Source organism: Aethalodelphis obliquidens, unplaced genomic scaffold (assembly GCF_003676395.1).
Source record: "Aethalodelphis obliquidens isolate GAN/ISIS:26980383/991018 unplaced genomic scaffold, ASM367639v1 scaffold38, whole genome shotgun sequence".
NCBI lineage: Eukaryota > Metazoa > Chordata > Mammalia > Artiodactyla > Delphinidae > Aethalodelphis > Aethalodelphis obliquidens.
The window spans coordinates 14,509,571-14,653,749 of record NW_020837982.1 but is presented as its reverse complement, the minus strand read 5'-3'; the positions used below and the strand labels follow the sequence as shown (position 1 = coordinate 14,653,749).

The 144,179-nt window shown below is 44.5% G+C and overlaps 2 protein-coding genes across 3 annotated transcripts in view; both read right to left on the bottom strand.

Moving 5' to 3' along the window:
* ARHGAP44 (Rho GTPase activating protein 44) overlaps positions 1-18,640 on the bottom strand; it is a 142,800-nt gene extending 124,160 nt beyond the window's left edge. Inside the window, exon 1 of the mRNA XM_027131091.1 lies at positions 18,220-18,640. Coding sequence (XP_026986892.1) covers positions 18,220-18,272 — 53 coding nt within the window. The 5' untranslated portion in view covers positions 18,273-18,640. The remainder of the gene's footprint in view (positions 1-18,219) is intronic.
* Positions 18,641-36,505: 17,865 nt separating this feature from the next.
* MYOCD (myocardin) lies at positions 36,506-127,392 on the bottom strand. 2 transcript variants are annotated; one of them, XM_027130278.1, is made up of 14 exons: positions 127,041-127,392; positions 92,446-92,511; positions 82,528-82,583; positions 80,816-80,891; positions 78,230-78,391; positions 65,037-65,209; positions 61,877-62,002; positions 56,558-56,802; positions 54,742-54,895; positions 46,683-47,621; positions 44,446-44,589; positions 43,014-43,142; positions 40,042-40,099; positions 36,506-37,704 (listed from the first exon to the last, which is right to left on the bottom strand). In XM_027130278.1, the coding sequence occupies exons 1-14, from the start codon at positions 127,093-127,095 to the stop codon at positions 37,130-37,132; spliced, it is 2,958 nt and encodes a 985-aa protein (XP_026986079.1). In that variant the 5' UTR covers positions 127,096-127,392; the 3' UTR covers positions 36,506-37,129. The 2 variants fall into 2 exon arrangements, with proteins under 2 accessions (XP_026986079.1, XP_026986080.1); XM_027130279.1 differs by lacking the exon at positions 44,446-44,589 and having other exon boundaries at positions 127,041-127,095.
* Between the last annotated feature and the right edge of the window lie 16,787 nt (positions 127,393-144,179).

The following is a 144,179-nucleotide window of genomic DNA, read 5'->3' as shown; positions in this document are numbered from 1 at the left end:
GAATATTTTCTATGGGGTAGGCAATGATTTCTTCAACAAGGTACAAAAACTACTAACCATAAAAGAAAACTTGGATTTTATCAAAATTAAAAACTTCTGCTCCTCAAAAGACATCAAGAAAGTGAAAAGGCCAACAACTGGCAGAAAGTACTGGTAATAATATAACAAAGGACTTCTCTCCAAAATATATAAAGAACCCCTACAAACCAATAATGAAGATACACAAAATCTAATTTAAGTATGAGCAAAAGATTGTATATACATTTCACAAAAGAAGAGATCTGAATACCCAATAAACTCATGAAAAGGTGTACAACATCTTTAGTTGTTAGGGAAAATGCAAATTAAAGCCACACACCCACTGGAGTGACAAAGATCAAAAGGACAGACAATGCCAAGTATTGTCACAAGTATGGAGGAAATAGACTCTTACACATAACTGGTGGGAGTGAAAATGACACAAGCATTTTGGAAAACCATTTGACAGTTTATTATAAAATTGACCAGCAATTACACTCCTGGGTATGTATCCAAAGAAACAAGCCTATGTTCACAAAAAGACTTGCATAAGAATGTTCAGAACACATTTAAAAAGAAAAAAACCTAAAAACTGGAAAAAGCCCAAATGTCCACTAGTAGGTGAATGGATAAACAAATTGCGGGTATATCTGAATATACTAAATACTAAAGAGGAGGAAAAACGAATAAGCTACTGATACTTATTACAACGTGAATGAATCTCACAAATGATGTGTCGAGAGAAGTGGCCAGACCCAAAAGAACACATCCGATCGTTCCAACGCCATTTGTTGAAAAGTCAATCCTTTCTTCATTGAATTGTCTCTGCATCTTTGTCCAAAATCAATTGACCATATTTGTGACTCCTTTTCTGAACTCTCTATTCTGTTCAGCTGATCTAAGTGATGTCTCTGTCATTACCACTCTGTGTTGATCACAGTAGCTTTACAGTAATTATTAAAATTGGGTAGTATGATCCCTCCAACAATATTCCTCTTTTTCAAAAGTGTTTGATACTCTAGTTCCTTTGCCTTGCCCTGCAAATTTTAGTGTCAGCTTCTCTGTATCTATAAAAATATCTTGCTGAAATTTCGACTGGAATTGCATTAAACCTATAGATTAATGTAAGGAGAACTGACATCATAACTAGGTTGATTCTTGCAATCTTGAACATGATCTGTCTCCCCATTTAGGTCTTCTTTATTTCATCATTGTTTTCAAGTTTTCAGCATACTGACCCTGCACATATTTTCTTAGATTTCTTCCTGTTTTCTAAATTTTATTTCCAAATGTTCACCGCAAGTTATTAAAAATACAATTGACTTTTTAAAATTAAACACATATATTTTTAAAATTTATTTATTTTATTATTTCTTTTTGGCTGTGTTGGGTCTTTGTTGCTGTGCGCGGGCTTTCTCTAGTTGTGGTGAGCGGGGGCTACTCTTCATTGAGGTGCGCAGTGGCTCACTGCGGTGGCTTCTCTTGTTGCAGAGCATGGGCTCTAGGCGCGAGGGCTCAGTAGTTGTGGCTCGTGGGCTCTAGAGCACAGGCTCAGTAGTTGTGGCACACAGTCTTAGCTGCTCCGCGGCATGTGGGATCTTCCCAGACCAGGGCTCAAACCTGTCCCCTAATTGGCAGGTGGATTCTTAACCACCATGCCACCAGGGAAGCCCCTACAATTGATTTTTGTATGTTCATTTTGCATCCTGAGCCTTTGATAAGTTCACGTATTAGTTCTAAGAGCGTTTTCATAGATTCTTTAGTATTTTATCCATATGTAATCAGGTCATCTATAAATAGGGCAGTTTTATTTATTCCCTTCCAATCTGTATATCTTTTATTTTTCTTGCCTGTTTGCACTGGTGTGGCTCTCCAGTACCAGGATGAATAGAAGTAACAGAACATCCTTGCCTTGGTTCCAGGGTTAAGGGAAAAGCATTCAGTCATTCACCATTAAACATGATGTCAGCTTCAGAGTTTTCTTAGATACCCTTTATCAGACTCAAGTTCCTATTATTTCTAGTTAGATATTTTATCATGAGTGGATTTTAAATGTTGTCATGTGCTTTTGCTATACCAGTTAATATGAGCATTTGGTTTTTCTTCTTCATTTAATATAGGAGGTTACATTGATTGATTTGTGAATGTTAGACCAATCATACATTCCTGGGATAAACCCCACTTGGTCATAGTGCATGATTCTTTTTATTTATTGCTATATTTGATCTGCTGTTGGTCTACAGTTTCTTTTGCTGGTAATGTGTATGTCTGGCTTTGTTATCAGGGTAAGGCTGGCCTCACAAACTGGGTGGGAAGCGTTCTCCTCTCTTTCCTCTTCTGAAAGAAATTGTGTAGAACGGATGTTATTTCTTTCAGTGTTTTGTAGAAACCACCAATGAAACCATCTGGCCCTGGCATTCTGTTTTTGGAAAGAATGCAATTTCTTTATAGATATAAGACAATTCCAGTTATATTGACTCTTCTTTGGTGAGTTTTGGTAATTTGTGGTTTTCGAGGAATTGGTACATTTTATCTACGTTGTCCAATTTAGGTGCAGAGTTATTTGTAGTATTTTTTAATCCTTTTAATAACTTGTCAGAGCTGCAGTGATATCTTCTCTTTTATTCCTGATATTAGTCATCCGTGTCTTCTCATCTTTTTCCTTAGTTTCGCGAGATCAACTTTATTAATCTTTTCAGAACATCAGCTTTTGGTTTCATGTATCCTCTCTACTCTTTCGCTGTTTTCTATTTCATTGATTCTCATTCACCTCTTTATCACTTCTTTCTGTTTGGTTTGGGTTTATTTTTTATTTTTCTATTTTCTTAAGGTGAGAGCTTAGATTACTGATTTGAGACTGTTCTTCTTTTCTAATGTAAGCATTTAATGCTATTAATGTCCCTCTAAGCTTTAGCTGTATCTTACAAATTTTGATGTTCTAGTTTCAGTTTCATTCAAAATATTTTTTAATTTCCCATGAACTATCCTCTTTGGTCCATGGATAACTTATAAGCATATTGTGTAACACTGGGATCTTCTAGTTATCTTTCTGTCATTGATTTCTAGTTGTATTCCATTATGGCCAGAGAACATACTTTGCATGATTTCAAATTTTTAAATTTAAGATTTATCTTATGACCCACGATATGGTCAACCTTGGTAAATGTTTCAGGGGCACTTGAAAAGAATATGCATCATCTTGCTATTGGGAAAAGTGTTCTATAAATGCCAAATAGATTCAGTTAGTTTCTACTGTTATTAATTCTTCTATATCCTTGTTGATTTTCCGTCTACTAATTCTATCAATACCAGAGAAGAGCTTTTGAGTCCCCACCTGTAACTGTGGATTTGACTACTTCTCTTTTCAATCTATCACTTCTTGCTGCACGTATTTTGAACTTCTGTTCTCATTTAGGATTATTATGTCTTTTTGATTAGTTGAACCTCTTACTGTCATGTAATATTGATATCTTTCCTCATCGCTGTAATCTTCCTGGATCTGAAGTTTACTGTATTTGATATGAATATGTTCACCCTTTTCTTTTGAATGGAGCAAACTTGACAAACTCTTAATTCTAATTATTTCTTTGCAGGGTTTTGGGGTTTCTTACATAAACAATCATATCTGAAAGTAATGACAGTTTAGAGTTTCTTTCCATTTTTCATACCTTTTTATCACACTCAAGAACTTTTTATGACTTATTCTCCTTAGAATGGCAGGGATGGGCATGTGCCGCTGCTGCTCTAATATATAATATAATCTAATGTAATAATATAATCTCTAATATTCTACTCAGATTTAAAGCTTCCTTCTATTTTATTCTAAAGCGTATGCAGCAGTTTTCGCAAAGCATCTCTCTCCCTTGTCCTTTGTGGGTTTATAGGCATGAAAACAAAGTACCTCAGTTGCTGCTAGCAGCTATATTGTGACCATGAAAAAAGCCAGTCTGAGGAAAAGGCCAAGACACAGGTGAAGGCAAAGCAAAGAGAAATGGGGAGAAGGACAGCAGGGGCCCAGATCACAGGGCCCTGGACTCTCCCTACCTTTGGACGCCCTGTCACCTGAAAGTCGCCTTATTGTTTAAGTCTCTCTGGACTGACATCTGTTACTATAATTAAAAGCATTCTAGGTGATACAAATGATGAACAGTTTTCTTTCCTACAGAACTTGAGAGCCTTAAATAGAAATATAGACTGTAAGTTCCTAAGAAGAATCTACACTGTGCCACATTCTTCACAGTCCAAGGATTTTTTTCCCACAGAACAAAACTTGATAAAGAAGGAAAAGGACATGCTTCTGTCCATGTATTCAAAAACATCATATGCCCTGTGTTGCAGGCAGCCAGAGAGAAGAGATTCCAGGCAAGAATACAAATAAGGAGGACACCACAATAGTCAAGGGTAGGGACACAGATGACAATGAAGAATCAGAGATGAAACAGCAGCTATATTGATAGATAAATTACAATTCAGAGAGAGATTTGTAGGAACTGACTGGATACGGAGGGGTGAGGAATGACCTCGGAATACCAAGAAACATGCCCTCTATGTCACTGCTAAGGTCACAGATCCCTGGCAAAGTGACCAAGGTAGAGTCTTGATGTCATTGATTAGGGTCTGGTCAACCATCTGGGTGGACGGCCACCATCCCTTCTTGGTCCTTTGGGCAGAAGCCTCTAATTTTCCCTTTGGGAACTGCTTCTCCCCACTTGCAGTCTGTGCGGACATGCAATCTAGTCAACTCTCTACCCTCCCACTGTCCCCAAGGGTTGGCCAGGTCACATGACCCAAACCAAGCCAATGAGACTCTCTTCTGCAATGGAATCCTGAGTGGCCCAATGACAGAAAACAACTGGGAAGTAACCCTTTTTTTTTAACTTTTTAAATTTATTTTTTTATTGAAATATAGTCGATTTACAATGTTGCGTTAGTTTCTGGTGTACAGCAAAGTGATTCAGTTATACACGTATATATAATTTTATATATATGTGTATGCGTGTATATATACATATATATATATATATATATATATTCTTTTTCAGATTCTTTTCCCATATACATTATTATAAAATATTGAGTATAGGGCTTCCCTGGTGTCGCAGTGGTTGAGAGTCCGCCTGCCGATGCAGGGGACATGGGTTCGTGCCCCAGTATAGGAAGATCCCACATGCCGCGGAGCAGCTGGGCCCGTGAGCCATGGCCGCTGGGCCTGCGCGCCCGGAGCCTGTGCTCCGCAATGGGAGAGGCCACAACAGTGAGAGGCCCGCGTACCACAAAAATATATATATATATAGATATATATTGGGTATAGTTCCCTGTGCTATACAGTAGGTCCTTGTTGGTTATCTACTTTATATATAGTAATGTGTATATGTTACGCCCAAATTCCTAATATATCCCTCCCCGCCACTTCCCTTTGGTAACCGTACGTTTGTTTTCTATGTCTGGGGGTCTGTTTCTGTTTGATAAATAAGTTCATTTGCAGGGAAGTAACCCTTTCGAAGGTAGCCTCTGAAGAGCTGCCCTGTCGCCCTGCACCTGGTCACTCCTTTGATTTTCTGAGCCACCCCCATCCTTCCCAAATCTCCATTTTGGCTTAAATTAGCTCCTTCTACTGCTGCAGCCAGAGAACCCTGGTCCTCCTCTCCAAGTCACGCAGACAATTTCAAAATGTGATGTGTCTTGGAAATTAGCCACCCTCAAAGGCTACTAGCCCATCACTTCCTAAGAGCAGACTATTTTATTCTGTAAAATGAGATCTGACATCATGACCTTTCCAGATCATGACCGTAAGAAGTTCCCCATGTTTGAAACTAAGGTTCAGGAGAACTTCAAACATATTTCTAATCAGACCTTTCAGGGCCCCCAACTTAAAACATCAGTATGAGAATTTCCAGCTACATTTTACATTTTCCCTCTTTGTTTTGAGTCCTGCAAGAGTTTTGTTTTGTTTTGTTTTGTTTTTAACGTTCATTTTAAAGAATTTGGAAATTTTTAGAAAGTACCAGCAGCAAGAAACGAAATCACTCCTAATCCTACCCAAAGGTAAGCACTACATGCTGAACTGTCCAGTCCTTCCAGATTTCCTTCCAGTGTGTTCTATGTACTTTTTTTTAAAAAAAATAGTGTACAGTCTCAACTATGTATGCACTTCTGTACCCTGTTTCCTCATCTTAAACATTTCTCAAAAGCCCTTAAATTTTTCTGAATGTTAGGAAAACACTAAGATTGTTACAACTGCAGAGATGTGTCAGAATTTACTTAATCATCCCACTAACGTTAGACACTGAAAGTTTTCCACTTGTTCCCTTCCTGCAGAATCATTAAAGTACAACGATAAAGAACGCTGGTGTCAGAGCCAGCAGATCTGGGAGCAAATCTTAAGAACTGTCCTTCTCTTATCAACTATGCACCCAGCAGCAACACATACTCACCTGCTCAGAGATGTGTGCAGACAACTGAGGACAGATCAGAACCTACTCTGAAGTGGCACTGTGAGGCTGAAACAGGAATATCTGTAAAGTACATGAAAATGTCTGTTGGAGGACACACGCAACCAAGAGCAGCTATGAAAACTCAACCAAGAGCAGCAACAGTGCCCATAAGCAAACAGCTAAAAGCTCTGTCCGCTTTTCATATTCCTTATTTTGCAAAGGTCCCTGTTTGGTTTATTCGTTATGTAGGAGTCTGTAGGGGCTTTTGCAGATACAGAAACTGCTCTTCTTTCAATATAGAGCTTAAAAAAAAAAAAAAAGTACTTTCAAAGGGTCCTCTTCTTACCCCTTCTGGTGAAACTGCAGTGAGGAAACAAAGTGAAGAATTTTCTATCGGCAGATTTTCATTGTATGCTCTTTGTGGTTGGCTACCTACAAGACACTCCATTACCTTAAATGAATGTGACAGTTTTATTTTTATTCATGTCAAGGGCGGTCCATTAGCATTTCCAGAACCACCTAAACTGAAGTAACTGGAAGGACCCTGAGGCTGCTAAGATCCACCCTCTGGAGACAGCGGACCAGGGGGAGCATTTGCCTGTACTTGACCTACTTAGGACGCAGCCCAGATATGGTCTGCCCCTTTCTTAGTCTACTTCTGCAAAACGGAGCTACAAAGAGCACCCCATGCCTATCCACGCTGCCATGAGCCAATAAAAATAATGCCTATAAAGAACACAGCCCAGTCCTTGGCGACAGGGGACAGAGCTGTGGCTTCTGTGGTTCTGCTCTTCCGAATCCATGAGGGACTGGATTTCCCTGCCCCAGCTCAAGTGGCACGGGGTGTGTGATCTTCTCTGGCCAATGAATGTGAGAAGTGACCTGGGTCACTTCCAGGAGGAACCTTAGGAGCCAATGTATGATTCACCACATCTTCATTCACTCACCCACCACCATCCCAGAGGTGCACGTGGAGCAAAGCCTGGGTCCTTGAGGGGCCACCCCCAGCCCCGCCTGGCCAGAGCCTAAGCTACCGAGATCCCGAGGGGTTTTGTTACAGCAGCGTAACACGGACCATCCTGAGGAATGCAATAACTAGTAGTCACAGTGAGTTTTAAATGACGGAGGCCACCGGTATTATTAACATCTCAAGATGTTTCATGTTTGCCACTAAACATAGAAAAACTGGGTTTGATCTGGGAAAACAAGACAAATGGGTATCAATTGCAACTTGTAATTTTCAGGTACTTAAGAATATAAATAAGGCCCGAACAAGTGTCTCATGTCAAAGAGGCTTTCAGCACAGCAGGGGATCGTGGTCATAACTATAATGTATTGAGTGCTTACAGGCTGAGGATATCCTATTTATTATCTTATTTAATCCTGGCAATCAGCCCATACATTAGGTGTCATTCCAGTGTGACAGGATGAGAAATTCTGTTCTCATGGTTCCTCTCCCCACTGTAAAATGGTTTTAAAATTTATACACACACACACACACACACACACACACACAAATTCTGACATGAGAGATGGTAGGTATCAGCAAGAGGAAACTTTGTTATCCTAAAGACGCTCCTCTCTGAAGGACCTGACAGATTCCTGGACACCGTGAGAATCTACAGCCACCCTCCTATGATGGAGACAAAGAATGACCTTTCTCATAGCTGCACACGGAAGGAGAGAGCAGCCAGAGGGGACTGGAGTGAGCAGGGGTACAAGAAGGATTTCAAAGACAGGCAGTGGGGCAGGAGAGAGATATACTCCTGGTTATTCACCTGTGGCAGAGGCTCCCTTCCTCCAGTCTTATCTAGGGGAGCTTTGTGACTAGTTCAAGCCAATGAGATGTAAACAAAGGTGACATCTGTCAATTCCTGGTCAAGGTATGTAAGAGCCAGGATGCCATCTCTACATCCTCTCTTCACCTTTACTAGAGACTGAAAGCCACGTATTGAGATTGGGGGTGGATCACTGAATCATGCTGTCTGTCATGGAGAACTGTCCTGGAAAGCCCCCTGACTCCCATGACATATCACATGAGCTTGAAACAAACTATTGCTATGTTAAGCCACTGAGGTTCCAAAGCTCAGGTGTTACCATGGCAGAACCTAACATCCTAATATTGAGACAACATGGAAGACTCGAGGCTAGGAAAAGAACAAATAAACCCAAGGAAATCAGGAGGAAGGAATTTAAAAATTAAAGAAGCAGAATTTACTACAAATAGGGGAAAAAATGCACCAATCAAGAGCTAACGAGAAAGAAATTTTTATAAAACTAGATTAAACCTAAAAGCTGATTAGGTGTGGGGGGGAAGGAAACCCTCTAGCAAAGCTAGTCCAGGTGAGAAAAGAGAGAAATGCAAATTAGGCTGACAAAGGAGATACACGTATATACTCAAAAAAGATTCTATTAAATTTTAAAATCATCACAAAATTAATGCTTTTCTATAAAACAGGTTACTAAAAATGACTCAGGAAAAGATAGAAAACATAAATAGTCCAATGATCACTGAAGAAACTGGGAAAGCTGTCAAAGAACTACCTCCAAAGAATGTCCTGGAAAAGTCATTTCGAACCTTCAAAGAACAAGTAATTCCTTACCTCACCATTGCACAGAAAAAGAATAAAACTGACAGTTCATTTTACAGTGTTATCAAAATGTGACAAGTTTAGCATAAGAAAAGAATTCACATGCTCTCGTATATGAATACTGAATGCCAAAATCCTAAATAAAACAACTAAATCTAGCATTGTATGAGAATAATTAGCAAACCATAGTCAAATAAGATCAACTGCAGGAAGGCAAGGAGAGCTCAATATTAGAAAATCTACTGAGGTTCAAGAATGTAAAACACAAGGTCCTCATGTGCAGGAACTGTAGGAACAATCATTGGTGTATCCCCAGCACAGAAAACAATGCCTGGAACATAGTAAGTGCTCAATAAATATCTGTGGCATAAATTATTGAGTGAATATATTAATAACTTAAGGGAGAAAAACATATGATTATCTCTAAAGACCATGATAATATAGTTAATCAAATTTAACTTTAATGCCAAAGAAAAACTCAAAGTAAAATACATTTATGCAGCATGTAACATGATTAAAAAATAAAATCTCTCAAACCAATTATCACGCATTTCCACAGAGGATAAGAAGAAGACAGGGAAGTCCACATTTTGCCATTTATTCATCAATATTTTAACACTGTTCTACAAGTCCTAGACAATGCAATTAGACAAGAAAATAAAATAAATATAATATTGAAGAGGAAGAAGCAAAATTACTATTTGTAGAAAATATTTATGATTGCTACCTGGAAAATTCAATAGACTCAATTTTTTTAAAGTACTTAAAAATAATGAGAAAGTTTATGAAGGTGACTGTTTAAGATATACAAAAATCAGTAACTTTCCTACATTCCAGCAATAAAGAGTAAGGAAAACATAACAAAAGATTCCAAACATTAAGTCTACAGTAATGACAAATTACCTAAAGCACAGAAGCAAAATTATGCAGGACGCAAGTAGACAAAAACTAGTTTATAGGATCATAAACAGACTTGAATAAACATACCCTATTCCCAGATGGGAAGAATTATCATACTAAATACTGCAAAATTGTCAGTTTTCCCCAACTTAATGCACACGTTTTAAAAGATACTAAGGAAGAATAAACCAATGAGCGAAGCCAAAAGGATATAATCAACTTTTTTTTTAAATAAAAAAGCAATTTGTAAATTAGCTGTGATGAAGGCACAACAAGATTTTTAGGCAAAGCTGTTGAGTCCTAACTGCCAAGCCAAGGAGCTTCCCCAGATGAAGCTGAGATGAGGGGCCCAGACCGACTCCACTGCACCCCCCCAACCAAAGCCTGGGATGCACCAACCCATCCCTGCTCACCTGGGCAGTAGAGCCCACCTTAAATCCCTGCCAACTGGCAGGTCAAGAGAACAAACTAGAATCCTACAGACAGACACAAGTAGATGAAATCTTTTAGTACATAATAATGATGACGTTTCAGTACAGTGCGTATGAGTTACATCATTCAATTTCATATCACGGTAACTGTTTAAAAAAAAAAAAACTAAATGTGACACCTACGTGATGTCCCACACCAAAATTAAAGAATTTGATGCATTGAAGATTTGATGGCAAAATAAAATTATATAAATGGTAATGAAAATGTATAAATATTTATGTCATCTTAGGCTGAGAAAAGTGTTCCAAAGCGTAACTTTAAAGCACAAACCATAAATTGATAGACTTGAGATCACGAAATATTACAAATGACATAAAACAAAATATAAAAGGCAGAAAAAGCTACAGGGAGATGTGCATGGCATAAGACAAAGCTTGTATATGCTTATTAACAATTACCTAAAAGTCAGTAAGAAAACAGTTATGAACATGACTTTAAACAAGTGGGGCTTGCAGCAACTCAGGAAAGGCCATGAATGTCCAGCAGACATAACAAATGCTCAACCTCACTAGAAATTTGAGAGGAGAAAAGAGGTTTTGGTTTTATTCAGGTAATTAACAAAGTTATAATATTAGTTGCTGATAGAGTTGGGGAGAAGAAATTAGCAATTCTTCTGAGGATGAAAATAGAATATGTGTGTGTGTTCATATATATAAAACGTACATTCACAGTCTTAAAAACTTACATATTCTTTGGCCCAGCAATTCTATTTCTAAGACTTCATCCTAGGAAAGTAAACCCATAGGATATATTTGCTACATGATTACCAAAGGAAACCGGCGGACTCTAACGGAATATTATATCGTTGAAAAATTATGCTGGAGACACACTATTATTGACATGGGATGATATTCAAGATGAAGGGGGAGGGACTTCCGTGGTGGCACAGTGGTTAAGAATCCACCTGCCAGGGCTTCCCTGGTGGAGCAGTGGTTAAGAATCTGCCTGCCGATGCAGGGGACACAGGCTCGAGCCCTGGTCCGGGAAGATCTCACATGCCGCAGAGCAACTCAGCCCGTGCGCCGCAACTACTGAACCTGCGCTCTAGAGCCCACGAGCCACAACTACTGAGCGCATGTGCCACAACTACTGAAGTCCGCACACCTAGAGCCCATGCTCCGCAACAAGAGAAGCCACCGCCATGAGAAGCCCGCGCACCCCAACGAAGAGGAGCCCCCGCTAGCTGCAACTAGAGAAAGCCCACGCGCAGCAATGAAGACCCAACACTGCTAAAAATAAATAAATGAATTTTTAAAAAAAAAAACAAAGGAGGAAAAATCAGGTTGCAAAACAGTACACACCAAACCATCTCTAGCTCTTTAAGAACAGATATACACCTATGAAAAAACTTGGAAGACCATATCCAAAATATTCACTGTGGTCTCCAGGTAGTGAGATTACTGGTGATTTTTTTTTTTTTTGCCTTTTTGCCCACCCATGAGTTTAAAACTCTTCTACGATAAAGTATCACTTATGCAACCAAAAAGAAAGTTTAAAAAAAGTAGATTGAATTCTGTGGGAAAATAAACATTTATCCTAAAAATAAACCCTGAAGTTGGAAAATGAAAGCAAAAACATCTGCTTCCTGGACAGAAAGGATAGTTTAAAATTGCTCGACAGCCACACACTTCCCACAGGCAGTGGGGTGCCAGGTGCCAGCTTGCTGGGAAGCCCTGCACCGAATAGGAGAGCCCTAACTCTCCCCGGCTCCCCCCAACCCGCCCCCCAGCTTCTCTCCAACCCACAACTAACTTCACTGGGAGCTGAAGCCTCAGGGTATTATCTGCTGTCGTTATCAAAATAGCATTTGAAATATATGTTGTCATAGCATTTGAATCTCTTGATTATCAATAAAAGAGCTCCTTACTTATCCCCTCTAAAAGGAACAACCATAAATTAAATGACTGTTTTGCTCATATGGCTGCGGATTCACTCTTTCTAGAGAAAAAGAATTGCTCCTTGTCACCCATCATGAAAAAACGCTAATGACTACTGATACATTTCTTTGCTGGATGGCCACTGGGAGGGGAAGTCATTAATTGCTGTTGAAAGGAATGGCTCCCTCGCAATGACTTGCAGGTCTGGGAGAACAGAATTCTGCAGGAAATCCTGACGACTGAGGGCTGTACAGCAAGGAGCTTAGGAGACAGGAGCAGAGAATATTCCCTCCAGATTCGCTAGCCCGTTCATCAGTTTGTGAGTACATTCTGTTCTCTGTCACACAGACACACCACAGCAGGTGGCCAGACATGGGCTTCCATAAAACTGATGAAAAACTGCGCTTTGAGACCTCATAAACGTGCACCTTGGGGGACAGGATTGAGTCTGCCCAGCCCTGCTGGCCTAACAGGAGGACGTGGTCCCACTCACAGGGAATTAGAGGTGGGAGCCAAGCAGTCCAATGACTAATTTGCAGTGACCTTTCCATGATGCCCTATGGATTGGATCATGGCTCTCAGGAGGCCTGCTGATGGGCAAGGCAGTGTCTCAGAGACACCTTCAAGGAAAAGATCCTCGCTGGCTTCGGCTGCTGTGGCCCAAGCAAAAAATGCCTGCAGCACCAGTGCTCCTAGAGGCTGCTGCATCCTCGGCATCCATCTGGGTACCACTGGCGACTGCAGTGACATCCTGAGAGCTGCACAGCAGCAGTGAGGCTCAGCCCGGCTCTGCACCAGAAACCGAGCCCAATCACGGTGGCAGGCTGAGCGGTCTAGGAATGGAAGACGGGGGCTGTGCAGACCAAACTTGGCCTTCCACTCACCAACTCACAGACTTGAAAACCAAAGAATCCAACCCCACCGGCCCTGCTCCCGCCCTCCCACGCCTCTCTCTCTCACACTTCCAGAGCTCCTTGCCTACTCCTGGGCTTCTTGAATGTCCCCCGTTTTGCACGAGAGCACAGAGTCCACTGACGGCCACCGTTGGGCAGCGGCCCTGGGAATCTAAGAAGCCCCTTACACTTGGGAGGCCAGCGTTTTTGGAGAGCTGAATGGGCAAGAAGCAGAAAATGACAAGGAACCTCACCGACCATTTCTTGGGCACCTGGTGTAAGCCAGGCTCCCTTTAACTCTTAACAGTCTTCTGAGGCAAGGGCTACCGTGACCCCCACTGTGCAGATTGAAAAAAAAAACCCTCCTCCTCCCCAGGTCAAAGTGTCAGTTTTACTTCCATTTTCTCGGTCACTTAGCAGGTCTCTAAATCTCAGCTCAGGGAGACCAACCCACCAATTCCACCCAACACAAACCAAACACCACTTGCAAGAAAAATACTCTATGCCTTTCAGGATGCCTCTCACCCCAGCAGCCGATAGACTCTCCTGAAGGCAAAAAAAAAAAAAAAAAAGTAACGTAAGTCAGGCATGAACTAGTTCCTCCCTTAAATCTTGCTCTGTCCTTCCAAAGCCCAGCTGTGCAGCTGTGTTCACGCCTCTATACGCCCCTGCCCACCACAAAATGAAAGAGTCCCGGTGTCAGGAGCCTCTTGCATCTCTGTCTACGATGCAGGGATCCCTTGCTCACTCATGCCTTCGGCTGCCAAAGAATTTCAGAGAACAGACTATACACCAGGCATTAGGACAGTTATCCCTGCCTTCGAGGAACTTGAAGTCTAGTGGGAAAGGTAAACAAGACGAGACAAAAACAATGCATGCCTTGCAGACACAGATTCCAAGAGAGAAACAGGGATTTTGTTTACCCTGCACTGCGAGAGGCCCTGAACCAGCCCAGAGCCTAGCACACAGCAGGCGTCCAATAAGCATTTACTGAATAAAGGAAAGAATGAATGAATGCCACGTGCATACAATCCAGTAGCAGTTATAGCATATGCCCAAAGATACTTTGAGCTACTATTTATGGAGCATGCCCTAGTGCTGAGCACAGTGTTGGGTGCTTTTCAGGGGTAATCTCAGGTCCTCATTGCCACAATTACCACATTACTGTTACCGAGTCCAAGCCCGTGCTACTCGCCGCATGACAGGCCCATAAATCGAGAGACGAGGTGATGGGGCAGGGAATAATGACTTTATTCCGAAAGCCAGCAGACCCAGAAGACGGTGGACTCGTGCCCCAAAGAACTGTCTTGCCTGAGTTAGAATTCAGGCTTCTTTTACACAAAAAGGGGAGGGGGTAAAGCCAAACACTTCCTGGCTCCTGTCAGCCTCCAGAAGGGAGGTGTTAATTTCTTCCTCCCTGCATTCACAGGTGGGCATGGTCAGGATGTTTCCTGTGAGCTAAACAAAGGTATTTTAGCTTAATGATCATGACCTGGGAGGCAGGGTTCCCAGAGATGGGCCATTATGTGTAATTTAAGCTTATAGGCAACATCCCTTTAGTGACTGACTTGTAATAGAACACAAAGGGTCTTCCCTATTACATTACCACAGGGCAACTCTTGTTATGCCCATTTTGCAGATGAGGAGACTAAGGTGCAGATTTCAGCTCAAGATCCCGTAGTCAGTAACCAACCAACCAGATCCATCACACCCGAAAGCCGGTGCTAGCTGGAACCATTAGGCACATGGTGGTCCAGTCTTGAAGGGCCAAGGATGCTTCCCAGAGGATGAGCTGAAGTGAAAGGACAGAGAGAGTCCAAAGCAGAAGGAATGTGTGCAAAGACGGGAGAGGCAGACCAAGGAGGAGACGAAACTTTTCCCAGTTAAGTGCAGTGGGTTTGAAACTCTTCCCAGATGCTGGTACCCTCTCCACGGAGAGGTGAGCACTTCAAGAGGAAATACCGTTAGCTCCACTGAGTACGTGTAAGCACGGCAATTCCTACGTTGTTAAAGGGACTGGATCTGACCTCCGGAGGTTTTATATTCAGAAGACCTCCCAAACCCGCAACTTATGGAAGGCGAGCTGGGTGAAGAGCCGTGAGGAAGGGCACCGCTCCAGCCCACCTCTCAGCCTTCCCTCAAAGACAGGAACGTCGGCATTTCAAAGACATGCAAGGACAAGAATCCAGCGGCTTGTTAAAGCCACGCCACTAGGTGGTCCACCAACCCCACACCTGAATTCCAAGCATCCAATCCTATTGCTTCCACGGATTCAAGAAATTAAGAAGCAGTGTTAGCATCATGCCTCACTACATTCTCAGTAAGACAAAGGCTGCCCCTTTTATTTACCTGCATGGACCCTACGGCAAACTCTTTTAACCTTGTCAGTAAACATGAACTGAGCACCAACTGCCTACAAGGCACTGTGCTATATACAATGAGCATTAGTGGCGATCTATACATTCTGTGGTACTGTATTTGTAAGAAGTCAAAAAAAGAAAACTAAGCATTTCAAAGAGTGATGAGTGCTGTGACAAAAACTAACAGGATAATGGGCGGGGCCGTGAAGGAGCGGGGGGCTCTCAAAGGCCTTTGAGCTAAAGACCTGGATGATGAAGAAAAGGCAATATGGGAAGAGCGGACCCTCAGCTGGGCAGGGAAAGTGGGAAACAGCTCGAACAAAGCCCCTAGATGGAAATGAGCTTGGTGCGTTGGGGGCAAGGAAGCCTATCGTGGCTGGAGCACAGTGGAGGAGGGGCGGGCAGGCGGGTGGGCGGAACAGGAGTATGGAAAGACAAGGAGGGGGTCAAGTCGGACAGGGTCTTGTAGACCCCTGGAAAGACTTGGCGCGCTTGGTGCACTGAGATGCCCCTGGAGGCTTTCAAGCAGCAAAGCGGCACAAACTGGTTTTTGCTCTAAAAGGTTCACTCAGAATGTCACCAAAATGGATACAAGTTAGTGATACTCAAGAGTGGGCTGGCCCCCACTTTACCCGGTGCAGGACACCACGGATGCCATCTGACGAAGAGCCAGAAATTCATCCACACGCCAGCATCCACCAGAGACTCCATAAACAAGTGGAAAGTACCTCTTAGTGACCAGCTGCTTGGACTTCCAAGAACGTGCTTTCAAATTAGTAAGACCACCTGGTTCCTATTCTGAAACCCAACTTCTTCCCTTTTTCCCTTGGTCATTACATCCATGGATGAGGGTGGAAATCAGGTTTTATGCCCAAGGTTCGTAAATCCTACCACTTCAAAACAAGTCCTGAAGAGAGAAAGAGCTGTGTTTCAGGGGCGCCAGGGAGGAAGCGTGAACACCTTGTTACCATTTCGCTTCCAGCACCAAAGAGACACCCCAGGACCAAGTGAGAAGGGCAATCCAAGTTTACGGTCAGGGGGCCTCTTGGTCACGTGGTTGGTCTGGTGCGATGACCTGATGACAGAGGCCAGCCAGCAGAGTGATGCAGAAATCAAGTCACCAAAGACATGTCAACTCAACTGTCATCTGCTAAACAACCCAGACAGGAAAACACTGCTTCCGCATCCAACATATCCAAAGGCAGCCTGTGTGAAGCTATATCTGTGGCAATGCCATGCCAGAAATCTGGGCTAATCTGACTCTGCTATTCATAAATTCTCCCCCATGTGAAAGCACATGTGTTTGGGAAAGGAAAATGCATCCAAGTCAATTTTAGACATGGTTACTTGGAAACCATCTGGCGTCCCTGGAAGGATACGAAGCCACCACATCCCCTGCCCTCAAATGCCCACCATAATCAGGGCAGTATGCTTACATGGGCATTCAGTGTCCCCAGTTAGGTCCCCACTCCCGCCCTACCAAATGCCAGTTCGGGCTCCGTTTCCCACCCAAGAAAGGTATTGGGTTTCTTGGTAAACCTAGCGGAGGGCCCTCGATGTGTTGAGCTCGCACTTGAACTGCACCCAAGGCTGGGTTCTCTGCTTTCTGCCGCCGGCCTTAGTAGGGAACACCTGCATTCCTTGACCACAGCAACAAAAGAAATCCCTCCCCAGGGACATAAGTTCCACGAAAAATCCCCTCTACCTAACCACCCTGCGTGCAGAGCCTGTCGAGCTTTGGAAGAGAACCACCAGAACCCTTCTGTAACATCAATAGAGCCTGGCACCCCGCGGAGCATCTTCTGAAGACACTAGCCCAGATGTAGCCCATTTTCACCGCGATGACAGCCACAGCCGGCTGGGTCTCGCAGCGTCCTAGGGCCTGGCTCTTCCTGACTGTGAGGCCTCGGTCCCCCTCCCCTACCTGGCTGTGATCTTCTGCTTAACTCATCTTCCAGAGGAGCTGGGCCTCCCTTTCCGCAGCCTCCCTCCCTCCCTGCGCTGAAACCTGTCTCAGAACCAAGCCGACAGCAGCGCCATTCCACCAGCACCTGCCCTGCCCCCGCTTCCCCCACCCCTACAGATGCTCTCTCCAGCACCTAACGCCTCGACAAACCCGGCCAGAAGAGAGATCCAGAATCTCATACGGTCAGAGCCCCAGGAAACAAACACGGCAGGAGGCGCAGGCTCAGCTCTGCCAAGACGACCAGGCCCAACACTCCCCCGGACCCCCGAGGAGCCCCGAACTCGGCCCAGGGGAAAGCATCTTCGCAGGGCGACCGCGGTTCGGCGGCCTCCAGCGCCATCAGAGCGAACACCTGTTTCCAGGAAGCTCTGGGGCCAGAGGGAGAAGGGAGTCCCGGGGAAAGGCAGGGAGGACGAGGTGAAGGGGCAGCTGGGGACGCAGGTAAAGGATGCGTCACAGTTTGCGCTTGGCAACCGGAGCCCCGGAGCAGCGGGCAGAGCATGAGAAGGGGTCCGGGAAGTTCAGGGAGGAGGGCTTGCGCCCGCGAGCGGCGCCCCGAGGGGGCGAGGGCCGGCAGGGAGCGAAGGGCGGAGGGCCGGAGGCCGGCGCGCCCGCTCCATCACCTGCGCGCCCGGCGGATGCAGGCTCGCAGCGCACCCCGGCCCGCGGCGGCCAGCGGGTGACCTACCTGCCCACCGTCTGGTTGGCCAGCTGGCGCATACGGTTAAACTGCTTCTTCATCGTGGTCCCGCTGGCGCGCTATCCCGGGAGCTGGGGAGGACGGAGCAGCCCGGAGCCCGCCGCAGGGTTACATGGCTCCCGCGCGGAGCCTCCCGGGCGACGGCGGCGGCACTGCGGAGCCTCCGGAGCCGTCTGGCCCCGAGCGCACCTCCCTCCCGGGGGCTCCACCGCCTACTCCCCCTGCCGCCGCGGCGCCGGCTGCCGCATCCTCCTCCTCACGCGCGCCGCGGCGCCTTCATCCCAACGCCCGGGCCGCCCTGGGCGCCGCCGGGTCCGCCCCGGCTGCTTGCCCCCAGCCCAGCTCCGGCGCGGGACCCGGGTCTCCGCAGGCTGGCTGGCCGGCGGCCGGGGGTCCCCGCTGCGCCTGTGCGGAGGGCGCCGTGCATTCTGGGACTTGTAGTTCCGCGCCCGGTGCCCACCTTCCCTCTGCCCGAAGTTTCCACGTGCGGCGGGGCGCGGAGGTGGGCATAGGCGGCGTAGCCGGCGGCTTTGCCCTTAGCATTCTAGGAAGGGAAAGGTTTTCCTGCTTTAGAAATAAAGTGGAACCGAGAATACAACGGCACATTAAGAGCATCTGTCTTCCATTGTCTCTTTTTTAAAATGAAATACAGGTGACTTACAGTATCATATTAGTTTCAGGTGTACTACATAATGATGTGACATTTGCATACATTATGAAATGATCACCACCATAAGTCTAGTAACCATATGTCCCCACACAAGTTGTTACAATATTACTGACCATATCCCTTATGCTGTATATTACATCCCCGTGACTTATTATATAACTGGAGGTTTGAACCTCTTAATCCCCTTCACCTCTTTCGCCCGCAGCCCCTCCACCCTCGTCTCTTCTGGCAACCACCTGTGTGTATTTTAAGTGAACGGGAGGCATCGCTGCTTTGAATTCACAGGAGGAGTTTTGCCAGCAGGAACGTGTCTCATAAAGTTGCACCTGATGAACATTGGGGGCGGGGTTAAGCTTGGGGCACAGGGGTTGATGGTCAGATTTTGAACCAGGCATAGTTTGCATCCCAGGAATTTGATCCTCGCTTTTCACCAAACCTAGTAGGTAACCAGAAGCCAATATAATGACAGTGGCATTGTAATCACGGGCCGAATTTGACCAGGACAACTTTCTTGTGTGTCTTACATTCCAGCCTCATTTCCCTTCCACCGCTGGGTCATCAGCTGTGACCCGCCTGCAGCGTCCTACACAGCGTCCTACACAGGGGCAGCCCATTGACCTCAGTTGGCTCTTGAAAAGGGCTCGTTGACTTTCTGCAGCCTCAATCCTTAAGAAAACAAAGGTGATTGCAGTTAGGTTTCATCATGATCTACCGAGTAAGAGCCGTGTTGTCGCGTGGTAGGGTCTTTGGATCAAACCGATATGAGTTTATATTAGAATTCCAAATACCAATTATATAACCTTAGGGAAAAATGCACACCCTCCCTAAGCCTCAGTTTTCTCATCTCTAATAGAGAAATAATACTGCATGAGAAATAGCAAAGTTAGAGAACTATTTGCTAAATTACCAACAATCAAATAACATCTAAATTTCTATGTAGTACATTGTCATCTTCATTTACTACAAATATGATTATTGTGAGTGCACTAGAGAAAAATGCTATTCCTACAACAGAAGTACTAATGTGATAAATGAAAGAACTTTTTTGAAACGGGATATGTTGCATACGTTGATTATAGTTGCAAGATGTCCCAAATATGGTTCCAAGTATCTTGCTGGCCAGCTGAAGAAAAAAAAAGATGGTTTGAGGCATGTCTTGGCTGAATGAACAAGAAATCTTTAATTAGTTGTGAATTTAGCCTCAGTTTATTAGGTCAGCAGCTCTAGCCAATTAGTAAGTGAAAGCATTATTTGCTTTCAACCAACTGTGTTATGTCTATAATATCAACTTAATTTTTATACAAACTGAAGTTATTTTCGTTTTGACATTTTTTAAAAAAACCAAGGCACAGCACGTTTTCATAAATAATAGTGAGGCATTAAGGGCACTGGCTGACTTTTAGTAGCACTGTCTCTGGTAACGTCTAGAACCTCACTGTCCAATACAGTAGCCACCAACTACACATGGCTATTGAAATTAAAATTCAATAAAATTTAAAATGTAGTTCCTCAATCACCCTAGCCACATTTTAAGGGCTTCATAGCCCCATGTGGCTAGGGGATGCTGTACTGGACAGCACAGAACTCTGGTAGACCACCCCAATATCATGCCAGACCCTGCCTTCAATTCTGAGATATTTCAGTTCAGTTCTGCTTCTCCACAAAAGACAGCCTACCCTGCTAGGGTGTGGTCCAATAATAGTTTATTAACTGGTGGTTTCTTCACAAATTTCTGTTCTCCTATGAGCTTTTCCTCCATTCAGCCGGGGCTTTTTCTGCTTCCTACCCCAGGGAGGGGATGACAGTGCAGAAAAAAAGAGCAAGGAGCGTCAAGACTACTCTTTTGATCTTTCAAAGCAGGCTTCAGAAACACATGTGAGAGAGCAGGGCTTTAAAAGAAAGGGGTTTGCAGTTTCAAGACTATGGGCTTTGGAATGTTAATAGTCTACGCCATTAATAGCAGAGTTTGAAGAATATCCTATCCTTCCTATTCTAGATAAAGAACCCACAAGCTGTGAGGTGTTGAACAAGATGATAGGGGAGTGGGAGGGGAGAGAGGGAGATGAAACGTAGACGATGAGCGTGCAGATTTTATTACTGTTCAAAAATGTCACTGCCTTCCCTATACAAAGGGATTATACTTCCTCTTCTCTTTGAGGTCAAAATCGATCATGTGATTTTCCTTGGACAGAGAATATGCACAGAAGTGATTTTTGTCACTTCAGAGCAGAAGTTTTAAGAGTCATTTAGAGATCCTACCCCCTTCTTTTTTCACTCTGCCATGAGACCAGCAATGAGCCAGATAGGGGCTGCTACGGATCACAGTCGTGGTGATCCAACTGGAGTGAAAAGTAACACCTTTGTTGTTGTCAGAGGTTTGGGGACTGTTTGTTCCTGCAGCATCACTGAGTCTAAGCTGACTACTACAGAGGGAATCTCTGAGAAAGCGACTTTCCCCTTGCCCTTCCCAGGGTCAAAACTTAAGTTGGGTACAGGCAGGTTGGACGCAGATATATCACGTAGCTTTAGGTCATAGAGCAAAGGTCACAGAGAGCCTCCATGTGAGGGCCTGGGGCACCCAAAACACAGTGCTGTGGTGGTTCCAGAGTTCCCTGCACCAAGCCACACGCAATGAACGTGTGTGTGCCAGGAGGGCTGACAAAGGTACCAGAAAGAGCTGGACGCGATGCTGCTGGCATCAAAGATGATGAGAAGGCAGCAATGGCTGGGGTGTGCAGTCAGCAAGCCCCAAAGTACTCTGACATTTAATTTCTATCACCAGAAGAATGGACCGAATGTTTCAGCTAAGCGCATTTGAAGAAGACAATGAAAGGGAGGAGAAGGAGGAAGAGGAAGAGAGAGGAGGGGGAAGAGAAAGAAGAAAGGAAATTCTATTTTATACCTGACTTTGATCTATGGAAGGATAATACTGCCCGCTCCTATGGACCTTACATGTGGCCACGTGACTTGCTTTGACCAACAAAACAGGGGTCTCTTACTTGCTTCCACAATGTGGTAGTACTATTTATCTGAGATCCATTTCCTTTGAAATCTGATATTCCATTTGGGAGCCCCTGAATTAGAGTGGTTTTAGCATCTTAATCCTCAGTCCCAGCATTGGCTGGAGCTGCCCTGTCCAACTCAGGAGTCACTAAAGAAAAATGGTGATTTAAATTTAAGTTTAAATTAAGTTCAAGAGAATTAGAAATTGAGTTCCTCAGTGACACTAGCCACATTTCAAATACCCCCAAACCACACATAGCTTGTGTCTGCCATATTACATAGTGTAAAATAGAGCACCAACGTCATCACTGAAGGTTCTGTTGGACAGTACTGGCCTTTAGAACAGAATTCAAAACACAGGGTCCAAATACCATACGGTATCACTTATATGTGAAATCTAAAATATGAGACAAATGAACTTACTAACAAAACCGAAACAGACTCACATAGAAAACAAATTTATGGTTACCAAACGGTAAAGGGGGTGGGGGAGGGATAAATTAGGAGTTTGGGATTAGCAGATACACACTATTATATATAAAACAGATAACCAACAAGGTCCTACTGTATAGCACAGGGAACTATATTCAATATCCTATGATAAACCATAATGGAAAAGAATATGAAAAAGAATATATATGTGTATGTATGTGTATATATATATATATATATATATATAATCACGTTGCTGTACACCAGAAACTAACACAACATTGTAAATCCACTCTAGTTCAACTTAAAAAATTAAAAAAAAAACAAAACACGGTCCACCAGAAGAGAGAAAACAGAACAGGAAGTGACAAGCTCAGTGTAATTACGGCCGGTCATTTTTTTTTTTTGCGGTACGCGGGCCTCTCCCGTTGCGGAGCACAGGCTCCGGACGCGCAGGCTCAGCGGCCATGGCTCATGGGCCCAGCCGCTCCGCGGCATGTGGGATCTTCTTGGACCGGGGCACGAACCCGCATCCCCTGCATCAGCAGGCAGACTCCCAACAACTGGGCCACCAGGGAAGCCCTATGGCCGCTCATTTTATCTGACCTATCCAGGGTATTCTTTCCTCATCTATTATATGGGGGTTTATAGCCCAAGATCTCTAAGCCTTAAGTTTGGGGAAATCCACCAACTGACCAATCTACTTGCTCAATAAATCGCTGTTGGCCTGGATATGCCTAAGCCTTCCAGGATTTAACAAGTCCAAAGTTATATTCAGTGTTACGCTATAAGTGAAGGATATTATTATCCTTTTCAGATTCCAATCACCTTTATACCAGCAAGTATAAAACTTACACCATTAAAACATACCTGTTAGTCCAAAGTATCTTTTTTTTTTTTTTTTTGCGGTACGCGGGCCTCTCACTGCTGTGGCCTCTCCTGTTGCAGAGCACAGGCTCCGGAAGCACAGGCTCAGCGGCCATGGCTCACGGGCCCAGCCGCTCCGCGGCATGTCGGATCTTCCCGGACCAGGGTACGAACCCGTGTCCCCTGCATCGGCAGGCAAACTCTCAACCACTGCGCCACCAGGGAAGCCCAGTCCAAAGTATCTTTAAACAGGATGATAGATGTTCCCATCTTGGGGCATATCAACTCCAATTTTTCAGCTCTCCTTGGATCTATATCTTTGCCAGAACCTTATCATGGACAGAGTGTATTTCCCTACCTGGTAACTTTGGACTTGGCTATGTGACGGCTTTGGCCAATGGCATGTGGGTGGAAGGGACACGTGCCACCTCCACCCAATGTATTAAGAGGCTTTCTTCACCTCTGTCAGTGCCATAAGATGAACTTCCCTGAGGGGACTATCTGTCTGTCACCTTGGGCTCCAAAACGAACAGTTGTTGAGGCAGCCCTGATACGGACTACAGCTGAAATTAAGGGAGTAATTGAACTCATTCTAGGGTGGGCTACTTTAAAAGATAGATAAAATGAATAGAGCTCAAGAAAGGGAAAAAGAAGAAAAACTGAAAGGTACAACTTTAGGAATGAGAAAAAGGATTTAATCACAGATGCCAAAAGAAATTTTGAGAATACTTTTGCAATTTTATGTCTAGTTGTTTCAAAGTAAGCTCTTTTTTCACTAGGAAAATATATATTACTACAGATGTTTTTAAAATAGGTAGCAATGGGGACTTCCCTGGCAGTCCAGTGGTTAAGAGTCTGTGTTCCCAATGCAGGGGGCACAGGTTCGATCACTGGTCTGGAAACTAACATCTGGCATGCTTCACAGCACAGCCAAAAAAAAAAAAAATAGGTAGCAAGACCCCTATGTCCACAGCAGCACTATTTACAATAGCCAAGGCATGGAAACAACCAAAATGTCTATCGACAGATGAATGGATAAAGAAGATGTGGTACATATATATAGAATGGAATACTACTCAGCCATAAAAAAGAATGAAATAATGCCATTTACAGCAACATGGATGGATCTAGAGATTATCATACTAAGTGAAGTAAGTCAGACAAAGACACATACCATATGATATCACTGACATATGGAATCTAAAATATGACACAAATGAACTTACCTACAAAACAGAAACAGACTCACAGACGTAGAGAACAGACTTGTGGTTGCCGAGGGGGAGAGGGTAGGAGAGGGATGGATTGGGAGTTTGGCGTCAGCAGATGCAAACTATTATATATAGGATGGATAAACAACAAGGTCTTACTGTAGAGCACAGGGAACTGTATTCAATATCCTGGGATAAACACATAATGGAAAAGAATACAAAAAAGAATGTGTATATATATATATATATATATATATAATCGAATCACTTTGCTGTACACCCAAAACTAACACAACAGTGTAAATCAACTATATTTCAATAAAATAAATTTTAAAAAATAAAAATAACTAAAATAGGTAGCACGTATGAGTAGACCAAGAACACTGAAAAAATTGGAAAAGTCGTTACAAAACAACACTCTCCAAAGTAGTCAGGCTCAGATAATTTCACTTATTTAAAAAACTATAAATTTATTTCAGAGATTCAAGAAACAGGTCATTCTTCGGCTATTTAAAGTGTTCCAGAGCACAGAAATAAAGGGAAAGTTCATTTTATGAAATTGGCCTAACCCTGTAACCAAACCTGATGAATGTAGCACAAACATGAAACAAACACAAAAACAACAAACCAGTATCTTAAGAATAGACATAAAAATTATGAATAAAATTAATCCACTAATAGAATGTTAATGAATAAAATCTAACACTATATGTGTTTACATATAAATGCAGGTACATTTTCATGGTATTTATTGAGGAATGAATAGTGCAGATAAATTAAAAAATAAAAACCGTGCCTACTCTTACTAACCAAGATAACATTATGAATTTATAAATATATTTCAAAAAAGGGATTACACTTGTTAGGTCAGTATGTTCATTCCCATCTTCTGTTATTTTAAATATCTCTGTGATTAACATGGTGACTAAAACTTTGCACATATACTTTCTTAAGATCAAAATTAAAGAATTATAATTTCTGCATCAAGATACACACCACTGGGGCTTCCCTGGTGGCGCAGTGGTTGAGAGTCCGCCTACCGATGCAGGGGACACAACTTCATGCCCCAGTCCGGGAAGATCCCACATGCCGCGGAGCGGCTGGGCCCGCGAGCCATGGCCGCTGAGCCTGCGCGTCCAGAGCCTGTGCTCCGCGACGGGAGAGGCCAAAACACTGAGAGGCCCACGTACAAAAAAAAAAAAAAAAAAAAAAAAAATACACACCACTGTATATAAAATAGATAAACAACAAAGACCTACTATACAGCACAGGGAACTATATTCAATATCTTGTAATAACCTATAATGGAGAAGAAACTGAAATACATATATATTTCTGTGTGTATATATGTATGTATGTGTATATATACATATATATATAACTGAATCACTTTGCTGTACACCTGAAAATAACACACTGTAAATCAACTAGAGTTCAATTTAAAAAGAGAATTTCTGCACCAGAGTGTGTCACGTTTTCAAGTTTATTCTTGTATTGCCAAATTATCTTCTAGATTAAAAAATGGAAACATTTTGCAGGCCCACCTACCATGCATAAATGTTCTATTTTCCCCACACCCTGACCTATATGGGGTATTACCACTTTAATAATCCTGCCAGATGAAGAGCTAAGAAATAGCATTATAGTGCTATTTTAATTGGCAGGGTTTTTCTTTTTTATCGCATTAAACATTTTTCTCACATGTTTCATGGCTATGAGTGTTTCTTCTTCAGTTAGTTGCTCACTTCTTCATGTCCTCAGCCTGGTTTTCTCTTACGGCGTTCCATATTTTCTTAGTGATATTAAAAAGCTCTTTTGTTATATTAACTATACTAATGCTGTTGTATCTTATGGCAAATGTTTCCCCTAGTTTGGCCTTCCCCCTTTTAAAACCTCTAACGTTGATTTTTGTCTTCCAGGAATTTTACATTTTTCATGTGGTCAAATCCATCAATCTTTTCCTTTATGTTTTACGCCCTTAGTTTAATGCTTAGAAAGTCTACCCTATCCTCAAAGGGTAGAAATATTCAACTGTATTTTCACCTAAGCCTTTTCATGTGTTAATTCTCTTTATTTGGAATCAATTTTAAATTCAACTTTGAGGACCAAAAAGTTAACTAGAGCCAGTAGTTTTGATTCATTTCTTCCTCTAAAGTCATTCTGAAATAATTCAAGTATATATGTGTGTGTGTGTATGTGTGTGTGTGTGTGTGTGTGTGTGTGTGTGTGTATATATATATATATATATATATATATATATGAAAAAATTCTATTTCACTTGTGGAAATTAGGGAAACGTCCTACTTCCTACCTTGGCAGAAAATAGTACCAGTGATTCTGAGTCAGGGAAGCTGTCCAGGAAAACGTTAGTATGTGTGGTAACCTTTTGGGGGAAATTAAACAGAGACCAACACCATCTCCAATAGACCGCTGCCCCCACCATCTCAGCCACCAAATGCTGACTAACCAGACCTCTCTGAGAATGAACAAATGCACACACACACAAAAAGACTGAGTAGTTCAATAGAATGGTAAAGATGATGATGATGCCGGCAGTGATGATAGCAAGTGACGCTGAAGATAGTAATAAACCATGTAGCTGAGCAATACTGTAAGGATCTCAACACTCATTATCCTGTTCAATCCTGAAAAGAACTCTGGGATGAGGGTTTTATTACACCCATCAAATAAATCAAAGCTCAGAGGCTTTCTGTGAACAGTCATTCAAGTGTCACCACTGGGCTGCAAACCCAGGTTTCTCTAGTTCACATGCCTGTGCTTTTATTACAGGTTATTACCTCCATAACACAGGGAGGCGAATCTGAGGACTCAGAGAAATGTCCTCCAGTGAAAAAGTTAAGCAGGAAGTAAGGGAAATAGAGTTTTTAAAGTCTAATTTGTATTCTTGGTGAGAACAGAGAGAACATGGCTTTAATATGACAGGAGCTGGTTGCCAAGAAAAAGAGCCATATTAAACAAGAAAGAGTCCTTGGATAAGAAACATACGACTTCCAAACTAATGAAACTCAACAGAGGCAGGAAATAGCAGATTTGGCACTGCCCGAAGCAAAACTGGGGCATTCCAACATGGGCTGGAAGAAAGTTCCCCAAAATTCGGAGGAAAAAAGTAGGTAATTCAATGAAAGGAAAGGAAAAGGAAGAGAGACATGGAATCTTTTTCAGAACATTAAAAAATATATATACATGTAATAGAATTTCCAGAGCAAATGATGAGGAAGAAAATAGCATAAAAGTTCTTGAAAAGATACTCTGCACAGCTGAAGAAAGGCCCAAATCAAAATTGAAATCATTCATCAAGTACCAGAATATATTACTGCAGCGGGTAGAGGTGGAAGCCCTAGATGTAGCTTGGTAAAACTTCTGAATTTCAAAGATAGACACATACTGTACCGTATATTTGAAATTTGCTAAGCGTAAATCTTAGACGTTCTCATCATAAGAAAAAGAATTGTAATTTGTGTGGCATAGATGTTAACTAATTGTGGTGATCATTTCGCAATATATACAAATATCGAATCATTATGTTGTATACCTGAAACTAATATAATGTTATATATCAATTATACCTCAATCTAAAAGGACAACCACTGCCAAGGGGGAGGGGGGTGGGGGAGGGATGGAGCGGGGAGTTGGGGTTAGCAGATGTGAGCTGTTATATATGGAACGGATAAACCTCAAGGTCCTACTGTATAGCACAAAGAACTATATTCAGTATCCTGTGATAAACCATAATGGAAAAGAATATAAAAATAGAATGTATATATACATATATATATGTATAACTGAATCACTTTGCTGTACAGCAGAAATTAACACAACATTGTAAATCAACTATACTCCAGTAAATAAATTAAAACAATTACCACCACCACCACAAAAAAAGGAAGATAGACAGATACAAATGTATATAAGTACTGTTCCGAGAAAAGTTTGTCTCTGAAGAAAAGCCGATTCTCTCAATGTTTCCTATTGGCAACACTCAATGCAATAAAATTTGGAGCCATGTTTACAGAGTTCCAATGGAAACAGGTTGTAACTCAAGTGCGACTCAAAAACTCTACATCTGGTCTGACATTCACAAACAAGGGCAAAAGAAAGTCATTTTTAAACATGCAATGCCTGGAAAGGTTTATCAACCACCCATTCTCTAAAAAAATTATTCTTCCCAAAAGAAATAAAAAATCAAAATAAAGAACAAGAGAGAACATTTTCTATAGGAACTTGGGGTAGGGAATGATTCCTTAAACATGAAACCAGAAACTCTGACCTTAAAGGAAATATTGATACATGGGATTACTTAACAACGAAAGAGTTTGGTTTATCAGATAATACCATTAAGAGACTAAAAAAAGCAATCCTCAGAGTGGGAGAAGTTACTTGCAAACCACATAATAGTCAAAGGACTCAACTCCAGGATATATAAAGAATTCTACAATACAATAGGAAAAAGGCAGAAAACCTAAAAGAAAAATGGACGGGGGATGTGAAGGGTCACCTTACCACAGAGACAAATCCAAATGGCCAAAGGACATATGAAAAGTTGCTGAACCTCGTTAGTCACCCAATATACGCCAATCGATTTTACAAGGGAATACCAAAACGCACCCATAGCCTGGCTAAAATTGAAAAAGACTGGCAAAAACCAAGCGTTGGCGAGGACGTAGCTCACCTGAAGCTCATATATTTTGATGGGAGGACAAGTCCCTCAGAAAGCTGTTTTCCATTATCAGCCGAGGCTTAGCAGTAGGCAAAGCCCATGACCCCACCATTTCACACGTTCAACAAAAATGTGTACATATCTGTACCAAAAGGCACGCGCTAGGATGTTTGTATCAGCAACGTTTTCAATAGTCAGAAATTGGAAACAACTGAAACACCCATCCACAGTAGAGTGGACAAATAAAGGTGATACAGCCGTGTATCCCTACCACCTTCTCTCTTGTGTGTACTTCCAAACTCTCATTCGCTTTTAGGTTACCTCAAATCTCTCTCCTCTTGACAATCAATCCTTTGAATTTCTGACTCTCTGCTTCGGTCCTGTGTGTCTCCTTCCTCACATGGGCATGCTTCTTGAAAGGCAATGTCTGGATTTACTGTCTCCATTTCCTCACCGCCTTTCAATTCCTCGGTCTACATCCACCCGGCTTCACCACTGCACCCAAGATGCTCTCACCACCTCCTTATTATTAAATCAAACAGCACTCTCCATTCCTTACCTTACTGAAACAGTAGCACTGGACACGATTGAAGGCTCCCTCTTTCTTGACATTTTCTCCCGCCTCCGTGCCTGGGATACCACCTTCTTCCGGTCTTCTTCCTGGTTTTCTAGCCACGCCCTTTCCTCGCCTTCACCAATATCTTACGTGGTGGTGGTCCTCAGCATCCTGTTTTCTTCTCACTCCACACACTGTGTAGCTCATAGTCATCCCCATGATTTCAGTTAATTTCCGTATGCTGACTTCTCCCATCCCTAAATCTCTACACAAAGGACTCTGAGTTCCAGACCTCTCTCGTGACTGCTTTTGACTTGAGTGTCCTACAGGCAGTAGTCGCTCAAAACTCAAATTCACAATTTTTCCAATTAAGTCACTCATTCTGGCCTTTTGCCTCTGTGAATGGGATGAACATACACTGGACAACCACCTACCCCTCCCAGATCCGAATCCTCTCCTTTGCTCACCACATCCAGTGATCAAGCCCCATACTTTCCATTCTATTTCAAATCTACCTTAATCTCTCTATTGCTACGACCGTTTTCTTAGTCGAGTCACCATCAGCTTGTTGGCTGTTTTTTTACGGGTTCTTAGGTTACTACCACCACTCTAACCCCTAGCCTTACTCCATCATTCCTCATGTACTAAATTCAACATGTTGAATTTCCCTTGAAGTTCTCATGCCTATAGAATAAGAAGGGCACCAATGATTTATCAAACGAATTCACAATTTACTCGGCTGCCCTTCCCTCCAATCCATTTCCACACTATAGCCAGAGTTCTCTTTCTAAATAATTTGGAATTTGGGATTAACAGATACAGACGACTATATATAAAAATAGATAAACTACAAGGACCTACTGTATAGCACAGGGAACTATATTCAATATATTGTAATAATCTATAATGGAAAAGAAATGTGAAAAAGAATAGAGATATATATGTATAACTGAATCACTTTGCTGTACACCTGAAACACTGTAAATCAAGTATATTTCAATAAAAAAAAATATAGTAAAAATAATAAAAATTAAATAAAAATAATAAAATTAAAACAAAGTGTAAAGATTATTATAGCACTTCCTTGCTTAAAATGCTTCAATGATACCCTCATGTTTTAAAGATAAGTTCACACTTATGGCAAATTCTCATTTATCTCCAGGCCTTTACACAGGCTGTTGCCTCTGCTTGGAATGCTTTCTTCCTCTGCTTTGGCCTGGCTAACTCCATTGTTGTAACTATCTTTGCTTGGTGGTCCTCTGGAGAGCCCTTCTTGACCATCCTCCCCACCCAAGACTTCCTTAAATGCCCTTTCTCTACCACATACCACATGGGAGCAGTATGCACTTACCCGCATGTAAGCAACGTAGGCTACGTCGTCATTCCTTGTTTGTTTCCTCCACTAGGTGACAAACTTCTCATCAACAGGGGTTGTATAGAGTAATCTGTAGTCTGTGCATCCTTTCCACCTTTTGGTAAAAGCACCTCAACCTTGCTATAGAAAAGCTCACCTTCTCCGCTGTCAGTGCACGAGATTCAAATGGTCCCACACCGCAGCTCAGGGCTAAACAGGAGATCCAGACCCTATGGATGAATTTGTATCTCATGCTCATGGCCACAGAGATTGGTTCATGGATGAGACCGCTGAGAGACAGCTGTCAGATTTCTGCTGCAACTCTTAGGAATGAGAAACTCTTTTTGCTGGAGCTGCTAATCTGGCAGGATGAACACCTGGGGCTTCTGGCCATCTGTGACCTTCTTGCTTCTAAGCAGGGAGAACCCACGAGAAAGTAAGGCCAGAACAGGGAAGGAAGAGCCATGGCATGGGGCAAGATCAATGCTAGTCTGAACTAGAGCTGAGGACCCCCATTCCAGGGCTCTTTCACAAAATCTCAGCTCCTCCATTTGGTGTATATATGCACTGATGAGAAAATGATGGTCAGGAATAAATTTAGGGGAGAAAAGAAGATAAAAACTCAGTCTTCCTTGGGGAGTCTCTACAGATTTTATAGATCACCTTGATGCCCAATTTGTTCTACGTTACCATTCGGTTTGCTCAGCTGCGAAACTGATGAGAACGTTGGGTTGGCTAACTTATCTGTCCGTGTGTTTTAACAGCATGTATGTAACTGCAGACTCTGTTCCTTTTCACTGAAGTCCTCATTTTATTAGTATCATCAGTGGTAAGTGCGGGTGAGACGTACAGTGTTTGAGATCAGGGACATCGGAGATAAATAAAGTGCGATTACTGGTTCTGCCAATTTTGAGACGTGTAACCTTAAGCGATTAACTTAGCCTTTCCAAACTCTGTTTCTTCAACGTAAACTGGGGATGATCACGGTACCGCTTCATGGGACCATTGTGAGAATTCAGTGAAATAACAGCACAATGCCTGGTACATCACATAGTTAAGAAAAAAGCTTCCATCTTTTTCTAAAATAAACATTTTATTTAAAAATATACATATATTTTTTTAAAAAGAACACATGCCAACTTTGGTATTTAGCCATTGCTTCTTTTCTCTTCCTGGTCACCCACATTTCTTTCTAGTTACGTATCGTTGAGCAAAGGAGGCCGACGTGAAAACTCCACCACGCAGGGTCCCTGCAGAGAACGTATGCTGGCTCTTCTGACTTCTTCACAATGTGTCTCTTGGTGTTCCGCCAAGGGAGGATTTCAAGTACCCAGCCACACACTGCCCTCCTTCCCCACTGCGGGCGCACTGGAGAGAACTCTGGGCAGCAGTGTGGATTCCCTTCCTTTGGAAAACATTAGAACAGCCTCCAGGATCCTCATCCTTATCCCCCCTTTTCCCATAAACCCCCGGGAGCTGTTAAAACATGTACAGGAAACTCACATGACCAGTGTCCATGAGGCTGGAGGTGATTCAAATAAGCACAAGAGACAATCAGGCATTGGCCTTAATCCACAGAATTCTAGAAGCCTAGAATCCACCGACTCCTACAGTCAGGAGGGAACTTATTCATATGTTATCAAACTCAATGAATCCTATTACAATTTCCCTGCAAGATGATAGAGACATTTTTCTCAGACCTCTTGCTGTCTTAAAATCATCTCCTAATATGCAGTCCCAGCCTAGACAGGGTTGCTCTGAAAATGTGGATTCCAGAATCGAACCCAGCTTCTCACCACACTGAGCGGCTCTCAGACTTACAGGACCGTCTTGTTCTAGGACCCGGACTCTGTGTGTCTAGTGATATCATCTAATAAAGCATTAGCAGTTTCAGCATCTGAACCGCCCTGTTGGTTTCTACTGGATTTATAGGAAAATGAACACTCCAGACTCTTTTAATCCGAGTTCTCTCATAGCTGATAGCAAACTGTGTGCATCTGTGGACTTCCCCTGTGAGCACCACAGCCAAGCCCTGAAGGGGGACCACGCTGCCCTCGCAACCCTGCAGCTTTTCTCCTAAAAGATGGAGACTCCCCGTGGACACCCCCCACCCTTAAGTGTCCCTTTGGTCCGGAGAGCTCGTTCTGAAGATCAAGATTAGGGGGTGAGGCCAAAAAAAAGTTTCCTTTACCCTTCCCTGATTTTCAAGAGGCTTCTGTATCTGGCAATGAAAACAAACCCTACAGCTCTCATAGATGATTTAAGTGGTGCAAGTAAGGAAAGATGTCTAAGTGACACATTGAGGCTGTTTGAGAAGAAAAAAAAAATGTTAGCATGGGCGCAGCTTTTCCCTAAAAAGGGGCCCTCCCCTCCACCTTCCGGGAAAACGCAGATCCCTTTGTCACCATAGGTAAAGGGTTTCTGCTTGGAGGACTGAGAGATTCCCAGTGTTCTTGCAACTCCCCAATCACTCAAAATCTGAACCATCTGTGCAGAGTCTATGTGGTGCTGTCCATTTGGGGGTTTGCGTGCTTTGCACAGGTGAGACATCGAGTACTTAGCCACTGGATGAGTAAATTGGATGTGGGAGTTTTCGGCTAGGCCAGCATTGGTTTCTAGAAGAGCTGATGGTGTCTGAACATTTTTGGAAAAGGACTGTCTTGAATGCTTGGGGTAGGTTTTTGATTATTTTTTTCAGATTGGAAATAAATGTTTCTGAATGGCAAAGGCCACCAGTTCACAGACCCTTGACTATTTAGGTGAAGACCCTCCTGCTTTCCTCATTTATCAGTGCAATCATTTCATGGGAGAGAATCATTTCTCATCCAAAATTTTGCAATTTGCTTTTCATAACGCAGAGTCTTAGTTGAACTGAGAGATTAGGACCTTCCCTTCCTTTCCGTTCCTTTCCTTTCCTTTCCTTCCTTCTTTCTCCCTCCCTCCCTTCCTTCTTTCCTTCCTTCCTTCCTTCAACTTCCTTCCTTCTTTCTTTCCTCCCCCCCCCCCGCTTTATAGTAGAGTGTGTGTCATCTCAATAACGCTGTTAGAAGCAGAGCTTCTAATGAGCACTGGCTTAATGAAATCATTTGCACAAAGCAATTTCCTGACTCCACTGGATAAGCGTGAACCTACTGCACGAGCGTTGGGAAAAGCTGCAAATGTCTGCAGGTCTGCTTTACCACGGGGGGTCCCAGGGGTCTTAAGAGAACTACATGTGGCTAGTTTCAAGCTAACCTTGACCCTGGCCATCTTCCTAAGTCTCTGTACATCTTTTAGTCATGCTCAATTTGTCACCAGAAAAGGAGACACAACTAAGAGTTTAAAAGAACTTAAAAAAAAAAATCCTCAACCTCCTCCCAATTATCCTCAGTTTTATCTTGCAAATATCATATCTGATCTACGAAGAGACAGTGAATATGGCGGGTGAAGACTGTGGGAGGAGGTTAAAAACAATCCAGGAGTCTGCTCTGGGTTGTGTGTTGGTCTGTAGTAGCGAATGTCTTCACTGTGAGGCGTCTATGTCAGTGCCTGATCATATCCTAAAAACATCCCAATGAAAATGCAGTCTTACAAAGACAGGGGCCTCCTAACCAAGTCTAGCACTTCAGACAGAAATACCCAAAGGAAAAAATAATTGACACTCAGACCAGAGTCTCAGAGATTGCTGTGCGATTGTTTTCCAAAGGAAGGGGGACAAAAATAACATTAAAAAAAATCACACAACGTGGCATAGGAGAAATGGACGGACCAGTGAGCTTTATCAAGATCTGAATACAACTTCGACGTCTGAGGAACACACAAACGTGAGGAATGTGTCACGAAGGTTTTCTTCTCCATAGCTTCATTGTCAAAGAAGAGACTGGCAATCTTCCCCTCTGGATGTTTGGTTCTGATAAAAGCAAAGTGTACCGTGTGGCTCTTTTAAAGCACAACGCAGATGGAGGAATGTAAAACAACTGTCATCTTCCACTGGTGCTCTCCCGTGAGAGACGGCAGTACGCTTTCCAGCGACCAACGGTGATGCTCTTCCGTCTTTTCACATCACAGTCAAGACGCGCTTGTTCATGGTAAGCAGGTGGCTGTGAGTCACTGGGTTGGAGCCATGAGTCATAAACAGAGAGGCAACGTGTAATCTGGGTGATTAATCAGGAACTCGCAGTGAGAAACGGCAAGATCATTTCACAGCAGATGGAGGCTTAAAGGCTTTTGGTATAGAACTCTAACACTGCCTTGAAGATACACACACATACACATATGTGTATGTATATGTACATATGTATGTGTATATATGGATACATATAGACACACATACATATACATATGTATATATCTATACACACATGCATGTGTGTGTGTGTGTGTGTGTGTGTGTATAACCCTCTCCTTCCCTCCTCACCCCCCAATAAGAGCTGGCAGCTTTCAGAGTAGCAGTCACCAAAAACACTCTGTGTTCACACACGTTTACAAGTTAACAATGGAATGACTTCTAAATCTTTGGGTTTTTTTCAAAAAGAGAACTTCTAAAATCACAACATGTTTGGTTATTTTCTCCATAAGTGCACAGTGAACAATTTTTTTTTTTTTTTTACAAACGAAGAAAACAGTGCCTTAGTGATTTCAATAAAAAATAAAAACAGCGATAGCTACTTTCTACAGCATGCAACACTACGAAACGGTGAGCTGGAACCACAGTGAGCCTTAGGGAGACGATCCTGCAAGTTAAGTTTTTCAGTTCCCAGCGAAAGCACAAGAGGTAATGAGGAATGCACACGAGACCGTCGTCTTTTCTCCTTCCATCCTTTTCAACGTGCAATTGTGTTTTCTTTCAGAAACCCAGACCTGAAATACTCTCTCCTTGTAACTATGATTCGTATTTATCTTTACTATATAATGATTTCCGATTTCCCCAGAGCAACCCAAATCAGGGATTGCTATTAATCAAATGAGGGTAGAGACAGCTTTGTGACTAATGGGCCAAGTCATTGGTTTCTTCCTGAGGGCATTCTTTTGACTTCCTTTTGTAGCAGATTATGCATACGGAGAATGAGTTCTCCAGGAGAACCTCGATTTTTTAGCTTTTTAACATATGGCTTTATTAGGGGTATGACAGCTGGTTAGAAGGCAGAAGTTCTCTTCTCCCGATGGTGGGGCAGAAAAGGAAAGATCTCCAACAGAGGAGCAAGAAAGGACTGATATCTTGAAAGAAAAGCAGAGCGGGAGAAAGGTAAACAGAGGTGGACCACCTCCCACCAATAAGAAAACAAGAAAAGCAGCCTGACTTCTATAATCGTCCTGTTATAGTAACCCACGGTATTTATTTCCAGGACACGTGAAACGATGTTCTCTAGTCCTGTCTGAATGATCTCTGATACGGCTTCCTGAGGCTAGGGAGGTCCTTCTGCTCTGCCTACATGGTCCTCTCTAGTCTTCGACACTAAAGGGGGTTGTGCTGGAGAAGTGGGATAGAATTGGGGCCACCGCAACGGGGCAGCTTTGCGGCTGAGGGACGCTGAGTTCACTTCACTCCCCTGGGAATGGATTGGTCCTGTCCCTCTGTTCTGCCTTAAGAACCTGACACTGGGCCTGACTTCTATTTTGAAAGCCAGGTGACGGAGAGACAGGAAGCAGCTTCCATCATGGGTGCGTCCTCCATCACCTCTGATGGACTGGCTTCCCTGTGCTCCCTAGAGAGCTTACATCTTCTTTCCACGGTATGTGTAATAAATTCATGAGAAAAGCTTACAAAGTGAGATTATGCCCCAACGATGCCTGAGAAAAAGTACGGGCTAGAAAAAAGACTGGTGTTTGAAAAGGCAGTGGAAGAATTTTTTTTTTTTTTTTTTGGCATTCTTGGTCTGAAAAAGCATATTTTTGAGTGCACTGCTGAAATCATGAACCGTCACTGAAGGCTGGTAAATATTACATTATCTATCTATATAGAAAAGACTCCGATTTGCTCTTGTTCGTTGTCACAGAAGTCTCCATTGCTTCTTTTTAACTCTCTCCGGCTTCTCCTTCCCCTCCTCCACCCCCCTCCTCCTTCTTTTGGATAATGTAAGTATTTACGGTTGTGTGCTCTCCCCCACCGGGTTCCTACTGGTCTTCCGTAGCACGCTGCGTCAGGCATCTACCACTGCTGTAAGTGGAGGTCCATGGGGGAATTCAAATTGAGATCCGTGACATCCAGGAAATCGATGTTGAAGATGCTGGGGCCGCCGGTGGAGAGGGAGCTGAAGCTCGGGGTGGAGCTGGGTGGCGTGATGTCCAGCCACTCCATACTTTCCCAAGGAGATTCCGTGAAGCTTAAGGGCAGCCCACTGCTGTCCACGGAAGAGGGTGAATACTGAGTCTGCATGGGGGAGAGGGGGCCCGGCAGGATCTCGTGCGCGTTGAAGAGGTCTTCCGCAGCCTTCCCGGAGAATCCATCCATCATCCCATCGAAAGGGGGTTCCTCGCTCCCGATTTTCAGAAGGGCGACGTCGCCCACCTTCCCCAAGGGGCTCTGGGAATTTAATAAGACTTCAAGGTGCTCGTTGCTGTCGGCGCCGTAGTGATCGAAGGAGAGCTGGCCTCCTGCAGAGGCTGGTTGAAAGGAAGCCGGGGGCTTGGCGGGGAGGGCAGCAGTGGGGCTTCGAGAAGACCCAGGTATCTTTGGGACTTTTTGAAGACATGAATGGTCCTCTCTGGCGTCAGCTGGCATTTCTGTTGGTAAAACACAATGGGAATTGTTCAAGCACTTCCGCTCGAGCATGACACGTGCATGAATCTCTGGAATGAATGACTTACGTGTAGACACAGGAGATGGCCATGCTTCTCGGGTCACTGCTCATCACCCAGTCTGATCCCCAAACTGCTCTGTATATCCTCAGTTCTTCCCTTGGGTCTCTACCCAAACCCTCTCCTGCTGGAAATTCCACTCTGTGATTATTGATTGCTCAAAGCAGGTTCTTTTACCTGCTTCTTCACTGACACCTGGCTGTCCCCTGAGGACACTACATCCTCCGTTACACCCTCACTGGGGGTTCCTTTGCTGCAGAGCCAGAAGATGGGTCATCAGGTCCTTTCCCATTGCCACGTTCTGATTGTCACTCCCCCTCATTCTTATTAGCTCCTCAGTGGTTTTTTTCTTTTCTTTTCTTTTTTTTTTTTTTGCGGTACGCGGACCTCTCACTGTTGTGGCCTCTCCCGTTGCGCAGCGCAGGCTCCGGACGCGCAGGCTCAGCGGCCATGGCTCACGGGCCCAGCCGCTCCGCGGCATGTGGGATCTTCCGGGACCGGGGCACGAACCCGCATCCCCTGCATCGGCAGGCGCACTCCCAACCACTGCGCCACCAGGGAAGCCCTCCTCAGTGGATTCGAGGGTCATGCTGCTCTCCTTGGCCCCGCCCCCGCCCCCCAGTCTCCTGGCCCCTCCTCTTCATCCACTGAAAACTCTACTTCCGGTTCATTGTTTTCCTCCCACTTCAACTCTTGCCATCCTCTGTGCCTTCAGCATCCCCAGAAGTGACCCGTTGTCCAGCTGGCCTCTCCGTTCCTTGACACTCCATCCCTCCAACCCAGCTGATTCCGCCATTCCCATTCTGCCGGACACAGCCTGGACTTTGTTGTCCCCAAACACTGCATCCCCCTGAAAGCTCGATTTCGATCAATATTGCCAACTCTCTGTCCATCTCCTCCTATTCCTCTAGCTCCCCTCATAAGGACCCCACGACAACAACTTCTCAGCCAGCTGGGGTCACCCCAACCTACCAACTCTGCTGTTTTATCACCATCCATCAGCCCCTTCTGGTTTTTACTTCTTGTCCCGTCTATACTCCTGAGCCACCATTGTAATTACTCTCTCACAAATATCCTCGATCCCCTTGTCCTTTTCTCCCGTCACCATACTCCCTTGGCAAAAGCCCGCATCTGGATGAATCTTATCATCTGTTTTCTCTGAGCCTGCCCTGGATCGGCTGGACGTTCAAGAGCAAAATTACACAATGAAGCTGCCCGGTTTCTCTTTAACTTCATGATGTCAAGCCTACGAGGGGCACTTAATACTGCCTAGGGATCCTACTGTGTTTCTCCAGAAAACTCAATTCACTCGTGATCAATTCATCACTGTTCTTCTTTCCTGGAACCTCCCGTGCTCCCCTCTTGCACCCCGACTCTTTGCAGACCTTGCCAACATACGTCATTAAAAATATAAGGGTGTCTGATAGGAACCCACTCATCTTTCCATCACAAAACTTACAACGATACATACCCCTGTGTCCACCTTTTCCTTTTTCCCTCTTGTTACAATGGAAGAATTGCCTGTTTACTTGCTTTTTCCCCATCTCCCCTACCAGACCGCACACCCCCTAAAGGTGGAGACTTTGCCTGGTACAGTATTGAACCTAGTATGATGCCTGGCCACTTTTCTCCCTGAAACTTTAAATGTCGTTACTTAAGGGCTCAGATCTGGAGTCTTTTCTTTCTATGCACACGTTCTCCTTACATGATCCTACTCATTTGTGTGGTTTCAAATTGTAGGCACATACTATGTAATTTTTAAAAAAGAAATAAATGAATGACTTAAAAGGAGGCAAAAAGAACACACTGACCATTTTTTACTTGAATGCCATGTGAACATGAACGGGCCATCAGTGGGAGATTACCAATTAAATTTCATTTTGAGTAGGTAGTACAAAACTTGCCTTATCTGCTTTCTTCTTCTTATAATTAAGAAGAGGGGGACGTTGGGATTAGAACAGTAGGGACAAGTGGTGTAGCAGGAGAAAACATTTAGGGAAACACGGACTGAGCTGAAAGATGAAAACTGTTAAAACGACTGATGAAAATCTTTCTGAGGACAACGGGACAGAGGCAGTGAGGAATCATCATCTATGCCTTCTATTCACATTATCTCTGCTTCAAATGTGGACAGGAGGCTGAGAGGAAGTGACACTCAACCCTGAGACGACTTTTTGGTCCAGCTTACAATGAGCATCTGACCTTGATCCTAAGGTTTGCTCCCCAGAGTACATGCAGGTGCAGGGCATCCTGATGCCTTACCTCCACTTTCAATGAGGACATCCAGGAGTTCGTCCATCTGCTGACTCTGGGTCATTTGCTATTGCAAAGTAACCAAAGGAGAACAGAGAAGTTAAAAAATGGCAACCGCTTCTGTAGGAAATCATTAGAAGCAGCACAACAGGCTTTTGAAGTAGGTTTGGCTAGCGTTTGTTCTTTTTTAATTGTGGTAAAATACACACAACATAAAATTTACCATCTCAACCATTTCAGAGTGTGCAGTTCAAGTGCATTAAGCTCATTCACATTGTTGTGCCACCGTCACCACTGTCCAGCTCCAGAACTTTCTTCATCTTGCAAAACTGAAACTCTGTCCCCATTAAACACTAACTCTCCATTGCATCCTCCCCCAGCCCCTGGCACCCACCGTTCTATTTTCTGTCCCTCTGAATTTTTTTTTTTTTTGGTACACGGGCCTCTCACTGTTGTGGCCTCTCCCGCTGTGGAGCACAGGCTCCAGAAGCGCAGGCTCAGCGGCCATGGCTCATGGGCCCAGCCGCTCCGCGGCATGTGGGATCTTCCCGGACCGGGGCACGAACCCGTGTCCTCTGCATCGGCAGGCGGACTCTCAACCACTGTGCCACCAGGGAAGCCCTGTCCCTCTGAATTTGACAACTCTGAGTACCTCGGATAAGTGGATTGATACAGCATTTTTCCCTTTACAGCTAGATTATTTCACTTAGCATAATGTCTTCGAGGTGCATCCACACTGTATGTATCGTATGTCAGAGTCTCCTTCCTTGTGGATGCTGAGTAATATTCACTGCATGTACAGAATATGTATTTGGTTTATCCATACATCCATCAATGGTTTATGCATTCATCCATTCAACCAACTTAGGTTGCTTCCACCTTTTGGCCTTTGTGAATAATGCAGCTATGAATATGGGTGTCACTGACTAAAGGTTTTTGAACCATGTGTGATTAAAGCTCAGTATGAATTCTGGACAGGAAAACTACTGAATAAAACAATCTATTACAACAAAAGAAGGGGAAAAGGAGGCAGAATGCTCCCCAGCCCAGAGTTCTTCAGAGTGAATTCAGTTGTTTGAGAAGCTTCCATCCCAGGAGATGGGCACCTTAACACATATATAGTATGGCCATTTTTTTTATCACTTTGAAGTGACTTGGGTAGGACACAAAACAAGCCTCAACAAATTTAAGAGGACAGAAGTTAGTTCAAGCATCGCTTCTGATCACAATGGCATGAAACTAGAAATCAACCACAGAAAAAGAAAGAAGAAAAAAATGCTTACATGGAGACTAAACTACATGCTACTAAAAAAACCAGTGGGTCAGCAATGAAATCGAAGAGGACATTTAAAAATATCCAGAGACAATTGACAGTGAAAACACAACCGTACAAAACCTATGGGATGCCGCAAAAGCAGTTCTTAGAGGGAAATTCATAGTGATACGTGCCTTCCTCAAAAAAACAAGAAAATTCTCAACTTACCACCTAAAAGAACTGGAAAAAGAACAAACAAAACCTAAAGTCAGCAGAAGGAAGGAAGAATTAAAGAACAATAGGAAAAAAATCAATAAAACCAAAGGCTGGTTCTTTGGAAGGGTAAACAAAATTGACAAACCTCTGGCCAGACTCACCAAGAAGAAAAGAGAGAGAACCCAAATAAACAAAATAAGAAATGAGGTGACTCAGCTCTGCCTCCCATTTGGTTGCTGAGGATGTGACCCAAGAACGTGGTTCACATTTCTCTGGTTCCTCATTGTGATAGCTTGTGGAATCTATCAATGTTTGTAGGGACTACACCTTCCCCTCTGGCTCATCTGAGTTGTGAAGCAGAGTCCGTTTATGGAAGTCCACTTTGCCTGGCCTTTTTTTTTTCTTTTGAAACCAAGAAGGATGTGTTGATGTTTACAGATACCAGGGGACAGGAATGGGGAGAACAGAGGCATAATTTGATCTCACTCTTCTGAGAGCTGGGTCCCAATAAACACAGGCATCAATGATCAACATGGGTGAGAGCACTGCTTAGAGAACGAATCATTTGCATTAAATGCCTACAAGGTCTGGCAGGTCATGTAAATAAGCCAAACACAGAGCAAGAGAGAGAGAGGGGTAGAGGCTAGAACACATGTTCTGATCCAAGGAGGCGACGATACTTTGTTTCAGGCAATGGTTGTCTGGCAGAGATGTGCCTCCGGGTTGCCAGTTCTCTGATTTTTTTTTCAGAAATGGGAAAGCCTACGTTTTGCATAAAATTTCCCGATATTTAAAACACTCTCTCTTCTAAATGAAATCTAACTGCAGGCTGACTTTGCTCTGCAGGATACCAGGGGGCAGCCACCGATGGAGATGGTATTTTCTGGGTTGAGCACACACGGAGGGCCACGTGATACTTTATCCACATTCAGGCCATTTGAAATATAAGATCACACATTGCTGGTTTTTTCTTTTTTTTTTTTACTTATTAGTTGAAAATTTTCCAAACATAAATGCAAGTGGAGGCTACAACAAACCTCCACGATTACCCAGCTTCTACAACCATTCATATTTTACTAGGATCACTGAATTTTGAAGCTAGGAAGAAACTTAGAAACGACTGGCCCAGCAATTCCTCTCGTATATTTGAGTACCTATCCCATGTCTGGACAATGTGATAAATGCTGCATCATCTGAAATCCTTATGCAGTAGATATCGTCCCCATTTTATGTAAGAGAAGTTGAATACTTGCCCAACGGTAGTGGGAGAGGCAGCTGGCACGAAGCCCAGGCATCTGGGCGTCCAGCCAACCTCTTGTCTCTCTGCCTCAGGCAGCATCTGTACACACACAACACATCCCCACAGTGAGCATCTAGACATTTTGCTCATTCCAGCAGGGAGGTGACAGACACGCTCAACAACAGAATCTCCACGCGTGAGGCCGCATCATGTAAAAACACGTCCACTGAGTCAGCCTACTCTTCCGTAAAGACCAGATCATGTGCTTACCTGCTTTACTGCATCTTCATAGGATGGAGGCTGGCTTATCTCTGAAACTGCTGAAGTTGACTTAGAAAAAGTTGGGGATGGAAGTGAAAACTTTGGCCCTGACTTATCAGAAGAGTGTAAACCAGCCATCTGGGTGAGTAAAACGCAGAGAAAGACAATCAATCCATGCGTCGGAAACGGTACAGCTTCTGTTTTAGAAACTACAGGCTAAATTCTGCAAACATTGACTTAAGGCAAAACAAAAGCTGGGGCTTAAATTTATGTTACATATATACCACAGATACATATTAACAATGGTACACATCACTATGGACTCAAAGCTGGAGGCGTCTCAGGATGGGAACCTCGAAAATTCATTTCCCCCCTCTAAGGTACACCCTGTCTGTTGGGAGAAAGTGAGATGAGAAAAGAAAATAAAGCAAAGGGTCCATCCAATCAGACATGAAGAGCTCCACCAACCCAGGAATTTCCAGAGTGATTTATCTCCCACCCCGTTTCATTCCTAAGTGGATGTATGTGCAGACAGTTGCAGGCAGGTGTTGCCAGGGTATCTCTTCATGAGCCAGCCTTGGGGATTGTGAGAGCATTCTGTGCAGTGTCCGGGACCTTTCAGGGTCTCTGTCCCCTCAGGATGCCCTGCCCTGGGGCCTGCAGCACTTTTGTGTCATGGCCGTCTCACGTTTGTCTCCTTTTTTTTTTTTTTTTTTTTTTTTTGCGGTACGTGGGCCTCTCACTGTTGTGGCCTCTCCCACCATGGAGCACAGGCTCCAGACGCGCAGGCCCAGCGGCCATGGCTCACGGGCCCAGCCGCTCCGCGGCATGTGAGATCTTCCCGTACCGGGGCACGAACCCGCGTCCCCTGCATCGGTAGGTGGACTCTCAACCACTGCGCCACCAGGGAAGCCCGTTTGTCTCCTTTTTACCATCTTCTCACTGCTCCTTGAATTCCCTGTGTCCCGCATCTTTTATATCCCCGATTGTCCCAACTGCTGACATGTATCCGCATCTTTTATATCCCCGATTGTCCCACCTGCTGACACGTAACATCTCTTCCCTTTTGCACCGTGATTCCAACTTTCTGCATCTCTCCAGTCCTTTCCGAGGACCCACTACTTCTTTCTCCACTTTTTTTTCCCATGAGCCCTGACTCCAATCTTGAACTTCACTGAACCAGGTCTGTTTGCCATGATGTTTCGCAAACATACCAAGGCCGTGTTAGTCGGCATGATTTCTGGGATGAACCCTGGAAACAGTGCCTTGGAATACCCTCACTTTTATCTGTACATCCATTTCTGTCCTTTTCACGTGGACTTGTTTCTATCCAAAATGTAATTTCTTTCTGCCTTTGAACCTCAACATTTAGAGAACAGGGGCCACAGAGAGAGAAGAGGCAAAGCCAACCCCCAGTTTAAACCTCTTCCCAGGTGCCTACCTTTTGCTGTACACCTGGGCTTTTGGGACAAGAGTTGCCCCCGGCACCATGACTGCTCTCTGCCTGGGCTCCAGAGAAAGAGGGGTGAAGGCTGGAAGGCTGGGGAGAGAAGCTTGAAGGATGGCCCTCACGTGCCCCTGAGTTCTGTAGAAAGGAAGAAGGACAAATTAAATGGCCACCAGCAGCATATTTGAGGGTAACCTTTGCTGAGACAACTAGTTCCTGCCCTGGTATCTCATCTTTCCAAACCTCCCTGAATTCCATAACCAAAGTCTCAGATCTGGCTTTGGATGTATCATTTCCTGTTCACAAACTTTCCATGGTTTCCACACATCTACATCGTAGGGTCTCCACATCTAACCAGGATAAGTCTTCAAGACACTCCACAGTCGAGTATGATTTCCCTCTGCGAGCTTAAATTCTACTAATCCCTCCGGGCCCTGGACATATTCCCTCCCTGTGTTTCTTCACATGGAATGATCTTTTCCCGACCCTCCTTCTCCAACTCCACTTCTCAAGTTCAACCCCTTTGCAAAGCCTTCCAGACTTTTCTAGCACTTCATGGTCAACACCCACTGCCATGCTCTGTGCGGCATTTAATGTCAAAAGTGCCCATCAGTGATGTTATCCTATATTGCTCTTTACCTTTTAATTTTTTTTTATTATGGAATCATTCATGTCTTTACAAAGAGTGCTTTGTAAACCATCAATGACTGTACAAATGGTAGTTCTTCTTGAGAGTATCCATATCCTTCAACTGAGCCCCTTCTGGTCCACAGCTGTATATTTCAAGAGCTATTTTTACCTTTGTTGCCTAGGCCATGAGGCGCTCAATACCTGTTGTCAATGAGGATGGTAATCCGTGTGAGTTTCAGCTCCTCCCAGAGTGCTGACTGAGGTCTGAGCACCATTCACGTGAATGTGTTGTTCTGGTGGGTTCATAAAAATGCATTCGCCTTACCTATGGCCACGCCTCATACTCCCAGGGTAGAGATTATTCAGTGGGAAAAGGGCATGCATTTTAGAGTCTGATAAACCTAGGTTCCTGCGACGCTGGGCAACTGGCTTCACCTCCCTGGGCCTTATTTTCCTCAATAGCAAAGAGTGATAAATTGGAACTCGTAAGGTTGTTGTGACAATGAATGAGATGACTCATGTACATGCCTCTTATTACCCGGTACACGGCAGGCATCCAATTAATGTAAGTGTTTTTCCTATTCCCTTTCTAATAACATGGATTCCAGAACCTTTTGATAACGTAACTGTCTTTCTCGAAGAGACTTTCCTAATAATTCTTTGTTTTCATGGATAAAAGGAAAGTCCTGGATGGTCACCTTGGTCTAGTCTTTGAACGGGTCACTGTTCTAAGCCATCCCTACTCTCCCTCTGCACCAAACACACTGGTTTCTTTCTGGTCCTTGAACATTCCACACGTGCTCCTACCACAGGGCCCTTGCACTTGCTGCTCCTTCTTCACCTGCAATGCCTTTGCCTCAAGTATTTACAAGGTTTTCTCCTTTACCTCCTTCAAATGTCCCGGGCTCTTCCCTTTAAAGTTGTAAACTTCCAAACTCCTAATCTCCCTTCTCTGCCTTTTTTCTGTAAAATGTATCATCTTCTAATGTGTTAAACACTTACTTATATCTTTTGTTTACTATCTGTCTCCCCATGAGAATAGGGATTTTGTTTGGCCAGCTCAGCACTAATCCCCAGAGACTAGAACAGAGCCTGGCACACCGTAGGTAAAGATCTGCACCGTGCAGACCATGACATGGCCATGGTAACTCCCTCTTTGGCCCTCTTGATGAGTTGGTTTGGCCTATGGTAAGGCTAGATACCAAGGGGTCCTGGGAACAGCCCCACGAGCCAAATCCAGCCCCTGGCTTGTTTTTGTAAATAAAGTTTCACTGGAACACAGCCACGTGCATTCGTTTACCAGTTGTCTATGGCTGCTTTCATGATCCAGGCGTAGGGCTGAGGAGCTGTGACAGAGACTGCACATCCCACAAAGCCAAAACCACTTATGACCTAGCCCTTTCCAGAACAAGCCACGCTAGTCTCGGAAGCGAGTTCGCTCTACTGTAAAGGCTTGTGCATCGTGGCGTCGGGCAGCTGCTACTGGGTTTGTGGCGAACCCTCCCCGTGAAAAGTTCCAACGTCAGCTCTGTAGCAGCTGCACGTCCACGTCCCGCTTCCAGGAAGACGGGTTCACCAGGCATGGGGCCAGGAGTTCTTACCTGTGCAGTACACACCTGGCTGCCGACAGGTGAGGAGACCCTGTGCTCTTCTCCTTGGGCGCCCGAAGATGCGGGTAGGAAGTAATGGTTGTTTGGCGAGGGGGGCAAACTGATGTGCTGCGGGCTTTTCACAGCCCCGAGGGGCGAATGCTGCGGGGAGCACTGCGGGCTGAGGAATGTGGAAGAAAGTACGCTGGTTTGACCCGAGGGCTCCGCACAGTGAGCGTTCCCGAGGGGCAGGAGCTGAGCATCTTCACGAGCCGGCGGCTGGCCCTCGGAGCAGGTGCTCTGTCTTTTCACAGCTATTTGCGGGGACGCGAACGGACAGCTGGAGGTGGCGTCTTCCTGCTTGATGGGGGCGGCCGGGAAAGGCAGCAGTTTCTTCTCGGGACAGTGGCTCCTCTTGTGCTTCTGCAGCTGCAGCCTCAGCTCCTCCACCTGCCTCTGTTCTTGCTGGAGTTTCCAGGTGAGCTCGTTGATCACCTTCTGCTTCTCCACCAGCATCTTGTCCTTCTCGGAGTCCAGTCCGTCCAGCTCGGGAGGGATGGAACCCCCATTGAGACTGCCCATGAGGCTTTCCTCGGGGCACGCGTGGACTGGGGACGGATGCAGGCCAAAGGACGGGGAGGCATCGTTGAAGGTGTCCGGCAGGGACCCCGCCACCGACAGGTCCGAAGAGGCAGGCGAGATTGGGGGGCTGGAGCTCGTGCTGCCAAAGTGGTAGAAGCCGTTGGACAAGGCGCCGGTGGACGGGGAGGACTGGTAATTGGGCAGCGCGTTGCTGGGTGTCACAGGAAAAGTGACAGTCGTCATGTCACCGAAGTTGGGCACAGGGTTCCCAGAACAGTCCTGGAAGGGCCGAAGCCGGTCCATGAGGGCCGTCTTGGTGCCGGACACCGGCAAACCTCGTATTCGAAGCTGCTGTCTTAACTCAGAGACCTAAAGAAACCAGGCCGTCGTTAGTGCTGCTTAATGACAATCTTTTAAAAATGTATTTTTTGTTACAGAAACTTTAAGACATCACGAACGGGATTTTATAATGTCCCCTTCCTTGTTTCCGATTTCCTCCCCTACACCAGATGTTCAACGGTTTTGCACAATTTTACTGATTTGAAAATATTGGCATACACCATGCTTTCACGGGTCCAGATTATAGAAATGTCCAGCTCAAATGAACCACGGCGGTTATCTGGTCTACTGCTCTCCAACCCCCATCTGGGTCCTTGTCCCCGCTTTACAGGTGAGAAAACTGATACCTGCCTGGGTTTGGACATCAACCCTCAACCCACAACATCAAAGCAGGCTGACGCCCCAGGACCTCTGCATCCTAGTTGAGTGCCCTGTCCACCACCTCTTTGCCACCACTGGCAAGAGCATTACAGCACAGCTGGGCCCCAGCCCGGGGTTCCTGATTCAGCAGGTCTGAGTGGGGGGCTGAGAATCTGGGTTTCTAGCAAGTTCCCAGAGGATGCAGATGCTACTGGTCTCAGGACCAGGTTCTCAGCCTTGCAGTTCTGCATCACCATCGATGTCCTAATTTTACTGACTGGCTTGGTAACAGTCATATACTGAGAGAAGTGTGTGCGGAGATGAGACCATCATTCAAATCCTGGCCCTGCCTCTTCCCAGCTCAGTGATCTTTCTGTAAAATGGGTCTGACAGTACCTCCCTTATACATTTTTGTGAGGATTAAAATGGCCTAAAATTTGTAAAGGGCTTGGAGTAGTGCCTCGCAAATTGTTAGTGCAGTGTGTTTGCTATTATTATTACGTTGATTCACATGGAATTATTTCAACCCTGCAATTTTATATAATATATATATATATATAAAATATAAAATTGCAGCGTTGAAATAATTCCATGTGTTCATAAATCACAGATATGTAAAAATATGATAGACATGATAGAACACTTTAGATCCATTAAAACTGATGCTATTTGTTGATATAGAATAATGAGTAATTATTTATGGTATATGATTAAGTGAGAAATGTTTGAATTGCTTGATTCTATTTCTGTAAGAATTATATAAACGTGTATGTGTGTATATGTGTGTGTGTGTGTATATATATATATATACTTAAACCTATGCTTGCAAGATGAAAATGTCTAGATAAAAATATGCTAAAATGTTAACAATCGTTCTCCTTATCTGTATTTCCAAAGTAGCCCACATCAGCATATTACTTTTGTCATTAAAATGGGAAATATATTAAATACCTAAATGTCAATAATTCCATAAAACAGCCAGAAATCTATAGGGAAATATTCTTCTGATACTTTGCAGGGAAAGATCTTTCAAGCCTCAAAGCAAAGAAAGTAATAATAAAAATATTGACCACGAAAATTGAAAACTATAAGTCAAAACTACTGGAAGAAAATGCAAATGCAAACAGTCATCTCATTAAAACAATAATTGCAGGGCAAGTAATAAAGTGTTCATAAGCTCAGTGTATCAAAAGAAAAAGACTGACACCCAGTATAAAGCTGGGTAATGGACATGATCCAATCCTTCACAAACAAAAGATAAAATTAAAAGAAAAATGGCCAATAACATATGTGCACCATCATTAGTGTTCCAAGAAATGCAAATAAAATAAGTATGTACCTGGCTTTGTATTCATCAAATCGACAAAGAAATGAATCATAACACTGTGTCAGTGAAGTAGCAGAAAAATAATTGAATAAAAATGTTAAGGAAAAAAAGCTTTTTAATACCTTGCTATTCCAAGTGTGGTCTTTGGACCAGCAGCATCAGACAGCATCTGGAGCTTACGGGAGAAATGCAGAATCTCAGGCCCCTCCCCACACCTATCAAATCAGAATCTGCATTTCACCACGAGCCCCAGGTGGTTCACTGGGCACATTCAGGCTTGAGAAGTGCTGCCCTAACACACTACCTCTGGGAATAGATTGGCACAAATGTTCAGGACAGGAATGGGGCCATATGGATCAAGAGTTCTTAAAAATAGTTATATATTTTGGTTTAGAAGTTCCACTCCCATGTATTTAGCCTGGGGAGATAATTAGAGAAATTAATAAATGTGTGTACAAATTTTATATATATATATATATTTTTTTTTTTGCGGTACGCGGGCCTCTCACTGTTGTGGCCTCTCCCGTTGCAGAGCACAGGCTCCAGACGCGCAGCCCCAGTGGCCATGGCTCATGGGCCCAGCCGCTCCGCGGCATGTGGGATCTTCCCGGACCAGGGCACGAACCCGTGTCCCCTGCATCGGCAGGAGGACTCTCAACCACTGCGCCACCAGGGAAGCCCACAAATTATATTTTTAATAGCAAAAATTTGGAAGCAAGTTAAAAGTCCAATAGAGGGATGTCAACGAGGTGGAGAAATGATATGCCAGTATTAAAAAGAAAAATCTTATTGAATATTAAACGTTATGAAAAAGTCCATGATAAATAAAATAAAAGAGCATGCCCGAAGTATATGCTCACATAATTATTTTAAAATAATTATTTTAAAACCAAACACGTTCATGCATATTTTAAGTCTAGAAGGATACAGAATCTGTGAGTTAATTGTCTTTTAAAATACTTGGGACTTCCCTGCTGGTCCAGTGGTTAAAACTGCGCCTTCCACTGCAGGGGGCGCAGGTTCGATCCCTGGCCGGGGAAATAAGATTCCACATGATGTGCAACCAAAAAAAAAATACTCTTCACTTTTTTATACGCTATCATATTTCAATAGTGAATATATATTACATTAAGAGTTATTTTAAAAGTTATCTCAAAAAGGATTTGAATAACTTACCGTACCACAAGCAATAAAATACGCTCTTGGCCCCCCAGCCTGGCTAGCATTGTTTTACCATTTTCTTTTAGATTTGCTGGTTTGAAAAAGTGCAAGATGGCAGCTCATTACTGTTTTAATTTAGAGTTACTTAAAATTAATGAGCTCTATGTTTATTTTTAGAATCTGCTCTGGCACTGAATAATTTAAACAACATTATTAAATACTGCGGCTCATATTCTAAAATAAAATGAATACTTGTTCAGTCCAGTTTGCTATAAATTTCAGAATATTATGCTGTGTAGGCTTGCCTGGGACAAAGATTTGTATAAACCTCTTTCTTACATTCCCTGGTGTTTTATTTTTTTAATTAATTAATTTTTTGGCTGTGTCATGCAGCATGTGGGATTCTAATTCCCCGACCAGGGATCGAACCCGCACTCCCTGCATTTGAAGCACAGAGTCTTAACCACTGGACCACCAGGGAAGTCCCTCCCTGGGGTTTTAATCGTTGATAAAACTTTAAACCATTTATTACGAAAAATTTCAAACATACACAAAAGTAAATAGAAAAGTGTAGCGAACCCACAAACCCATTAACCAGCTCTGACGATTATCAGCCCGCATTTGTTTCATTTATACGCCAATCTTGTTTGATTTACACCCCAAACTACTTCTTCCCCTACATTTCCTGAATTATGTGGAAGCAAGTTACACATTTTAATCTGTAAATATTTTGGTATCTTTGTCTAAAAAGTAAGTACTTAAAAAATATAGATATAAGATCATTATCACACCTAAAAAGATGAATAATTATTTCTTAATATCCATCAAATATTTTCCCAATTTTTTAAACTTCCCATTTACTTTCTCTCTCCTCCCCCGACCCCCCATGCTCTCTGGTTCTCTGACTCTCCAGTTTGTTAGAAGCAGGATACAAAAAAATCCATATACTGTCAAATTTCCACTTAGAACTTTTTAATGAGAAATCAAATTTTTTTCTCAGTGCCTTTCCCCTTTCACTTCTTTTTTTTTCTTTCTTTCTTTTTTTTTTTTGTGGTACGCGGACCTCTCACTGTTGTGGCCTCTCCTGTTGCGGAGCACAGGCTCCAGACGCGCAGGCTCAGCGGCCATGGCTCACGGGCCCAGCCGCTCCGCGGCATGTGGGATCTTCCCGGGCCGGGGCACGAACCCGTGTCCCCAGCATCGGCAGGCGGACTCTCAACCACTGCGCCACCAGGGAAGCCCTTCCCCTTTTACTTCTATGAAGCAAAACATAAGCATTTTTCTGGAAAACATCACCTTCATTGCCTTACCTTTCTGATTACTTTTTTTGAGGGTTACCTTCATTAAGTCCTCTGATTTCTTCCTTTCCCTAAATGTTTCCATCATTCACCTCCTTTATTCCTCTTCTCTCCTTCCTTTCCGCCTTCTCCATCCTTCCCTCCCACTCTTTCCATTTTGTTCTCCTTCTATCTCACTTGCTGCTCTACTTCCAACCCTCCCCACTATACAAACGATTCCAAGATTTCTGTTCCTATCCCTGACAGCACAGGTGAGCTGAGCGAGGCTAATATACGTCTAACTGATGGAAACTGCCTAGACTTTTTCTCTTGGTTGTCCTCCTGGTACTTGTGCTCAACTTTTCTAAACTGAATGAACTTGCCAACATACCTTGAAACCATCTCCTCAGTCTACCCTCCCAATTTCTGCTCCTGCTGTAACTCTCCCAGGTGACACCTCTCCCCATACACCCAGTAGTCAAGCCCAGTTCAGGTTTCTCCCGTCTACCCCCCGCCCCCTTTCCACTCTCAAGAATGACAATAGCAAAGCCTTTGATATCAGTCACTTGAGTTCAAGCCCCAGTTTTGTCACGTAGAAGCTGGTTAACTTGCATTTCACTTAACCTCTTTAAGATCCTGATTTATTATGTTTACATTTAAAACTTATCTTGTGGGGCAAAAATTAAACCAAATCTCAAAGTAAACAAAACTGATAAACTTTTAGCCAGACTCATCAAGAAAAAAAAGGGAGAGGGCTCAAATGAATAAAATTAGAAACGAAAAAGAAGTAAACAGTGGACACCACAGAAATACAAAGGATCCTAAGAGACTACTATGCCAATAAAATGGACAACCTGGAAGAAGTGGACACATTCTCAGAAAGGTACAATCTCCCAAGACTGAACCAGGAAGAAATAGACAATATGAACAGACCAATCACAAGTACTGAAATTGAAACTGTGATTTAAAAACTCCCAACAAACAAAAGACCAGGACCAGGTGGCTTCACAGGTGAATTCCATCAAACATTTAGAGACGAGTTAACCCCTCTCCTTCTGAAACTATGCCGAAAAATTGCAGAGGAAGGAACACTCCCAAACTCAATTCTAAAGCAAACCTCTGAAAGCTGGCCGACCGATGGTTTATACTCAAAAAATGGTAGTTCCCACTGTCACCACCACCATCTCCTTATACCTCTGTTAATTACTGTAACTATAACCAGCCAATGATTCTGCGCATGTGCACGCCAAGGAAACCACCTCTAGGGGCTCTGATAGGCACATCATAGCTGGACTATGTTTTCTTTGGGGCCAAGACATCTCCAGTCCTACGTGATATGAGCTCCCATCCAGAGATAGACTACTTAAAAAAAAAAAATCTTTGAAGAAGACATATGACATAAAAGTTACCATTTAATAATGTGTAAGGGTACAGTTCAGTGGCATTAAGTACATTCACGATGTTGTGCAAATATCACCACCACCCATCTCCAGAACTTTTTCATCATCTCAAATTGAACCTCTGTACTCATGAAACACTCACACTTTATTCCCCTCTCCCCTGGGAACCAACATTCTACTTTCTGCCTCTATGAATTTGAGGACTCCAGGGACCTCACAGAAGTGGATGCACACAATATTTGTCCCTTTGTGTCTGGTTTACTTCACTTAGCATAAAGTCTTCCAGGTGAGAGGAGCTACTTCTGTCTCTATGGATTGATGATCTGCGGGGGTGTGGAGGGTGAGGGGCCACCGCTCTGCAGAGCAACATCATACACCTGACGTCCTCCTCTAGGTTTACAGCTGCCAAACTGAAACAAACTCGACGAAACCTAAGCATTTTTATTCCAAGTGTAAGGAACAGAGAAACCTTTGATATCAAAGCCCAAGATACATTTTATCTACCAGTGTTGACATTTGGTGGCCACTGAACTTCCTCTAATTTGAAAGAGTCCCAAGCCTACTTTTCCCCCAAAGGAGAGAATGACTGAGGGCTGAGCATGGGAAGAAGGATGACCAAGGAGGACTGAGGGCTGGGGAAGGGCCATAGGACTGGCCCAGTGAGGACCACGGGGGCCTTTAGGAATTTAGTGTTTTGGGGGAAAAATGATAAGATCCTCTTGGGGAGAAGAGTAATCGGTGGGGTGGAAACTAGGTAAAGAGGTGCAATCATGGAGCTGCAGTAGGCATTAGAGGGAGGTGTGCCCACGCATTGGAGACCCGGAAGGGCCCTGCCTCCATCCTTTTCTGTCCTTTTGTAAACACCGGACAGACGAATCTGGCGATCCTGAGGACTGCTCTGAAACACACCAGGTTCAACTCAAAAGGCCAGCGTCCTTTCAGTGAACAGAGATCCATGAGTGTGATCCAGAGTCAACTGCTAGCGCACGTGTATCCCTTAACAAGCTGCTGCTACACTTCAGGGCAGAAGTTCTCAGAACTGGGGATTTCATAATAGAACAGCACCTGGTCTTAAATTGTATTATCGACATAGGGTTCCCAACGTTTTACCTCGTTGAGTAAGGACTATTCTCCGTATTTAATAGCATCCTGATGGAAGAAAAAGAAATAAAACACCAGAAACACTCAACTTCTATCCACTGCTGCCATCATTTCCCGATGGAAAGGACGTTTTGACATTCAAAACATTGTGGGGAAATAAATACTTCAGATAAAGACTGGTCAGATATATTGAACGCAGTTAGATTCATGAAAAGCTCTTGACGTGGCTCTTGTTTTTCTTACTTCAAGAGACTGGTAAAAGTTCATCGTGAAGTTGGCCATCGGAAACTTGTATCAATCTCAAAGCCGCCCTCTGCGCTAAGGGCTAGCACGTATACGATTCTATTTGACTCTTACAATGACTCATTGCAAAGGAGGAATGTGAGAGGCAGAAACATTAAGAGAAGAGCTGAGCTGGGAGCCCCCAGTCTTCTGTTCTATTGGGTATCCAACCACAGTGGTTAAAAATATATATATTTGTTAAAAGAAGAAAGAAAGAAAGAAAATCATGTCAAACCGTATACCTTCAGATCATCTAGGTTGGATGGGAGTGGGCCTGGCTTGAGAGAAGAGACACCAGTTTGTCCAGAAAAACTGTTTTTGGCAGGAGACAAAGGGGTATTGCTCAGCGGTGCTAAAGGAGGGTTTGGATTTCTGACCACCTGCTCATTTGGTTCCCTGAAAAACAAACAGAAAAGAGGCACTTAAAATATCATCAAATACAGTCAGCTATACATCTGGGGGTGCGATACTGTGATTTAGAATAGGAAATATATATTTGGTCTTCATCCTGGTTTCTGGCCTAGCTCCTAAAACCCTTGGGATTTCCTAAGTCATGAGAGCGCAGAGCTGTCTTTTGTTATCCTAATGAGGTGACTCTTGGAAGCCACCTAAGGATGGAGGGTGGTGGCCTGGAGAACCAATCATGTGATTAGAGGGTTGGAACTTTTAGTCTCGCTCCCGACCTCTGGGGAGGACAGAGGGCTGGAGGTTGAACTGATCGGCAATGGCCAATGATCTAATCAACCGTGCCTATGTAATGACGTCTCTATAAAAACCCAAAAGGATGGGGTTTGGAGAGCTTCCGGGTTGGGTAGCATGTGGAGATTTGGGGAGACTGGTGCACCTGGAGGAGCCATAGATGCTCTGCCTGCCTCCCATGTACCCTGCTCCAAGCGTCTCGTCCATCTGGCTGTTCCCATGGGGAGTTACATGCTTTTCCAATAAACCGGTTACCTAGTAAGTAAAATGTTTCTCTGAGTTCCCTGAGCCACTCTAGCAAATTAATCGAACCCAAGGAGGGGACTGTTGGAACCTCCCATCTGTAGCTGGTCTGTCAGAAGCACAGGTGACAACTTGGACTTGTGATTGGTGTCCGAAGGGGGAGGGGACAGTCTTGTGGGACTGAGCCCTCAACCTGCGGGATCTGACACGATCTCCGGGGAGAGAGCATCGGAATTGAGTTGAATTGTAGAACACCCAGCTGGTGTCAGAGAGTTGCTTGGCAGTGTGGGGAAAACTGGGTGACCAGAACCCTTAGGGGGTGGCTTGCAATTAGACTGGATCACAAGCTAATTGCCCAGAAGGATCAGGCGTGTAATAATAAATACATCAGCAATAATAATCAGTGCAACGTAATAATAAATCAGTAGAAGTGGCAGAGTGAGGAAGAACCAGAGTGGGCCAGATGGCAAGTGGCAAGCACCCCTCAAGCTAGTTTTGGGGAGACAAGAGGGAGTGGTGGAGACTGTGGCCACGGGAGAGGCCCGTCCATCTGTGATTTAGCAGATGCCCTGTCCTGGGGAGGAAGGAGCGTGCGCACGAAGCTTGATCGCGTACAGCACGTGGCACGATCACCAGCATGACCTGAGGCTGAACAGAGGCAGGTGGGGGAACCTACATCCCAACTTCATGGTTGAGGGGAAAGACCCTTTACAAGGTGACCTAACTGTGAGATCACACACTGGGCTCAGGAGTCAATCTTTGAGGCTGTCACCCAGTCACTCAGCCCTGAGCCAATTCCTAAAACGTAATCAGTATTGGATTAGCTCCCAATTCCAGCGTTACATTCTTAGATGGCTCCTCCCCTCCGTTCTCTAGTGCTAATACTTTCCCCAAAGAGGCCTCTTATCAGGGGCACTGATGTACCTGCTTCCTCCCGGCCTTCCGTCCCTGAAAAAGTGGGCGTGGTTTCTGAACGTCATACTCTAAACACACCCGACCAGGATGCGGTGCAGCGCAGGACTCGCTGGGTCCCCAGGGGCTGGCCCGGGGGCCTCGGCCGGAGAAGCCACCAGCAGCGTCTGCCCCCAGGCGCCAGCCTGGGCTTGCCTGACTTACTTGAGCTGAGCTTGGTGGAGCCCGGGGTAGCTGAAGCAGTGCTGTTGCTGCTGACTGAGGATCTGCAGCTGCAAGAACAGCTGCTGCTGCTGGAGCAGCCGGGCGTAGGCGGAATCCATGGGCGGAGGGGACTTCTCGGCCTTCTGGTCCGGGGGGATGTACTGGTGATATTTGAGCTTCTTCACCTTTGGCTTGGGTTCCTTGGGCTTTTTGTGGCGGTTCTTACTGTCGCTCAAGGACTTGGACTGCAAAGCGGATGGAGAAACGGCATGTGCTTTAGGTGATGGATGGGAATGGCTTGGCATCATGAATTATCTCTAGGAGGTTTCATGGGATGGATGTTCCTGAACCCCCGACACACAATACAGCAAAGGCAGGATGCACAAAGAGACCCTGGACGTTAAGGTACCTAACGGGCAAATCCACTGCAAGTGCATCGCAAAGGAAGGACACCCCTGAGGCAGGGTGAGCCTTAGAAGTGGCTCCAGGAGAATTTCCTTCCCGGAGGAGAGGGAGAGGTACACTTGTGTTTCATGAGGACACCTTCTCTTTTTTTTTTTTTTTTTTTTTTTTGTGGTACGCGGGCCTCTCACTGTCGTGGCCTCCCCCGCTGTGGAGCACAGGCTCCGGACACGCAGGCTCAGCGGCCATGGCTCACAGGCCCAGCCGCTCCGCGGCATGTGGGATCTTCCCGGACCGGGGCATGAACCCGTGTCCCCTGCATCGGCAGGCGGACTCTCAACCACTGCGCCACCAGGGAAGCCCGAGGACAACTTCTTAACCTAAAACCACCTGACGGCCTAACGAAGGAGATATTCTGCTCTTGGGGTGGATTCAGAAGAAAGCTCTTTCATCTGTATGCATGTAATCACCTTTAGTGAAGCCCTTAGCACGCTGACTTATTTATGACGTAAACTCAGATGAAGTTCAGCTTGCCTCTGAAAATCCAGAACGTGGACCTTTGTTACCTCACACGTAAGATCAATTCCCCTTCCCATCAAACACTGATATAAGATCAGGAAGTGACATCCTCTGAACTAAAGATTCTTTATTGACTACAGGAAGGGTTAGTCACCCACTGGGACCTCTCCAGAAGTTACCCATCATGGAGCACGATTTGGACCCTTGAAAAAAGTTAAGGACACAGGCTCGGAAGTGAAGACACATTTTTGAACATGGTACAATCATCCAACTACATGACATCTCAATTACCTCACTTGCAAGTTGGGAAAAACATTCTCTACTTTCGATCTCAGTACAATGGAAGGATGGTGAAACATACTGTTGAAATAATAACAGATTTCAAAGGACAGTGTGATTATATTTATAACCCACTCCTAAAATCCAAAAGCCTCCATAGATTGGAAAGCAATAGATCCATACTGGAATCGGTTAAAAAACATACATTTCCAAACCCTGACTTTATTACAGAAGATTGAAAGGAACATAGACATGGTGATGGTAGAGTCTTTTGAGGATCTGGGGACAAGTGGGAGGGAAGGTGTGGTACCAGCAGTGTCCAGAAGAGGGGGCTCCTGAATAGCTGGCGGGCATGTTGTGACTGGGCAGCTTCCCCGTTTTAACCACAAAAGTTTTCTCTGACTCAGCGCATCCCTCCACCGAAGCCTTTTTTTTGTGTTTTCTCAGGGAGGCTTCTTCTTGGAGACCAATGAACAATGAACTCAAGTATTCCCGTGGGCTAGGGGCTCTCCTCCCTGCTCATTCATCGGTTAGCGCTCCAGGTAATGAATCAGTCTTCTGCACTTGGGAGAGTTTCTGCAGGGCTCCTACAGTCAGCTCTGCCCTGCTTTGCTCCGGTGCAGCCTCCGCTCCCACTCCTAGAACTTGCTTGTCTGGAGGAGCTGCAGCCCTGGGTCTAGCAATTAAGTCAGGGGCTAAGGCATTTTCTCTATCTGTCGCCTTAACATAGGGACTCTGAACGTTTTAGAAGGTACGAAAATCGGACCATTTTCTCTGGATAGTGAGGGGCAAAGGCTGCTGAACCCATGGAACTCCGAATCCCTGGAACTGTACAGTTTCATATTTTTGACACCAGAGGATACTAAGGCTGTGGGTTTGCTTTTGTTTTCTTTCTAGAACTGCATGGCCGATAGAAGGGGAGCACAGTCATCTTTCTAAAGCAGACCTGGATCCCAAATCCAGTGGTTTAAGACTTGGGCATGAATGTATAAAGCAAGTTAGTGTAAGGCAAGAGGGAGTGGTGGGGCCTGCAGCTAGAGAGGGCACGACTTCCTAAAGGCCTTCTGCCTCGAATTCGCACACATACTGCGCAGGGCACGCAGCACGCCCCCCAAGCCACCTGCACTCAGTTTGTCCATCCCGCACGGCACACTGAAGTCCAAACTCCAGCCTGCAAAGGAGACCATCACCAAGCTGCCTAAACATACTCCTCTCCAATGGCTTACCCCTCCTGACTCTTCTCCTTGTCATTTTCTGCCATCTGGGACTCCCTCCTCTGCTTACTGTCTGACGTCGGCTCATCCTTCGAGGCTGGCTCAAACCCTGGCTCACCTGGGAAGCCTTTCCTAACCCACAGTGAGGTCTCTCCTCTGCATGTCTCACATGACACTCGAGGCTGCCCCGTAACGGTCACACTGCTGCAGACCCTGCTGAGGGGGGAGGGAGACGGACATCCAGCCCCAGGTCTGCTCCCGAGGCTACTGGCCCTGATGGGGGGCTGTGGCCACCTGGGGAAGGGGACTCTCCTTCTGTATTGCAGTAAAATACAAGGAACACAGAAATCCCCAGTCACCATTCAGTGGCATTTAGCGCATTTACAATGGGGTGCGACCATCACTGCTACCCAGCTACAGGACATGTTCATCACCTCGAAAAGTCACTCCATCCCCATTAAGCGGTCACTCCCCATCCCCCGCTTCCCTTGGAAACCACGAACGTGCTTACTGTCTCCACGGATGTGCCCATTCCGAAAACTGCATAAAAATGGAATCAGACACTGTGGTGCTTTGTGTCTGGCTTCTTTCACGCAGCATGTTTTCAAGGTTCATTCACGCCATAGCAAGAATCAGGGCTTCATTCCCTTTTCTGGCTGAATAATCTTCCATTGAATGGATATGCCCTATTTATCCATTCTTCACTTGATGGACATTTAGGTTAGTTCCAACTTTTGACTATTGGGAATAGAGCTGCAATGAATATTGCCGCATACATTTTTGTTGGAACACCTGTTTTCAGTTCTTTTGGGTGTGTATCTAGGAGTGGAATTTGCTGGGTTACGTGGTCATTCCGTGTTTAATTTACTGAGGAACCACCAAACTGCATTCCACGCAGACGCGCCATTTCACATCTCCATCAGCAGTGCACGAGGGTGCCGATTTCTCCACACCCTCAGCAACACTTATTATTTTCCATTTTTAAAATTTTAGCCATTCTAGTTAGTGTGAAGTGGTATTCTGTCGTGGTTTGGAGCTGCATTTCCCTGACAACGAATGACATGGAACCCCCTTCTCGTGTGCTTGTTGGGCAATTTGTTTATCTTTGGAGAAATGTCTATTCAAGTCCTTTGGGGCACATTTTTTTTACTTGCTCAAAGCCCCATATGGACTAGTGGTGGCTGTGATATTAGACTAGATTGTAGGCTCCTTGAGGGCAGGAATCATGGGGTTTTTTTTTTTTTTTGCGGTACGTGGGCCTCTCACTGTTGTGGCCTCTCCCGTTGCGGAGCACAGGCTTCGGACGCGCAGGCTCAGCGGCCATGGCTCACGGGCCCAGCCGCTCCGCAGCATGTGGGATCCTCCCGGACCGGGGCACGAACCCATATCCCCTGCATCGGCAGGCGGACTCTCAACCACTGCGCCACCAGGGAAGCCCAGGAATCATGTTTTATTCAACCTGATATGCACTACTTGGAGCCTGCAATGTGAGCACCGTTCTCTTATAGAGGATTTTACAGTTTTCAAAGAGCATTCTTGTGCATGCTCTCCATGGCCTTGTTTTCAGAGTATTCTTGTGCATGCTCTCAATGGCCTTATGTGAAGCTTACGCAGTTGATAGGGCAGAGATGTTTTCCCCTAGCTGGGTTGCTTCCTTCTTTGAGAAGCCCTCTAGTAGCCTCCTAGCTTAGAGATGATGAATATTCATCAGCTGAGAACCCACAGGCACTGACCAGTCAGAAGAGCTGTTGGCTTTCACGTGAGTCCTGCTGGACCAGCTGGTTATCAACCCTGCTCCTCGTTGAAACTGACTGTCCTTCCTCAGGGCAACTATTATACTCCCTTAGTACCAAGAGGCTGAAGGCTTTGCTCATTTGCATTAGGCAGAATTTAAATACTTTGGTAGAAATACCGATGCAATTTCTCCTGGCACACAACGTTAGAAATCCCTGAATCATCCCCTCCACCCTCCACTTGCAGGGAACAAAATTCATCCATGCCACTTATTTTCAACGCTGTTGAGCTGAGTGGACTGTAGGCTGGGTTTAAGCCACTGCAGTCTGGGGAGCTTTACTGGAAATCAGAAATACCCGCCCTCCATTTATAAGATGAAAACCACTCCTGTGTACATGCAGTGGAGGGGGCGGCGGGTGGGCACCGTTACTTTAGCATTGATTCTAACTCAATTTACAACCTTTTCAAAAAATGTTTCTTAAGAATCATCTCAGCATCAAGCGGTGGCTTTAGAGCTGAGAGAACATGCCCCCCAGTCAATCAGAAGTTATTTGGGATAAAACGAAGAAAGTCAAATGACTACCAGGCAGTTAATTGAGGAGAAAGTACCCTGTGAACTATTAGATATAATCCTGAGAAACTTAAACCAAAAGTATGTGATCGTGCTTGTAGTTATGTGTCTCTTGTGAGTGTAACCCTCTGCTTTGTCTTTATTTCCACAGGGAGACTGGCTTGAATGATATAGGGTTTGCTGTAGGCAAGCCCTTCAGGTTTGCTTCCCTTGCATAAAATGCAGCTGCCCTACACCTGTTTTACGCCACATACAAAGCCTGTGTGCACTGCAGTCAGTTGTGTCTATCTCTAGGCTGAGCCGATGAAGCCTTTTACGTCAGGAATAGGCTGGCTGAGCTGTGATCCCAAAGAAGGGCAAACATTGCCCAGCAGGGGTCTTCGTCTGCAGGGGAGACCCCTGCTGGGCAAGAGCATCTTGGTCCATATACACTGATGGCCCAGGTCTCAACTCCTGTCTTGCGATGCTCCCGGTGGATCGAACACGTCCGTGGGTCCGTGTGACGCTCCCCCTGTTGACAGACCTAACTCGGCACTCCCTGCCCCGAGCTGGCCCTGTGAGCTGAGTGCTCAGACGGGCGTGGAGGCCGGCCCACCTTACCTTGACAGCAGCGTGTACAGGGACGGGGTTGCCCAGGGGGCCGAGCCCCTGCTTCCCCGGGTCTGACTGGTTGCCGGGCTGGGGGGCCGAGTCATTCTTTTCATTTTCTGAGCCAGAAATAAGATCCTAAAAATCCAAAGTTTAGCATTATTAGGATGCGGGAGTAAAGACTGCGTGACGTGGAAATGTTGCGGGAGAGCCTCCCGCTCCCACCCCGAGGTCTGCTGTGTTAATCCTGGCTTCTTATCTCAGGAACATCAGATTCTGTCCTCCAGCGGGAGGAGTCGTGTGTATAATTTGTCATCCAGTTGAGGACACTTTTAAGAGAGAAAGCAGGCATGATTAATAATTATTCCAGCAGACAGGTATAGGACTGGCCTGTTCCAGGCAAACTGGGACATCTGGTCACCCTGGGTGAGGGTACCACCTACCTGCGGCTAGGTCTACCTGTTGGAATTGACAGTGGGATTGAAAAAGAGAGGAAGTGGGAGAAGTGGGTGTAGGAGCTTTGGGGGAAAGTAGGACAACAAAAAAGTTAGATGAAACGGGGGTTAGCAGATGGAGGGAGAGTGTGTAGGTATGTGTATGTGTGTGTACGCATCTGGGTCTCTGTATTTGTGTGCATGTGTGCCTCTCTGTGTGTCTGTGTGTATGCCTGTGTAATGTATGTGTGCATATATATATGTATCCCTTTGCACGTGTGTCTGTGTGTATACTTGTGTCTGTGTGTGTATGTCTATGTATATGAACATGTGTGTTTATGTAAGTGTGTGTGTGTATGTGTGTAGTATCAGGAAAACCTTTATGAAAGGCACGTTCCCGTATGCAGAGGACTCTGAAATGGACCAAGTGCCCTCTCTCTTTCCCCTACAATCCTAGGCCATGACTTTGAAAAAGGGGCAGGGGCTGCTCCACGATCTCCCCGAGCGGCTCAGCCCTTCCCTGGGCCCCAGCACCTATCAAAGGTCTGCAGCATCCCTTTCTCTCAGAGCCTGTGCCCTCATCTGTCACATGAGGCTGCCGGATGAACTGACATAAGATGATTTTTGCATTTTGCCTGGCATTGTTCAGCGTTTGTTCCCTTTTTGCCCCGCTCCGAAGGTTAAAAAGAAAAGAATGCGTCTTCTCCCCAAAGCATCTTTAAATCAGAAGCTGAGGAATTTACTGTCAGAGTAATAAGATACAAATGGTCTGATGCACTGTTTGATGTTATCAAAGAAGTTGGGCTGCAGAGACCAGCTGCGGGATGCAGGGGAAGGAAAAATGCTTTGATTATAAACTCTTGCACAATAAACGTACGGCTCTTTTGGCTCTGCTTTTTCTGTCTCCCGTCTCCCTCCTGTTCCACATTTCCTCCTGGGCAGCCTTGGCTTTGTTCTGATGCAGTGAAGAAGGGCCTGACAACGACCGGTAACAGCACAGTTTCAGGAAACAGGGTCGTGGTAAATAATTCCTGAAACTGTCCCTGATCCCTGCATGCTTTACAGTGTAAAAATGTTTTCAAATACACTATCTAATACGGTTTACAAAGTACAAACATCCAGCTATACAGTAAGTCCTGGGGGTGTAATGTACAGCATGGTGACCATAGTTAGCAATACTGTATTGTCTCTCTGAAAGTTGCTGAGAGTACATCTTACAAGACTCTCTCACAAGAAAGAAAATTTGTAACCATGTGTGGAGATGCATGTGAACTAGACTTACCCTGGTGATCATTTCACAATACATACAATGATATATTGTATCTATCGTACATATTGTGAAATACACAATACACCTATGGTATGTGTACACAATACACCTATCTATGGTATATGTACCATAGATACAATATCAAGCAATTATTTTGTACACCTGATATTGTATACATTGTATACATTGTGTATTTCGCGATATATACAATATCAATTATGTTGTACATCTGAAACTAATATAATGGTATCTGTCCTTTATACCTCAATTTAAAAAATTAGAAGTACACACAGATATAAAATATCCATATGTAATAAAAATGAGATATCTCTATATAATTAAAATATATAAAATAATATCTGTTACTAAAATATACATCATATATATAAAATATCTGATTTCAAGTCATCGAATACTTCCTGTGAGGCCAAGAGGAGTAAACGCTTCCTGAAGGGTAGGGGCTGAGGTCGGAGGGGTCTCTCCAGAGCCAGGATGTGGTGGAAGATTCACATCTCGTTGTCCCATGAGTGCAACCCCTCCCCCTCCTGTGTGGGCCTCACACTCATCTCCTCTGGGGGCTCTGGGAATACCACCCTGCCAGGCCAAGGAAAGGTCCCGGCAAGCCTGGGTGTGGCTCATAGAGGGGGAGCTCCAGGTGTTGGTGGGGGGCCCTGCATGCTCTTGGGGCCACACAGCTACTCAGCCTCACTTCCTTCTCCGCAACATCTAACAGAAAACGCTTGCAAGGTGCCTAGCACTGGCCCTGGTATACAGTGGGCACTTAATAATGGCAGTAGATGATGTCAGCCATCATTATACTGCTCCTTATAAACGTGCTTTTAACAGTATGTGCACTATCCATTTCTCACATCTCGACAGTCTGCAGATTTGTCCAGAAAAAGGGGAATGCTGTGTTTGGGCTGGGGCTGGAAGCGGTCCTTGCTCCAGGGGTTCGGCAGGTAGACGCCTGCTAAGGGTAGAACTGGCTCGGGGCTCCAGCTTTGTAGCCAATCAGCGCCTTCTGCTTCCCGCTCCCCAGGGTCCTACGGTGGTAACTCAGTGCCTGGAAAGACCGTGGGCTTTGAAACCAGTCCTGCTGAGGCCCTTTCTCTCCAGGAGACTGTTGGTTGGTCATCTCATCTTGGAGAGCCTCATTTCTACCCTGTCTCTAAAAGTGGAGATAAAAGAGATCTACTTGACAGAGTAGATACTGAAAACATAAGTCAAAAGGGCCTATTTCTGGGGATTCTCTTTCGGTGTTATCTGGAAGCTTTTGCCCTCACACACAGACCCCTGGACCGAACAGGGTGAGAAGAAGGATCAAGATGACGTGCCACAAAGAGACATCTCTGGGGTCTCTAAGCAAAACCACCTCAGCACCGCTGATTTCAAGACTGAAGAGGTTAAAAAAAAAAAAAAAAAAAAAAAAAGACTGAAGAGGTGACAGGCTGAGATGTGGCTTGTTTACCTGGGTTTTCCCCCGAGGACCCGCCGAAGGGGTCTCTGTAGCTTTCATGTCTGGGGGGGATCCTGCTGAGCCCTGGAGGTCTTCACCTCGGGTCTGATCCGGAGAAAGCCCATCGCTGCTGTCCTCCTCAAAGGCAAATGCATCCGCTGATTTGGAGAAACTCACCTGGTTACCTGCGGGAGTGAAAGCCAAGAAGAACTGGGTCAGTGGCAGTGCTTCCCTTTTAGGAGCAGTTACCTACCTCCTTAGATGTTTCCAGTTCAAGGTAGGAGTGGAGATGTATTTAAAATGACTTGCTTTCCCCTCTATTTACTCCATACAGGGGAACTTGTGTTTATAAAAGTGGCACGTTTGACAGGGACGAATGAGTGACATATCAAAGGTCTATCATCTTTATTAAACTTCATTTTCAGATTGATCCATTCCTGCACATTCTGTATGTGAGCCCCTATCTTTCTGAAGCTAAATCAGGCAAGATGAAGGAAAGAACAGGGGCCACCGGGTGCAGGAGAAGGTCCCGGTCTCCCTGGGGCTTTACGACGAGAGGTGAAACTGAAATGACAGGGGGCCATCTGCATCGTGTTCAAACATAAAGCGGGGCAACCGGCACAAAATGTTTCGCAAACTTTGCTATTAAGGAGAAGCCAGGGAGCTCCTAAGTTTAAATTCCTAAGTTTCAGAAGAGCTGTCACCAGAATGTCCCAAAGCCCCACTCAACGAACGCATATCTGTTTATAAAAGCCATAACCGTGTCTCAGAAACTGGAGTGCGATCTTTACTTATTTATTTTTATTATTTGGATTTTGTTGTTATTCCTCTCATCTTTGTCTCTATTTTGGAAATTCCCAGCGAACCACACGTGCTCAGATTCTTCCCCAGCAGCCTGCGTGGTCTTGGGAGGGAAACCCAGACATTGGCTTGGGGAGTGGGGTTACCAGACCAGGTGGGACTATCGTGACATCCTTTTATGTCCCTTATGTGTTTTCTGCTTTTATCATTTTGATCATTTATAGTACTGTGATTTTATTTATTTATTTATTTTTGGCTGCGTTGGGTCTTCGCTGCTGCACGCGGGCTTTCTCTAGTTGCAGCGAGCAGAAGCTACTCTTTGTCGCAGTGCGCAGGCTTCTCACTGCAGTGGCTTCTTTTGTTGCAGAGCACAGGCTCTAGGCACACGGGCTTCAGTAGTTGCGGCACGTGGGCTCAGTAGTTGTGGTTCGTGGGCTCCAGAGCGCAGGCTCAGTAGTTGTGGCGCACGGGTTTAGCTTCTCCGCGGCACGTGGGATCTTCCCGGACCAGGGCTCGAACCTGTGTCCCCTGCATTGGCAGGTGGATTCTTAACCACTGCGCCTCCAGAGAAGTCCCTCCCTTACGTTTTTTAATTGCCAAATCTCCTCCGGCTTATTATCCAAATGCACAGTACAAAATGTGCTGAGGCTACACAGCTCTTGTGACCCTCCCGCAGGCACAGGTCTTCGAAAGGAATTTATGTATTATCAGCAAGGTCTCCAGCCCGGTATTCTGCAGTTACACTGACAAGAACTTTTGACTCAGGCTTGGGGCAGATAAGAGAGAGGAGCTCTCACTGTGGAGATTGGAGAGGCAGCAAGGAGCTGGAAGTAATGGAATGAATGTGGTTTGGGGCTTGTCATCACCACCACTGCTGGCATCTGTCATGGACCCTCACTCAGACACGCAAGTGTCAAATCAGGAGAGAGGCCGGACAAGGACAGGGCAGGTGGGAACTCCAGTTACTGGCCCGCTGGGCAGCCTGCTAACCTGGAAAGGCCTGGGGACCAGCGTTGCTGCTCCTTGGTTTCAAGATTTCTTTATAAAAGTCATTATTACCTTTCTGTGATTATAGAAGTAATGTTTAGTTATAAAAATTCATACCATATGAAACGTACATAACAAGGTACATAACAATCCCACTTCCGTTAATGATTTAGTCCCTCTTCTAGACTTAATTCTGTCCATACAGCAAGACACGCACATATTGGAAAAAGCATTTCAAACAGACAGGACTGAGTGAAAGATACTGTACTGAAACTTGCTTTTTTCACCCTACAGTGTATCTTGGAGACCTTTACATGTGAACTCAGAGGTCTTCCTCAATATTTTGGTAACAGCTACACAATATTTCATTGTATGAGTGGGAACTTTTGTTTTCCAACTTTTATTTCCCAAGGGGCCCTTATCTTTAACTATAAAAATTTTGACATAATAGAAAAGTACAGAGAATAATATAAAACATGTGAATCACCTGAAATAAATATATGCCAGTACTTTCCTATATTTCCATCAGAAACCTATTCATTTTCTAACAGAAAGGGTTTTCGTCGGGTATTTGACAAATGTCAACTTTTTCTTTGCAATCAGGAGTCACTCGTCTCTCCCATCTGGTCTCTCCCTCCTCCCTCCCTCTCTATTTTAAGGTCCAGAGCTAGCTCACAGCCTTCCCTTCTTTTCTTACAGCAACCCGCCCCCCCCCCCCCCGCCCCCGCCCCCGCCCCGGGGCTCTGCAAAGAAGCCTCCCTCTGTCATTTTCACACAGTGTGAAGGAATTTGTATACATTTCCCCTTTCTCCAGGGGATCACGTGCCTGCGATCTTCGCAGGAAGGTCCTTCCAGGAGCCTCCATGAATACCTTCCATTGTAAACTCAACCTGTTAATTTCTCTACTTTGGAAACCACGTTTTCATTGAAATTTCAAGTCCCACTTCTAGCTGTGGAATTAAAGGCTTTGTCCCTGTTGAAAAGATGACATGTATTATTCAGGGCCAGGTGGGCATGGGATTTGGTGGGGGGGGGAGTGGGTGTTAAGCCCTCCCCACCTCAGAAGCCACAGCATTTCATTGGGATTTACGTGGCGTAGACCGTGAGGCAAGACCAACTCAGAGAGCCCTGCGTGTGTGACCGTACCAGCCCCTGGGGGCAGCCAGCCTGCCCTGCCCAACAGGACCCGCCGTGGGGAGAGCTGTAGCATCTTACACTCCCTCCCCACTTCCTTCAGTCTGAATGGTACGGATCTTCTCTGTGTGATCTGACACTTCATGTGACAAAGAAGACGCCCCCGCCCCCTGCCACCTCCACCCGCATCAAGGATCATGTCCCAAACGCGTGCACATGAGAGGGAATTAACCAAACTGCAAAGTTGTCCAAGCATTCTAACACGCATGGAAATGTTACAAGAAGGGTGGGGATGGGAGAAAGAGAGAAAATTTCTCTCTTAATCCCCCAACTATCCCCCTTCAATAGTTTCAAGAGGAAAGATAACAAATGAGAAAAACAGTGGTTTGCATCAGCAGTTCACTTAGCAGTGGCAGGAGTAACAGAAACAATCAACTTGTGTTAGGCCTTAGAACGGTCCAGGAAGTCAGAGGAAGGACCACATTCTCTCATCTCTGTTTTGCAGACGAGGACATCGCAAGATCCAGGTCTCCCAGTTCTTTAGCGACCGAGCTAAGACACAGGCCCAGCCTTTGTATGCTCAGAGCCTCCAGCAGAGGGGGAGGCAAAATCAATATCCCTCCCGGGAGGTCAACAGATATATGTTGTTTAGGGAACATCGCAAGACCCACTGGGTTGGTGGCAGTGGGGAGGGGTAGCGTAGAAATCGGCCAACGTCCATTTCGTTTTCGGCACACGCGTACTAAGGACAGCTCCATCCTCCACAACATCTTTTACTCGAGTTTTTGAGATCTGAAGGACTGAACGTGACATCTTGACTGTGAGAAGAAAGAAGGCAGGCGATCACTTCGATCTCATTGCCACTGCCTCAGAAAAGGGATTGGGAGGATTGTGAAGCCCTGTTGTTGTGGCCATTAAGTCAGCGTGTCCTTTTCACTTCGGCACCTGCCTGGAATGATGTGGAAACGTCCTAGAAGTGGAGTGTTTGGAATAAAGGAGTTGGTAACCAGTCCCATTTTCCCCAGAATTGGATGGAACATTCCTCAACTATTTTGTTCACTTCCAGCCTTCCCACTCAGAGAGGAGTAGAGAGAAGCAGAAGTATAATCAGATACAGTAGGGTGAAGATACGGAAACCACGAGAAGGATGCTATCCGTCTATCTGCACGGGACATAACCGGAGAACCTGTCAAGGACTAGACTGCCTGGTGAGTGCTGTTGGTGGCTAGCAGACAAAGGGGATGGAGATGTGGGTCGTCCAGGCAGACTCACTCCCAGGCGAGGTGGGATGGAGCTGAGCCTGAAATGACGGTGGACAGGATGACTGAAAAGGGGAGGGCACCTGGCAAGAGTTGCGGGGCGCAGAAGGGAAGTCACAGGGTGGTGATGAGCAGAGTTGGTGTGGGAAGGATGAAGAAGTAACTCTCCCAGCCACCGGACTGGATTACTTTAAGATCCAGTTCCTGGAGACACACAGCTTTGAGGAGTCTACTTTACAAGTGACATCCATCATTTAAAGAGGTTCCTCTGCTTAAGTCAAGGAAGAAGCCATGAGTACGTGCAACTGTATACACAGAGAAGCCGTGAGTACATGCAACTGTATACACGAAGCCGTGAGTACATGCAACTGTATACACGAAGAAGCCGTGAGTACATGCAACTGTATACACGAAGAAGCCGTGAGTACATGCAACCCCGTACATGAAGAAGCCATGAGTACATGCAACCCCATACATGAAGAAGCCATGAATACATGCAACCCCGTACAGGGAAGTTGTTCACACCTAATGAACAAACACAGGGTGAAGACCAAGGCCCCCGAAATGACTCCCATCTAGTTTCTAAAAAGCATGTTGTACCAGGTCAGAATAAGCCGACAGACACACTGAGGACCCCTCAGAGGCTGTCCACACTCAGAGAGCTGACCACGGGGGGCCCTGCCAGTCCCCCAGCACCACAAAGGGCTTGGATCTCTGACTGCGAGGCCAGAAGGTGAGCGACAGGGCAGATAGATGAGCCCACACTAGGCTCAGCCCCTGCTGATGAGAACGGTGACAGCAAGAGGCCCCCGAGAGCGTGGCAGTGGCTGCCTTTGGAGCTGAGGTACGTGGTGTTCAGTGTGGTCACTGTGGGCCAGACAGGTCGGTTTGTTTCTTGTTCTACCACTTCGGTGGTGGAGTGACTGTTGATGAATTACTCAACTTCTTAGAGCCTCAATTTCCCCATCTATCAAATGGGCAACATCATCATAGTCACCTCTCGGGGTTTTGAGGATTAAAATAACGCATGTAAAAGCACTGCGCTTTACATGTTTTATATGTTATTCACATGGTCCCTGACGTACACGTGTCCAGTCATTTCTAGCTGCCGTTGTTGTTATTATTGTTTTTGGTAGCAGTGTCTGCTTGTCTCAAGTTCACCACGATCAAAAATAAAACAAAGGGGGGCTTCCCTGGTGGCGCAGTAGTTGAGAGTCCGCCTAACGATGCAGGGGACACGGGTTCGTGCCCTGGTCCGGGAGGATCCCACATGTCACGGAGCGTCTGGGCCCGTGAGCCATGGCCGCTGAGCCTGTGCCTCTGGAGCCTGTGCTCCACAATGGGAGAGGCCACAGCAGTGAGAGGCCCGCGTACCACAAAAAAAATTTAAAAAAATAAAACAAAGACCACCCAAGAGGCAGTTTATCCTGTGGTCAGCTTTGCAAAGGTCAGCCCAACTCCGGAGCCAGAAACACTGAGAGGTTCCTCCCGGGAAAGCAAAGACAGACCTTTCCCAGAGCAGGAGGAGTGTCACAGAAAGGCTGCGCGCTCCCCGCTCTCCTGCCTGGTTCAAGGCGGGCTCGGTGGAGAGGGACGAAGGTCACCTTATCTGGCTGCTTCAGGAACAAGCAAAGTCTGTCGGCTCCGTGCTGTGACCCTGGGCCCCTGCTCCAATCCCCCACGGCGGGCGCGGGGCTCACTGGCCGCTGTGGGAGAGTAGGGCGCTGGCTGTTGTCCCTGGAGACACGTCAGGCGCTGTGATGACAAGGACCTGCTTCTGGAAGCCCTGACTCACCCCCAGGCTATGCCCACGGGGCTGTCTCTGGGCACCGGCCCCTTGGGGATCTCGGCCTGGTGACTCGGCGCTTTCCCCCTCTTTCTCGGAAGTGATTGGATGAATGAATCAGTTGGACTCTCCTCTGCATAAACATTTAAAATTCCAAGAGGAAAATGCGATCGCTAGAGTCCTGGTTACCTTTCCGCCGGGACCCACACCAGGGGCTGGAAAGCATGGGGTGGGAATGTGAGAACAAACTTCGCTCGCTTATCTGTTTGCAAGCCTGAGCGGTGTTCACATGACAGCTATTTTAATTCATGATCAGACTTCCCCATGTCCTCCTGGAAGAGACTGAAGCCAAATCCACTTCCTAAGGGAGGAGGTGGGCCGGTGACAGTAGCTATAGTATAAGAGTGGCTCTTGCCTAAAGAGACTTCAGTACACTGAAGATACCACAGTCCGGAGGAGATGGATTATGCCGTCCAACAAAGACCGAACCTACTGCCCTTGCAGGGGGTCAGATGCCTTTAGGATGGAAATCGATGAAAGTGGAATTCTGGAGGAACAAGCATTCTTTTTCCTCAGATCCCAGGCACTTCAGAAATTGGCTTTAAGTCTCTAGATAGACCCTGATGCTAGGAACACACGAGTTGTGAAAAACAATTCAGCTGCATAAACACTTGTCCCGTAACAGCTTTCGAGGCTAATTCTCCAGGAACAAATTCTTAGGTGGGCAAAGATACGTTACCACTGTCTCAGAGCACCCTAACTTTCCTCCCTGTCACCGCCCCCCTCAAAGCTACTGGCTTCCTACTTCTCTTTTCCCACCCCCTTTCCAGAACCTTCCTCAGAAAAGTATTTATCACGTATGCCTCCGTGTGTTTCTTTGCCCCAAGGATTATTCGCGCTTTGGAAATAACTTCTCATTATGGAATGACAGATTTTGTCCACGAGAAAGTTATGCCAAAGCAAACGACGCTACCATCTGCCTTAGGGCCGTGGTTATTGTCTATTTGTCTTAAAGATGCATGATCGGAGCGGTCAGACTTCCAGAGTCTCTGAAGAATGACTGGATACTTAGTAAACAAGAATTTTTGTTCTGTTTAGTTATAAAGTCTGAGCCTTGGGCTTACAGGTGAGCGACGACTAGCATAGGATCTTCTAGAAAAATGTACACGACGCTTGTAAATGGATGACTCCTGGGCCATCCCTGGCGGACAGAAACGTTGCTTTCCTGTGTCGAAGGGTTAAGGTGATAAAAAGAACTGCTTTATCTTGGATAATGGCGCTGTATACGCTGAATCACAGGTTCAATTAAAAAAAAAAAAAAGAGCTGAAAAGCAGACTCAGGGATTCAGGTGGGAAGCCTGGCTCAGTTCAAGAAAAAGAGGAGGACACTTCAGGGGGAGGGGCTCGTCCACTAGAGCAGGATGCCGGGACCCTTCCACTGTTTGAAGAGTTGGGAAAGCCAGCTGCGGTTCTCTTTGCCCAAGCAGAAGCCAGCTTCCTTGGTACCTAAGGGATGCGCCTGGCAAGTTAAGAAGACACCCGGATGACCAGAGAGAGGATTAACAGGCTTGGAGTAGGGCTCTCAAAACTGAGGGATGCTAAGTGACAATGACCACATGTAAGCAGAACAAAGCCAGGCTCAACTCCAGTGTACAGTCTCTGTTTTCGTAAATCATCACTCCCACATAATGTTATACTTGTTGTATCTGGAGTTCTGGCCTGAGAGAGAGTAGCTGTTAGAGGTTTTCTAAGAAGGAGAAACAGGGAAACAGGTGTATGTTCTGAGATGTAGCCACGAGGCGCCCCAAGCCTCCTTCTGTGTCAGTAAAACCACAAGGCCCCCTCTTCATCCACATTGCGTCACTCTGGTCACACAAGCCTATGTTTCCTCCCCAGGGAATCTGTAAAATTCTACCTGACTCAGAAAATAAACTTGCAGGCTGGAAGACAGATGACTAGCTGGCACCCCAGAAAGGAGAGGAAAGTTTGGGGGGAAACGATTTGCTACATTCAGCTGAGTGCAAGAGGGGGGACATCTGGGAAGGAGAAGAAAAATCCCAGAGTAGGGGCTGGTTCCCTGTCTCACAGTATCCTTCCCTCCCTGCACTGAGAGAGGTTCTGGATTATTGTATGTTTGGGATGGAGAAGAGTTGGTCTTGAATAAAACCGGGAGGGAGGGAGACAATGAGTGTTTCGCTCAGGGCTTGGCAGAAACACAGACGCACAGCTGCAGAGGGAGCTGGAAAATGTAAACACATCTGGAAAGGCACGTGCACAGAGGAGGAAAAATACACAGATGCCAGGAGAAGGATACACAGAAAACCACAGCCCTGAGTCACCACTTCACCGAGGGTGGATGATGCAACCCCAAGAAGTGACAGATAGGTGAGGGGTCGGCATCACCACCACCACTGGAAGGGCTATTCAGAGCGCCGTCTCTACAACCGGTCGCTGAGCAACTCCCTCTGCCTCTCTGACACTTCACAGGATGCCACGGCCTTGCCCATAGGAACTCATGCACATTGAAAGATTACCGCTAGAGAGCCTGAGGCATGGACGTTCCTTGGATGAGGTCAACCTATATCCTCCACCTCTTTCGCTAGCTATGCCTTCTCTCTATTCTTCACAGATCCCTGCCTCTGTCTTACATGTTCCTACATGAGAGCCCCCTAGCCCTCTTTGCTTCTTATACATCCTTCATACCCCCAGCTCCCCCTTCACACCCCGTCTACCGGGCACTCCTGATTCTCTGTACCCTGTGCAGCTTCTATTTTTATAGCATCTATCACCTTTTATTGGGATATATAATTATTTATGGGTTTTGTGTGTTGTCTGTGTCTCCTGCACTATAATATAAGCTCTGTTAGAGCAGAAATTTTTGTACGTTTGTCTAGTGTCTGACACATAGAAGATGTTCCATAAATATTAAATGAAGAACTCAATAAATGAAAGGGCAGGCTTATCGGGTCCATCAGTTTAAATCACCATACACACTAAAGTCTCCCAAGTCTACAGCTCTAGACCAATACGTCCTTCTGAAGTCTAGCTGGATAAAATCTACTGCCTATCGAACCCCTGCCCTTGGAGTTCCTGCAGACCTATCAGCTGCAACAGTTGAAACGGGAATTCATCATCTCTCCCCAGATCTGCTCCTCCACTCTTGATACATGGCTGTCATTTACTCAGTTGACCAAGAGGGAAACCTCACTGTCATCTTTGACTCTTCCTTTTGTTCACACTGACATATTCTACCGGTCATCTAATGATGCAACGTCAGTTACCTCTCAGATGCTCGTTTTTTGGTACCCAGAGCACGACTGTTGTTCAGACTCTTAACTAAAAGCTCTTCGTCAGATTTTATGTTCCCCCTTCCGAAGTACAGAGACATTGCTGTGAAATCGCTGTTCAGCCATGGAACACCACCCCTGCCAGCCGTGTTTTCACAGTGGGATGTGAGTGGAAGCGATGTGTACATCTCCAGGTTGAGGCTTTTTAAGCATGTGGGTGGACCTTTTCATTTTTTCTTTCCTCTTCACTGGCTAGATCCAGAGGATGATGAGACTGTAGGGCACAGGTTGGCAAAATTAGGGCCTGTGAGCCTGCTGTCTGTTTTTGTAAATAAAGTTTTATTGGAACACAGCCATGACCACTTGTTTACATATTGCTTATGGCTCCTTTCCCACTACAGCAGCTGAGATGAGTAGCTGCGACAGCTCAGAGACCTCAGCTTATTCTTTAAGAAAAAGTTTGCCACCCTGGCTCTGGGGGATGGTGGAGCAGCAAGACCAAAGGAGCTTGAGTGCCTGAAGGGTTTGCTGTCGAGGAAAACCCTCTCTGGACTGTTTATGAACAAGAAATAAACGTCTGTTGTTAAGCAGCTGAAATTTTGTGGTTTGTTTAGCAGCCTCTGTTATCCCAACTAAAAACAAAAGAGATGTAAAGTCTCAAATAAAATACTAGCAACTTCTAGGGAAAAAAATCCAAGGAGGATTTATTTCCAGAAATGCCAAGGACGATTAGGAAAGATAGCAATACCACATTGCTAGATCAAAGAAAGAAGCCCATATGATCATCTTTTCATGCGTGTTGAAAGCATTTAAACAACTCAGCATCTACCTTGCAAGCTATCCTTAGTGGAACAGAATAGAGAAACACTTCCTTAGAACATCTACCTCCAGCACAAGTTAGTGTCATATTTAGAGGTGAATGACCAGAGGAATTCCCACTGAAGACTGAATCAACAAATGTTATCACTGGGCTTCCCTCATTGCGCAGTGGTTAAGAATCTGCCTGCCAATGCAGGGGACACGGGTTCGAGCCCTGGTCTGGGAAGATCCCACGTGCCACAGAGCAACTAAGCCCATGTGCCACAACTACTGAAGTCTGCGTGCCTAGAGCCTGTGCTCCACAACAAGAGAAGCCACTGCAATGAGAAGCCCGCGCACCACAATGAAGAGTAGCCCCCGCTCGCCACAACCAGAGAAAAGCCTGCGTGTAGCAATGAAGACCCAACGCAGCCAAAAAAAAAAAAAAAAAATGTTATCATCAACATAACAAATATATAACATTATATAATACTGCTTTTGAAGCACTGGCAATGTACCAAGAATAATAATTGTCTACTATGTAATATAGCAATAATTTTTAAATTATATAATGAAATATTGCATAATGCAAAATAATATAAATTATATGTGCTTTATATAATTCACACATATAATTTTATATGTAAGATATATATCTACGTGATATAAATATTTTATATATGATAAAATATATATAGATTTGTATAGTATATTATACTATTATAACATATATCATTTACAAATAAAATATTTAATTTATAAATAAAATACATAAAATTATATTGAAGTTATGTTATGAATATACTGCATGTAACTTTTAAAATGATGTTAATTGTGTAATTTATTAATAATTCCATGACGTTGCTTTTCAACAACCAGCCAGCGCTCCAAGGCAGAAAGAAAAAACAAACAGGAGGCGCATCTTCCTTATTTGTAGATGATGTGATTGTCCACGCAAACAATTAAAGATAAAATGAGATACTATCGGAACAATTAAGAAAATCTTCAAAGATGCCCAGTTACAAAATAAATGTGCAAAATTAAGAGGTTTCCAATATGTAAGTAATAACTGATGTGAATTTATTTTAAAAAACCTTACCAAGGGAAATAAAAGAAGATGTGTAGACGTGAAAAGAGATACTATCTTTCTGCCTCAGAAGAATTAATATATTTTAAACCTATGAATTCACCATAAACTAATCTATAAATTCACTGCAATCCCAAACAAAATTCTAATAGGATTGAAGTTGGAATATAATAAACTGATTCTAAATTTCACCCACCATATACTTGTGAGAGTAGCCAAGAAACATTAGAAAAATCAGACCAATGTAAAGAAACTTGTGAAGACAGATATTAAGACGAATTATAAAATACACCACTAAAATCGTGCAAAAAGGAAACTTAGACCTGTCTCTTAAACCATGCACTGAAATAATGTAATATGCAGTAAAGACTAAAATATAAAAATGAAGTATATACATGTTAGAAGACAGTATAGGTGAATAACTCTATTCTTGGGGTAGGAAGTGTTTTTGATAAGCAATAACAAATTCAGAAACTACAAAGTAAAAGATTAAGAGATTGCACGATACAGAAATTAAAAACTGCTATAGGTGAAATACACTACACACAAAATCAAAAGGCAAAGGACAGAAACGAACAAACAAACATCAAACAAAGCCAACAATAAAAGGCAAAGGACATGCTGGTAAAAGGATGTGTAATACCTGTGACAGATGGAGGATCAGCTTTTTTTTTTTTTTTCCAATATATATAAATAGCTTTTATAGTGAGGGAAGAAAATGCCCAGTAGAAAAAAGGAATAGCCACGAATTGCCAATGACACAAGATCCCAGGGAAAAACACCATCTCTCTATAAACCAAAGAAGGCGATTTAAAATGAGATATTTTGCCTATCATATAAAACTCAAAGATAAATTTGCATGCATGGAATAAATATAATGTTTCAATAAATGATAAGAGATACGCGATAGAGATCTTTTCTGTCCTAGATCTCATCAAGGTAAAGACGGGGATGGTGCACTGTTGACTGGGCTAGTCCAAGTTCAAAGGCACAAGATATTTAGTGTGGACAGAGAGAGTAAAGAAGAGAGAAAACCACGGTGGGATATTTAATGGGCAGTGATGAGGATACTGTCTCCCCTAGAGTTGATTCTTCCATATTTACAGGTTCCAAATACAAAATTCATGTGGCTGGCCTCTGACTGGTTGGGTGCACGATTTTAGAATGTGGATAAGTTTAACAATGAACTTAGCATTTCATAAAACATCTTTATGCATAATATTGGACAATATGTCAAAACATGTAAATGTGCATGGCTTGTTATGTATCAGTAATTCTTAGAGCTTTTGTAGGCTTCATTGGAAGAGTGTAATTTGCCCGTGGGAATGCCAGGATCCCCTTTCTTCCTTCTACCATGGTTTTCCCAGATTCCACCTCAACACCTCTGTGAAGGAATTCAGGACCCTCCGGCCGTTTGGATCCACGTGGCTTCAACTGTTCCAAAGGTCTACAAAATGATTTTACGCAGCTGATGAGAGAATTAACGTTTGTGTCTCCTCTTTCAGTATCTGTACTTCAACCGTGTAGCACACATGTGTGTTGTCAAAGAGTTTTCACGTGCTTAAAGAACTGAACCTCACTCCCAAGAGCCGATGAGTTGGGCTGGTTGGGTTTTCATCTTGGAGGAGTGAAGGGACCTGGGGAAGCCCCAAGCCCCAGCACCCGAACTGGGCTTGGCGTCCAGGTCTTCCCATTCAGGTCCAGCGCTCTTCCCACTCTGCCAGTCTACACCCCTTTAAAAGAGGAAGGGCGGAGAGTGCCAGGACCCCAAAGTGATGGAACCTTGCAGGGAAGATGTTTTGAGGTTTAAAATCAAGTCAGCTCCCCAACCTGCTTGAGCAGAACCAGACTGGTCTATGTTAACCTGACTTTGGAGGCTGAGCGGGTTTCAGTTTCTTCCTTACTCCCCGGACCTCTGGTTACGGGGAACACTCTGGAACAGCGACCCATGGATTGACTCTTGTCTAGTGAGAGGTCTTCACCCCCAGGGCCCCAGCGTTTCAGAGCCATGGCTGCCCTCAGACCTCAGCACGGAGGGAAGCGTGCCACTCATTTGTGCTACCTACCCTTTATGGCCTCTTTCACAGCAGAATCCACAGGGAGTATGTTCTTCTCTACCAGCTCCAGGGGCCCCGGCCGGAGGGCGATTTTTTCATTGAGGTCATCTGCAAGTCGGGCTCTTTTCAGCTTCATCTGAGCAGTTGGAACGGATCTCTCTGCAGTGGAGCCTAAGGGGTTAAAATCAAAAGGGTCAGCTCTAGAATTCGATGTTATTTTTGTGGGGTTTTTTTTTTTGCTTTTGTAACCCAAACACTCTGACACATTGTACTCCACCATCCTAATAATTTTTCAATGCAATCATCCTCATTTCACATGGATTAGCAGTGAAGACTAGACACTTCCAAATAAAGGCAAATAGAGAAGCACAGAAGAGTGAGAGAAACTTGCTTTGTGGGGATTTGGGGGAAAAAAAATGTGCAATTTGGCGATTCTGTAAGTAAGTAGTCCACGGGGCCTGTATTGCTTGCTGACACTAAACTATAGCATTTGCATGCAAAGCCTGTCTACATATTGCCCGGCCCAGGCTGAGCTGGCAGTAAATATTATCTATTATTATAATTAATTGTAGTAGCGTGACTTCTCAAGAGTTTTAGACTTGTTGAGGTTGTGTTACTGATTCAAATGTCCAGGTCCAGCTGTAAAAGAAAAACAATTTTTGGGGGGGAATATTTAATTAAACAGGGATTTTAAAAAATTGAATTTATCCAACAGGCAGTTTCTCATCTTTGGGAGAGTGGGAAAGGTCACTGACAAGCCCTGAATCACCGCTCTATTCCTCTTTGGGTGAGGCCCAGACTTATTTCTGTGCAAGAACGTGGAAGAGAATCTTGTGAGCCGGTGGTTGCTATAACGCAGGACTGGAAGTTAGGGTTCCACGAGAGTTTGTAGCTTTCCGCTCAACTCTGCACATTTAGAAGTTGAGACCTTTACGGACGTCCTGGTCCTATTGTTCTATTAATATCCATCTACTAACCCAGGCTTAGTGTCTGGCCGCTGCTCTAGAAATCTCCACAGGGGAGGGTTAGGGATGTCTCATGGTTGCAACAGGTCAGCCTTGCTTAGAAGCTACATCTGCAAAGCACTCGATGTGGGATGGAGAAAACATCCATATTCCAAACCCCAAAATGGAAGTTTCTAAGCCCAAATCCTCTCCCAACTACCCGTCAGGCCAGTGCAAGGGCTTCTGCTACACCCCCTGCCTCAGGGATCTTTCTGACCCATCCTGCACAGCCATACAGGATTCATCCTCAGAAAACACTCCTTTCTTGTATCCCCTCCAAGATGGTCCTCTCCATCCATCTCTCAGTCCAGTTTCGCAGGCTCGCCAGAAACTGAATCCACCCCCTACGTGACCTGAGATGGTTGATGCCCAAACTACCACTCCAGCGAGCCTGGTCCTTCGCCTTCTGCCCCCCGCCCCCCATCTTCCTGAGGTCACCTTTGTACCTTTGCTTACTTTGTTTCCCCGCCCTAACAAAGTCTTCCTGACTCCTGTTCTTACAGCTTCCTTCTGCTTCAACTACCCCCAGCAGTTACAAGCACTGGTCCCTAATCTTATATTTCTGTTTCTAAAATCAGATCATGAACCCTTGGAGGGCAAGGGTCATTTATAATCTAGCAGATCCTTTGTGCACCAGGGGGCCAATTTCCAATTTCTGTGGGGGGGGAAGGGTGGGTTTCATGGAAACCAACAGAGACTAAACTTGGGGTTTCTGTGGTTCATAGCCTGATATTTTAATTCAAGACTAGCCTGATACAACAGATGATGCTTTCTTGATTATAATATTATACATACGTATTGTTGTAAGTATGGAAAACACTAAAACATTATGCAAAAGAAGTGAAAGCATTAGGAAACTCCCCACTTAGGGTCAACTGCTTTTAATAACTGGGCATCTTTCTTAATTACTTATACAGTATTTATTGGTAAGTCTGTATTTCTTCATCATAGAATCTGACTGTAAATACAATTTATGTATATATTTTTGCCTCCCTGATTTTGACTGTAAATATAGTTTTGTTTTCTGGTCTCCTCACTAAACATCACTTTGTAAGACTTTTCTCATTAAAACATGATTCTTCTAAAGCCTCATCTGTGGTAGCCGCAAGTTATTTAATCACACGGATGGTGCATAATTTATTCAGTCTCTCTACTATTTTCTGACGTTCCACTGATTTCAGTGTGTCGCTATTTAAAGTAATGACATGATAAACGTCATTGTACATAAATCTTTGTATGTCTGATTATTTTTTGATACAATACTAGACATTTATTACTGGTATGAAGGATGGACATTTTAAAGGAAGTTGATATATGTTGGACACTCCTTATGTGCTCAGAGAAAACTGGGAGGTGGCACAGCCCAGAATGAATGCCAGGTCTGGTGCTTCTTGGCCACTACATGGCTTCTCCATTTGACCGTCTACATGGCCTCAAATGACTAGATGAGAGCTCAAAACCACCACTTTGGAATGGCAGGGGACCCTTTCTAAGGGGAGTTAGCAATTGTGCAGAGACAAAGGACCCTGGAAAATGGCCCACGCTCCATTCCCACTGATGGGCCCCAGTTTATGACTCTGGGCAACCTTACCTTGGAGTATGTGCATTTTCACCACGTCTGCACGGTCGGACCTGTTTCTGACCTTGTGCTTCAGGGTGTCTTCAGCCTGTCAGACACACACACAGAATGAATTCTGCTATCAGCCTCATACACTTGAGTCACCTAGTTTTAACTTTAAAAGAAACCCCTTTTCTCTCAAAGGGAAAATGTCTCTTTTTGTTTGTTGTTTGTTTTTTGTTTGACAAATGCAACATGCAAATATCTCTGTTCTCCTATGTCTTGATGAAGGAGGGCTCACAAAGACCTCTAATAATTTTAGGATAGAAAAATAAGACACAGAGGTCAAAAGCCTGGGTCCACCTCAGCGCTCCACACTTAAAGGCCAGGCAGGTACCTAATTATAAAATATTAATAAAACTGTGATGATACTACACTGCTTTTGCATGAGAGCCAATCCTATTCCATTGCCTCTTTTTTTTTTTTTTCCGGTACACGGGCATCTCACTGTTGTGGCCTCTCCCGTTGCGGAGCACAGGCTCCGGACGCGCAGGCTCAGCGGCCATGGCTGACGGGCCCAGCCGCTCCGCGGCATGTGGGATCTTCCCGGACCGGGGCACGAACCTGTGTCCCCTGCATCGGCAGGCAGACTCCCAACCACTGCGCCACCAGGGAAGCCCTCCATTGCCTCTTAAGAGAGTCAGAAATTAACTAGAGTCAGAGATGAAATGTAACCTCAATCCATCCAGTTAAACATGACAACATGTGCCCCCCTCCTGTTTTGCCCTTGATCTCTCTCTCAATCCTGCAGACCGAGACCCACTGTAAGCTGGGAGGCCACTTAGAGATGAGTTATTTACTGAGTCTCATGGCTTTCTTGATGATGGAGTTGTCTGTAGGGATGGCGCTGGCTGGACCTCAGGGCTCTGATTTCTAGTTCTGGGTTTTCATCCCACTATCCTGAATCTCTTAATTGGCCCCCGAGAGGAGTCTGGGGATCACTCCAGTTCTGATGAAAGACAATTATTCTCCAGGCAGTAAGGAACCCCAGCCTCTCACGAGTGACTCTGAAGAGTCCCAGGGCTCTGCTCCTTCTTCCAGCCCCTCCCCTCACTAGTTGCCAGGCTAAGACGTCCCAGGAGAAAGATACCTAATGGCCTTTCCTTCTACATACACTGCTGATGCTTGCTCAATAGCACTTACTGTACTGATAAATTCAAGTTGTGGAGATTTGCTCTGGAGGTACAGAATATACACCGATTCCCCCCCCCTCAAATGCTAAAAGAAAGAGAAATAAATAGAATTCCTTTTGCCTTTAAATAGCCACGAATAAGCTCTGTATCTGCAGGCCCTACGCTACCACTGAATTGGATTTAAAATAATTTGATTGTTGCTGAGAAAAGCCTGTCACGAAAAGAGAGGGCAGCTTGCCGACACACCTTACCTCCCTGTTTCATGTCTCTCTGACCCCCGCCGCATCCTTGCAGGGATACCCCCCGACATCAGAAAGATGGGGGACATTTTCTTAAAGCTAATAAACAGTAGCTTCAAAGCCAATACTATTGATCCCATGTCCACAGTTTTCAGTTTCTAGGAGGAAGATTCCACATGGTGTGCGGGGAGGGGACCAGCAAATCAGTTGAGTTTGCAGGAGAAATTCTACCCGCTTTCCCCCAAGCTTAGCATTCAGAGATCCAGAGGCTGGAGCCTGAGTTCAGGAAGGTGGGAAGTTTGCAAACAGTTACCTTGCCACTATCCAAACGTTTTCTTTGCTCATGGAATTCAGGTGGGCTTTTCAGGGCTGAAACAGAAAGACACAGACGTGAGCAGAGAGGGCCTGGGGCCGGGAGCGGCGTCGCGGTGCTTGCCGGTGTGCTTGCCGAGCGGTGCACAGTGGAGATGTGATGGACGTGTGATGGCCTTCATCAGGCCACAAGCAATGGAAGAGGAAAGGCCTGGAGGTCACCAGCTTCCCTGCAGCCGGAGAATCCAGAGGAAGGCGGACGTCAGCCTCAAACGAGAGGAGCAGCAGAGACAGAATACGCGACAGGAAGAGAAGTGGCAGAGACAGGGCATTCCAAGATGCTGAGGAGGGACAGGCCTGGGGGAGGAGACCAGGCAATGCTCTAGCTTTAGGCGAGACTGGGGTGACTACCACCCTGTTTGACTTCGCTCTGCCCTTGAGTGCGCAAGTCTGGGTGGAGACTGCAGTCTGTGGAGGAACCTCGTCCCACGTTGCAGGAGGGGACTTGTCCTTTGGGTCAGGGAGTTGGCTGGTGGGGTAGGAACATGCAACCAAAGGGCAGTGAGTGAGAAGCACAGAATCAGACTCTGAGGGCTGGAAGGGACCTTGGAGATGGTGAAATACAGCTCCAAGCCTGAGCGGAATGGGGAAATGGAGGCCCACGGAACGGGACTGCCTCGCCCAGGGTCACACAGGTAGGGCTAGGAGCCTAGGTCTTCTGACAACCTAACTTCTTTCAGGGTGTGATGCTCAAAACACTAACAACCAGTAGGCAGGGCACTGGTCCCTCACAGCTCACAGCAGCCAGAAACAACCTGGACCGAACGCCAGCCTCCCTTCTTTCCAAGACCCGCTGCTCCCCTTCCCAGGTCCCAGCAACTCCTCAGGACGATGCACTGAACTTTTGACTTTGCAAAGCAGTAGAACATCACTCAGCAAAATTCTACCTTTTTACTGGTTTTCCTGATCCCCTGGAACAATTGCAACCAGAAGCCGTAAAGGACCACCTTTCATCAGAAGTGATGAGGCGGTTCAGAGGTTAGAGAATTGCATCAGATAGTTTTCTGGGTAGCAGGTCTGGACAAGTGGGCGAATCACGTGATCCAGGTTTCTAATATTCACTCCCACAGATGTCAACTCTCGAGCGGCAGGCAAGAAAATATTCTTCCAAACCTTGGCTGGCATAAAAAAGTTGGATTTCTAGCCAGATGGGCACTTGGGGCTGTGTGTGTGTGTGTGTGTGTGTGTGTGTGTGTGTGTGTGCATGTGCGTGAGTGTGTGTGCCTCATTCAGCCTTAAGACCATGCCGAATTTGAGCCCAGCTCTCAGACGGGCTTGCTGGACAGCAGGCAGACTCCACTGTGGTCCTGGCAACTGATCGACTACGTTATCCTCTACTGAGGATGCTGCCCGGGAAGCTACTAAGGCATCTCTAAGTCTTCCTGTCTCACCCCGACATCTGCAATGTTGACCAAAGGAACACACAGAGTAGTCCCAGCTGGCTGCCTCGTGCCGAGGAGAATGGACAAGCACACTATTCTCCTCGATCTGACCAGAGACTAAGAGGCTTCCTTCCTTATAGGAAAAAAAGAATCACCCGTTGCTAGACTATCATATTTCCCATGGATCTAACAGCCCCCGTTTCTCTTTGCTGCTTTTCACGCTTAAAATGAGCCTCTCTGCCAACCCTGTCCTTTTCAATGGCCGCTTTCCCCCTCCCTGTCTCCTCACTCAGTGGCTCTGAGGAATCATCTGGAAAACTGTGCAGGCCTGCCGCGTTGCTCACGCATTTTCTCTGATTTGGGTCTGACCCTCATCCTGAGTCAGGAGGCTTGCCGTTACTTGCACTTGATCACAGTTGCAATTTATATTGATGGAGTTCTGAAACCATCTCCCATTTCCCCAGGCAACCAGATGCTACTAATCTGCTTGAAGTCCAGTGGGCCCTGGTGAGTCTGTACAACCTGAACCCATAGGTCTGCACCTCTGTCCGACGGTCTGGTGGTCACCTAAGTGGGTATTATACATTGGTGTGGCTTAATCTCTTCCATAATCCAGAAAAGGAACTGATCTCAGTGTGGCCTTATTAAGTGGTTAAAAAGAGCAACACAGCCTTTGCCTTAAGAAGCAACCCTAAGGGAACAGCATGAATCTATCTTGAGATCGCTCTTACATTCCAAACTCAATTGGTTTTAATTGGTCTTAGGACTTAGGGGCAGTTCATCTGGTTCTCTTATCCCTGAGGTTTTTCAATTCTTATTTGCGGAACTTATTAATTCTCCTATGAAACACTGCGTTTCCTGTATCTTAGCTTGCAGAGCTATAAATCATCACTTCTTGGTGTTAACTATTCCCCTGTGAAATGATTGTACAGTCCAGTTCTCCAGGGCCAGGAGCACAAAGGTCTTCTGGGATCTTCTGCCCCAGGGTGGGAGAGGCTACGCCCATTTAGCCAGAACTTGGGAAGGAAGCTAAAACATCCACACACTGCTTTACCCCACGCTCTTCTTTTCAGGCCTTAAGGGGTGTTACGTGGGGTACCATCTGGCTTGCCATGGGCCCTGTGATTGACATTTGCCTTTTCTGTGATTCCAGAGAATGTGGGTTTTAGCCACGTCCCCTGAGGGCCAGCGAAAGCCATAATGCACCCCCTATCCCAGTTGACTTTTTGGAAGAAAGGACCTCCTTTGCTGCCAGCCCTGGGAGTATCCAATGGCAAAATTTTGTATTTAAGGGACGTTGACATTTAGGATTGAAAAGGAATTTGGATTTCTAAATTAAAAAAAATAATAAGTCAATGTGATCTCAAATTAAAATACGGTTGTAAATTCAGTCAACCCCACGTCTAACTCATTCCGCCTGGAGGAAGATGAATCGCTTCTCACAGGGGAATTCATGTTCTCGCCGCGGAGTTTAGTTAGGGGCTGTTCCTATTTCTGTCCCCGCGGCTCCAGCTAATTTGGGTCAGCTGTGTGTATAAACATTTGCTTACTTAGAGCTCAGGAAAAGATCCCAAGATAAGAACAGGCCTCCTGCGGTCCCCTGCTGCTAACCTCCTGCTTCCAGCAGGAGCCCAGCAAAAGGAGAAAACAGGCTGCAAGGCCATGGACAATCCGTCAGGGAGAGGGGCCTGGCTCTCACAGAGGAGGGGCCTGGGGCTGGTAGCAGCTCTGGTGGCAGAGGCAGGGCCTGCCTTCTCTCCCAGGGCTGCTCACTGCCAGGCTTGCAGGGGAGAACCCAGCTCCCCTGGTATACGGATAAGGACCAAGAGGCAGCATCAGAGAGGCCGCATCTTGGGCAACAGATAGAGCAATGGTTCTCAGAGTGTGGCCCCTGCACCAGCATCTTCAGCAGCAGCTGGAAACTTGTTAATAATACCAATTTCCAGGCCCACAGAATCCAAAGCTCAGGTGGGACGTAGAGGGACAGAGGGGTCTGTGTTGGTACACGCCCTCTGGGAGATCCTGGCGCCCCGGCGTTTACAAGGCCAGTGGGTGCTGATCTAGAGTCCTTGGGAAACTGAGAGTTCAAAAAGTGGGGAATGATGTCTAGGACTGATTTCTCAGTATTTCAAAAAGCTGAAGAAAAAGGGTGTGTTTGCCCAGAGAAAGGCTGCTTAGTTCAATGAAACTGCCGCTTCTCATACTTGCTGTCTCGAATCAGAATAACTTGGGTTAGAACTGGCTGTTCTCATCAAGAAGCACTGGCTGGTAAGCTTATATGCCACTAATTAAAGACAGATATATGGATTAATAATTCACATATGTAGCGTTCTTTGGGAGGAAGACAAAACTAATTCCAACGCAAGACCTATGGCAGTAATGGGTACAGTTTAAAAAGTGACTAAAATTTTGGGAGCCTTCCCTGCAGGCTCTGTCCTTGCTTTGCCATCTATTTTTGGAACAGCCTTGAACACGTCTGATAGGTTTCCTGTGTTCTCAGTTTCCCACTTACAAAAGGCATCTAGTAGTACCTGTCCTCTCTTGGCTCTGTTTTTAAGGACAAGTTGGACCACGAGTATTTTTTTTTCCCAAACAAATGGGCTCCATGCTATGGGTGTGATAATGCCTTGGAAATTGTCTTAACTCTTTAGGTAGCAACAGGTTGCCTATTCGGTACCCAAAGGATGGCCTCAGGGGTCTGAAAAGAGTGCATTTTCCCAACGGAGCTCTGTAATATTTAAGGCCTGGCTTGCGCACTTGGAGAATTTAATGCATCACACATGAATACTTTGGAATTTCGCAGAAGGGTTCAAAGACAAATTCAAAGGGTGCCTGTCATCACTGGTTTACTAGTTTCTAAGGAGCAAGGAACTAGAAAATCGAAGGAAAGAGGGAGGGAAATAAAGAAGTGAGGATTTTAGACCCAAAGGGGCTTGGCATGAAAATCCAGGGCGCCTTTTTTTTTTTTTTCCTCTCTCTGAGTTTGAGATGTTAGAAGGAAGGGGAGAGGGACAGATGAAACCCTCGTGCCGTGTTCTGCTCAAACAGCCAACAGTGTGTGGTACGGAGGGTGCTGTGGGGAGAAGCCAAGTCAGATGGAGGCACTGAGGAAGGGAAGGAAGACTTTGCCCCGTCAACGTCTCAAAACTATCAGGAAGCTGCATGTGCTGTGGGTAGAGGAAGTGCCCCGTCACTCTTCTTGCTATGCAGGAGGATCACAGAATTCAGGGATTTACCAAGGCTTTGCAGTAAGTATGTGGCTGCTGAGGCTTGGATTAGTCTGCAAAACAAATAAAGGCAGCACCATTCACAGACAGCTCATCGTATCTTTCCATTCATTGACATCGATCAGACCATGGAACCAGGCTGCCCAGAAACTTCTTTCTGGCCAGCGGTGCTTTCTCTGGGTCTCTGGGGAGGAGTCGCAGCCTCTCTGGGCCCCTGGGCCTCTGTAATCCACTTCAGTTCTCTAATCTCGTTTTCTATATTCCCGGAGAATAAACTCAATGTTCCCTCCTCTCTCCCCTGGGTTCCTATAGATCAGCCCCACTGTAGTAGCAGAAGGAAAGGGAGAGAAAGTCATCTATTTCCTTCAATTCTCCCAGAAACTCACTCCATGTAGCGGTGGGACATTATCCAATATTATGAATGGGGATAACTAAGCAGGAGCGATTTGAGGAAACTTCTGGACTGTAGGCTCTTTGAAACAGAATTCATGTCTGACTCCTTTGTGTTCCATAAGGCCTTCCTCCCAGCAGATGGTCAAAATATTTACTGAATTGCTCTATGACCACTGTTTTCTTTTTTTTTTTTTTTGCATTGAAAACTCAGAGCTGATCGTCTTTCTGCACTAAGGCTTCTGAAACGGTTGGAATAAAACGGTATTTAAGATTCAACCCAGGAGAGTGATGCCCAGAGAAAAGAAGATAGTGGGGAAAATCTGCCTGAGAAATAATGAACAGATCTGAGCCCCATCCACAGGTCTCCAGAGGACGAGCCTGGGCTCCATCTCAAAGGCAAGAGAAAATAAGAGAACCTTGATGTCCTCTTGCAGCCTTGAGCCTGGCAGGGAGGGGTGGCAAAGCCATCCCTTTGAACTCTAGTTAATGGTGACAAGCAGGCAATTTGAAATCTCCGTTTTGAGATTCAGAGGTAGGATTTTGGAGAGGAGTCCAAACGATATATTCTTAAAGTAATATTTCTAAGTTAATGTTGAGAGGCTATTTCACTCAGATTTCACGACTCTTCGGAAAATGTGAATTCCGCCACTGATACTATAAACGTGAAAGCAATCTTAGAAGCCAACCTGGGCCCATGCTTCTGGCCCGAGAACGCTTTCCCACTGTTTAAAGTTGTTCAAGGGGCCGTGTGCCTTCCTTGACTAAATTCAAGGAAAAATGCCTTTAAGGGCATTCAAAGCACCGGAAGGGGAAAATCCTAAACCTATAATATATACAAGTAAGATATGAGTACATGCTTAAGAGAGGTGATGAAGGGCGATTATAAAAGAGACTTTGATTCTGTGATTGCTGTGGCCTGTTGGTTACTCATCAGCAACTTTGAAACCTGCAGGATGCAAGCCCATGAAGGAGGAAGAAATTAAATTCAATCCATGTGGACCAGTTTCACTAGTCTACTGAAAATCACCCATGGTCCCACTGGAGTCAGTGGGGGAGAAACCTTCTACTTCATCATCAGTTTGGTGCACATTTGAAATGAGACCAGCCACAGAGCAAACTCAGTGGAATTTTCCATTCACTCTTGGTCATGGTGAGACATAGATTACAACGTAGAACCCAAAGCCATTTCATTAAAACCATGGGCTTTTCCTTGGCATTTTCACATATACATGTTTTTATTTTCCCAAATTCCAACTGAATTTTTCTGGCCACAAAATGCTTGATGATAGAAACTTAAGGAAGTGCTTTTACAGTTCCAGTGATTCCTTTTGAATATTTGAGTCAAGAGCCCTACACCAGGATCAGGAGACACGGGTTCTGGCCTCAGCTCTGCCGCACTAGGAGTGCCTCAGCTCTGCCGCACTAGGAGTGGACTGCACTTTTTTTTGCAATGGACAATGCCCTTGGGATTTAATCTAATGTACCACTCATGACTAATTCTGTCCAAGGAGACCAGGCGTTTCCATTGATCAGCTAAAAACTGCAGAGCCATCCGATAACACCATAAGGACAATGGACAATTCACTTGGCCATAAGCTTTCCATTTAGGCAATTATGACAAGTTTGAAAATTCAGGGGGAGCACTGCAATTATTTCCAACGTATGGATAACGTGAGATCGTGTTACTAATTTTATCGTGCGTGCATTTAAGGTCTCACAGTTCAGGTTTGTAAGTAGGACCACACTGGGCCCTGATTTTGGGATATTTGAAAAGCCTCCTAGGCCTCTCCAATCTCGGTTTCATGGAGGTTAAAGACAATGAGACGTGGACTAGGGAAGGGATTTTCAAACTCTGTTTGAAGACGACCAGTGCTCTGGGGAGGATAATCAGGGTCATCTAGGAGGGATGAGGGGAGCCGGGTGAATGGGACAGAGGACCCCGACCCTGTTCCAGTCAGTGTATATATATATATTTTTTTTCCATAAATTAAAAATTTTTATTTATTTATTTATTTATGGCTGCATTGGGGTCTTCGTTGCTGTGCACGGGGTTTCTCTAGTTGCGGCGAGCGGGGGCTACTCTTTGTTGCGGTGTGTGGGCTTCTCATTGCGGTGGCTTCTCCTGCTGCAGAGCACGGGCTCTAGGCGTGCGGGCTTCAGGAGTTGTGGCTCGCGGACTCAGTAGTTGTGGCTCGTGGGCTCAGTAGTTGTGGCACATGGGCTTAGTTGCTCTGTGGCATGTGGGATCTTCCCGGACCAGGGCTTGAACCCGTGTCCCCTGCCTTGGCAGGCGGATTCTCAACCACTGCGCCACCAGGGGAGTATATATATATATATATATACACAGACACACTATCTTTAACTATTAAAAAACATTGAAAATCAGTAAATTAGATGACCTCCAATGACTACCGGCTTTGCTTCCCTCCATTCTACCCCCTTTCTTCCTCCTTTCCTCTTTCCTTCCACTTTAAAAAATTCAAATGATAGAACGAAGACATAAAGAGCCCTCTTGTAGAACATAACTAGTTTCACCCTGACTCATACTATCTGTGTCTCTTGTCACCTTTTCCCCTGAAATCTCGAGTCTCCGCGAAGGACGGTCCTGCTCACTGTGGCCCCCCACAGCACCTGCCACACCACCCTGCAGAGAGCCAAGTTCATCATGAAATGTGTTGAGTTTGATTGAGCTGAAAGGACCCTGAGACCGTGGGCTCCTGTTCCTTCCTCTAGAGCGGCTGCTTTTACACACATGCCCCCGGGGGGGCGCTGAGTAAACAGACTGCATGTTTCATGTCTGGGTTGATGAGGCTACCATCTCGGCCCCCAGCCTCTCAGCAGGTGCAGGGGCCCGACTGGGTCTGGCTTCCCCGGAAGCACTAAGTCATCGAGGTCTAGGGGCTGGGCCTGCAGGGTGCACCTGCTGCGGCTCTGACATTTTTCCACAGCAGAATCGACACCCTTGGGAAGCCTGGAGAGGAGACGGCTAAAGAGTAAGGAAAACTGACGATGCTTAATCAACCCTTCTCATTTTTCTGAATTAAAAAGAAATATCATTGCATTACTCTTAGGACTTTCCCCCAGCAATTATCTTAATCATACGATGGGCTATGGATGCAAAATTTCTGTCAAGCAGTATTTCGTTAATATGTACACTATTTGATTCTGAAAATCCTGGACAACAAAATATTCTATCTTCATTGGATTCGACTCTACAAATGGACGTTCAATTTGCATGACTTACATAAGGGTGTTATGTACAAATGCACCCTCGGGTTCATTCCTATTTTTATTAGGTGTTTCACTGACTCCCTGAAATTTAACCCCAGCGACCTACAAACAAAAGTTGACTCTCATCCAAAAGCCAGCTGCAAGACCCGGGCTTGGACTATTTAAGCACGTAGGTTAAACTTTAAATCAGCTGTGAACAGCTTGAGGGGATGCAAAGGTACCAGGCCTCTCTACTCCAATTGCCTTTCCAGAATTAAGGGAAAGAAACACCCGTGAAGGAACAGGTTATTTGAATCCCACTGAAACCGATGTGCTCGTCTTATATCTGAGGGCACGTGGCAGAGACTGTGGTCTACGGAGAGGATCCTGGTGGATCTAGACTTGCCTACACTCCATTCTTAGTGAATCGTTCTTCTGGACGTGGTTAAACAAGTTCGATTCTACGTGTCTGCAACAGGATTCTGAAAAAGACTGGCCTGCTCACAATGGAGCGCGAACGTCTTTATCTGTCTCGAAGTCTGCAGACTCTTGGTCTTTCCGGGGTTTTAGCACCTGCCCTGCTGGGCTGACTGAGATGAAACAGGCCACGCAGACTTGTACCTTTGGTTTCTCTTCCTCACTGTACATTTTATTGAAGCAGCCTTTCAGCTGCAAGGTGAGATCTTTCTTCTGTGCTTTAGCAAACCTCTAAAAAAGTTGTTCTGCCATAAGGCCACTGGCTGTTTATTCTTTGTAGCGCTTAGCCATGAACAAAGAACTTCACCTGAATTACCAAAGGAAAGGGACTTGAATATTCTTAGTTCTGTTCTGGTTCTGAAGCACGGACAACACTTAAGTTGTTTGGACCTTGGATCACAGGGCACCAAGGTTACTACCTGCAGGACATTCAGTCAAGGGCACATGCTTAACCCTGAAGCCACCGTCATGACGAGGACCTGGATTTCTGCAGGAGTCATTATGGATATTGACTTTTAAATCTTGCTGGGGTGAGAAGTTCGAAAGTGTCACCTAAAGGAGCTTACGTGGTGATTCCATTTATCCAGTACTTTTCCTGTTTCTATAGCTAACCAAAAGTTAGCTTCCATTGCTTAACCGGCAGGAAATTTCAAACATATCTTCTAAAAAATATGATAATCCTTCTTCTTTGACCCAAATGATGGCCAGTAATTCAATGTTATACCATTTACACTAGAATGGTATTGCCGCTCATTATTCCAGAAAGGAAGCACTGGACAATATTCAGTTACTTGTGGACTCAGGTACCCACACAGAAGTGAAACCGAGGAGGTGAGAAAAAGGTGATGTGATTGATGCTTCCGGAAAGAAGAGTGATTAGATCCAATTCTAAAAGTAGGAGAGAGGGATGGACGCCCATAGAATTGTGTTTGTCCTATAAACAAACCACCACATTAGAATTTTATATGATTAAAGGGAAGCGCTTACAGGTGAGTAGCATTTGGGGCTAAGCCTCCTTGCCAAGGTCTGGGGTTCCTGCTGACACAGAGTCTGTGAGGCTCTGGGGAGACTGATCCGTGGAATTAGACTATGACCTCTGAGGTGCTTTCCAGCTCTCAAGCTGCATGGTCCCATGGTACAGATCAGTCAATAAGAGATGCAGCTACTCACGTGGTATGATGCCTTGGTTAGCCAGCTGTTCTTGGGTCCTTCTCTGTTGAAGCCGTAACTGTAAAACTTAGAAAAGCAAGTGTTAGTTTGTGAGTCGGGCTAAGACTGATCGCAATCACTTCTATTTGCCTCGTACTTTTTTTTTTTTTTTTGCATCACTCTTCTTGCATTATTTCTAGAACAGTTCTGAAAGTCTGCGTGAAGGACACTTGCGCGTCTGTTGTAGACGTGGAGAAGGAAGGATGAGAGAAGCTGAGGGGCTTGCAGGGTTTTGCAGCAAGTGGGTAACAGCCAGAGACTGGAAGACTTGTCTCCTCTGTGAAGTGAATGTTACTTTCACAGCACCATGCCCTGTCTTCCCCTGCTAGACCACCTGGGAGGTGAATACCATCAAACACTGCTGGGAGCTCGGCCATGATTTCAAAGGAGGAGACGGAGTAAAGGAAGCTTGGCCTCTCCACTCTCCCCTGGGTTCAAATCCCATCTCTAGCCCCTTCCTATGTGGGTAACTCTGGGCAAGTTGCTCAACGTCTCTGACCCTCAGAGTGTTTTCATTTGTAACTGGGAACAACGCCTGCCTTACAGGATTGTTATATAGTTTGATTAAACTGTGTATGCAGACTGCTTAGCAGGGTGCCTGGCACCTAAGTCATCAATAAATGGTAGTATTCTGAGAGTTTAGAATCCACCTGGAAATTCAGAGAAGGGCTATTGGAGTCATGCTTTACTTAGAAAAATTAAAACATTGTAATCTGTCCAAACGATAAATTATAAAACTTTGTTACTATCCCTAGCATATTATTTATGATTTTCTCATTCTCTTCACCCCTTTCCTCCTAAAAAAATACCCATCATCTTTGGACATTTACAATTTCTCAGGGAGATTCTGAGTTCGCCATCTTGGTTCCCGGGTTTAAGTTGCTCAGGATAAGAACAAAAAGAGCAGAAATTTTCAAGGAGAGGGATTGGTTTAATCGCCTTATAATGAAAAGAGAGAATAACCATTGCTTTTATGAAGATAAAATTAGAATGGAGAGAAGAGAAGCAAAGATGAAAAGGATATATGGGCTAATGTTCAAGTTTATTTAGTATTTCAGAGTGAGGCTTCAGAGCAAATGCAGTCATAAGATACACTGAGAGAGTACTGGAGAAAGACAATTTTAAAAAGTGTTGCTGTGGGTTTTGAATTGGCTTCTCACCAAACTTCTTTGGGAGAGACCAATGTCGCTGAAATACTTTTAATTACTTTTGGTGGCTGGACTGTGCTTCACTGAATAGCCTCATATGACTCCATCTTAGGACTGGACAACAAAGAGGACTAAATTATTTAACTTTGTGGATACATGAAAACGACACGAGCGTTTATTATTCAAGCCCTCCTTCAGACCAACCCTCTTACTGATAAAAACCATAAACTCTGAACATAATGTGAAAAATAACTACGTAAGGATTCTGAATAGTGACAAAATCAGGCAGACTGTAGGGAGGAGTTGAAACTTGGAGAGGTGACTTACATGCAGGTGAGTTTCTCATTTCGGGGCGGGAGGCTTTGCCTTGAGGGTGGCCTGTAGTCATGAAGTGGCAAGTCATAGGCAGTTAAAACTCCAATAGAAAACCTGCTCATCTTTCTGGCCAGAGGAATCAGGAAAAGGTGCCCAGACAACCAAGGCTGCCCACCAGGGAGTAAGAGGGAAATCAGCAAGGGAGGGAGCTGGAGGAGGGGGTTCCCTAATTCCATGTGTGAATCTCTCCAAGTTTCAGGTTGATCCACTAATGATGTTTCCATGGGGCAGATTCAAAGCAGCACAGCAAAGGTTTAAAATTAAACTGGAATTTGGACATCTGTGCACACAGGCAAGAGAGAGCTTAAAGTGGGACTCTACCTGGGTTAACTGTGTGCTAAACCAAAAACATCAGCATTCTCCTGAGGACCATAGGAGTCTATGTGTAAGATTCACAATGTCCAGGATGCAATGCACAATTACTCTACACACTAAGAATCAGGAAAATGTGACCCACTCTAAATAGAAAAGACAATAATGAGATGCTAACCTTGAGATGACCCACATGTTGGAATTATCAGACAAGGCCTTTAGTTATTTTCAACTATGCTCAATGAAGTAAAAGAAAACATACTCGAAATGAATGTAAAGACAGGAAGTCTCACCAAGAAAACAGAACACATAAAAAGGAATCAAATGGAAATACACAACTTAACAGTAGAATATCTGAAATAAAAAAGTCACCGAAAGGCCTGAAAAGAGAATGAATATTAGAGTAATTAATCGGTATACTTGAACACAGAGCAAACTGAAGAAGAGAGAGGGAAATGATGGAAAAAGTGGACAGAGCCTCTGGTACCTGTGCCGCAATATCAAAAAGTCTAATATCAGCTAATTAGAGTCCTAGAGAGAGAGCAGAAAAATAAATAATTGCCCAAACTCCCTAAATTCGGTGAAAAACAGAAATTTACAGATTCAGAAAGTTCAACAAACCCCAAACCAGATATAGTCACAGAAAACCACACTTAGATACATCATAATCCAATGGCTGAAAACCAAAGAGAAGGAGAAAATCTTGAAAGTAGCCAGGAAAAACAACACATTACATAAAGGGAAACATTGATTTAAATAATCACAGACTTCTCAGTAGAAATCATGGAGTCCAGAAAATAAAACAAAATGAAAACAAACCTGAAACTGTCAACCCAGAATAGGAAATATCCTCTAGGAATGAAGGTGAAATAAAGATATGTTCAGGTAAAAGGGAAACAGGATAATTTGTTGCCAGCAGACTTTACTACAATAAGGAATTAATTTCCTTATTACTTACTACTATGGTTAAGGAAATTCTTCAGGCTGAAGGGGAATGATATCAGAAGGAAACCTGGATATTCAAGAATGATGAAAGCATATCAGAAATGGTAACTAGCTGGGTAAATTTTAAAGATTTTTTTTCTTCTTAAGTTTAAGAAATATATATGTCATATGTGTGTGTGTGTGTGTGTGCGCGCGTATATATATATATATATATATAACTGTTTAGAGAAAAGTCATATCATTGTCTGGTGATGTTCTTAAGGCATGTAGATGTAATACAGGTAACAATTATAACATCAAGGGCCCTTTGTGACAGCAAAGGCTATGGGTAGACTTTAGGTAGACTATGAAAGGTTAATTATGTATATTCTCATCCTTAGAGCAACTAAAAAAAAAATGCCAAGAGGTATAATTTAAAAGAATAAATAGATTAAAATGGAATGTTAAAAAATATTCAAATAATCTAAAACAAGGCAAGAAATGGGGAAAATAGAAACAAAAAGTAGAGGGACAAACAGAAAATGAGTAATAAAGTGGTAATCAATAATTACATTAAATATTAATGGGTTAAACACTCAAAAGGCAGATTATCAGGAGGGATTTTTAAAAAAGCAATATTCAATTATATGCTGTCTACAAGAGACACACTTTATACATAAAGACTCAGATTGGTTAAAAACAAATAGATGGATAAAAGATACACCATACAAACAGTAATCATAAGAAGGTGGAATGGCTATATCAGTTAATACATACTTTAAGTCAAAGAGTATTAACAGAGATAAAGAAGGGACATTTCATAATTATAAAAAAGACAATTCATCAGGAAGACTTAGCAATTATAAATGGATAGGCATCTAATAAGAGCTTCAAATTACAGGAAGCAAAAACTGACAGAATTAAAGGGATAGACAATTTCAAAATCATGGTAGATTTTTAAGATCCCTCTCAACACTTGGTAGAACTAGATAAAAAATTACTAATGACATAGAGGATGTGAACAACAATATCAACCATCTTGATTTAATTTATATTTATAGAGCTCTACACCCACGCACTACAGAATAAACATCCTTCTCAAGTGCACATAGTACATTCATCAAACTAGACCATAAAACAAGTTTCAATAAAAAAAACTGAACTCATATAAAGTATTTCTCTGATCACACTGGAATTAATTAGAAACGGGAACCAATGTGCTTTTTAGGAAAATACCAGGTGATAACTTCTAAATAATTCATAGGTCAAAAAATAAATCACGAGGGAAATTACAGATATTTTGAACCTAATGATAATGAATATACAACATACTACAATTTATGGGATGCAGATAAAGCAATGCTTAGAGGGGAACTTAGAGTCTTAAGTGCTTCTGTTAGATTAGGAGAAAGAGTTAAATAATCAATGACCTAAGTTTCTACCTTAGTGAGCTAAAAAAGAAGTATACTCAAAGTAAGGAGAAGGAAGAGAAATAAAGATCAGAGCAGAAATCTTCAAAACAGAAAGCAGACAAGTACCAGAGAAAATTAACAAAGCCAAAGGCTGGTTCTTTGCCAAGACAACAAAACTGACAAAGCCTCACCAGACTGACAAAAAAAAAAAAAGAGAGAGAGAGAGAGAGAGAGAAAGGATAAATTTTACCAGTATCAGGAATTACCACCCTAGACACTCGACATTAGAAAGGATAACAGGAAAATATCATTAACAAATTTGTGCCAATAAACTTGACAATTTAGATAAAATTTCTTGAAAACTACAACTTACCACAATTGATACAAGAAGAACCAGAAATCTGAATATGCTATATTTAATAAATAAATTACACTGATTACCAAAAAGTTCCCCCCTCAAAAAACCCTCCAAGCCCAGACTGTTTCACTAGTAAATTCTATCAAAATATTGTGATTGGAATAAGTGATTTTGCAAGTTCTCCATCAAATAACTTCCATATTCTATATATTACACCAAAAGTAAGTTAAGAATCCTCAATTATTTTGTATTTATCATAGATCTTAATCCAATAAAGGAAAAAGTTTGGAGAGATATCCCATTACTAGTGTCAACCATTTTGAAGCCTGCTTCAGTTCTCTAGATATAAAGCTATTTTGACTTAGATTGACTGCATTAAAGTAATGGAAGTGAATGAAAGAGAAAACTATGAAAACACTTTTGAACAAAAAAAATGGAAGAATTTGGTGATATGAAGGAAGAGAGAAATATATATATATATCCCCACATGTGAAATCTGACGTATGGCTTGAGGCTAGACTATAACTTTAATTTATTCCAAATAATTGGCAAACTACATATATCTCTGCCATTTATTAAAGAATTTTCCTTTGCTCACTGATTTGTAATGTTGCTCTCATCATTTATTAGAGTTCTAATATAAGCCATGATCTGTTTCTAGGTGCTAAGTTCTAATTTATGCTAATTTACACTTCTTATCCTTTTCTCTCCTCTTAGCAGCAAAAGTAGTAAATGTTTTCTGTTTCGAGATGGCAGACGGAGTACACAACTGATTGCTATAAATAACAGAAATGATAGTTTAAAAACTCTATACCTTCACAGGGAAACAAAAAGGGGATTCCTCAGTGGATTGGAACTGTAAGTAATCTCTGAGACATAAAATGAATATGGAATTGATTGGATTGGAAAACTCATCCCAAGACATACACAAGTGAGTGACTGAAAGCCATGCCAAGAATCCTCCTTGCCTTGGAGCAGGAAGGAGTCTAAGTAATGTAACAGTATTGTTAACAGTATTGTTAATTGGGGTACCAAAGCTAGAGGTCTGCCCCTACTGTGTCCTGTACCCCTCCATACACTGGATCGGGCATTGGTTACGTGGGATGAAACTGTCTCCAGGTGGGAGCAGTAAACAAGTCATCTTGGGAGACACAGTGGTGGGCTTCAGACTGTGAAGCAACAGGTCTTTTCCCCACAGACTGTGCTCACCTGTGCATCAGACAGTCTAACAGGTATCCGCAGGGCATACGTGAGGGTACAACCAAGAATCACCTAACCTGGGAGGAATGTCAGCACCACGAAAGAAAGGCTCCAAACTTCAACAAAACAGTGTGAACAAACGGAGCAGGTATTTCTCAGAGGCAGGCAAGATGATTTTCATTAATTAAAAATAAAATAAAATAACCACTTCATACCCATTAAGACGGCTACTGTTTAAAAAAATGGGAATTAACAAGTGTTGATGAGGATGTGACGAAACTGCACTGCTGCTGAGAATGTAGACTAGTTTAGCTACTATAGAAACCAGTACGGTGGCTCCTCAAAAAATTAAAATAGAACTACCATATGATCCAGCAATCCCACTTCCGAGTATACGTCCAAAAGAAGTGAAAGCAGAGACTAGAAGAGATACTTGTATACCCAGGTTCATAGCAGCATTATTCACCGTAACCAAAAGGTGGAAATAACCCAAGTGTCCACCAGTGAATGAATGGACAAACAAAATGTTGTGTAGACATACAGTAGGGTATTATTCAGCCTTAACAAGGAAGGAGATTCTGACACATGCTACAATGTCGATGAACCTTGAGGCCATTATGCTGAGTAAAATAAACTAGTCACTAAAGGACAAATACTGCATGATTCCACTGATATGAAGTCCCTAGAGTAGTCAAATTCATAGAGACAGAGAAAACAATGGTGATTGCCAGGGGAGGAGGGGACCAGGCCATGGGGAGTTATTGTTTTAATGAGTACTGAGTTTCAGTTTTGCAAGATGAAAAAGATCTGAAGATGGTTGTAAAACCATGTGAATGTATTTAATACCACTGACTGTACACTTAAAAACGATTAAACTAAATTTTACGTGTTTTACTATAATCAGAAAAATACAATTAAAAAATAAACCAAAGGTCAAAATATAACTTAGTTCATTAAAATAAACACACTCAAGTGGATGGCTGAATGAATACAGTTAAAAATAAATCAGTAAACTGGATGTCTGAGCCATTCTCTTAGAATGTAACATAGAGGGATAAAGGGTGGATAGCAAAAGCAATATGGACTCAATGTAGAAACACTGCAAGATACAGAAAGGCTTCCAGGAAAAAAAATACTCATCCCTGAGCTAGAGATAACTATTACTAATATTCGATTCATGTACTTGAGCTCCTTTTTCCTATATGTTTATGTGGGATCATACAGTAAGTTTTCCGTCATTAGCTGCTCTTTTTAGTAATGTATCACAAATATATTCCTATGCCATTGAATACCCTTCAAAAGAGACAATTTTATAAGCTGCATAGTATTTCTTTTTCTGATTATTCCATAAGTGATTGAACGAAATGCCTGTCATTGAATAATGAGTTTGTTTCCCGTATCTTACCATGTAAAACTGAAGCAGACATTTTTTGTGGTTAATGTGGGGCCACGTCCTCAAGATACTACTTTGGGATACACTCTTAGAAGTGGAACCGTTTGCAGGCTTTTGGTCCGTAAAGCAAACAGCTCTCTTGAGGGGTTATTCCGACGTTCTTCTCACTAGCTAAGTAAAGCACGGCAGGGTTGTCCAGCACCCTTGGCTTTGCTGCTCTTATCACTTGGAAGCTGCTGTAATCCTTCTCTCCAGTGAAGCTGGTGGCCTGGTTGCCAGTTCAGTGCTCCAAGCCTACAGGGAGAGGCCAGACGGCCAAGGGCAGGATGATCTTGGCAGTGGCATTTGTCCCTGGGAGGCTTCTTCTCCAGGTTTGGCAAAGCTCTGATGCTACAGAGGTGGAGACTGAATGACCACCTCCCTTTCCATGCCTGCTTCCGGCTGCATGTGGGAGACCCCTGATATTGGGGCAGAAACCGTACCGCTACTGGCCTTTCCCTCTGGGCACAGCTGTCCTCAGCTATTGTCTGGCCTCCATCCCTGACTGTCTCTCTGTGCTTTACTGACCAGCACTGCCCTCCCTGCTTTCAGCCTGCTGTGGCCATTTGTGTCCCCAGAGCTCTTGGCAAACCTCCACTGCTCCACTGTAGCTAAAAATACTCTGAGCAGAGGGTTGCTTTTCAGCCCAAGCCTTCCCCCACTCCCAGTTCCAAGCACCTACAAATTACGGGTATCCATGGTGCTTCCTCTTCGCTTCCTTTGAGGCCATACGGTTATCTCTGGGAGGTGAAAGGGAGTGAGTTCTTGGCGTCTTTTCCATGTCATCCCAATATGTTCCCTTATGGTGCTGCATTCGGGTGTCAGCCTGTCTTAGCTTTCAGAAACAAAGCAATGTTTCTTCCTCTATTTTTGTGTTCATTTGGGCATCGTTGCCAGAATTAAGAGTCATATGTTTGCACTCAGGTCGCTTCTTTTTTGTTTAAATTAAGTTTCTTTATTAAAAAAATCAAAATCATTACAATGTTATATTTAAGGACAAAAAGAGACAATAAAAACCAATGTGATATTTCCTCCCAATGTTCAAATAAAAACGTGATAATTATTGTGACCAATTACACAATAATTGTTAGGCAATATTTATATCATTCTAGAAATTTCCATAACTTGCCTAGGAACCAATAAGAAGATCTGAGAAAATATTAAGGTTAAAACAAAAAGGAATCCTCAGTACATGCTGTTCTTTACTACACACTATTTACATTAGTGATTTTAATCTAATCATAAAATACCAGCTCTACTATATTAAATTCTCTTCAAGACTGACAATTAGTCCAATTTGGTTTTCTTGGTACAAACACAGGTATTTATTCTAATCAAGTTGCTTCTTTATTCATAAGTTCTGGGCTCTCAATTCTGAGTTTCTCATCTGTCTGGGGCTTTTCTTGCCCCAGTACTACACTATTTGAATTATTCTAGATTTATGATAGATTTTCATGCCTGATAGGGAGGATCTCACATCACTCTTCTTTTATAAATGTGTCTTGACTACTCTAGCCTGCTTTTCCCCCAAAATGAATTTCAGGATGTGAGTAGCAGGTTCCATCATCACCCCAAGAACCTACCTCCCCAGAAGCAGGAGGAATATGTTCCTTTAATATTCTGTAATCACAAGTGCGAACCCTACCTGGATAGGTAGCATCATCCTGGTTAAGATTATTAAAGAATATATAGAAACCTCTGGATCAAGTATAGTGCAGGACCAGGACTAGGTTCCCTGCATGCAGCTGGGGCTGAGACTGGATACCCAACCCAAGAATGGGAGCTAGGAGTACTATTCACAATAGCCAAGACCTGGAAACAACCTAAATGTCCATCGACAGGTGAATGGATAAAGATGTGGTATACACAGACAATGGAATATTATTCAGCCATAAAAAAGAATGAAATAATGCCATGTGCAGCAACATGGATGGACCTAGAGATTATCATACCAAGTGAAGTAAGTCAGAAAGAGAAAGACAAATACCATATGATATCACTTACATGTGGGATCTAAAATATGACACAAACGAATCCATCTACAAAAGAGAGATAGACTCCCAGACAGAGAAGAGACTTGTGGTTGCCAACGGGGAGGTGGGTAGGGGACAGAAGGATTGGGGGTTTGGGATTAACAGATGCAAACTATTATATATAGAACGAATTAACAACAAGGTCCTCCTGTAGAGCTCCGGGAACTAGATTCGATATCCTGTGATAAACCATAATGGAAAAGAATCTGAAAAAGAATGTATATATATGTCTAACTGAATCACTTGCCTATAGAGCAGAAATCAACACAACATTGTAAATCAACTATACTTCAATAAAGTAAATAAATTTAAAAAAAGGATGGGAGCTAGAATATCTCTACACACCACTGGGTTGCAACCAGAACATGTCAGTTGCCTGGGCCCAGCAGAGGAAGCAGGGCCAGTCAGGATGGGAAGGACCGGGTACAACTGTGCACGTCTCTGAAGAGTTTCAGGTTAAAGAGGAGGGAGCTATCGGGATTGATGGACACTGTGACATTTCTCTTGTCACACAGAAAACCACCTCTGCTATATGCCCAGACAGACCTTTCCTGATGCAAAAGGGAAGCAATACGATGGAGCAAGGGTGGGAATGGAAAACAGACTCAACTTTGATTCCACCAAGCCGCGTGACCCTGAGTAAGTCACTCTGTCTACGAGTCCTAGCCTTCTCTGTGTATAGCAACAGTGTCAATGACAAATCAGAATAACCAATTTCACAGGATTATTGGGATGGAGTTAACGAGTTAACCACTTTCGAACCTATACGAGGCTGTCAAATACCTTTCTGTTTTATACTGCTAATAGCTGCTTCGGGAGAAAGCCCAACTGCTGGGTTCTGGTTACAGAATTTGAAGAGAAGGAGCTTTAACTTGTAGTGGGAGCCCTAAAGTATAAGTTTTAGAAAGTCACTGCTGTCTTTAAATACTGGCCAAGTTCAGGGCTAGCAGTTGCTGGGGGCAGCTGATGCAAATTGTAAAGGAGGGATTTGTAGGAAGAAGGGACCAGAGGTACAGAGGTTATACAGTATGGAGAGTGAAGTGGGAAAGGCAGAGGACAGAAAAGGAAGTGAATGGTAGAAGCTGAATCAGGAACTCAACACAGATCAATTCTTCCATCTTCCTGTTCACTATTTCTCCCCGTCTCTCTGGCATTGGTAGAATTGAAAAGTGCCAGTCTCTCGGACACAAGTTTTTATATAAATCATCTCATCGAAACCTCCCATTAATCCTGTAGTTGTATGAATTCTGATCCCTACGTTAAAACTCATAAGGCCCAGAGGGTGTAAATAGCTCCTCCAAGGCCACAGACTTACGAAGCAAGGACAGCGAACTTCAAACCCATGACTTCGGACTTTAAAGTTTTGCCTCATGGGTGCAAATCCTGAATGGAACCATTTGGATGATAAAATGGTAACTTCTTCCATGTTAAACCTTATGTTTTAATGTATTTCCTCCATTGGAAGGGTTCCTTTCAAATGAAGAATCAGGAGCCACTAGAAAACGAGGCATGTTTTATGCTCCCTGCCTCTTTGGTAACCCAACGTAAGGGACCCTCAGCTCAGCATTACCGTCCGTAGTGTTTCCATAGCAACAGTCATGTGGAGTACCATTCTCACCAACACAGGTGATGGGCTCAGTGGAGTCTCCAGTTAGGATGAGGCTCCTGAATGATCCCAGACTCTGACGGCATCACACAGAGTTGTTGCCATGGTTTTGGTGAGAAGTATTGCTTTTCTGAGGATTGCAAAACACTTTATGTTCCAACCCCATGCTTGTTCATTCCTGACAGAGTGGAAAATGCGTCTCCTTGGCTGAAATGTTCCTCTTGAGTCCAGCCCAAAGATGACATTTTTAGGAAAGTTTGAGAAGAATCCTGGGTCTGTTACTGAGTCACGATAGAGTAGAAATGGATCTTTTCTATTTAAAGAGTTTTGTGCTACTGTTTGAAAATGTCACATTGCTAGGGAACAGTGGAAATGGAAAACTTTCCATTTGCCATCAACAAAGAAAGATCATTACTGAATGTGAAACAGAGGAGTTGAAGAGAAGTTCTGTTACCTGTCTGACCAAAATAGAAGGAGGCTGATGGGAATTTGATTTAATAATATCGGTCTGCATAAGCCTGGTGCCCTAAAAAGGGATCACTTATCTGGAATACAGCGCATGTCATTCTAGAACCCCCTCTGCTCTTACGTAGTTGTTTCTTTAGACTGGTCCCAGAATCTCTCTGGATCTCAGTTTAATCTAAAGCAACAGAAGAGATTAGATTCGCTTAGATCAGGATTCTCCCAATTCATCTCATATCAAGAGTCACCTGGGACCTGGAAAAGAACATTTCTTTGGGATCTTTCCTTGGAGACTACAGTCCAATAGCTTTGGTGTATATTGGAAGTATATTTTAACAAACATTCCAGGAAATTCTGAGGAAAGAAGTAGTCTTGAGAAACAGAGATAAGCAAATATATTATGCGAAGAAATGAGACCATGTCTTTATACTGCTTTGTGTCTTGCTTTTTCACTGCTAATATATTGTCACTTTTTGTGTGGGTGTGTATATGTACACTCTCATTTTTAATGGCCACATAGTGTCTTGTCACGTTCTATGATCTGTTTAACAAACTCCCTTTTATTGTACATTTAATTTTTTTTTCCAGAAATGATGTATCACTTTGTACTCCTACTGGGACTTTTGGAGGGTTCGCATTTCACTACACCCTTATTAACAGTGCTATTAAAGAGGAGAAAAGCTTTGCTAATTTGATAAGTAATGACGGTATCCGTTATTCTTTCCAATTAGTCAGACACATTTTCATAGATTTGTTGATTATTAGTATCTTTTCTTTTGTGAGTGGCCTGATAATATTCTTTGCAAAGTTTTCCAGTGGGATCATATTTTCTTATAGGTTTGGGAGAGCTATTTATATCTGAAGCACATTAAACATAGTCATATATGTTGTAAATTTCCCCTGGTCTTTTGTTTCCAATCAATTTTGTTTGTGATGATTTTTGGCATTTAACATTTCTATATGCAATCTTTTTAAAAACTCTTTTATGATTTGTATCTTTGGTGTATACGTAGAAAAATCTCCTTCATCTCCAGATTATATATTCACTTAAATGTTCTTATATTTTTATGGTTTTGGTTTTTGTATCTGACTTTGCAATGCACCTGGAATTAATTTTAGTATATAGTATTGAAAAAGGCTTTCATTGTTTTTTCAAATTGTTAACTAATTATTCTAACATAATTAATTTCGAATTAAATGGATTTTAGATCTAGATTCTGTCATATAATACTTATATATATATATTACTTCTATACCCTTGAATCCTTTTCTACCCTTTCTTTATCTTCTGACCTCGATACTTTGTTTTGTTAGGCTGGGTTTATCCTTGACTTAAATATACATTTTGTACGGCGTAGGAGTCTAATCTGAAATACCCTCAGCCCTCCAGTTACACAATCCTTGTTTAGATGATCAAAACCAAGCCCTCAGAATGATTTCTAAGTAATTACAAGGTTTCAAGGGACCAAATGGTAGAAAGTAGCTTCTATTCACACCAGCAACAGAGGTGACATATCAAAGTTAAGATAGTGCCATGTATTCATGGAAATGTTTATATACGACAGGTAGGAAAAGTTTAATCTGATGAAGTCTGAGTCTGAATCAGTTCTGAATGTACTGAGGATTTTAGGGAAAAAGGGAGCAGACAAAAGAAGAGAAAGCAAGGATGGGATAAAGGTAAAAAGAGGAAGTAACAAAAAGAAAGACAGTAGGAAAAAGGTTTCGTTTTCTTTCACTGTAAGGAGAATATTTGTGTGTGTATGAATATCCCGGTGAAGGCTATTAGTTCATATGTATGTATTGGAAAATAAAAGATGAGTTAAATCAAGGGTGAGTTTCTGCTCCAGGAAGGAAACCACAGATGGGCCTAGTGTCTTGGTACAACTATGGATTTGTAAGGCTTCCACCCAGATCATGAGCTGCCTCCCTGGGGCCCAGCGTGGAGGTGATTCTAATTCTGAATGAGGTGGAGGGAGAGGGGAAGGATGGAAGGAAGGAAGGGAGGGAGGGAGGGAGGAATTTGGAAGCAGCAATTTGGGAAGTAGAATTCTTCATGGGAGCCATCTATACCGACCCAATAAGCTGGATTATTACCCATTCATACTTGAGTTTGGGCTGTATTGACAAAGCTGGCAGGTCCAAGTGAAACCCAGATATCTTTCCTCCGACCACTGATGGTGGAGAGTAGCTGCCTTTGCCCCTAAACAATAACACTAGGTGTCTTGGTGTTTCCCAACTGTTTGGCAGCTGTGAATTCTTGTTTATTACTTTCTATCTAGAATACGACGTAGGCCCATGAAGTTGCATCCTACAAAGAAGTTGCTGGGATCTGTGTGCTAAGCTTCTGTTTGGTCCATCTAAGTAAACCATCACTGCGATGAGCATCATCCTTACCCATCACACCTCCTGTGTTGCCATGGAGACACTGCCTTCCTAAGACCATCGTATTATTCATATTTGATTGATTTTCTGTTCTACCCTCCCTCTACTCAACTGTTTTTTTTCCTACCAAATCCTCCATTTTTCCTAAACAAATTTCTCTCAGCCTCGCTTTACCTGTGGTCTCTACGCAGCTCACTTGCCATCACCCTTTGGCCTCTAAGAATGGTCATATTTTCTAAAGCGGTGGTCCCCAACCTTTTCGGCACCAGGGACCAGTTTCGTGGAAGACACTTTTTCCACGGACGGCGGGAGAGGGACGGTTCAGGTGGTAATGCCAGCACTGGGGAGCTCTGGGGAGCGATGGCGCGACGGGGAGCGGCAGATGAAGCTTCGCTCGCTCGCCTGCCGCTCACCTCCTGCTGTGTGGCCCGGTTCCTAACAGGCCGCACGCGGGTACCAGTCTGCGGGCCGGGTATTGGGGACCCCTGTTCTAAAGGAACCCCAGAATGCATGGTCTAACAAGATACTGTTTCTGAATTATAAATTAATTTGTATTTAAACGTAACCAAAGTCATAAACTAATTTGTGTTTATTTTACATTTAGTAAGTCATTTTTGTGGGAGGGAATGAATGAAAAAACACCTCAAAGAAGGTAAATGATAAACGGAAGATATGTACTCACTAAACCAACCATATATTCATCATCTAGAGAATCATCTTCCTTCTAATGTTCCATAAATTCCAGTCCAACAGTGGCTCTGCTTTGACTACGTGGTAAGGTGAAAATCAATCCCCCAATTTTGCTGAGCGAACCCAAAGGTCTTCTTCCAACAACACTTCAAAATAATAATACAGAAAGGTCATCTCGGGCTTCCCTGGTGGCGCAGTGGTTAAGAGTCCGCCTGCCGATGCAGGGCACATGGGTTCGTGCCCCGGTCCGGGAAGATCCCACGTGCGGTGGAGCGGCTGGGCCCGTGAGTCATGGCCGCTGAGCCTGCGCGTCCGGAGCCTGTGCTCCGCAACGGGAGAGGCCACAACAGTGAGAGGCCCGCGTACCGCAAAAAAAAAAAAAGTCATCTCTTTGGGCTCCAGCCTCCTTACCCATGAAGGACAGGACAGATTAAGTTAGAATTAGGTGCTCTCAAACTTAAAAAAAAAAAAAATTTTTTTTTTTTTTTTCAAGCTGAAATCCTACATGGAAGGAAAAACAAAACAAAACAAAACAGTACCAGGGAGCACAGTAAAAGCAAACCCTCTCATGAAATGTCAGAGCTCTGTGGAGTAGTTGCAAAAATCATTGGGTTGGGTCGTCCCTAAATCCCTTCCAACTTAAATGTTATTTTTGTGATTTCGATCTAAAAAATCTCAAACCTCCAAGGAGACATTGCTTAGGAACAGATGGAGTGATTTTTACTCAGGAACGAGGGTCTGAGGGGCGGATAACGGCGCCGCCATTGCATCAAGAGAACCCTGTTCCTCCAGCCCAACTTGGTCCTTTGAACCCTCCTTGCGGGGGAGTAAAGCCTCGCGAGAGGCGGTAAAGCTTCCGATTCAGAGGACCACGCCAAGGTTCCTTAGCAACAGCAGCAGAGGGAAGCCTCTCCCATCAGCAGCTGGTGGTGGGCTCTCACTGCTTCTTTAGCACCTTATTACAATGCGCTCTTGTCTCCTGGTAGAATCCTCTGTACCCTGCCTAGCAGCCAGCATCCCTTGGCAACCACAAGAGCAATCATTCCGTCAGACCGGTAACACTGCTTGTATCCTCATTGCTCTATACGTTGTTTCATGTCCTGCATATACAATATGCCCTCTGTCTAAATGTGAATCCTTTTTATCATCTGAATATTGGAAGACAGATGCCAAAGTCCAGAATCTCACAGAAAACCGAAGTGAATTGTATTAAAAAAAAATAATAACCTGCATCTACGGTGAATTTCTCATTTGCACGCAGGCAAAGTACTTATGAGTACTGGTTAGAAGATCACCCGCAGCTCTGCCTGCTGGAATACAACAGCGGATGTCCCCTGCAAGTCACACGAGAGTTCAGGGGACCAGGTCCTGCTGCTCCCATGAAACAGCTGTGTGACCTCGGTCACACATACGTCACCTCTGCAGGCCTCGGCTTCCTACTAAGAGCGTTAACATTTCATGACCTTTGGTTTCATCTTTGACCAGGGTCTTTCTGTGCATGTCTCCAAATTCAAGCCTCTGAGATGTTTCTTAATCTCAGGAGTTCTCCCCATGAGATGATGACACATCTTGTAATAGTTCTTAGCATTATATTCGAAGTGCAGGAAAAAGAGTGCAAGATAGCAGAGCAGTATACCATCGAGGGTTCCAAGAAGTCAGATGTGAAATGCAGGGTCTTAAAGTGAACCTCCAGAGGCAGATGTGACCCAAAACAGCTATTATTTTTACAAAGGCCCCAGAATTTTTACGATGACCCCCATGAAGCTACCAATTCAGTCTCTCAAAAAGTATTTAACAGTCCCTTGCTACTGGCTGAGGCATCTCCAGACATTGAGGATGATACACAGTAATTTAAGGCATGAATAATCTAATGAAGAAGAGAAGATGCCCACACATGAGTTAGATAAATAAAGTGTCAGGCAACACATGATTAAAGAATACGTATTCACAGAAGGGTACCGAGGATAAAAGAATGGAACCTTTACATTTGCAAGGGAGACTCTTATAGGAAAGATGGGTGATAAAGGGAATTCTTGATCAAGGGAAAAGCATGCCTAAAAATTGGAATGTGGAATCCATATGGTACCTCCTGGCCAGAGCCAGCTTCATGAGCATATATGACCTGTGCCATGAGCATCCCACGCTCAGAAGGGCCCTGTGCTTAGTTTAACGCTGTGCTGTCACCACCTGAAATTGTGATCATTTTGAACAAAGGACCTCACATTATAATGCTGCATTGGGCCCTCACCAGATATGTAGTGTGCCCCAGAACACCAACTTTTCAAGGAGAGGGACTCCTATCGTGGGGCGGTAAGAGATAATACTGGAAAAGGAAGTGGGAATTCATGGAAAGAGGGCCTTGAAACCTACGCTGAAGTGTTCAGACTTTATCCTGTAGAAAGACGGCAGTACTGGCACTTTTTTAAAAAAATTAATTTATTTATTTTTGGCTGCGTTGGGTCTTCACTGCTGCGCGCAGGCTTTCTCTAGTTGCGGCGAGCGGGGGCTACTCTTCATTGCCGTGCGTGGGCTTCTCATTGCGGTGGCTTCCCTTGTTGTGGAGCACGGGCTCTAGGTGCACGGCTTCAGTAGTTGCGGCACGCGGGCTCAGTAGTTGTGGCTCGCAGGCTCTAGAGCTCAGGCTCAGTAGTTGTGGGTCACGGGCTTAGTTGCCCCGAGGCACGTGGGGTCTTCCCGGACCAGGGATTGAACCTGCGTCCCCTGCACTGGCAGGTGGATTCTTAACCACTGCGCCACCTGGGAAGTCCAGTACTGGCACATTTTGAGCAGCAGAGTTATATGGTAACATTGAGATTTTAGGATAACTAATCTCATGTTAACATGAATGGCGGAGATGGGGCTGGTGTGAAGACTCTTACCAGGCTCCGTGAGTAAAGCAAGAAAGGTCACTTGGACATGGTGAGAATGGAGAGGAGAGGGAAGATTTGAGAAACAAGTGGAAAAGAAGAATCACTATGTCTTGATAATAAATTAAAGATGGAGAGAAAGAGTCAGAAACAGGTGAATCAAATTTACATGACAATTTCTTTCATCAGACTTTGGCAAAGAAGAGATAAAACCACAAAAACTAAAGCACTGGGCTTCCCTGGTGGCGCAGTGGTTGAGAGTCCGCCTGCCGATGCAGGGTACACGGGTTCGTGCCCCGGTCCGGGAGGATTCCGCATGACGCGGAGCGGCTGGGCCCGTGAGCCATGGCCGCTGAGCCTGCGTGTCTGGAGCCTGTGCTCCGCAACGGGAGAGGCTGCAACAGTGAGAGCCCCGCGTACCGCAAACAAACAAACAAACAAAAAACTACAGCACTGTTACTATAATTATTGGTAGCAAAATTGGTAGGGCTATCAGGAGCTTTGAGGCCATGCTTTCATCTGGGAACTTGGCAGTAAGGTGAGTGCGTTAACATCATTCATCCTTCATTTCATTCTTTCAATAGTTATTGATCTCTTACTAAATATCTAGATACCGTTTTAGACATTTAAAGATCCAGCTGCAAATAAAGCGGTCACTGACTCTGCCTGTGAAAATTTTACAGCCTAGGAGGCAAAAGACGTTAAACAAATAATCACAACTGTGGGTACATTATGAAAGGGACGCTTCACATCGTTTGGGAATTAGAGAGGCTTTTCTGGTCTTTTCTCCCAGGAAACTTAGGCAAATAAATAAATGGAGTTGTTAAGCCCATGGCACTTAATTTGCTTCCTTTCAGTTCTACTCAACTACAGCCCATTTTGTGTGTGTGCATCCGTGCGCACGCATGGGTAGTTTCCATTTCCCAAAGACTTGGCTCCCCTGATGAGAAAGGGGGAGATATTGACAATAAAGTCCCTGGCAGAGTGAGGAATAAAAGAGAAAATAAGAAGCAAGTCATACCTGCCTTTCATTCTCTTCTGAACGGTTTTCCACTGAACTTACAAGGAAATGTCTTTCTGATCTGCTATGGAGGTGGTTTTTTTGTTTGTTTTTTGTTTTTGCGTTACGCTGGCCTCTCACTGCTGTGGCCTCTCCCGTTGCGGAGCCCAGGCTCCGGACACGCAGGCTCAGCGGCCATGGCTCACGGGCCCAGCCGCTCCGCGGCATGTGGGATCTTCCCGGACCGGGTCACGAACCCGTGTCCCCTGCATTGGCAGGCGGACTCTCAACCACTGCGCCACCAGGGAAGCCCCTGGAGGTCGGTTTTGTGTAGCTAAGATGTTCCCACAGGATGGCCTCTCTTCCTGATCTCAGTTTTCCCCCAAGGATGGGCATCCCCCCAGCCAGATTGGGCTTTTCCCTAGGAAGTTTGGAAATTGGACTGGGCGAGAGCTGTCTACTTGGGAGCTGTTGGGAGTGGCCGTTTTCAACCACATGAACTGGGAAAATGGTGAAGCTGGCCAACAGGGATGGGGAGAGCCAGGGAGAGTGGCCTGAAGGTATTCCAATCCCCAATTCCAGCTCATTCTCCTCCAAGTATCAACCACATTCCTGTTGCCGAGTTCCATGAGACAGCCCGGGATGCTTACAGTAAGTGCTCTTTCTTTGTTTAAGCTTGTTCAAGATTTAATTCTCTACCGGTTGCAAACCAAGAAGCTCCCTACCGATTAGTATTGAACGGGGGCTGCCGGTGGTGGTGGAAAGCTACCAGCACAAGCAAGCAAAGCTTTGAGATCTATTTTAAAATCCTGGTCCACTAGTCAAAACTCCTAGGGGTGCAGATCTAGGGTCTGTAGAGGTGGGAAAACATACACCCCAGAGCACGATGCTGGCAGACCCAGGCGGCCAAGTTAAGCATGTCACGGGAAGCATCCTGGATGGCTGTTAATGTGGCGTCCTCTCTAGCCGATGCCAGGTAAAGACCACAAGCCCTGGACACGACAGAGCCATAGTCGGCTGAAAGCTCTCCCCTCAGAAGGGGCAGTCGTATCTGTACAAAATTTTGGCCTTGAACTTCTTTTTGTTGAGCTCCACCCTGAGTTTGGATCAACCTTCACGTACGACCCCCGACTTCGACGTCATTGCCTTCAAGGACACCGTCAGGCGCAGGGCAATGGAGGATCTCCTGGCAAGTAACAAGCAGGACCACCACTGGAAGTTTCAGGGATGCTCAGAGCTGGAAGCTGATGTTGTCGGACACAGACTGTAGAAATAACTGCTCTCTCCTTGCCCAACAGGTGGCCCACTCACAGAATTCTTTCCTTTCCCCGGCATTTTCCGACTCTGGGACAGACCCCCTTCCCAGGAGCAGGCTGCGTCACTCGTGGGTCTGACGGTACACGGGCATCAACCCGCCTAGTACAGAGGAGACGGGGGGATGAGAACTGAGAGAATGTGGCCTTTTAGGCCATGTTGTCTACACTGTTCCTGCCCCAAGCCTGGCCGTGTTCCCCAAACAAGGCTGAAAGCCAGGGATTATTTTTGTGTGTCCTGCTGACATCTGAGCACACCCTGCTCCTTGCCTTCAGAGTCCAGGTACCAAGAATAACTGTTCCCTTGACCAAGCGTTGCCCTGTGTGCAGCCACGTGGTCACGGTGAACAAGAAGGACAGAAGCTGACTGGGTACCCGTCCATTGCTGGGGGCATCAAGAGAAGAGGCAGAGAAAATGACGATCAGGTGACTGATGTGCCCTTTGTGGTCTGATGGAGAAGGGGAGCCTGGGCTGCCGGACTGGAGTTAGTCGTCTTCACAGATGAGCAGACATGCAGGGAAGAGGCTGGGACCAGGCACCACTGTTCTTTCTTGATCTCACGAGATGTCCCGACTCTGCTTCCTTTGAGGAGATTGAGACACACGAATCCAGGCCAGCTTCCACCACTGGGCACGTGTTGGATAAAAACCAGGGGAATATTCACATCCAAAGAGCACCAGCTCAGAATGACCACGCAGTTATTTCAATGATCAAGCCTCACACACAGTCTCAAGTTTGAGAAGGATGTCTGTTCACACAAACAGTGCGAAGCGATCCTTTCCCTAAGCACCACACTCTCAGTTTGTCAAAACATTTGAAGAAGACTAATTCATGCCTCAAAAGGAATTCTCTCTCACGCAGCCAGCTGCCAGGTTTGTGAGCTGAGGGCTTTTATGTTACAACATCTCAAGACACTATAGGCAGGAGGAACGCAGGCCTTGAGTGGATGTGCCGTGGGGCTGACGATGTCACTAAGGGGACAGAAGGTGCAATTTGCCTGCTCTCGGGGAGGACAGGATGAGAAAGCCAGCTCCGGCCAGCCTAGATGCCTGTGAGAAGCAGTACAGCGTAGGAGTTGCAGACGTAGGCTCTGAAGCCAGGGGTGCATATGTTCAAGTCCTAGCTTTTCCATTTACTAGTCGTGGAGTCCTATGAAATGCCCTTCGGGGCTGGGTTCTCCAATTTCTCCATCGGTGAATGTGGGGGGACGGAGGGGGACCCAAGGTACCACCCCACAGGACTGTTGTGTGGATTCAGTTCGTACATGTGAGGCACTGAAAGCAGTACCCAGCAAACAGTGAGCACCCAATCATTCTTGGGGTGCTCTACTGGGACTGCAGTGCATCTCCCCAGAGCCATCCCCGTGTGGGGAGGACCAGCTGGCGTCAGGCCATGCTGTCACCAGAACTGCCCGCTGAGCCCTGACCACTCGGCTGCAGGGAAATTTTTTCCTCCATCACAAATAGGTCCCTGAAGCCTGCAACAGAAACTCGGCAACTGACATAAACAATTTCAAACAATCATTTCAGAAGACAAATGGTTCCATGTGGGCATCAAGATTCCTCCGGAGGCTTTCCCCACTTGTTTATGTGTTCCATGGCCTAGAGCCATGAGTGAATTAAATGGACAGCGTGCCACCCGGGGCGGGGCAGGGGGGGGCAGGAGGGGCCTGGGGGACCAGAACCTGCTGTTTGACCTGCTTTCCTTGAAAGCTAGTGCTGGGGTGGGGGGGTGGTCCTGGAGGAAAGGGACTCTGATTTTCACCTCCCAGGGTCCACCATTCATTGGGAGGGGTCACAAGATCCAGGTTCAGCCCTGCTCTGCCATGTTTCTGCATGTGAATTTCAGTGGGTCACGAACCCTTTCTGAACCTCATTTTCCCATCCCTCTAAGGAAGGTATCATTAGACCCATTTCACAGGGTCACTGCCGTGATCAAACTAAGACTCCGTGAGCTGGGATAAATGACTACACAAACATTCGAGAGGTGAACGTAGGCGTCCAGGGAATACCTGGATGAGAACTGGTATTAGAACTTGGAACCAAGGGTGTGCTTTACGAGGGCAAGGAAAAGGAATTCTCTCCAAATTAAGGGGAAATTTTTCATTCCACGTCGCTGTAGTCCTGGAATAGAGACTGAAGTTCTTTTGAGATCCTAAGTGAAGCGTGTGGTATACTGTGCTAGCATTGAAAGCACATATTGCCTCTTCTGGTTATAAAACATATTTCCATTTCATTAGCTATTCTTTGAAAGTACCATATATAACATGCACGTTATATTACATTTCAGTGTCTTCAAACATTCTCCCTTTGTTGAGCATTTTGAGTTTTTCCTTCAATTTTTCTGTAGCCTGTATAACACTACAAAGAATATCGATCTTTGACTCGTCATATGTAGTGTATAGTATATACATAATATACAATAGACATATGTGTATATTATATACTCACACCATTATATAATTATGATATATATAATAGTGATTGATATAAATATATATAACACATAATAGTGTGAGTATATATATATGTACACATATACTGTACCTTTAAAGTTTGAGAAAATAGTAAATGTAGGTATATTAAAATTTTTTTTAAGCGTTAGAAAATAATCTTGGCTCTACTGTTTTTACAAGGTTTTGAAACAACCAAACATAACATTTAAGAACATTTTCTGTCTCTGGGACATTCCATAGCGCTGGGATCTAGTCTATGTGCTAAGACCAGAACCTTCTGCAGAGACTGGTATTCTACTAAAGCCAAAGGCTGCTTTGCCATTTCTATGCCTATTCTGTTCTCCTCTCCCAGATAATACTGTATCCTTGCTGAATTTCACCTCTCTCTCTAATCTAGCCCTTTGAACCTTGAAGCCAGGGCAGATGGCTACTACGTGCGAAGAACGCTCTAAGCAGAGCGACCATTTATTTTGCTGAGAGCCACTGGCCTTGAAAAAGCCAGGCATCGGCCCATCTTTGCACCATCGATGTCTTCCCAGGCTGCATGTTCCTCAAAGGATCACACTGAGAACTTGGTTCTGGGAGCCCAGAACTCTGATTCTAAATCTAATGAGTAACCTTGGGCAGATTTCTTTTTTCTTTTTTTTTTTTTTTTTGCGGTACGCGGGCCTCTCACTGCTGGGGCCTCTCACTGCTGTGGCCTCTCCCGTCGCGGAGCACAGGCTCCAGACGCGCAGGCTCAGCGGCCATGGCTCACGGGCCCAGCTGCTCCGCGGCATGTGGGAGCTTCCCGGACCGGGGCACGAACCCGTGTCCCCTGCATCGGCAGGTGGACTCTCAACCACTGCGCCACCAGGGAAGCCCTTTGGGCAGATTTCTTAATGTCCCAGACTCTCAATCTCATCGGCACGATCAGTTTTGTAATCGCACAGAGTTGTTATGAAAATATAAGCGTATCAACCTGCGAGTTTAATGCACCATAAAAATAAAAGGTATTATAATTTAGCAGAGTGCTGTCTGATCCTCCAACACTGTTCCCTCTGGAGAGAGCTCTTCGCCTTGGTTTCAGTTTTAGACAGAACAATATTTTCGATTACAAGGGTGTAGGATTTGGGCTCTCAGTGGAGCCCGAAGAACAGCCATGAGCCACGCTAATCCTTACAGCCAACTGGTAACCTTGCAAGGTCCCAGACAAGGCCTGGGGCTCTTGTCGGAAACACATAAGGACCTGAGCTGGACGACTACCCGTCTGGAGGATGAAAATGATAATAATGCCTTTCTCAAAATTTTCTTTGAAAGGGAAGGAATAAGTGATAGTACGTACATAAATCACTTTATAGAATACAGTGTAAATCCTATAATGATCATGAGTATCTGCAACACTCTCAAATGTAAAAAGAAACGAGAAGTAGCAGCAAATCTCACGAGGTAACCACAAGATGGCTGTAAATTTAGAAACAATATGATATTTTGTAATAATATTGAAGTAATTTTAAATATTGCAGATTAACCTCCTATAGCATATTGCTATAAATAATGATATAATCATGAATATTAATCCGTGGATAAAACCATTACCATTGACGGAGTACACAAGTACATCCCTGCACTAGGTCCGATACCTTTTTTGTCATTTCACTGAAGCCTCACAAAATTTCCACAGGGCAGGCAATTTTGTTCCCACCTTCACAGACGGAAGAGTGGAGAGCTTGAAGGATATGCTCAAGTTCATACGACCAGGAAAGGTGGAGCCAGGATCTGAGCCCAGGTCAGTGAGACTGTAGGGCTTGTATCACGACATACACATTAGAATTTTCCAACACAGATTAATCGGAGGGGGTGCCAATGTTCAGTCTCAGCTGCGGACCAAGTTTTCTCAGTTGTAGTCTGAACGTGAATGTGCTCTCAGATTGGTGGGAGTTTGTAACAACTTAAACCTCCTAGGTGTTCAGCCAACCTGTTTCAGCGGCTCCTCAGTTAAGGAATCTTTCATCTCCTACGACTGCATGGCTTAAAACTGAATACGCAAGCAATGTCCGCTGCTAATTCACGTATTACCAAAGTTATTCCTGCTTACTATAGAAGATACAGGAGACACTGAATAGATCATCAAAATAAGGGATATAGGAATATAAGAAAGAAGATAAGAAAAATTAAAAATTACTCATTTTCTCACCACCCAGAGATAATCACTGAGAATGGATCCTTCTAGACTTTGTTCTATGCTTGAATGCTTTTGGTATATTTGTAGTGTGTTCTGATCCCTAACTTGCTGAGCTTAAAATATTTCAGCTATCAAAGTATTTTTTTTTTTAAAGGGAACACTTGTACCCTGTTGGTGGGAAGGTAAGTCAGTGCAGCCACTGTGGAAAACAGTATGGAGGTTCCTCAAAAAACTAAAAAGAGAACTACCATATGACCCAACAGTTTCTCTCCTAGGCATATATCTGAAAAAAGCAAAACCACAAATTTGAAAAGATACGTGCACCCCAATGTTCACAGCAGCATTATTTACAATTGCCAAGATACAGAAGCAACTGAGTGTCCATCAACAGATGGATGAAGATGAATAGATAAAGAAGATGTGGTCTATTTATACAATGGAATATTACTCAGCCATAAAAAAGAATGAAATTGTGCCATTTGCAGCAACATAGATGGACTTGGAGGGAATTGTGCTAAATGAAGTCAGTCGGTCAGAAAAAGACAAATACTGTATGATACCACTGATAGGTGTAATCTAAAAAATACAGCAAACTAGTGAATGTAACAAAAAAGAAGCAGACTCACAGAACAAACTCGTGGTTACCAGTGGGAAGGGGGGAGGGGCAATAAAGGGGTGGAGGAGTGGAGGTACAAACTACTGGGTATAAAATAGGCTCAAGGATATACTGCACAACATGAGGAATATAGCCAATATTTTGTAGTAACTGTAAATGGAAAGTAACTTAAAAATTGTATAAAAAATTTAAAAATACAAAAACTTTTTTTTTTTTCACTGCCTTTTGATCAAGAAATGAGCATGATATTTAGAATCTACTGACATTTCTGTGTGTGTTTGGGGAGGGTGCTAAATTTAAAACTGTCTTCTAATATTTTATGTCATGTCACTTATTTATTGTATAACTGAAAGTTTGTGCCCTTTTATTACCAACCTCTCCCTATTTCCCCCACCTCCCAGCCCCTGGCAACCGCCACTGGACTCTCTGTTATTTGATATTTCTTACGTGTTTAGTGTCTTAGGGCAAGTCTGTCTTAGGGCAAGTCTCTGTTAGGGCAAGTAGCTTAGTAAATCGCTATTTAGAAAATCACGGACAATAATGGCAATTGGGTATAAACCTGAAGTTGTAGTCCAGAACTCCACTGGAATGTAGAATTAAATCCACTGGGCCAAGTGTGTGTGTGTGGGATGGGCGGTGGAGGGGGAGGGTGGGAGAAGCGAGGTTTAGCTTGTGACAGAGATGGTCATCATGGCACAGATGGGATCAGACCTCGTCTCTGCCATTTACCAGTTATGTTACTCCGACTAAGTTGTTTGACATCTTGAGCCTCAGTTTCCTCATCTATAAAACGGAATAAGCATACCTGTCTCATAGCATTTTCTGTAAGGATTAAATGAGATACTGAAAATGTCATAGATAACAGGTTCCCAGTAACTCTTGGTCCTGTTCTCTTCTCCTTTGACGAAGCATCAATCATATTTGGTAATACGGTCACATTTGGTCCCCAAACAGCAGATCACACAGAGGGAGCCAAAGGTTTCCAAAGGTATCAGGTACTTGTGGCTCCTTTTCCTTTTCATTCTTGACTGAAAAGGTGTGAAAAGCTCACTGAACGGCAGTCCGCATTGGATAAGTATCCAAGATGACTCTGAGTTAGTTCTATCACAGGGTCAAATATTCACTGCCGTGTGGAAAAGGGACTAAGGTTAAGCTTGGGGCATTGTTAAGTGCTCCAGAAATACAAGCTACCCTAGCGGATCATAAAGATTCCTATCCATGATTCCCACACTTGGATTATTTCCTCTAAAGGATGAGTATCCTGTAAAACAATCCAGAGGAAGAGAGAATCTATGTGCATGAAGATTTCCATAGTAGTGTTATTTAGAACATAAAAAGTATAACTGGCTTAACATTCCACTACAAGTGGAATTATTATGTACTCACTTGGTGGAATAGGATACAGTCTTTAAAACAAGAATTATGCTACTACGGAGCAGTTTGGACAACTGCTTATGATATCGTGGACTGCTAAAAAGGCTGAGTTTAACTTAGGCGTACGCTCTGACCACAGCTTTGTCAAGTTCTTTACGCATCTGCACAAGGGCAGGAAGGGAACACAAAATAGTAAAGACATTTGAAGTACTGAGGAAATGATTGTTCAATGAATGTTGAATAGCATTTTCTTGGAGTTGGCCTGTTTTGAAGCCCCACAGCCCTGTCTGGAGCTTGAGTATCGGAATGTCCCGTGTGGAACTTTCCCTCAGACCAAGAAACCAGCCCAATCAGTCATGAGGACAACAGAGTCGAATGACTTCCTGAAAGGAGAGTGTTTCCCGGAAGTAGGAACGTCAAAACAGCTTATGGGGTATTTTCCAGTCATTATCTGTGAAACAGGGATATTCCTGGGGGCTACTGGACTATATTTTATGAGAAAGAACTGATGACTTTGCACTACTTAAGAGTCCAAGGCGAAAGAGATGCAGATTGAAGGATGGATAACTTGTTTGAGTGGCAGTTCAAACTGAGATGTTAGGCAAGACATGAGAGTCTGTGTATTTGCTGATCATTGCTGCGCATACCAAGTTAAGGTCCTACACGGGGGAACCCAATAAATGTATTTTACAATATTACGGTGGCTTAATCCACTGCTTCTACTGCTAGAATTCTACTGCTTTCTCTAATGATCTAAGGTGGCTGAATACAGCAAACGTCAACTGGTGTAATTGAAACGTGAGAGAACTACTCTAGTGGTATCTATGGAGAAACAGGAGAATTTATCTTCCTTCAACCAACAGGAGAAAAGAATGAAATTATTCTTCCTTCAGTGGTTTCTGAGGGCACTTTGCTGTGCTCTGTAAAAAATGAAAGTCAGGAATCAGCCTTATTTATTCCGAATTTCTGGGAATAAATGACATTGTAAAAAATTTGGAGACCCTTGTATTTTCCTCTAAGAATGATAATGCAAATGTAGTTAGGTAAAGCTTGACTTACCAGCTGTTCTAGATGATATCAGAATAGAAATTAGTGCAAATTACTGACTTAAACAAACACTGTCTGCTTAATAAAGTTGAAAAAACTAAATATTAAAATCATAAGGCTGCAAAAAACTATCATTTGGCTAATGGGTGGTTATTTTTTAAAATCCTATTTACGTCTATCAAAACCACTACTCCATGCTTCTCTCTTGTGCGATTCTTGCCACCAGGTCAAGGAGTCCCTTCCCACGTGGGGAATGGAGACGTCTTTCTGCAGAAGAAAGCCTCGATAATTCTACAAAACTCTTTCCCTCACAAATAGCAGGGATCATTTTACCACAATGGAAACAGATGCCCAGCGAGCAGCATTGACTTTCCCAAGATCATGGAGTCAGAGAGTGGGCGTGATGGGCTCCCCCTACAGGTCTGCCCACAGGAGAGCGGGCATGAGACTGGAAAGACTGATACCTGGGAAATACACCTGCCAGCTTCCCTTTCCTGATCTGGGCAGAGATTCAAGATAGCTCGTCATGGCCTTCCCTGGTGGCGCAGTGGTTACGAATCCACCTGCCAATGCAGGGGACACGGGTTCGGGCCCTGGTTCGGGAAGATCCCACATACTGCAGAGCAACTAAGCCCGTGCGCCACAATTACTGAGCCTGTGCTCTAGAGCCCGCGAGCCGCAACTACTGAGCCCGTGCGCCTAGAGCCCGTGCTCCACAATAAGAGAAGCCACAGCAATAAGAAGCCCGCGCGCCGCAACGAAGAGTAGCCCACGCTCACCACAACTAGAGAAAGCCCGCGCGCAGCAACGGAGACCCAACACAGCCAAAAATAAAATAAAAAATAAAATAAATTTAATTAAAAAAAAAAAAAAGCTCGTCACCATCTGCTAGAGGACCAGTGAGATCGTGCTAGTAAGATGGAAATAAAGATGAAAGACCCCTTCATGTTCCAACATCTCCTATTCAGGTCTGGCTTCTTTGAGGTATGTAAAATCCTCAAATTGCTGGGTTGAGCACTTCTGCTTCTGCCAGGCACTTCTGTTGTTCTCCAATTCAACCCAGTTAGATCAGAATCCATTCAATTTGGTTCAGTCCTATTTGACAAACTCTTACTGTGTCTGTCATATACTGTAGCAGATAAAAGATGAATGCCACTCTTTATGGTCTTAAAAAACTTACGTTTTCAATTTTTTTCAATGACCCCAGATACACATAATTGGATTCATCATCATCCCTGGTCCAAGTCACACTGTCATCATCGGCCCGTGAATGAACATTATTTAATTCATTTGCTGAATAATCAATGTGCATGTCACCACTGCTCAACCTACGACCACCACCAATAACCTTTCTCCTGCTCAGGCTCCACGCCTAGCTCTTCCCCTTGCCTCTCCTACTGCAGAGGTAACTACTTTTCTGAATTTTGTACTCATATTCACTCATTCTTTTCTTGTTCTAGTCTTAAGCACCACTCCTTCAATATGCCTAAAATCTATACAAAAACATAGACTGGTCACTTTTGTTTCTGAATAGTCTTTGTGGGGGAAAATAAAATGCATCTATTCAAGGCATTGTTAATGGTGCCTTATCTATGCCAATCACTGTGCGAGGTGCCGGGGGAATAAAGCAGTGAAAACGAACAGACAAAAATTCCTGCCCTGGTGGACAAATAACTGAATGATCAAGTAAAATGTTTAGTGTCCTCCATAGTGCTAGGAGCTATGGATAATAATAATAAGGCAGGTTAGGTGCAGGGGGGCAGTTTGGGGCTCTTGCTACAGTAATTAAGATGCTGGGGGAGCCCATCTGGTATATGAGGTGAATGCAATGGTCTGAAGTAGATGGGCTGGCCCCTGAATGTTCCACTAGCTTTAAAAAAAGATTTAAAAGTCCCATTTAGGACTTAAAACACACTCATCTTTTAAAATCCCGGTAACTGTGTTCTCACGTGGACTTCTAGAAGGCTTGCAGGAACCACGCACAGGGTATTAGAGGGTCAGCTCTAACATTCCACGTGAGGACATGGGATGGGTCTTTTCTGCTTCCCAGTCGAACCCCCAGCTCCTAACACAGTCTCCATTACAAGGGAAACATGGAAGAAATATTCCTGCACGTTTGTTGAATGAATGAATGAATACGTAGCTCTCGTATAGCATTTTTTCAGCACCTTTCAGGTTGCCTGTGAGCTCCTTGGGGACATGGGTTATAATCCTCTGATGGATATTCCCGGGGTGGGGCACTGGTGCCAATAAATAACGGAGGTTTGAGCAGTGAAAGGGGGACCCAGCACGGGAGGAAGCAGCCAGGAAGGAAAAGCAACAGAGTGCGCACCTGGCTGGGTGCGGAGGGCTTGCCAGCTTCCTAGACACAGAGATTAACCCCATGAGAGAAGTCACTGTCGGAAACCGTGAGTTTTTCTGTCCAGAAAGAATTCTCCACGATGTGTTTGTCCAGCTAAACTTGTCCTCTGAGATGCTGTGTGAATAAAGGTGAAGCATGTCTCGGAATCCCTGCCTTTCAGAAGCTCATAATAGACATGAGAAATAGTAAGGGCTTCAGAAATCCTGCAATTAAAAATCCAATTTAATTTTTCACTGTATTTTGCTTCCCTCTTTTTTAAATTTCCTGCTGAACAACTTGAACATACTGTGGAGTTAGTCTTCTGTGGACCTCCCTGGGGAAAACACAGGTATTATGGCTGAATAATCTATATTAAAGGAAAAGTGCTACAGAACAAAGTCTGCAGGAGAGAGGCATGTGGAGGGGTTACAGTTAGGAATGCCTTATTGGAAGCTGCTGTCACAGGCAGAATAATGTCCCCTCCTCGAAGATGTCGACATCCTAATCCCTGGAACCAATGAATATGTTACCTTACATGGTCCTATGGACTGAAATGTGTCCTCCACACACCAGATTTCACATGTTGAAGCTCTAACTCCCATATGTCATAGTATTTGGAAATGCGGGGCCTTTGGAAATGATTAGGTTTAAATGAGGTCCTGATGGTGGAGCTTTCATGATGAGATTAGTATCCTTGTGAAAAGAGATCAGAGAGCTCGCTGTCTGCCTGTCTCTCTTTCTCCGTGCCATGTGAGGACACAGCGAGAAGGTGGCCGTCGGCAAGCCAGGAAGAGAGCTCTCACCAGAACCTTTCCGTGATGGTACCCTGAACTTGGACTTCCAGCCCCCAGAACTGTGAGAAAATAGGTTTCTGTTGTTTTGCTACCCAGTCTATGGTATTTTGTTACAGGGGAATTAAGGCTGCTGATCAACTGACCTTTTAAAATAGGGGGATTATCCTGTATATTTTACGTTTATTAGCTTAGAGTTAGCTCTGAGTGCAGGGATAAAATCTTACTCATTTTTGAATTCCCGGTATCTGTCACAGCACCTGGCATATAGTAGGCTCTGCCTTTGTGGTTACAGAAAAATGTTGTAACCGTGGGCAAATGAGAGATATTCTGATAGCACATTAAGTAAACAAGTAGTAAATTTTTATATCACTGAAATAATTTTAATTCAAAATTCACCTTTGTTTTAATATTAGAATATATACCAATATTCTACTGGTCATTTCAATAGCAAAATGGAATTTGGGAATAGATATTTGTGCTCCAGTAAACGTCACACCCAAAAGTCGTCAAGGAAATTTAGAAAAGAAGACTGAACACGTGAAGCAATTGAAACGATTGTCTTAGAATAATCTATCTTAGAATAATGGATTAATTATAAAGATGGCAGGTGTGAATTATTCATTCATCCACGCGAGAAAAATTTATTGAGCATCTACTCTATGTCCCGTTCCTGAGGATACAACAGTTAAAAAATGTCATAGTAACACTTCTATGAAGTTTATAGTCTTCAAAAGTTTACAGAAGTACTCAGGGACGTTCATTTGGGAAAATATCAAATCTTAGGGCTGGAAGCAACTGCAGAGATGAACCAGTCAAATCCTCTGTTTTGTAGATGACAAAAATGAGATCTGAAAAGGTCAATTAAATTAGGTAAATATATATAGTTTTATAGCCTAGTTGCCACAGAAAATGCAAAGTGCCTAGTTCAGGTGAAAGTATGCTCCCAATATAAGCTAAAAAATTATTCATTGTTTATCTGAAATTCAAATTTAATTAGGCATCCTGTATTTTTATTTGCGAAATCTGACAGCCCTAAATTTTCGGGGGATGGAGGTAAGGTCATGGCAGGAAGCAGAGTCTCCCTTTGTATGAGCTGTTTGGGGAGAAGAGAAAAAGAGAAAAAAGCAAAAGAAACACCATAGTTCTTTAGAAGGGAAACCTACTAATGGACCTCTCTCTCTCCTTTTGATCCTTTGTGCATGGTGTGTGTGTGTGTGTGTGTGTGTACACACGTATGGGTCCTTGTGTCTTACTGACACAAGGATTATGGTATTGAGGAAAATTACTGACAGTGATACTGATTACAGATACTGACATAACAACAGTGAAAAGATGAAAAACAATAAAAATGTGGTTAGTTTAAAAGCAACACTAATGACTGCATTTAAGTAAACTGCCTCTGATTTATGCCCAACTGGCACACAGCCCAATCACAATTTTGCTTATTCCCAATCTTTGCATTTTCAGAGAACCATAAAATGTTTCTAAAGGGTCTGAGAAATCACCTAGTCCAACCCTGACATTTACAGACGAAGTAACCAAGACTCAGAGAGAAGAAGTGACAAACCCAGGACCACCCTGCCTAAGAATTTAAATAATAGAACAATATTTTTTGAGAGCTTACTAAGTGCCAGGCATTTTTCTAAATGCTCTACTTGTAGTATCACATTTAATCATCACAAAGATCCTATAATCATTCTCATCATTCAAACGAAGCAAACTGAGGCAGATAAAGTTACGTAATTTAGCTAAGGTTCGAGGTTATACAGCCGATAAGGAGAAGTACCTGCTGAAAACCCAGAGTTTGGCACTAGACCTGCACATTCAATTGTGAAACCCTGCGGCCTCTCCAGTAAGATGAGTTTATATCACTAAACAGGTTGGCCCATGTAAACTTTCATGTTTATTGCTCCAGTAGCAGCGCTTGGCAGTTAATAACAAGGTCACTGGAATACAGCTTATAGAAAGTCAGTTGCAAGCTGTTACCATACATGTCAGTTTCAGAGTCAAAACAGTTACCTGTTCCCTTACAAACCAGCCCTACACACAGGCCCCTTGGTATGATCAATTTCGTTTCCTGTATTTTTTGTTTGAAACTTTTTAAATGAAATACACCAGAACCCACTGTCAAAGCAAACATTAGCCCTGAGATAGAGTTTTATGAGTTCACATTTTGAGTAGTTTGTGAACCAAAAGAAGAGGAAAAAAAGAAAACAAGAGAGAAAGAGAGAGAGAGAGAGAGAGAAATCAAAACAGAGAAGAGGCCTTCTTTATTCATTGTTAGCCATAAAATAAATCGAGGACTCTTAGGAAGAGGCCCTCTTGTTCGCATGCTGCCAGCCAGACTTCTGTGCTCCCGCAGCTAGGGTGTAATTATCTCCAGGAAGAATAATCCCCGTCCTCAACACTACATTTACTTAGTTTTACATTCAACTTGTCTTCTTCTCTATCTTTTAGGAGATTATCAACCCCTTGCATTCAGAGGACCAAACCACTTTGTCCATTTCCAGACCCCGTTTCCCTGTTTATCAAAGGTAGAGGATTAAGCCTGCCTATGTCTGCTTCGATAGCATAGCATGTCTTCCCAAAGCAATCCTTTCTGTGACACAGAAGCCTGTCCCAGTTTAAAAAAAAAACCAAAGTGAGGCTGCCATTGGAATTCTCGGAAGCTGCAGAGTCTAGGTCTGCAGGGTCCACCTGGGAGACACCAGGACTCCACGGACCCACCAAAGCAGGAATTAGGAGCACTGTCTTCCTTGCCTCTGCACTGCAGCTGAAGGAAGCATTCGTTTGGTAAGTCTGTTTCGCAATTCTACTATCAAGTACATCACCAAGTCCATCTAGAGACAAACCAGCTCCTCCCCTGCCCCTGCAGGAAACTGGCAAGGGTGCCTTTGAAATGAGCGTAGCTTCTTGCAAAACAAATCCACATCCTCTCTTCTTCAGAAAGGTGGCAGTGTTGCCCTGCGGTTTTGACCAAATTGCAAAGCAGTGGCCATGTCTCTAGTGGATTAACAGACCAACCGCCTCACCTCACCACGGAAAGGAAAGGATGGATTAATCCACTGCAGAACCTAGTCCCTGACAGACCGGCCCCGGATCTTCGGGGCACTGAGTCTTGTAGCTGCCTCCGTTCTCAAGGTTTCATCTCGCTTTGACAGTACAGAGCCATAGAAAATCTCCAGTGGACCCCACAAGACATCTAAAAGCCAGGAGCATCTAAGCAAGTCCCAGAGGACCCTACTTTCCAGGATCCACTCTTCTCATTTTTTGGTAACATCCGTCCAAGTGAAATGCTGCGTGCGTGGTCCCACTTAGAAGGGCTATGGAAAACTTAGCAAACTATGCCAGCATCCTTCTAACACCTGTTATGGGAAATGTTCACATCACAGTTTATATAAAGTAACCCATCTTCTAAGCGGAAGTTGTACCGTTTACTGAGCAGTTTGTTACCACTTTTATAAAACCGATATCCTACACAGAGCTATTGACAAAGAACCAAAGAAGTCTCCCCGTCTCAGTGTGGAGACCCACACACATCAACACCTTCCAGGGGCGAGTTACCACCCTATGTGTGAGGCAGTTAAAGGCCCGTCTCCTCTCCACTCACCTTCACTCAGCGTCCTCTGAGAAGTTCCTCTATCGCCACTAACACAGAAATTTGGGGGAAAAGTCTCCATTTATAAACATCAGATGGTTTGGGAAAAAATATTTGTGGCACTGGACTTCTTTTTTTCCTACAGTGATGTCATTTTAAATACTTGGTGTGCTCCAAATTTGCTATTTTTACTTCCCCCAAGTGACTTTTTTTGGGAAATACATTTGTTTGGATTAGCTCCATTTGAAGTGACTCCTGTATCTAATAGAACAGCATCAGGTTCATTGTCTCAGCAATTCTGACTGATACTGTGCAGCTCTCCAACTTGAAATCCCCTATTTGCTCACTTTCAAGGTTATTCCTGTTGGATGGACCCCTCCAGAATTTCTACTCGCAAACAGAGAGACAAAAGTAAAAGGACTGGCCTTTTCACAAACAAAAACCACACTCTATGACTCAAAGCATTTACAACAGAAGACATTAAAGGCCCCCCAAGGCACATACAATTCTTCACTTGCCAAATGTGCTTCTGGGGAACAGAGTTGAAGTAGCCAAGGCGCTGGCTTTGAAACATTTATTGGAAAGCAGTGTGGAGTTGAGACGTGCAGAAGAGGAAAAGTTGAAGAAGGAATGCCAAGTGCCTTAGCCCTACCTGATCTGAACTTGCTCCTAATCAGCAATGAGTGCTCAGACCCCAGGAGTGTCATGTTGAGTCTCAGCGAGCCGCTGGTCCCTTGGCCAGATGGCCCCTGACTTCCACCAGGTACGGGCTCCCGGGAGCCCAGTTGACCGCAGTTAACAACCCAGAATTCATCCAACTCTCCGCGAGCTCCCCCGGGTAGGAGTACAGTGGCAGCCAGTGACCGAAACCAGAGTCCCCAGAAAAGTGGCGGCCTCGCCGCGCGGGGCTACGCCACTCTCAGCTGGCGGGACCCTGCGCCTCCTCGGGGTCTGGCGGGGCGCCGCGGCATCCCAGGCGTGCGCGGCTGATGTCATAGGCTGCCCGCGCTCCTCGAGCATCCCCACCACGCCTTTATGAAGGTCCCCAGTTTGCTATCTGATCCTCTTTTACTACTGACAGGAGCTCAGCCAATCAGGAGTGGCAAGCGGGGCCCGGGACGCGGAGCAGCCGGAGGAGTCCCGGGAGCCGGTCTGAACTCTTGGCTGCGGGCGGCGCGGGGGCGGGCGGCAGGGATGCGGAGGGCGCGCGCGGGGGGCGGAGCCGGGAGCCGAGAGCGGCGGGGAGGGGAGGGGCACCGCGTAGCGTCAGGCGCGCAGGTGGGCGGGCCAGGTGGGAGGGTGGGGACCCCGGGGGAGAGGGGGCCTCCATCCCTGCAGCCTGGCAGGCGGGCGGCGGGCGTGGCCCACCCCGGGAGGGGACTTGAGCGCCCGCGCACCCGGGGCGCACCGAGCTTGGCAAGCAGGCTGGACCCCTGGCAAATAACCGAGGCTTCCAACGCACCAGGGTGAGCACATTCTCTCTCCGTTTGCGCAGGCAGAGACGGAGCATACATGTCGCAGTTCCCGTATCAAACCTGGATACACGTCCACGGAGAAAACGAAACGCCTTTCATTTTTCTGGGATACGCTCTTTTTGGACAAACCTGACTCAGGCTGTCTGCAGGTGCAGCCAGGACACAGTGCTCTCTCTCCTGGGGGAGATACACGAGTTGGAAGCCCTTTTGGGGCGCTCAGTAGAGTGGGACTCAAGGAGGGAGGGTCTCTGGAGCAGAGGGATGTCCGAGCCGGGCTTGGGCTCAGCTGGTAAAGGCTAAAAGACTTTTCCCACGAGAGAGTCCCGAATCCAACACCAAGTGATTGCGCATCCAGAATGTGCCAGGTGTGATAGGCTCGTCTGTAAATAAAATAAAGACATGCTCTCGAGAAGCTTGCTTAATCGTTGGCAGCACAGAAAATAACACGGAACTACATACACACATAGTGTTGGGTTGAATTTATTTGCAACCTTCTATGCACGTGGGCGTCGAAGTGTCATCTACTGCATGCACGCCTGCTTATGTCTGAGAGTGCTAAACCCTTCAAAGATCCGTGGGTGACAGATGAAGACCTAATATGACCACAGCTCCTGGGACAGCTTTTAATGCTCTGAGTTTGGGCCTTGCCCCAATTCTCGGATCCTTGAGTTCACCCTTTGGAACTGACCAGTCGTTGGTATAAATGAGGTCTTCTGGACTAGACCACTTAATTCCTGATATGTCAGAAAGGCGGAGCAATCCCATCCTTGTTCCTCTTGGGGATAGAGGCCTGTCCCCAGAGGCCGTTTACGGAGGATAAGATGTGCATGAGTATCTCAGTTATTATGAAACACTCATACACAAGGCATCTCTTTCCTAGTTCCGCTGGAATAAATTGTCACAACTTGAGTGGTTTCAAGCGACAAGAATTTTTATTATCTTGCAGTTCTGGAGGTCAGAAGTCCTAAGTGGGTCTCACTAGGCTGACATCACGGTATTATCAGGACTACTTTCCCTTGTGGAAGATTTAGGGGAGAATAGTTTCCTTGCCCTTTCCAGCTTCTAGAGGGCGCCCATGTTTTTTTGTCTCTGGCTTCTTCACGTTCAAAGTCAGCATGATGGGTCAAGTTCTTCTCACGTGATATGGCCCGGCCCTTTCGTCTCTGCCTCCCTCCTCATTTTAAGGACCTTGTGATTATACGGGGCCCACCTGGATAAACGCCGTTGTAAGGTCAGCTGATTATCAACCTTCATTCCACCTGCATCTTTAACCCTTCTTTGCCATGTGATGTAACGTACAGATTCCTGGGGTTTAAGATGTGAACATAGGGGGTAGGGGCATTACGGTATCTGTGACACAGAGTGACCCCTTTTCCTACCAGCCTGTTCTTGTCCTCAGTTGAACCCCAGGCTCGTGATCTTCAATGAAAAGAGGTCAAGTGGAGGGAGGTTTGGGAATAGAGCTGCCCAGGAGCCCGGAAGAACCCTGGCCAGCTTTCAGATACCTGTGGCAGGGAGGTCCTTGACAGGGAGGAGACCGGTGGGAGAAGGAATATTGCTAAATTATCTGAGCAGAGAAAACACTATTCAGAGCCATATTCAACAAAAAAAAAGCCAAACAGATTATTATCCTGAGGGCTGTGGAGCGATACATGGCAACTTGGCGGAGAATTCTTGCAGTGGAAGTCGGGATAAGGGTCTGCCTGACCCAGATGAGTTGGACAGGAGTGGACTGTTTTCCCTCTGCAGGCCCGAGAGCGTGTGTGTGTGCGTGTGCGTGTGTGTGTGTGGGGTTTCTTTTCTGAGTAAGTTTGGGAAATGCTGGTAACCATAGCCTTCCTCAAGTTTCCCATCGGAGCATGGAGCTGCTGACATCAGCCCTCTGGGATTTATACCCCCTATGGCGAGGAATATCTATGGATATAAATATGCTCATATAGAAGCTCATCCTTCCCCCCCTCTATGCAAGCATTTTTTGTGAAAAAAAAAAAAAGTTTTTGGTGGAATTTAAAGAGGATGTTCCCGAGGGAAACATGTGTCCCAAGCTGCCGTGCTTTGGGAGCAGCGGGCTAACGCAGCAATGGCAGGCCCCCAGGCTCTGTCCTGCAGTTGGACCACATTGGCAGCACTTCTCGGGGGCCTTGCTATCCCCCTGAGGCCTAGCGTGAGCCTGGGATGCGATGTGATGTAAGGGAGAGACATGAGCTGCTGGGAAGCTCTCCATTTGCATCTAAGCTACCTCTGTGACCTCGAGTAAGTGACTGAAGTCTTCTGAGATGCTGGGCATCTTCATGTAAAATGGAGCTAGAAATGCTCACTTCCCAGAAGTGTTGGGGCACTGAAACAAAATAATGCACCTGGAAGAATAATAATTACCCAGAACAATTCTTCCTGCGTGTTTTAGGTCCTTCTCTTTACCCTGCCCTCTTCTGCATCCATTCTTGATCATACCAGGTAATCCCAAATGCTTTTCCCTGGTTTTGGCTTTCCTTTCCTTTGCCCTCAGGTACCTAAGGCTGAGTCAGAACTTACCACGGATCTAGCAGCTTGCAACAGCCCACACGTTTATTTTTTTTCCAATTTACTTACTTATTTATTTTTGGCTGCGTTGGGTCTTCGTTGCTGCGTGCGGGCTTTCTCTAGTTGCGGCGAGCAGAGGCTACTCTTTGTTGTGGTGCGCGGGCTTCTCATTGCTGTGGCTTCTCTTGTTGCGGAGCACGGGCTCTAGGCATGCAGCCTTCACTAGTTGTGGCTTGTGGGCTTCAGTAGTTGTGGCTCGTGGGCTCTAGAGTGCAGCCTCAGTAGTTGTGGCGCACGGGCTTAGTTGCTCTGTGGCATGTGGGACCTTCCCGGACCAGGGCTCAAACCCGTGTCCCCTGCATTGGCAGGTGGATTCTTAACCACCGCGCCACCAGGGAAGCCCTCACACGTTTCTTATCTCCAGTTTCCATGGGTCAGGATTCAGGGCCTGGCGCTGCTGGCCCACTGCTCAGGACCTCACAGGCTGCAATCCAGGTGTTGGCTGGGGCTGTGGTCTCATCAGAGGCTCAGCATCCTTTTCTAAACTCACTGGTTGTTGGTAGAATCCAGTTCCTTGCAGCTCTAGAACTCATCGTGGCTTGCTTCTTCAAGGCCAGCAGGAGAATCTCACTCTCAGGGAAGATTCCTTTAAAGGCCTCACCTGATTAGGCCAGACACATCCAGGATAAACTCCCTTTTGATTAACTCAAAGTCATACTAATTAGGAACCTTAATTATACCTGCAAAACCTCTTTACTTTGACCATAGAACAGAATCTAATCATGGCAGTGTCATCTGTCACATCACCCACCCCTCCCAGCTACACATGAATGGATAAAGAAGATGTGGTCTATATATACAATGGAATATTATTCAACCCTAAAAAAGAATGATAAATGCCATTTGCAGCTACAAATGGCAACTAGAGATGATCATACTAAGTGAAGTAAGTCAGAAAGAGAAAGACAAATACCATATGATATCACTTATGTGTGGAATCTAAAACATGACACAAATAAACATATCTATGAAACAGAAACAGACTCACAGACATGGAAAACAAACTTATGGTTACTAAAGGGGAAAGGGGATGGGGGAGGGATGGATTGGGAGGCTGGGGTTAAGCAGATGCAAACTGGTGTATATAGGATGGATAAACAACAAGGTCCTACTGCATAGTACAAGGGACTATATTAATATCCTGGGATTAACCATAATGGAAAAAATTTTTAAAAATAAAAAATGAGTGCTAAATTAGAAATGTGGTGGGTAATGTAGCGTATCACCTCTGATTGACAACTGACTAGAGTATGAAGACTCAGTTCTTTCTCGTGGGACCCTGAAGTCAACTGACTGGAAATGGCAACTCAGAAATGCCTCCTAGTTACATCCTGATTTCCTTTTCCCACCTGGAACTCTCGAGAATTCTCAGCTCCTCCGGGCACCCATAGCACCAGTGCAAGTCCCTTAATTTTCAGCTTCATTGCCTTCACAGTAAGTCCATCTCTGGGGCCAGTGGAACATGTGTGCGAGCTCAGGGAGATTCATGCAGTCCCGCTTGGCGACCCCTGTGACGAAATTTGTGCTCTAATCTCCAAGGAGCTCCACCTAGATCCTGGGATGGAGGGGTGAAATCTGGACTACCAATTACCTACTTCAGGAATACAGCCTGCACCTATCAATTTCAGTGTCAATTTCCTGTCAATTTCAGGCTATCAGTCTCCATTCCAGAAATGTTTATAAAGCACAGACCTCCTTCTAGCACTGTAAGGGTTATAAAGATAAAGCAGATGTGATCCTGGACCTCCAGGGGACAAGAATAGGGTGGCAGGGCCTCCACAAACTCCCAATAAACCAGAAATCCAATGTCATTGTTACACTAGTAATGAGATCTCAGATGGAACTCGTGTGACCCACCCTATTCATATAGCCTGTTTTCTTTCATGAACGTGAGTATAAAAAGACTTTTGCCTGATTTAAACAAAGACTTTAAGTTAAACACATGTAAAGAAAGTAGTTTCAGTGGAAAGTATCTGTCGCAGCTCCTTCTTCTTCCCCTGCTTACCAGCAATACCTCTCACCCTTCCCTTCTCTCTTTCACTTCTCTATCCTAGTTCCTGCCCAGGAAAAGGGAATCCGATTTGATAATTCAGAGTTAGAGCCACTGAGTTGGGCCACATTTGCTGGAGGACAGGGTCACTGTGTTAAAAAGTCATGCATCTGTCATCACCTCCTCCTCAGCTTCTTCCTTGCTGCTCTCACTTTAAGAGGGTGGGAGGAGCATAGATCTGAAATAAAGAATGTGCATTTGCCCCTATGTTTGTAGCAGCTCTATTCACAATAGCCAAGGCATGGAAGCAACCTAAATATCCATCAACAGATGAATGGATAAAGAAGATGTGATACATATATACAATGGAATATTACTCGGCCATAAAAAAGAATGAAATAATGCCATTGGCAGCAACATGGATGGAACTAGAGATTATCATACTAAGTGAAGTAAGACAGAAAGAGGACAAATGCCATATGATATCACTTATATGTGGAACCTAAAATATGGGGGAGGGATGGAGTGGGAGGTTGGGGTTAGCAGATGTAAGTTATTATGTATAGAATGGATAAACAACAAGATTCTACTGTATAACACAGAGAACTGTATTCACTATCCTATGATGAACCATAATGGAAAAGAATATTAAAAAGGAATGTATATATATGTGTAACTGAATCACTTTGCTGTCCAGTAGAAATTAACACAACACTGTAAATCAACTATACTTCAATTTTTAAAAAATGTGCATTTAACAGTGTTTGAATCAATCTACACCAGTCGTCCCAGCTCCATTACGAGTATTGCTTAATCTGGTTTGCACTGAATTTATGCAATGATGGTGTCCCTGGGTCCAGGGTATATGCAAGAGCCTGTCACACTGCTGTGACTTGCTTGCCATGGGGAGTATGGAATTTGGAAGTGTGATGCCCACAGCTGGACTCATGGTTGTCATTCAGTATTGGATGGGTGCCATTTGCATGGTGCAAATTCTTCAATTCCCCTTTGTCTTTTATTTTTTTTTTAATTTATTTTGGCTGCGTTGGGTCTTCATTGCTGCGCGCGGACTTTCTCTAGTTGTGGTGAGCAGGGGCTACTCTTCGTTGCACTGTGTGGGTTTCTCGTTGCGGTGGCTTCTCTTGTTGTGGAGCACGGGCTCTAGGTGCGCAGGCTTCAGTAGTTGTGGCTTGCGGGCTCTAGGGTGCAGGCTCAGTAGTTGTGGCGCATGGGCTTAGTTGCTCTGCGGCGTGTGGGATCTTCCCAGACCAGGTCTCGAACCCATGTCCCCTGCATTAGCAGGCGGATTCTTAACCACTGCGCCACCAGGGAAGCCCTGTTTTGTCCATTCTGTGAGGGCACTAGGACGACAAATAATTACCTACTTGTCCAATAGACACTTGTCAGTTTTTGTCTTTCTAGATTCTCTCAGGGATCAGGCATTGTTGGTCCTTTCCCACATATCCAAACGCCTTCTCCGCTGGGGTTTACCCAAAGCTCTTCAAAACAACAGGTACAACACCTAACTTATACTTCCACTCACCAAGTTTCCCTACACACCTACTCTTTCTCCTGCAGTTCCTGTTGAGTGAACAGAACAGTAGCCCCCGAGTTTCTGGTTTGGGAGATGGCCCACCATCCCTTCATTCGCCCCATCACCAATCTGTCACCATGCTTTTTCCATTCTCCACCTAAATACCTTTTGAACCTACCCCTTAATTTGCTCCTAATGCCTCTTCCTTACTTCAAGCCCCCCTTGGTTTTTTCCTGGATTATTACCAGTGTCTCTTGAGTGGTTGCCCTTCTCTTTCCCTGCTCCAACCCATCTTCCATGGTGTCATCAAAATGGTACTTCTAAATCATAAGCGGGATCAGTCTGCTTCCTGCCTACATCTTTCTTTGGCTCCCTACTGCTGAAGGATAATGTCCACACCCCTAAGTACGACATGGAGAACCCCACGTAATTTGGACCCATTAACTCCTACTTTATTTCCTGCCTTTCTTCCCGTTTCATCCTCTGTATACCTGCAATAACAAAGAATTTTAAAAACACTGAGGCTTTTCTCTCTTTCTTCCTTTCCTGTTTCTTTCTTCTTTTTTAAAAATATTTATTTATTTATTTAGGCTGCACCGGGTCTTAGTTGCAGCATGTGGGCTTCTTAGTTGCAGCAGGCGGGCTTCTTAGTTGCGACATGCACGTGGGATCTAGTTTCCAGACCAGGGATCGAACTCGGGCCCCCTGCATTGGGAGCGCAGAGTCTTACCCACTGGACCACCAGGGAAGTCCCCCTTCCTTTCCTGTTTCTTTTACTGAGAATTCCTTCTTCCTTTCTCTGTCTAGAGACATCCTACTTATACTTCAAAACCCAATTCAAACTTTACCTTATTCAGAAAACCTTTGACAGGCCCAGGCAGAATTAATCACACCCTCCTTGCTTTGCTGCATTCATATCTCGCTTATACTTTGTTATTGCATTGATCAAGTATTATGGATTACTTTTGACATGAACATCCCTCCACTAGTTTCTAGGCTATTGGGGGACAGAAATGTCCTGTTCGTTTATCTGTAACCCACTATTTTTCCTTTTGTTCTACTTTGCTGATTTCCTGTGTTAATCCTCTCATAATAGACTGCCCTTTGACCTACTTTGTATTTGAATTACTGTCTACAGGATAGTGTTTCTGGTTTTTGATCTTCTCTTCTGCAAATATATTATACATTTCTTGAGGGCTTTGGCTACATCTTAGATGCTTTCTCTCTACCAAGGCATCTTAAATGGTGGTTTTCAAATAGTTGTTATAACAGGGGTTGGTTGGATGACACCTGGGGTGTAGGGGCTGTTTTGTTCTGATTCACTCCATTCAGGGCCCGATGCAAACTTATACACTTTCCAGAGATGATGAAACTGCTTCTGGTTCATAAAGTGTGATCTGATGTGGGAGTGTGCTTTCTCTTCCAAATCTTTGTTTTTTTTCCTTTCTTTTTTTTTTTGCAACTGGTCACATTCTGTTTCCTAACTCTTCCCTTTGCTTCAGTCTCCTGCCATCTCCCCCGCTCCCCAGAAAACAGAATGGAGGCCCATAAATCCCTGACCTGCTTCAGATGACCTTACAAATCACGCATGCCTAGTCTCATTAACCCTGGACGCCTATTATGGCCAAGGAATGGAGAAGCACCGCCCCAGCAGGGAGGGGCGGGGCAGGCCGGCAGTGCTGTTTCCTGGACCCCAATCACTCAACAGCTTTCCAAACCTCACCTTTATCTCACCCCACGTTTCCAGGGCTGTGAGTCAGGGAGGAGAGCTTTTAGTTCTAGGGGACCTGGTCTAGAAAGGCTATTTCTCGCCCCTTGGAAACACCACACAGAGAGTTAGAACAGGTTAACTGAAACTGACATCTGACTTTTATAATTAGTACATTCCAAGTGAGAATGTCTGAAAAGGGAAAATTCCAAGTGCTGTTCCAACCAGCTATGACAACAGGAAAGAAAATTCATGGTGGGAGGCTTGTTAACCAGGAATACCCTCAGCTGGTCTCAGTAAAAGGAAACTTGGAAAAAAAAAATCGTTCATTTCAGCAAATAGTCAAGGGACCTTCAGACCCACCAAATGCTTCTGCTACAAAATTCCTCCTTATGGATATGATGAGAACAGATATGCCAGTTTGATAGAAATGGATTCCTGAAACTCTCAGACTGAAACCTACACCATGTTCAGGCAGGGGTTGCAATCCTTAGTAGTTCTCTTTTTATAAGATTTGTTTTTATTAAGACTTAATTTTTTTAGAGCAGTTTGAGGTTTGTAGCAAAATTGAGTGGAAGGCACAGAGAGTTCCTGTATCTCCCCTCCCCCACCCCCACGTACACAACCTCCCCCATTATCAGCATCCCACCCGAGGAATGCATTTGTGACAACTGATGACCCTACATTGACTCATCATTATAACCCGGAGTCCACAGTTCACATTAGGGTTCAGTCTTGCTGTTGTACCTTCTCTGGGTTTGGACAACTGTGTAATGACACGGAACCACCATTACAGCATCATACAGAGTAGTTTCACTGCCCTGAAAAAATCCTCTGTGCTCCACTTTTTCATCCCTCCCTGCCCTAAGATTTTCCTGTCTTATAATTGCACTATTTTCATGCTTCTTTTCCCCAAGGGCACATGTACTTTTAACTTTTTAAAGCCCTGGAGTGTGTACTTTCCTTTGTAGCCATTCTGGGAGTTCTCTGAGACACTTTTTGACAGCTGAAGTAACTGACGCAGGAGAGAGGGTCACTGATTCATGGGAAGTTGTCCCTCTAGGTAGAGGCAAGACCAGGTCTCGGGTCTCAAGGCCTGTGTGTGGCTGTTCTTCTCACGAGCTCACGCAGCCTCTAATTTGACAGGTGACTCAGAAGCCCACTCTGGTTTCCCTCTCTGGGTATACATGTGCCCAGGCTTCAACAGGTGTTTTCTTTATTCCCCTGGGTGGTCAGTATTCGTGTCAGGGAAAATTTAAACATCTCTTCATTGCTTCCTGGCTCATGCAGGATTTTCTTACAGTACGTTGCCAATTTCTGTTTTTCTTCTGGAAAATTCTTTATTACGAACTGACCTTGGTACTGACCCATTTCCCCCCCACAAAAAAAAAAATCCATAAAAGCCAGGATTTTGTTACATTAGCATTTAAAGCTAAGGAATGGTAACTGTGTGTCAAAGGCTTTCATGACATGAAGCTGGGGGTATCTTCCGGTGTGTCTGAAAGAAAATTTATTAAAAATGACCAAAGATGAATCCCAGAAGATTCAATAAAATGTACATGTCTGCAGAGGGCTGGGTTTGGAAAGGTTATTGAAACATGGAGCCGTTGGAGGTGTAATTTTCCCCTTTGTGGTCAGGTGCAGCAGTGGCATAAAGGCTAGTCATGGCAAAAGTTGTGGGTTCTGGAGCCAGATGCCTGAATGTAATTGCTTGGTCCCACCTTCTACTACCTGTGTGACCTTGGGCAAGTTACTTAACCTCTCTGTTCTCTGTGCCTCGGTGTCCTCATCTGTAAGATGGTGGTCTAATCCAAAAAGTTACAGAGAGGACCCGATAGGTAAATAGATACACATAAAGCACTCAGGACAGAGCCTGGCACGTGGGAAGTTCCCCCAAAAGGAGAGCTCCCCTCCAAAGATGGCTATGATGGTGGCGGTGATGGCAATGCTGACAGTCGTGCATATCCATTGACCAAGGCATTTATGGGCAAAGCTAAGGTGCAGAGAAGCACCTCACATATTTTTTTTTTTTTTTTTTTTTTTTACTTTTTGGCTGCACGACACGGCATGCAGGATCTTAGTTCCCTGACCAGGAATCAAACCCACGCCTCCTGCAGTGGAAGCGTGGACTCTTAACCACTGGACCTCCAGGGACGTCCCGCACCTCACATACTTTAAAGTGCTCTACAAATGCTACATATTAGAGTCTGTGAATGGTGGTCATTTGGGAAATAACTATTTTCTGTGGTGGAAACAGCCAGAGTCATTCCAACGCAGTGAGAAAGTCAACATCCTTTAAACACCCTCCAGTTTCATCAGGCCAGGCTGTCCCTGCATGAAATCAGTGCTTCATAGCAGACTGTGGTCCTGCAAGTGGGGGAGCCATTGCCAGGGATGCTACAGTCAGACCCCTGAGCTGCAGGTTTGGATTGGCTGGCATCTGAGTTTTTTTTCTAAAGATTCCACTGGAAATACAAATGTGGAATGATCCATGCTTAAGTGACTCATAAAAATGGAAACAATATTCAATTTTGAGGCAGTTAGACTTTGGAAGTTTTATTCTTGCCCTACTTGAAAAGAAAAAGAAAAAGCCTGCAAACTAATATCTACTTGGGTGGAAATTTGTGAAGCTAGAACTCAGAACTCTAAAGGCTTTGTGTCCTCTTTTTTGTTGTTGTTATTGCTCTGTTTGGGTTTGCTGATGGGTGATTTGAAGCTGGACACACACTGCACCTGCCAGAGAATAGAGCCAAGTGTTAAATACCGATAGATACATCTGTCATCCGAAAGTTTTCTGAATCTGGGCTATAACATACATATTTATGTGTGTAAACACATTTATGTGTATAATACACACGGGTGCAACAACAGTAACTGACATGAAGTAAATGCTTACTCTATACTAGGGATCTGAATGGTTCTATTATCTCACTTAATACTCACAATGGCCGTAGGACGTAGGTACACTTTTTATTCCCATCTTGCAGGTAGGGAAACTGGGGTCCGGAGAGGGCACTATCCTCAGACCCAGATGCCATATCTCAGGGGCCCCCCTATGCTTTGGACTGCCTTCCTTGAAATTTTCTAGGTCTTCTGAGAACTGTGGAGGCCAGCAGAGTCATTTGGGCTAGGTGCTCTGAGCCTAAGTCAGATAGGGTGGGCCCTACTGCCTGGTCTCTGTTTCTCCCCTTTGGGCTGTTCTCTAACCCTCTAGCCTGTGGTGGGGTTGACCAGATGCCCAATGAACTCCAGAACTGCAGCCTAATTAATGAGTCATCTCAGATCCTTGTGACCTGCCCTGGTGCCAGGAGGGCAGCCTGGTGAGCTGATAACTTCCTCTCACTGGTGTGTTATCAGGCTGCCAGAATGGTGCTGCCATGCTGATTTTGAGTTACTCAAAGTGTTTATATAGACAGGAGCCCTGCCTTCGGGAAAAATATTTTCCCAAAGCCCCTGCTCTAAGCAGCCCTGCTTAGAGGTGAAGCGATTTGACCGAGATCGTCCAGCTGCTTAGTGGTAGAGCTGTGACTTGACCTCAGATGTGTCTGAAGTGCTTCACATATTTGTTCTTTATTTTTAAAGATTCTAGGGGGTGTGATGCTTATATATACATTTGGCAGAAAAGATCAATTCCCTCGACTATCTTAAGTCATTTATTTGCAGAGGAGCAAAAAATCTTCCCACAGTTTCCTTTGATCTGCGACCAGCTTCAGGCTAGGCCTACCTTCCATAAGAATATGAATTTGGTAGTCTACCTACATTTATTTATGGGACATCAGAACTTCTCAGGAGTGAATGATGGTTTGGGATTGGTATTGTAGCACCAGCCTTTAAACTGCTCATCACTGATATAGTCTGTGATTCAAGAGACATCGATGGATTTTTAGAGACATTGATGGACTTTAGCTCTTTAGTTGGAAATGATACGTCATCTGGGATCACAGCAAAAGCATTCCTGATATCTGACAAAAAGCGTCATCCGAGAGAGAGAGAGAGAGAGAGAGAGAGAGAGAGGGGAAAAAAAAATCCTACAAACATTCATGACTCTGGAATTTAAAAATTACTGACGTTATTTGTTTATTAAAGATTATAACTCACTTCAACATCACAAAGAATGAAACCCCTTTAACCAGATAATAAGCACAGCATGTTCTTTATGATAATGCCAACAATAAAACTAGAAGCCTTTACAGTTTGTTATTTATCAGGTCGACTGGACACGTCCTTTTTCTACATGCCAGGCTCGGAAAATTCTTTATTTCCTCTCTCCTTCTTATAAATAAAGACGGCATAGAGCTGACACATGTATCTCAATGCACTTTGCACTATAAAAGCCACATGAGTTGGTACTGGTGCCGAGGTTCCAGAGTTCGCAACTTTGAGGGTGTACGTACATTCTTATGTCCCATCAGCGTTGGAGAAGGGTCTCCCTTTAGCTCATGGCAATGGCAGGACTTGCTTCTAAAATGTTTTTCCAGCGTGTTTCCTGAATCCATTTATTTTTCTTTATCTTCAGCCACCATGCTAAACCACCCCAACAGGCATTTTAAAACATTTATTTAGATGGTGTAATAACCTCGTAAATATTCTCCCAACGTTCAGTCTTGCCCCTGGGAAGTCCGTTCTCCACACAGAAGCCAGCTTGATCTTTTTCACATAAATCAGTTTAAAGTCCTTCTTTGCTCAAGACTTGCCAGTGGCTTCCCAATGCCCTCAGAGTTACAGCACACACCTCATCATGGCCATTCTGGATATCATCTGCTCTCTTCCTTTTTCATCTCCGATCTTCCTCCTTCTTCCTCTGTCCTACCCTCCACTCTGGGGAGGGGGTCACAAGGGTGGGGCAGTGCTCGGGAGGTTGACCAATATGGCCAGGGTTAATAGGTTCCTTTGCCCTCTGACTTCCTGGTGTGTCCAGCCAACGGGGAGCTCTGGCTGGGATTCCACGGAGGTGGGAGAGTGAGGTCAGGGCGCGTGTTTCCCAGGGTCCCCTGACCCCAGCAGCATCCCCTGTGAAGACCACAGCTCTCACTAGGCAGTCTTGTCTGTGCTCCCTTCCTGTGGGCCCTGCGACCACTCCGTTCTCTTCCTTCAGCACTACAAGTGGCCAAGGCGTCTCTCTGCCTGGAACACACTTTCCCCCAGATCTTTATGGGCCCAGGCTCCAATCACACAGGAATCAGCTTCACAGAAAGACCTTCTCTGACCTTCTTCCTTGAAGCAGCCCACTCTTCCCAGCCACTTTCTATCAGTTTCTCTGTTTTGTTTTTTTTTCCAGTCCCTTATCGTGGACTGAAATGATCATATTCAGTTATCTGGTTTTTCGTTTGTGGGTCTGTTTTGTCTCCACGGCTGACACCTGGGCAGGAATCTTGTCTCTCTGGTGCTGCTAGGCAACCCCAGTGCCTAGGACTGCACCTTGCACACTGCCGGTGCCCCATAAATGGGTGCTAAGCATTTGTTCAATGAATCCAATGGGACCATCTCACTTTGCAGCCGGGAAAGCTGAGATCTGTGGAAATGCGTCTCGTCCAGGACCCCTCTTGGGAATTGAACCAAGATTTTTATGACTCAGGGCTGCCTGTCTAGTTCTCAAGTTCCTATCTCATTTTAATCCCATCTTTCCTGTAGAAAGGGGCCTCTCTTCTTTACCTTCTCCTTACTGGCTATGATCTTTATATAATATATAATATAGACATATATATAATGTCTATGTAATGTCTATATGAGTATATATATATATACTCATATATAATGAGTAATTCTCCTAAAGCATGGATGTTCTAACCTGTATCTCCACCCCCCCACCCCATCTTTCTTTATACTCTCTCTTGCTCTCTTTCTTTCCTATGTCCTATCCCCATGCCTCTTCTTGTAGCTATGAACCACTAATTAAGAGCTAATGTTTAGATACTTGGAAAAAACCATGCTAGGACTGGAGAGCAACTGGGGGAGATCAAGACCTGGGAGACCCCGGAGAAAGTCAGGGACTTCCTTGGTGGTCCAACGGTTAAGACTCCGAGCTCCCAATGCAGGGGGCTCAGGTTCCCCGGTCAGGGAATGAGATCTCCCACATGCATGCCGCAACTAAAAGATCCCTCATGCTGCAATGAAGATCCCTAGTGCCGCAACTAAAGGCCTGGTGCAGCCAAATAAATACATAAATAAACATTAAAAAAAAAAAAGTCAGAGCATCTGTCCCACACACGGTGATAATAATAGTTACTGCTCCTTAACTGATGAGCACTCAGTCTGGACCATACACAGTATGAGGCACTTTGCATATAATCCATGTAAGTTCTTACATATTTTTCCTCATAGTAATCCCGTGACCTACACATCTTCCTCTTCTTTTAGGGGCAGGAGCTGAAATTCAAGGAGGTTAGGAGATGGCTTAAGACACGGGTCCCCCTCGCCTTAAGCCCTGCACACGACCTTCTCCAGATCTAACGAGGCTCCTGGTAAATCAGGTAAGGGAGCTGCAGGTAACCTGGCCTTCAAAGAGAGGGGGTGAGACAGAAGTAAGAGCCTGACTGGGAGTTCAGCCAGAGCTTGGAAAAACCAGGCATCAGTGGAGGAGTGAAGCCCGAGGAGTAGAGAGCATACAGAGCCACTTTAAGGCTAAGGGGTCGAAATTAGATCTTGAGCCCAAAGTTAGAGATGGGGGTCCATGCAAGGCTCATCATAGAGATGGTGCTTTCTGGCCCTTTGACTTTCTAGTGCCTTCTTTGCAGCTTTAAGACTATTCTTTGGAAAGGACATAGAGAAAACCCACTGATATTCAAAGAGGGTCTTTCTCTCTGACTCAGTAATAAGAGGAGATACTGGCTGGACCCTCTCTAGGGCAGAGATAAGTTGCCCTTGAAACATGGTGACTAGCTCTCAGGCCTCACAAAACAGCAATGAGGACAGAGTTAGGGAGAAGTATTCAGAAGGGAGAAGTATCTGGCAAAAAAGGAGGAGGCCAGCTGAGGGCCGTGTGGCCCCCAGCGGCCAAACAGAAGACTTCAGATCATTGCGTGTCAATTCTTACTTTGCAGCACAAGGTTCCGTATGAAATGTATTTCCGTGACTGCCGTCACCTGCAAACGCCCACTCTCTGCCCCAGAAGAGTTTCTCTCCATTTCACAAAAGGAGTGAATGGACGGAAAGGATGGTGAGGCTGCTCCGTGAAGGAGGCCAGAGGCAGGTAGAGGCAGTGTCTAGCCATGAAACATTCATCTCCATGCTTCAAGCATCCCAAAGAAACGTCTTAATGGATTACCACGCCGGGGCTCTTGCGCAATTGACGCTAACAAAAAATACTTCTGCACTTTACTAAGTCTGCTTTTGAGCCAACCCATGTTTTCATCATAATATTTACTTCTGGGTAAATAGGCTAAATTCTCCGATTCTGATACAAAACAGAAAGATCAGAGAATGAAAATAAATAGACATGGCTGTTTAAAGATCATGTAAAATGTTTTCTAGCAGCATAAATATTTGATTGTAAAACTTTCAATATGTTGTGTCTATTAACTAGTAATGTACAATATTTAAATAATTCAGCCAGCCCAAGTAGGCCAGGGTCATTTGGGGAGGACAGAGTGAAGGCCCAAGCTGGCAAGATGCCCACTTGCAGTCATAACACAAGCCCGAGACTGGCCCCAGACACTATCCATTCCATCTGGAGCTCTTCGGTCAGGCCAAGCCACAGACAAGAACAGAGGGTTGAATGAAACACTCGGGGACATGGACAACTTCCCTGTCACTTTCCATTGCTAATTTGGTTTGCTCAGAAGCTTCTGTGTGTCATTTATATTTGGACCTTCAGATGTTCAACCAGTTGGTACTCTTTGGCATGATTCTTTGATTTTTTGTGTGTGTTTGGAGGTTGGGGATGGGGGGAATATTTCTAGAAGCCCGTCCAGGACTTCGGTGGAATTACTCTGAAATTCCATCCATTGTCTCTGATATCCCTGACTCTCTACACGTATAATCTGGCAAAGAGGATTTGATTTACAGTCAGGAGGCCTGAGTTTGGGAGGCCTTTGTAGCCATCTAAATTCAGGCAGTTCTCTGAACCTCTTTGGGCCTCACCTTCGTCATCTGTGAAATGGGACTAAGATGTTTCCTGGCTGTTCCACTGTGTAGTTGGGAGGGTGAAACATGAAAATGAGAGAGAACAATGAAAAGTATGGAAGTTCTCTAAAGGACAGTCCTCACTTAAGGGACCATTGCATTCACATGAGAGTATATACCTTACTGTATGTGTTCCACCCTCTGACACCGAGCCTAGCACGTTGTAAATCTCTTTATAAGTTTGTTGACAGAATAAATAAGCATTGTTGGTAGCCTGCACGGTCCTCTCCTCACTCAGTTCTGCAAGGAGTGTGCTTAGAACGTCCAAGAATGAAGAGCTGAAGCGGATCAAGATTACAATGGGCCCTCAGCATTCTCAAGGGATACATCCCGCAGTCTTGAGAATCCCCAAGTTCCTGAATAAAACTGAAGACGAGAAGGAC

What these genes read in the sequence shown, in the direction of transcription:
- MYOCD (XM_027130278.1), bottom strand. Translation starts at nt 127,095, where the DNA reads ATGACACTCCTGGGGTCTGAGCACTCATTGCTGATTAGGAGCAAGTTC. An exon ending in CTGTACACGCTGCTGTCAAG is followed by an intron (nt 56,803 to 61,876) that starts GTAAGGTGGGCC and finishes TCCGCTTTGCAG; the next exon opens with TCCAAGTCCTTGAGCGACAG. An exon ending in CTCCACCAAGCTCAGCTCAA is followed by an intron (nt 54,896 to 56,557) that starts GTAAGTCAGGCA and finishes TTTGTTTTTCAG; the next exon opens with GGAACCAAATGAGCAGGTGG.